This window comes from Oncorhynchus tshawytscha, linkage group LG14 (genome assembly GCF_018296145.1).
Source record: "Oncorhynchus tshawytscha isolate Ot180627B linkage group LG14, Otsh_v2.0, whole genome shotgun sequence".
In the NCBI taxonomy this organism is placed as follows: domain Eukaryota; kingdom Metazoa; phylum Chordata; class Actinopteri; order Salmoniformes; family Salmonidae; genus Oncorhynchus; species Oncorhynchus tshawytscha.
Window position 1 is genome coordinate 16668517 of NC_056442.1, and position 109853 is coordinate 16778369.

At 42.2% G+C, this 109853-nt stretch overlaps 3 protein-coding genes across 7 annotated transcripts; all 3 read left to right on the forward strand.

The window, feature by feature from the left end:
• The first annotated feature begins 3279 nt into the window (after positions 1–3279).
• Positions 3280–17896, forward strand: LOC112266698 (ion channel TACAN). Its single transcript, XM_042297074.1, has 12 exons — positions 3280–3563; positions 3794–3912; positions 4031–4150; positions 4303–4362; positions 4572–4667; positions 5582–5671; positions 6213–6278; positions 10356–10417; positions 10612–10704; positions 10815–10879; positions 17053–17121; positions 17422–17896. Exons 1-12 carry the CDS (start codon positions 3495–3497, stop codon positions 17536–17538), a joined length of 1026 nt encoding a protein of 341 aa, XP_042153008.1. The 5' UTR covers positions 3280–3494; the 3' UTR covers positions 17539–17896.
• A 699-nt stretch (positions 17897–18595) lies between these two features.
• LOC112266699 (NADPH--cytochrome P450 reductase) lies at positions 18596–69899 on the forward strand. Of its 3 annotated transcripts, XM_024444397.2 has the most exons (16): positions 18596–18695; positions 27240–27429; positions 55360–55408; positions 57139–57267; positions 58100–58249; positions 62068–62192; positions 62526–62615; positions 62727–62825; positions 63079–63195; positions 63368–63486; positions 63828–64009; positions 64445–64594; positions 66893–67160; positions 67355–67500; positions 67988–68073; positions 68231–69899. In XM_024444397.2, exons 2-16 carry the CDS (start codon positions 27254–27256, stop codon positions 68373–68375), a joined length of 2031 nt encoding a protein of 676 aa, XP_024300165.1. In that variant the 5' UTR covers positions 18596–18695; positions 27240–27253; the 3' UTR covers positions 68376–69899. The 3 variants fall into 3 exon arrangements, with proteins under 3 accessions (XP_024300165.1, XP_024300166.1, XP_024300167.1); XM_024444398.2 differs by lacking the exons at positions 18596–18695; positions 27240–27429 and adding an exon at positions 36312–36599; XM_024444399.2 differs by lacking the exons at positions 18596–18695; positions 27240–27429 and adding an exon at positions 38610–38743.
• A 4229-nt stretch (positions 69900–74128) lies between these two features.
• LOC112266700 (RNA-binding protein FUS) lies at positions 74129–92814 on the forward strand. 3 transcript variants are annotated; one of them, XM_024444400.2, is made up of 16 exons: positions 74129–74261; positions 75013–75043; positions 76549–76585; positions 76688–76754; positions 76847–76934; positions 77090–77199; positions 77515–77662; positions 80884–80918; positions 81483–81515; positions 81691–81836; positions 84481–84610; positions 84691–84798; positions 91578–91680; positions 91837–91916; positions 92058–92196; positions 92402–92814. In XM_024444400.2, the coding sequence occupies exons 1-16, from the start codon at positions 74252–74254 to the stop codon at positions 92439–92441; spliced, it is 1305 nt and encodes a 434-aa protein (XP_024300168.1). In that variant the 5' UTR covers positions 74129–74251; the 3' UTR covers positions 92442–92814. The 3 variants fall into 3 exon arrangements, with proteins under 3 accessions (XP_024300168.1, XP_024300169.1, XP_024300170.1); XM_024444401.2 differs by having other exon boundaries at positions 76850–76934; XM_024444402.2 differs by lacking the exons at positions 77515–77662; positions 80884–80918.
• Positions 92815–109853: the final 17039 nt, after the last annotated feature.

Consider the following 109853-nt stretch of genomic DNA (forward strand, 5'->3'; position numbering starts at 1 on the left):
CGCAGAGTGAAGGAAAAGCAGCCAACAATTGCTCAGCATATACGGGAACTTCTTCAAATCTGTTGGAAAAGCATTCCAGGTGAAGCTGGTTGAGAGAATGCCAAACTACTTTGAAGAATCTCAAATGTTGAATATATTTTGACTGGTACTGTAAATCTAACAAGACTCCAGATACACTATAACTCCTTTGGCAGGTAACCTGCCCCGAAGATGCAGGTAACTTCCAACGTGGGCAGTTTTTGCCAGATCCAGTGCACCCTTCTTCTGTTCTTCATTTGCACAATTAACCAAAACAAGATCTCTTCTAGTCAGAGTTAGAGTCCCACAGATTGGTGTGCAGGGATGGTAGTGGTCCCAAAAGCCAATGGGGACATAAGGATCTGTGTGGACATGACTAACTTGAATGAGGCACTCTGCAGAGAGAGACACATCATACCATCAGTGGAGCAGTCACTGGCTCAGTTGGATGGCTCACAAGTCTTCACAAAGCTGGATGCCCGCTCAGGTTTCTGGCAGATACCGCTGTCATCAGAGAGTAGGGAGCTCACAACGTTTATAACACCGTTTGGCTGTTGCTGTGTTAATGTTTTGCCATTTGGAATCGCTTCCGGTCCTGAGCATTTCCAAAGACACCTGTCCCAGCTGTTGGATGGGCTGAGTGGCATCATAGTCCACGCGGACGATGTGCTCGTGTGCGGAAGCGACAGAGCAGAACAGGATGTAAGGCTCACAGCAGTTCTGACCCAACTCCAGGAGACTGGCCTGACACTAAATAAAAAAGGCACTTTTGCACAGTCAGAGGTCTTGTTCTTGGGACGCAAAATCAGTGCAGCTGGAATAGAGCCGGACCCGGAAAAGATCAGTGCCATCACAGATATGCTCAGACCCCAGAATGTGGCTGAAGTCAGGACCTTCTTAGGCATGGCCACATATGTGGGTAAGTTCCTCCCACAGTTTTCAGATACAACCAAACCCCTGAGAGACTTACTAGCCAAAGAGAATGACTGGTCATGGGGTCACATGCAACAGGTGGCTTTTGACAAAATCAAAGGAGACCTGGCCTCACAGAGAGTGCTGTCCCAGTATCGTCCCCACGCTAAGACAAAGGTATCAGCAGATGCATCATCCTTTGGGCTAGGGGCGGTCCTCACACAGATGCAGGACAACATGGAGTGGCGTCCAATAGAATACATCTCCCGAAGCTTATCCGACACAGAGCAAAGGTATGCTCAAGTGGAGAAGGAGGCGTTGGCTATCACATGGGCATGTGAAAGGCTCAGCCAATACCTTATTGGCCTGCAGTTTACAGCAGAGACTGACGACAAACCACTGTTGGCTCTGTTAGGGACAAAAGCACTGGACGACTTGCCTCCCAGAGTTCTACGCTTCTGCCTCAGATTACTGAGGTTCACCTATAAGATGGTGTATGTGCCAGGGAAGGCACTGATCACAGCAGATGCACTCTCCAGGGTCCCAATTAAATGTCCATTATCAGAGAAGGAGCAATGTCTAGAGGGTGAGGTACAGGTGTCCATTAATGCAATAAGGGACAGCCTACCTGCATCTCAGACCAAACTGCAGCAGATTGCAGAGGAGCAACAACGAGACTCCATCTGCCGACAGATACTGCAGCAGTGCAAAAAGGGATGGAGGAAGTGCCTCAACTGCTGAAGCCCTATTGGGTGCACCAAAGTGACTTCCACTGTAATGGAGACCTTCTCATGAAAGGACAACGGATAGTTATCCCAGAGACTGAACCAGAAATGCTAGACAGAATGCATGAGCGACACATGGGGATAACCAAATGCAGACTGAGGGCTCAACAGTCAGTGTGGTGGCTTGGTCTGAGTACTCAGATTGCCAAGTTGGTGGCCCAGTGTGAGGTCTGTACAAAATGTCAACCTTGTCATCCGGAGCCACTGATGGCAACGGAGCTGCCAAAACGGCCATGGCAAAAGGTAGGGGCAGATATGTTCTATTGGAAAAAATTACACTTATCTGCTAGTGGTAGATTACTATTCAAGATACATTGAAATAGCAAAGACACCCATAACCACATTAGCTGGTGTTAATGGATTAAAGTCAATTTTTTTCCAGGCAAGGGGTCGCTGAGGTCCTGGTTACAGATAACGCTCCCCAGTTCTCTGCAAGCTCCTTTTCTGTTTTTGCAGCAGAATATGAGTTCACACGTGACCAGTAGTCCCTACCATGCACAGAGTAATGGTGAGGCAGAGAGAGCTGTGAAAACAGTCAAGGAACTGCTGAAAAAGAACAAGGATCCATACAGGGCTCTGTTAGCTTACAGAGTTACACCACTGTATCATAGGCCGTCGCCTGCCGAGCTCCTGATGGGCAGGAGGCTGCCTTCCCCATTGCCTGTCTCGCTGGCTCAGCTTAAACCCCGATGGCCTAACAGGAAGGCCTTCGCTGAGAGGGACAAACGGCTGAAACAAAACACAAACTGGAGACATTATTCGGAGACACCGTGCTACGGAGAGGCCAGAGCTGACCGAAGGCCAACATGTGTGGATTACAAACTCAAAGACACCAGTAATAGTGCTGAGGAAAGAGGATGCCCCACGCTCCTATGTGGTGGACACAGGCTCAGAAGAGGTAGGAAGGAACAGAACACACCTCTGAGCTCTTCCAGATCTACCAACCACACAGACTGATGCCACAGAAAATGCATAAGAGGGGGTGAAGGAGAGATAATGCTCACAGAGCCACAAGCGCGCCAAAAAAGGGATGTGAAGCCACCAGAGTGGCTGAAAGACTGTTACGTAAAGAGAAAACATACTGTTGGGGACCATACCCAGCAAAAAGAGACTGTACCTAAGTTAATGTTCATACTGTTTCAGGATGTGAAGTAGTGTGTTAGAGAATAACACTGGTTTCCAAATTGCATTTCAGTTATGGTTCAGTGGTTATGCATGTTGAGTTCTTGTTCATGGGAGAGGGGAAGATGTAGTAGGATGTTCCTTGGGGGTATCCGTACCTATGTATGACATGCCAGGGTTAGGTTAGTAAACATGCTGGAGCTAGAACCTCGTTGTCGTGCGTCCTTATTTTAGATAATACTACAGTCAACACTGCACTAGGACTGTTGTCCAAAACTGGTGTTAGTTGCAGAAGTAATAAATGAAGAATACGAGTTGGATTGGGAGAACGTGATGAAAGATGTGATAAACAGATAATTGCAAGAGAGAACAATGTCCATGTCAATCAAGCATATTTGTAACAAAGTCAAAGTTCACTGCCTGCCATAAACAGCCCGTGGACACGTAATACACACTCCCTGAAAACGTTTCACATTACATTGTCAGGAACATAGTTTGTTCATATAGACTCGAGCTGCTCTCTGGTAGATTTAACAGCAAGACCCTATTGACATTGCCTGTGATTTTGAGCAGAAGGCCTCTCTACCAGCCAGAGGACACAATTCCAGGAGGACACTAAGATTTCAGCAATTGGGAAACTCACAAAAGTTAGAAAATATGCCTCCAAGTTTGACAGCTGCACTGCAAGAGTGGGAAAGTCTAGAGAAAGAGTATCATCAGATTCAGGTGAGATGTCAGATCCTATTCTAATACAAATCAAATCAAATGTTATTTGTCACATGCGCCGAATACAACGGGTGTAGACTACCTTGAAACGCTTACTTAGTTACATAGTGTTACATACAGTAATCACAGTGGTTCATCAAGGAAGAATCATTAGAATAGATGTAATAGGCTATACATTATTGTCAGTATCTTCTATACTGATATGATGATATTTAAAATTTTGTTACTAGGAGAGCCACCGGCTATACTTGCAGAAACTAGAGGAAGTTTCCAAGCTGCAGAGTAATTGCTCTTCGTCTATCGCCCGCCAGCGGAGTAGACTTAAGGACATGTCTCAGTTAATGAAGAAGTAAGTTAATGCACACGCATACACGCTCTCACATACACACCTTTGCTCTCCTTCTCTAAATGGTTTCATGCACCCTAACACTGTTTTTCAAGGCCCTCTATCCATCCTTTATAAACAGATGCAATAAGGAGAGACTGACAGAGGAGGATGTAAAAACCTTGGATGAAATCAAGGAGCACATCAAAGCAAGACCAAACACTTTCTTTGAAATGGAGGCTTTCCTTCCAAAGAAAAATGGGTACGAGTGTCACTACATTAAAAACATTATTTCACAGGTCTCAGGGGAGGGACATGTGAAAGAGTTGTTGGCTGTTTTCCTATTCTGAGGATTTATACATTTAAATTGCCAGTTAAATAAAACAATTCTCATTCACATCTCACAAACTACAGGTTGTATCTCAATCTTGTTCTGGGCAATGTAAGCGTGACTCTTCTGAGCAAACAGTCAAAGTAAGTAGCTTCCACTTCAATGGATTTGCTAACTCTTAGAAATTTGAACATACTGTACTTCTTATCTAGTGAACCATAAACCCATTTGTCATTCTATTCCAAATGTCCCCATCAGATGGAGCTGATAATTAACAAATCATAAATCATCTTTCAACAGATGGCAAACAGTGTGACTTTGCATGATTAGAAAAATGTTTCTTCCTCCTCAGATTTGCCTACAAAGATGAATATGAGAAATTCAAGCTGTACCTCACAGTTATACTGCTCCTATTCGCCTTCATGTGTTATTGCTTTGTGAGCTACAGGTAAGCTTGAATAGCTATGAACACAAACAGGTAAACAGCAAAGACCGTGACGCAACCGAGGTGCACACAAACACACACAGAAAAAATAATTACCCACAAAACAGGTGGGAAAAGGCTACCTAAGTATAGTTCTCAATCAGAGACAACGACAGAAAGCTATCCCTGATTGAGAACCATACCCGGCCAAAAACAAAGAAATACAAAAACATAGAAAAAAGAACATAGAATACCCACCCTAGTCACACCCTGGCCTAACCAAAATAGAGAATAAAAAGCCTCTTTTTATTCTCTCACTTATTCTTTTTATTCTCTCACTTATTCTCTCACTCTCACCTATGGCCAGGGCGTGACACACTTGATGGTTTTGTTGCAAAACGCTATATACTGTATCTGCTTCACACTGAGAAATAACTAGTGATGCTAGGTTTTACACAGTCAAATGTGACAAAGAACAACATTTTTTTATAAAGAACAAATACAAATGATACATTTGTGACATCAATATATATTTTTTAAATGTAAAAATAAAAGATCAATACTTACATTTGACATTTTAGTCATTTAGCAGATGCTCTTATCCAAAATGAGCAACTTACAATTAGTGCATTTATCTTAAGATAGGTGAGACAACCACATATCACAGTCAAATATACAAGATACAAACATTCAATTTCACCTTAACAATGGCTATATAGCGATTTGCAACAAAACCCATTTTAATACACATCTAAAATCTATTCATAAAAAAATCTGAGAACAGTAATACTTTGCACACACATGAAGGTACCCATAAGCAATCATATGTCATTCAACCCTGTCTAGTGTCTGAATCTCTCTCTCTGTGTGAGCGTGCGTGCGTGTGTGCGTGTGTTTGTGTGCGCGCATGTTTGTTTGTGTGTCTGTACCCTGTCTAGATTTGTTGACGCAATCCTCAATTTCTTGCTGGTGTGGTACTACTGCACCCTCACCGTACGGGAGAGCATCCTCATCAGCAACGGGTCCAGGTAGGCCCGTCAGTCTTCAGACCTAATCCCTGGCTAGAGATGATACATTCTTACACTGCTCAACAATAAATTACTTTGGCAAAATAGTAACTACTGCCTCCCGAGTGGCCCAGTGGTCACTACAGACCCGGGTTCGAGACCCATGAGGCGGCGCACAATTGGCCCAGCGTCGTCTGGGTTAGGGGAGGGTTTGGCCGGCCGGGATGTCCTTGTCCCATAACGCTCTAGGAACTCCTGTTGCGAGCCAGGAGCATGCACGCTGTCATGGACGCCAGTTGTACGGTGTTTCCTCTGACACATTGGTGCGGCCGGCTTCCGGGTTAAGTGGGCAGTGTGTCAAGAAGCAGTCTGGCTTCACCTCTCCTGAGTCAGTACGGGAGTTGCAGCGATGGGATAAGACTGTAACTACCAATTGGGGAGAAGTTAAAAATATATATATATAAAATAGTAACTACTACAGTATGATGCATTTATATAAGTACTCCCTCTTCATATTTGCCTATTCTGATTATTTTCTTGTTGTATTTGGTTAATGTTTCAGGATCAAAGGCTGGTGGGTTTTCCACCATTACGTCTCAGCCTTTCTGTCCGGAGTCATGCTGACATGGTGAGCAAACTCAGGAAGCGCTTGTTGCCAATAGTTGATCACACACCAACCACACTGTAGGTTTTTTCATAGGCAGTTTCCATTTCAAGCAATGGTATGATAGATGGCAAACAATAGAATCCAGTTTGCATTTTCTATTCCTTGTCAATATTTTAAGTTAATTTACTGCAGTGGGCTAAATCAGGGTCACACTTAGTGTTTCTTGGTAGTCTTAAACAAATCGACTTTGAAACAAAAGTATACACCTCACACACATGGCTATGGGTTTAAAAAAAGAAGACACCTGTACCATGTCAGATATAGAGTTGAAGTGTATTCAATTTTGAGTTTGCATCCCAATATTACACTTTATATACATCACAGAAGATTAAAATATTACAAAACTGTTTGACATAGAAACACCGAATTGATTTAAATAATGTTTATTCCACCCATGAGGCCACTAGAGGACGATCTAGTCATTTGACTGCAGGAAAGGGGTACGCACTTTTCACAACACCCAAAAGTCACTTAACATACACAAGAAAATCAGCAGGAAATAAAGCAATAAAATCACATATTACATAAGTAAGTTCAGTACCAGTCAAAAGTTTGGACACATCTACTCATTCAAGAGTTTTTCTTTATTTTGACTATTTTCTACATTGTAGAACAATAGTGAAGGCATCAAAACTATGAAATAACACATATGTAATCATGTAGTAACCAAAAAAGTGCAGGGCTGGGGAGTAACAGATTACAAAAAAGTGTTAAACAAATCAAAATATATTTTAGATTTTAGATACTTTAGATACTTCAAAAGTAGCATTCTCTCAACCAGCTTCACATGGAATGTTTTTCCAAAAGTCTTGAAGGAGTTCCCACATATGCTGCTTTTCCTTCAATCTGCGGTCCAACTCATTCCAAACCATCTATATTGGGTTGAGGTCAGGTGATTGTGGAGGCCAGGTCATCTGATGCAGCACTCAATCACTATCCTTCTTGGTCAAATAACCCTTAAACACCCCATTGTCCTGTGGAAAACAAATAATCGTCCCACTAAGTGCAAACCAGATGGGACGGCTTATTGCTGCAGAATGCTGTGGTAGCCATGCTGGTTAAGTGTGCCTTGAATTCTATATAAATCACTGACAGTGTCACCAGCAAAGCACCCCCACACCATCACACCTCCTCCTCCATGCTTCAGGGTGGAACCACACATGCAGAGATCATCCATTCACCTACTCTGCATCTCACAAAAACATGGCGGTTATAACCAAAAATATCAAATTTGGACTCATCAGACCAAAGGACAGATTTCCACCGGCCTAATGTCCATTGCTCGTGTTTCTTGGCCCAAACAAGTTTTTTCTTATTGGTGTCCTTTAGTAGTGGTTTATTTGCAGTAATTCGACCATGAAGGCCTGATTCACGCAGTCTCCTCTGAATAGTTGATGTTGAGATGTTTCTGTTACTTGAACTCTGAGCTGCAATCTGAGGTGCAGTTAACTCTAACAAACTTTTCCTCTTCAGCAGAGGTAAGTCTAGGTCTTCCTTTCCTGTGGCGGGCCTCATAAGAGCCAGTTTCATCATAGCGCTTGATGGTTTTTGCGACTGCACTTGAAATTTTTTTACTGACCTTCATGTCTTAAAGTAATGATGGACTGTTTTTTCTCTTTGCTTATTTGAGCTGTTCTTGCCATAATATGGACTTGGTCTTTTACCAAATAGGGTTATCTTCTGTATACCACCACTACCTTGCCACAAATGAACTTTTAACAAGGCACACCTGTTAAATGAAATGCATTCCAGGTGACTACCTCAGGAAGCTGGTTGATAGAATGCCAAGAGTGTGCAAGGCTGTCATCAAGGCAAAGGGTGGCTACTTTGAAGAATCTCAATTATAAAATATATTTTGATTTGTTTAACACTTTTTTGGCTACTACATGATTGCATACAGTGGGGCAAAAAAGTATTTAGTCAGCCACCAATTGTGCAAGTTCTCCCACTTAAAAAGATGAGAGAGGCCTGTAATTTCCATCATAGGTACACTTCAACTATGACAGACAAAATGAGAAAAAAAATCCAGAAAATCACATTGTAGGATTTTTAATGAATTTATTTGCAAAATATGGTGGAAAATAAGTATTTGGTCAATAACAAAAGTTTCTCAATACTTTGTTATATACCCTTTGTTGGCAATGACAGAGGTCAAACGTTTTCTGTAAGTCTTCACAAGGTTTTCACACACTGTTGCTGGTATTTTGGCCCATTCCTCCATGCAGATCTCCTCTAGAGCAGTGATGTTTTGGGGCTGTTCTGGGCAACACAGACTTTAAACTCCCTCTAAAGATTTTCTATGGGGTTGAGATCTGGAGACTGGCTAGGCCACTCCAGGACCTTGAAATGCTTCTTATGAAGCCACTCCTTCGTTGCCCGGGCGGTGTGTCATGCTGAAAGACCCAGCCACGTTTCATCTTCAATGCCCTTGCTGATGGAAGGAGGTTTTCACTCAAAATCTCACGATACATGGCCCCATTCATTCTTTCCTTTACACGGATCAGTCGTCCTGGTCCCTTTGCAGAAAAACCGCCACAAAACATGATGTTTCCACCCCCATGCTTCACAGTAGGTATGGTGTTCTTTGGATGCAACTCAGCATTCTTTGTCCTCCAAACACGACGAGTTGAGTTTTTACCAAAAAGTTATATTTTGGTTTCATCTGACCATATGACATTCTCCCAATCTTCTTCTGGATCATCCAAATGCTCTCTAGCAAACTTCAGATGGGCCTGGACATGTACTGGCTTAAGCAGGGGGACACATCTGGCACTGCAGGATTTGAGTCCCTGGCGGCGTAGTGTGTTACTGATGGTAGGTTTTGTTACTTTGGTCCCAGCTCTCTGCAGGTCATTCACTAGGTCCCCTCGTGTGGTTCTGGGATTTTTGCTCACCGTTCTTGTGATCATTTTGACCCCACGGGGTGAGATCTTGCTTGGAGTCCCAGATCGAGGGAGATTATCAGTGGAGTTGTATGTCTTCCATTTCCTAATAATTGCTCCCACAGTTGATTTCTTCAAACCAAGCTGCTTACCTATGGCAGATTCAGTCTTCCCAGCCTGGTGCAGGTCTACAATTTTGTTTCTGGTGTCCTTTGACAGCTCTTTGGTCTTGGCCATAGTGGAGTTTGGAGTGTGACTGTTTGAGGTTGTGGACAGGTGTCTTTTATACTGATAACAAGTTCAAACAGGTGCCATTAATACAGGTAACGAGTGGAGGACAGAGGAGCCTCTTAAAGAAGAAGTTACAGGTCTGTGAGAGCCAGACATCTTGCTTGTTTGTAGGTGACCAAATAATTATTTTCCACCATAATTTGCTAATAAATTCATTAAAAATCCTACAATGTGATTTTCAGGATTTAAAAAAATAATTGTGTCTGTCATAGTTGAAGTGTACCTATGATGAAAATTACAGGCCTCTCTCATCTTTTTAAGTGGGAGAACTTGCACAATTGGTGGCTGACTAAATACTTTTTTGCCCCACTGTATGTGTTATTTCATAGTTGTGATGTCTTCACTATTATTCTACAATGTAGAAAATAGTAAAAATGAAGAAAAACCCTTGAATGAATAGTTGTGTCCAAACTTTTGACTGGTACTGTATAAAAAAGTGCACTAAACACAAGGACAGACTGTCCAGGGAAGTGAACTAGACAGAAGATAAAAGCTAAGACAACAGAGAATCTGAGTAAGCCTGTGTGAAGGTGTGGATAGGTGTATGGATTGTGGGGTCCTGATGTGGCGAGGGAGTTCCAGAGTTGGGGAACTACAGTTCTAAAAGCCTGGTCTCCCATGGAGAGGAGCGTGGTGTGAAGGATGGTGAGGAGGCCAGCGTCTGAGGAGTGCAGTGAACAGGTGGGAGTGTAGGGATGCAGGAGGACAGTAAGGTATGTGGGCGCCAGTCCATTGAGTGCTTTGTAGGTGAGCATTAGCAATATAAAGATGATCCTGTATTAAACTGTTAGGAGGTGAAGTTCAACAGTATACAGTATATAATATAGTACACTGTATTTAAAAGTCATTGTCTGATGTCTCTTAGGCCTGATGGATACCTGTACCAGAATTTCAGGAACCAATTCCTCGCCTACTCTTTGTATCAAAGTAAGCTTTCGTACTTAAAAAACAAGGAATACATTAGTGTTACAACAATTGTCTAGTTAAAAAAAAATGTCAACCACTTCTTTGTGTGTTTGTGTGTGTGTGTGTGTGTGTGTGTGTGTGTGTGTGTGTGTGTGTGTGTGTGTGTGTGTGTGTGTGTGTGTGTGTGTGTGTGTGTGTGTGTGTGTGCATCACAGGCATCGTTCACTGTATGCAGTACTACTATCAGAGCGGCTGTCTGTACAGACTAAGAACCCTGGGAGAAAGACACAACATGGACCTGACTGTGGGTGAGACACAATGTAATAATTACAATGACCCTCCATGTTATAGCTACATAGTTACAGATATATTTGAGATACATTTGTTTACGTCTACGCTGTGTCCATCTATCTTTTAGAAGGATTTCAGTCCTGGATGTGGCAAGGGCTGACATTTCTTCTGCCCTTCCTGTTTTTTGGTCATGTGAGTATGCGATCTGGCTGTGTGATTCCTCTCAGCTCAGCATTAGTTGATCGGGAGTTAGTTTGCTTTGTCACGTATGTATTGCTGAGTCACACTGAGGCTACTTTGTTGTTGCATAGGGATTGCATAATAAATCACACATACAGTGCCTACAAAATGTAATCACACCCCTTGACTTTTCTCAACATTTTGTTGTTTTACAAAGTGGGATTAAAATGGATTTCATTGTCATTTTTGGTAAATCTACACACAAAAATGTGAACATTTATAAAAATGTAAAATAAAACACATCTTGATTATATAAATCAAATGTTATTGGTCACGTACACATATTTTGCAGATGTTATCGCAGGTGCAGCAAAATTGTGTTTCTAGCTCCAACAGTGCAGTAATACCTAACAATACAATATGCACAAATCCCCAAAATAAAAAAGGAATAATTATGAGGATGAGGATGAGCAATGTTAGAGTCCAGAATATAAATATATACAGTTGAAGTCGGAAGTTTACATACACCTTAGCCAAATACATTGTTTTTCACAATTCCTGACATTTAATCCTAGTAAAGATCACCACTTCATTTTAAGAATGTGAAATGTCAGAATAATACTTGAGAGTGATTTATTTAAGCTTTTATTTCTTTCATCACATTCCCAGTGGATCAGAAGTTTACATACATTCAATTAGTGTTTGGTATCATTGCCTTTAAATGGTTTAACTTGGGTGAAACGTGTCGGGTAGCCTTCCACAAGCTTCCCGCAATAAGTTGGGTGAATTTTGGCCAATTCCTCCTGACAGAGCTGGTGTAACTGAGTCAGGTTTGTAGGCCTCCTTGCTCGCACACGCTTTTACAGTTCTGCCCACAAATTGTCTATAGGATTGAGGTCGGGGCTTTGTGATGGCACTCCAATACCTTGACTTGGTTGTCTTTCAGCTATTTTGCCACAACTTTGGACGTATGCTTGGGGTCATTGTCCATTTGGAAGACCCATTTGTGACCAAGCTTTAACTTCCTGACTGATGTCTTGAGATGTTGCTTCAATATATCCAAGTCATTTTCTTCCTCATGATGCCATCTATTTTGTGAAGTGCACCAGTCTCTCCTGCAGCAAAGCTCCCCATAACATGATGCTGTCACCCCCATGCTTCATGGTTGGGATGGTGTTCTTCGGCTTGCAAGCCTCCCCCTTTTTCCTACAAACATAACGATGGTCATTAACAGTTCTATTTTTGTTTCATAAGACCAGAGGACATTTCTCCAAAAAGTTCAATCTTTGTCCCCATGTGCAGTTGCAAACCGTAGTCTGGCTTTTTATGGCGGTTTTGGAGCAGTGGCTTCTTCCTTGCTGAGTGGCCTTTCAGCTTATGTCGATATTGGACTTGTTGTACTGTGGATAAAGATACTATTGTACCTGTTTCCTCCAGCATCTTCACAAGGTCCTTTGCTGTTTTTCTGGGATTGATTTGTACTTTCCCACCAAAGTGCGTTAATCTCTAGGAGACAGAACACGTCTCCTTCCTGAGCGGTATGACGGCTGCGGGGTCCCATGGTGTTTATACTTGCGTACTATTGTTTGTACAGGTGAACATGGTACCTTCAGGCGTTGTGAGTTGTGAGTTGTGGAGGTCTACAATATTTTTTCTGAGGTCTTGGTTGATTTCTTTTGATTTTCCCATGATGTCAAGCATAGAGGCACTGAGTTTGAAGGTAGGCCTTGAAATACATCCACAGGTACACCTCCAATTGACTCAAATGATGTTAATTAGCCAATCAGAAGCTTCTAAAGCCATCACATAATTTTCTGGAATTTTCCAAGCTGTTTAAAGGCACAGTCAACTAAGTGTATGTAAACTTCTGACCCCCTGGAATTGTGATACAGTGAGTTATAAGTGAAATAATCTGTCTGTAAACAATTGTTGGAAAATTTACTGGTGTCATGCACAAAGTAGATGTCCTAACCGACTTGCCAAAACTATAGTTTGTTGACAAGAAATTTGTGGAGTGGTTGAAAAACGAGTTTTAATGACTAAGTGTATGTAAACTTCCGACTTCAATTGTATGCGTATGATGTGTATGTATAGACATTACGGGCAATATATGAATAGAAAAGATGTGTACAGCAGTAATTATATAAGATGAGCCTTGACTAGAATATAGTATATGTCATGTTCTGACCCTAGTTCTTGTGTTATTTGTTATTTTAGTTGGTCAGGACGTGAGTTGGGTGGGCATTCTATGTTTTGTGTTTCTAGGTTGGTTTTCTGTGTTCGGCCTAGTATGGTTCTCAATCAGAGGCAGGTGTCGTTAGTTGTCTCTGATTGAGAATCGTACTTAGGTAGCCTGGGTTTCACTGTTGTTTTGTGGGTGATTGTTTCTGTGTCTGTGTTTGTTCGCCACACGGTACTGTTTCGGTTTTGTTCACGTTTATTGTTTTGTATTCATTGAGTGTTCAGTTCATGTTTTTAAATAAACAACCATGGACACTTACCACGCCGCATCTTGGTCCGATCCTTACTACACCTCCTCTTCAGACGAAGAGGAGGAAAACCTTTACAGAATCACCCACCAACCAAGGACCAAGCGGCGTGGTAACGGGCAGCAGCAACAGCGGCCGAAGACACAAGACTCCTGGACGTGGGAGGAAATCCTAGACGGGAGAGGACCCTGAGCAAAGCCAGGGGAATATCACAGCCCCAAAGTGCAGCAGGAGAGGCAGCAGCAGCACCACCAACAGCAGCAGCAGCGGCCAGCATCACAAGACTCATGGACATGGGAGGACGAGTTGGACGGAAAAGGACCCTGGGCAGAGCCAGGGGAATATCGCCGCCCCAAAGCAAAGCTGGAGGCAGCGAAAGCAAAGAGGCGGCATTACGAGGAGCTGGCACGGCAGCGCGGCTGGAAGCCCGAGAGGCAGCCCCAAAAATGTCTTGGGGGGTGGCACAGGGAGAGTGTGGCAGAATCAGGAGTCAGACTTGAGCCAACTCCCCCTGTTTACCGTGAGGAGCCAAGGATGGAACCAGAGCCGGTGTTGGAGGTGAGCGAAGCAGAGACAGTGAAGGAGTTAATGGGGAAATTGGAGGAGAGAGTTATGAGGGAGAGGCTGTGTGGGTGCATGAGGCAAGGCATTCGCCCGATGGAGTGTGTCGGGATTGATGGCACCTGGGTCAGCTCTCCATACTCGTCCTGAGGTGCGTGCTAGTCGTCTGGTGAAGACTGTGCCAGCCTCACGCACCAGGCCTCCTGTGCACCTCTCTAGCCCTGCACATCCTGTGCCAGCTCAGCGCTACAGTACTCCTAGCAGTGCTAACTGTGGCGGGCGTTGTACTGGTCAGGCACCGTGTTATGCGGTGGAACGCACAGTGTCCCCAGTACGCGTGCTTAGCCCGGTGCGCTACATCTCAGCTCCCCACATCTGCCGGGCTAGGGTGAAGATTCAGCCAGGGTCGATGGTGCCAGCCCTGCTATCAAGATCTCCAGTACGCCTTCATGGTCCGGTCCATCCAGTGCCACGTCCACGCACCAGCCCTCCGGTGGCAGCCCCGCGCACCAGGCTGTCTCTTCGTCCTTTGTCTACAGGTGCTCCCGCCTGTCGAGCGCTGCTAGAGCCTTCCTCTCCAGCGCCCCCAGATTCTCCCGTCTCTCCAGAGCTGCTAGAGTCTCCCGTCTGTCCAGCACTGCTAGAGTCTCCCGTCTCTCCAGAGCTGCTAGAGTCTCCCGTCTGTCCAGAGCTGCTAGAGTCTCCCGCCTGTCCAGCGCTGCTAGCGCCTTCCGTCTGTCCAGAGCTGCTAGAGTCTCCCGTCAGTCCAGAGCTGCTAGAGTCTCCCGCCTGTCCAGAGCTGCTAGAGTCTCCCGCCTGTCCAGAGCTGCTAGAGTCTCCCGCCTGTCCAGAGCTGCTAGAGTCTCCCGCCTGTCCAGAGCTGCTAGAGTCTCCCGCCTGTTCAGAGCTGCTAGAGTCTCCCGCCTGTTCAGAGCTGCTGGAGTCTCCCGCCTGTTCAGAGCTGCTAGAGTCTCCCGCCTGTTCAGAGCTGCTAGAGTCTCCCGCCTGTCCAGAGCTGCTAGAGTCTCCCGCCTGTCCAGAGCTGCTAGAGTCTCCTGCCTGTCCAGACCCGCCAGAGCCGCCAGTCTGTCCTGAGCCGCCAGAGCTGCCAGTCTGTCTTGAGCCGCCAGAGCCGCCAGTCAGCATGGAGCCGCCAGAGTCGTCAACCAGCCAGGAGCCGCCAGAGCCGTCAGCCAGCCAGGAGCCGCCAGCCAGCCAGGAGCCGCCAGAGCTGTCAGCCAGCCAGGAGCCGCCAGAGCCGTCAGTCAGCCAGAAGCTGAAAGAGCCGTCAACCAGCCTGAGCTACCTCTCAGTCCTGAGCTACCTCTCAGTCCTGAGCTACCTCTCAGTCCTGAGCTACCCCTCAGTCCTGAGCTACCTCTCAGTCCTGAGCTACCTGTCCTGAGACTACCCCTCAGTCCAGAGGTGTCCCTCAGTCCTGTGGGCCTATTTATTAGGGTTCCCAGGTCAGGGTCGGCGGCAAGGGTTGCCGTTCCTAGGAGGCTACACAGGCGGACTAAGACTATGGTGGAGTGGGGTCCACGTCCAGCGCCGGAGCCGCCACCGCAGACAGATGCCCACCCATACCCTCCCCTATAGGTTCAGGTTTTGCGGCCGGAGTCCGCACCTTGGGGGGGGGGGGGTTACTGTCACGTTCTGACCCTAGTTCTTGTGTTATTTCTTTGTTTAGTTGGTCAGGACGTGAGTTGGGTGGGCATTATATGTTTGTGTTTCTAGGTTGGTTTTCTGTGTTCGGCCTAGTATGGTTCTCAATCAGAGGCAGGTGTCGTTAGTTGTCTCTGATTGAGAATCATACTTAGGTAGCCTGGGTTTCACTGTTGTTTTGTGGGTGATTGTTTCCATGTCTGTTTGTTCGCCACACGGTACTGTTTCGGTTTTGTTCACGTTTATTGATTTGTATTCATTGAGTGTTCAGTTTATGTTTTTAAATAAACAACCATGGACACTTACCACGCCGCAGCTTGGTCCGATCCTTGCTACACCTCCTCTTCAGATGAAGAGGAGGAAAACCTTTACAGTATATACAGTGGGGCAAAAAAGTATTTAGTCAGCCACCAATTGCGCAAGTTCTCCCACTTAAAAAGATGAGAGAGGCCTGTAATTTTCATCATAGGTACACTTCAACTATGACAGACAAAATGAGAAGAAAAAAAATCCAGAAAATCACATTGTGGGATTTTTAATTAATTTATTTGCAAATTAGTGACTTGGGTGTATTGATTCACTGATTCACCATCCCAAGCCTAATTAATAACTTCACAATGCTCAAAGGGCTTTTTTTTTTTTTTTTTTTTTTTTTTTTACACATCTACCAATTGGTGCCCTTCTTTGCAAGGCATTGAAAAACCTCCCTGGTCTTTGTGGCGGAATCTGTGCTTGAAATTCACTGCTCGAATTAGATATTTGTATGTGTGTGGTACAGAGATGGGGTAGTTATTCATTAATAGTGGTTTTCATGATTTTCTTTAACGCAGAATAAGTCCATGCAACTTATTCTGTGATTTGTTAAGCACAGTTTAACGCCTGAACATATTTAGGCTTGCCATAAGAAAGGGGTTCAATACTTCTTGACTCAAGACATTTCAGTTGAATTTACTCATGATTTTAACATTTTCTTCAAACTGAATTCCACTTTGACATTCTGGGGTATTGTGTGTAGGCCAGTGACACAAAGTCTCAATTTAATCCATTTTAAATTCAGGCTGCAACACAACAACATTTGGAAAAGGTCAAGGGTGTGAATACTTTCTGAAGGCACTGTAAATCTTCAGAGATATTGTAGAATTATGCTTTATCATGTTTTAGAGGCTCCTGAACCAGACCTGGGTTTCAAACTTGAAATAATGATTTCAAATACTTTATCTGTGCCTGTTAACTTGCCTGGCTTAATAAACAAATAGAAAAGTCCTAAAACTGCTAACCCTGCCCAGGCAGGCTCAAGCATGTGTTCAAACTATTTTTATCAAGTATTTTTCAAATATTTGAACCCAGGTCTGCCCTGAACATTTTGTTGACCTAGCACTTGGTATTGTGTGTGTGTGTCTGCGTGCATACATGTGTATTACTTAATGTGTGTGTGTGTGTGTGTGTGTAATGTGATGTTTTGTGTTGCAGTTTTGGCAACTCTACAACGGACTCTCTCTGTTCAGGATGGCTCGGCTCCCAGACTGTCAAGAGTGGCAGGTCAGTGTGCCCCCAGACAGCTTTCCTGATAGACATATTCTTTGCTCCATTCACCCCCTAAAGTGATTCAGTTGATAATGATAAAGTGGGCCTCATGTCTTAGCAATGTTCATGTGTGAACAGGGCATGGGGCTTGTACATAAAATGTTGATTTATTTATTAAACGTACTACGCCCTTTAGATTATAGTCTCCCATCCATAAAAGCAGGCAACAAGCCATCCAGTTTTCTATTATATAATTATAAAAAAGCTGTCTTCCCCATCTTATGCCAGTATTCACAATTTCTGGTGTCATTCTAGGTCTCAATGTGTGGAATCTCTTTCCTCATTCTGTTCATGGGCAACTTCCTCACTACTGTTGCAGTAGTCCGCACCAAGCTCAAGAGCAAGGACCAGTCAAAACCCAAGGGTCAGTGAGATGAAGAGGATACACAGAAACTGCATCCGCTGGTTCATCCTATAGGAGCTTCTCCGGAACATTTCTATAATCATGGCTCATTTACTAGTGACAGAGGATCATGGGCAGTATTCAATGATCCCCAACTTTGGTTGCTTTGGGGTTGCTACTGTATAGATTTGTGATTTGGATAAATATAAAGATAGTTTCTGCTCAATATAATAATGGCACAGCAGTTTATGGTGTGACTTAGTCATTTCAGAATAATTTCTACTAAATTAAAAGGACAGCAGAATAGTCACAGTGTGATTGTGCAATAACATGGCCTCTTATTGCTAAAATAATAAATTATATACTGTGGACCTATCTCATACCCCATCTTCAGGTGTGTGTGTGTGAGAGATACCACAAGGCTTGACAGATTTATTGATTCCATGGATATCATCCCATAAGGTACAGGTCTGTGCTACAGTGCTATCTGTTCTTGGTACTATCAACAATCAAAATACACTTTATTTAACTAGGCAAGACAGTTAAGAACAAATTCATATTTACAATGACTGCCTACCCGGGGAACAGTGGGTTAACTTCCTTGTTCAGGGGCAGTATAACCCAGTTTAGGGATTTGATCTTGCAACCTTTTGGTTACTAGTCCAAAGCTCTAACCACTAGGCTACCCGCCTTAATCTTTCATTATGCGAGGATACCTTCAATATGACTGAAGGTAACTTGTTTCAGGGATGTGCAGACAGTTTGTACTATTGGGTGGATTACATAACCTTGACTCCTGGCCCACTGCACTGTGATCTGTGTTGTACTATTCCAGTTATATGTGCACGTCATTAGGTAATGTCTTTATGGACTAGTCCATTTCTTAAAATGTGTATTCTTCAAAGTGAGATACTCAGAAAATATCGTGAATAAGCAAATAAGTATAGTTAATTTAATTGTTAGACAAAAAATAATGGTTGATTATATGGTGTATTTTTGTACACGTGATCTGACCTTTTCAACCGATAGCATGTCGTGACTTGTATATCAATTTTTTCACTCTTGAGTAGTAAGTACTACACCCCTTGAGAAAACTGTTTTGGTTTCGTCCTACTGAGTGACGGCACGGTAAAGTTTCCCCATTGTGTTGTACACTGTGGTTTTGCATGACGGTGAAGACGAAAAGGTAAGTAGCTCGCTAAAAGTCAGTTATGTTTCATATAGTAAAGTGCCGTTTCCTTGACAGCATTGAATGTTATTGTCCTGAGAATGGATTGTAATTCATGTTAAGTTTATTTCAAATTTAGATAGCCAAGTAGCTCGACAAGGCCAGTTTAGCTAACTAACCAACTGTCAAGCAAGTAACGTTACTACTGTATAACGTTAGAACTGTATAACGTTAACGTTAGAACTAACAGTTTTCAGCAAGTATAGCTAACCTTAGCTATCTAGCTAATGGATAAATAGTTATATATATTTTGCTATTTAGTTTATAAATTTACAAAACACTGTTTTTAGTGTTTTAGTTAACAGCTTTGCCACTTGTCACTTTGTAGAGTCAGCTAGTAGCAGCTAACGTTAGTAGTTTGGTGTTTGATTGCTAATGTCGTGGTCAAGCAACATTCTAATTTATATAGGTCGTTATCAATTAAAGGTCACAATAAGGTGCAGAGCGTTACATTTGCCGCCTCCAGGGGCAACTGGGCAAGGAGACGGCTAAAACAATTGACAACTGCGTGCCGTTCAAAGGATTGTTAAATGTTAACGATTTGGTTGTAAGCATCAATTCTTGAAGAGCATAGTCAGAACTACAAATGTCCAATTATTCCATGCAAAACAATTTCGCATAGCTCTAGCGTCAGTTATACAGCAAGTAACTGGATGCTTTTCATGATTAGTAAACGTCAATTGATAATGTAATTTCAGATACGAGAGTAGCCTGACGGTTGCTCTCTATTGGCCACCATTAACTGGATATTTGAGTGATATAAAATACAAGTGAACTATACCTGACAAGGATGAGTGGTTTAGGTAAATGTCCAATTATTTGTGCACTCTGCATGCCAAGCAGCAGAAGGGACCATTTGCTGATGTACTATTAGCTGATCATGTTTACTTTTAAAGCTACCGGTTGTACAGTCGCCTAAACATAGTGGTAAGTAGACGTTTTATATATATTTTTCTCCAACCTAGCAAAGTTACCGAACATTATCCCCTTTTCAACATGGTTTAAGTGTTTAATCACGATTGCGGATGACAGACATGATAGCTAGGCTACTTTGATGGACCACGTCAAATCGGCTAGCTAGCTAATAACAGATCACGTCAATATGCGTAGTTGGCTAACTTTCAGGGGTTAAGCTAGATGGCTATATCCAAATATTGTTTGATTTGCTTGCCATCTCTAGTGGTGATAACAGAAGTTTAACTGACCACTTTACCAGGACAAGGACTTGCTTATGTCAAGCTCTTTCCAAAAGCCTTATGATGAAGCAAGCTAAATGACACACGTTGTTTGCTTAGTTAGCTACATGGCAAATGGATAGGCTACTCTAATTTATCTTAAGTTACATGATACATTTGCGTTTACTCATCATGAACAGCAGGCAGTAAACGTTACTTGCTGTATAACTCTGATATGGCTACATTTGGAATAATCGGAAATGTGTAGTTCCGACTATGCTCTTCCGGAGGTCATGGTATTGAAAACAAATAGTTAAACATGTATTTAATAATCCCCCTGAGAACAGCGTTTAAATTGGTTGTCAATGGTTTTAGATGAGCTGGGAGGCTCCTTGGCCCCCAGTAGCCAAATCGAACGCTCTGCACCATATTGTGACGTATTGTTGATGACGACCTATAGCTAGCTAAACATTTTCAAGCTTTGTTTGATCTCTGGGCATTGCTTGACTGAATGTAGCCCTTGATCATGACTCATTGGGTGAAGGCGTCTTTTGTGTGGGGGAGTTTTGTTAAGGGCACGACGCTCTCTGAACATTAACACACTACTTGTGGTATGGTTTTGGAAGCATAAGGACCTTATCTTTCATACCATCATGAAATAATAATAATAATAATGGGGGAAAAAAGGTAAAATTGTTACACCTTTTTATATGGTTAGTGTTCCCACATGTCCATATCTCCATGTTACTCTGCGTGTTTACGGAAGACAGACAGAATACAGTGCTAATTAGCTGTCTAGCATGCTCGTAACGAAAATGTGTGTGTAACAGAAGAAGGCCGCCAGAAACGTGTCATTGAAAAATACTGAAAGCTGTAACTGTGATTAAAGCCGGTTAAAACAGTGTATATTTTGATTTGTGAAATCATTTTGATGTCATATGAAAGTGAAGGGCTTCATGTTTCTAGAACTGTATTGAAATTTCAATCAATGAATCAAATGTATTTATATAGCCCTCATTACATCAGCTGATGTCACAAAGTGCTGTACAGAAACCAAGCCTAAAACCCCAAACAGCAAGCGATGCAGGTGTAGCAGCACAGTGGCTAGGAACAACTCCCTAGAAAGGCCAGCACCTAGGAAGAAACCTAGAGAGGAACCAGGCAGGCTATGAGGGGTGGCCAGTCCTCTTCTGGCTGTGCCAGGTGGAGATTATAACAGAGATTATAATTTGAGAATCGATTGGCGTTTAGGTTGAGTATTTGACTTTTTTGTCAGCCAGAGCCAGTTTACCTCTGAATATGGCATATAAGGTCCTTGGACCATAGGGAGTAATGGTAGGCTCCTTGTGTACAACTTGGGCTAGAGTCTGAATTTAGTTCATGTCACAGAATTGCATATCTGTTTCTTGTTATTAGTGTAATAATACATTGTTTATTTGTTAGGCATATTGTTTGATGGCTGTTTTTAATTAGTCTCTTTTGTCAGAAGTTAATAAATTAGCGATATGATGTCATGAACCACGAGAGATATGGAAAGAGGCATGAGATGAACTCTTGTGACCTGTTGCACTCTGGCAGACGTGGATATTACATGTGAATTGCTAAACATGAATCGGCATAAGCTGTCAACAACAATAACCTAGCTCTTACAACTTAGCATTTAGTCTTCATGTTTCATAAATTAGAAATCTCTACAGGCCATTATCCAGAGCCATGTTTAAACTTTATACACTTTATAGAAACCAGCAACAGTTGAAGTCAGAGGTTTACATACGCTTAGGTTGGAGTCATTAAAACTTGTTTTGCAAAAACTCCACAAATGTATTTTTAAATACTATAGTTTTGGCAAGTCAGTTAGGATATCTACTTTGTCCATGAAACAAGTCATTTTTCCAACTTTTGTTTACAGATTATTTCACTGATAATTCACTGTATCACAATTCTAGTGGGTCAGAAGTTTACATACACTAAGTTGACTATGCCTTTAAATAGCTTGGGAAAGTCCAGAAAATTATACTATGGCTTTAGAAGCGTCTGATAGGCTAATTAACATAATTTGAGTCAATTGGAGGTGTACCTGTGGATGTATTTCAAGGCCTACCTTCAAACTCAGTGCCTCTTTGCTTGACATCATGGGAAAATCAAAAGAAATCAGCCAAGACCTCAGAAAACAAATTGTAGACCTCCACAAGTCTGGTTCATCCTTGGGAGCAATTTCCAAATGCCTGAAGGTACCACATTCATCTGTACAAACAATAGTATGCAAGTATAAACACCATGGGACCACGCAGCCGTCATACCGCTCAGGAAGGAGACACGTTCTGTGTCCTAGAGATTAATATACTTTGGTGCGAAAAGTACAAATCAATCCCAAAACAACAGCAAAGGACCTTGTGAAGATGCTAGAGGGGGAGGGGGAGGCTTGCAAGCCGAAGAACACCATCCCAACCCTGAAGCATGGGGGTGGCAGCATCATGGTGTGGGGTGGTTTGCTGCAGGAGGGACTGGTGCACTTCACAAAATAGATGGCATCATGAGAACGGAAAGTCATGTGTATATATTGAAGCAACATCTCAGTCAGGAAGTTAAAGCTTGGTCTCAAATGGGTCTTCCGAATGGACAATGACCCCAAGTATTCTTCCAAAGTTGTGGCAAAATGACTTAAGGACAACGAAGTCAGGGTATTGGAGTGGCCATCACAAAGCCCTGACCTCAATCCCATAGAACATTTGTGGGCAGAACTGAAAGTGTGTGCGAGCAAGGAGGCCTACAAACCTGACTCAGTTACACCAGCTCTGTCAGGAGGAATGGGCCAAAATTCACCCAACTTATTGTGGGAAGCTTGTGGAAGACTACCCGAAAAGTTTACCCAAGTTCAACAATTTAAAGGCAATGCTACCAAATACTAATTGAATGTATGTAAACTTCTGACCCACTGGGAATGTGATGAAATAAATAAATGCTGAAAGCATTCTTTCTATTATTCTGACATTTCACATTCTTAAAATAAAGTGGTGATCCTAACTGACCTAAAACAGGGAATATTTACTAGGATTAAATGTCAGGAATTGTGAAACGGTAAATGTATAAATTGTAAATGTATATGGCTAAGGTGCATGTAAACTTACGACTTCAACTGTATAAATCAGCAGAATTGTTGTACAGTGGCAAGAGAAAATATGTGAACTCTTTGGAATTACATGGATTATATTGGTCATCAAATTTGATCTGATCTTCATCTAGGTCAAAACAATAGACAAACAGTGTGCTTAAACTAATAACGCACAAATTATTGTATTCAATATAGAAAAGAGAAATACATACCTTTTCCAACCTAAACTGAATGATTCAATTATGTGAACCCCTAGGCTAATGACTAACCTGAAGTCCAATCAATGAGATGAGATTGGAGATGTTGGTTAGAGCTGCCATGCCCTATAAAAAAAACTATTTTTTTCTTGCTATTCACAAGATGCATTGCCTGATGTGAACCATGCCTCAAACAAAAGATCTCAGAAAACCAAAGATTAAGAATTGTGGACTTGCATAAAGCTGGAAAGGGTTCAAAAAAGTATCTTTAAGAGCCTTGATGTTCATCAGTCCACGTTAAGACAAATTGTCTATAAATGGATAAAGTTCAGCACTGTTGGTATTCTTCCTAGGAGTGGCTGTCCTGCAAAGATGACTGCAAGAGCACAGAGCAGAATGCCCAATGAGGTTAAGAATCCTAGAGTGTCAGCTAACGACTTACAGAAATCTCTGGAACGTGCTAACATCTCTGACGAGTCTATGATATGTAAAACACTAAACAAGAATAGTGTTCATGGGAGGACACCACAAAAGAAGCCACTGCTGTCCAAAAAAACCCATTGCTGCATGTCGGAAGTTCGCAAAAGAGCACCTGGATGTTCCACAGTGCATCTGGCAAAATATTCTGTGGACAGAAGTTGAGTTGTTTGGAAGGAACAAACAATGATGTGTGGAGAAAAAAAGGCACAGCATGCCAACATCAACCTCATCCCAACTGTGAAGTATGGTGGAGGGAGCATCATGGTTTGGGACTGATTTTCTGCCTCAGGGCCTGGACAGCTTGTTTATCATCGACGGGAAATCAATTCCCAATTTTTTTTATTTAGACATTTTGCAGGAGAATGTAAGGCTCTGTCCGCCAATTGAGGCTCTACAGAAGTTGGGTGACGCAACAGGACAACGACCCAAAACACAGAAGTAAATCAACAACAGAATGGCTTCAATAGAAGGAAAATACACCTTCTGGAGTGGCCCAGTCAGTCCTGACCTCAACCCAATTTGAGATGCTGTGGCATGCCCTCGAGAGCAGTTCACACCAGACATCTCAAGAATATTGCTGAACGAACAGTTTTGTAAAGAGGAATGGTCCAAAATTCCTCCTGACAGAAAATGTTTGGTTAAGTTTGTTTCTTCCAAAGGATGGTCAACCAGTTATTAAATCCAAGGTTCACATACTTTTCCCATCCTGCACTGTGAATGTTTACACGGTGTGGTCAGTAAAGACATGAAAACATGTAATTGTTTATTAGTTTAAGCAGACTGCGTTTGTCTATTGTGACCTAGATGAAGATTAGATCAAATTTTCCAAAGGCTTCACAGTTTTCTTGCCACTGTATGTCTCCTAACAGCCAGAACGTGCCACTTGGCCAGTGCACCATGGCTGACAAAGCACACTTTCTAAATGCTTGTTCAGCAGTTTATTTTCCCTTTTGTCAATGCTCCGGTGGTTAGTCATTACAAATCATTATTGCCTTCCTCCTTATGAAATGGCACAGGTTGCGATGGTGGTTGCTGTGTGTCAGCTTGGGGTAATAAAAAAATATATAATCCTCAATCTACGCACAATACCCCATAATGACAGGTACATTTTTTTAATAAAAAAAAAAAAAGTTTTAAATGTTTTGCCAACTTGATTGGAGTCCACCTGTGGTAAATTGAATTGATTGGACATGATTTGGAAAGGCACACACCTGTCTATATAAGGTCCCACAGTTGACAGTGCATGTCAGAACAAAAACCAAGCCATGAGGTTGAAGGAATTGTCCGTAGCGCTCCCGAGACGACAGGATTGTGTCGGCACATATCTTGGGGACCTTCAATGCTGCTGACATTTTTGGTACCCTTCCCCAGAACACAGTCGCCTCCATGATTCTTAAATGGAAGAAGTTTAGAACCACTAAGACGCTGGCTAGCTGCCTGGCCAAACTGAGCAATTGGGGGAGAAGGGCCTTGATCAGGGAGGTGAACAAGAACCTGATGGTGACAGAGCTCCAGAGTACCACTGTCCAGATGGGAGAACCTTCCAGAAAGACCACCTCTGCAGCACTCCACCAATCAGGCATTTATGGTAGAGTGGGCAGACACAAGCCACTCCTCAGTAAAAGGCACATAACAGCCCGCTTGGAGTTTGTCAAAAGGCACCTAAAGAGACTCAGACCATGAGAAACAAGATTATCTGGTCTGATGAAACCAAGATTGAATGCCAAGTGTCACGTCTGGAGGAAACCTGCCACCATCCCTACGGTGAAGTATTGCAGTGGCAGCATCATGCTCTGGGGGTGTTTTTATAGCGTCAGGGACTGGGATCAAGGGGAAGATGAATGGAGCGAAGTACAGTGAGCTCATTGATGAAAACCTACTCCAGAGTGCTCACTACCTCAGACTGGGGCGAAGGTTCACCTTCTAAACAGCCAAGACAATGCAGGAGTGGCTTCGGGATAAGTCTCTGAATGTCTGATCGAACATCTCTGGAGAGACCTGAAAAATGCTGTGCAACGATGCTCTCATCAAACCTGACAGCTTGAGATGATCTGCAGAGAAGAATGGGAGAAACTCCCCAAATACAGGTGTGCCAAGCTTGTAGTGTCGTACTCGAGGATGTCTAAAATGCTTGAACAAAGTACTGAGTAAAGGGTCTGAATACTTATGTAAATGTTATGTTTCAGTTTAATACGTTTGCAAAAAAAATGCTGCAACCCCGTTTTTGCTTTGTCATAATGGGGTATTCTGTGTAGATTGATGGGAAAAATACTATTTAATACATTTTAGAATAAGGCTGTAACTAACGTATCAAAATGTGGAATAAGTGATCTGATAGTTTTTCTGATTGGATTAACGCACCACCACTAATGAGCTGTGGAGTTTCCCAAAGTAATGTTTTCTTCAACTCAAACAGCAAGCAAAGTCTGTTTTTAGGTCCGTTGAGAATGACAATAGTTCCTCAATGTATTTTAGTCTTTCCAGCTCTCTCCCTTTTGATAAAGGGGCGGCAGGGTAGCCTAGTGGTTAGTGTTGGACTAGTAACCGGAAGGTTGTCAGCTCGGGGGTTTGAACTTGCAAGGTACAAATCTGTCGTTCTGCCCCTGAACAGGCAGTTAACCCACTGTTCCTAGGCCGTCATTGAAAATAAGAATTTGTTCTTAACTGACTTACCTAGTTAAATAAAGGTAAAATAAAAAACTACTCGGCGTGAAAGGGGAAAAATGTCATGCTGTGAACCAGTGGAAATATTTAAAAAAATAAACCTGCCTGATTACTTCTTATCCCTTGTACAAATAGCCTACAGCTGTGTCAGAGGGCCCAGAATATTTTATACAATGTTGCAAGTTGAGCTTCCAGCAGGACCCAAATTAATAGTTGATACAATGTTTTAAGTTCGTGGCTACCCATGGCCTGCCTGCAAATGTCATTTATAGGGTATTTATTTTCATCAGGATACTTTCTACCTGCAGGCTGCAATGTTTTTCTTTGTTGGATTTAATAGGCTATTTGTACATTGTTGGCAATATAAGTTAATTTCAGGTTTCTCATTTTCATTTGGATATCATTTTAATTAACCATATGATAATGATTTTGCGATATGAAGACGTTTATTCTAAGATAAATTACACTGTTCCATGAAAACCATAACTGGCATGATCAGTAGAAATGGTAAGATAAATTGGCATTCCGCAAGTCTGCCGATTCCTTGTGTAGCCGGTAACTTCGGCAGAGTAATGGCAGAATCTGCGAAAGCCCGTAGGAGCGGGAGGAGAGTAGGGTCAAATTAAATGTTTTATTCTGGGTATCTTGATCTCTGCTCTTCAGTCATTTGTGTCTTATTTCATCAGTGCGCTTAAAGTTGTAGTTGACCTAATTAAAACACGTAGGGTGTGTCCTAATATTTGGAAAAATACACATTCTTTAGACCAATCGATTGGTTGAAAGAACAGACTACTTTCGGTCAACAGATCTTTTTTTGTCGGGGACAGCCCTACTCGTGATTTTTAACCTCTGCCCTGTCTGGTTGCCCTGGCAGCCCTGTGTGTGACAATGGCGGACGTGGAAGCAGAGAGCAGCACCCAGCCGGAGGCCATGGAGGAGGAGAATCCTCTCTTCAGTAACCTGGACCTCTTCCTCTTCACCCTCATCGCCGGCCTCATCATCTACTGGTTCATGTCCCGCAAGAAGGCCGAGCCCATCCCTGAGTTCAAGAAGCTCGACCAACCGTGAGTACTGCTCGTTGTGTGCTTAATGCACACCAGGCGCTTGCTGTACATCTCTCAACAAATAAGTCACAAGGGCCTAACCACAGAGTACTAGAATTTACATGAACCATATGATGGTCCAAAGATCGCCATGTTGGTCAGGGAGTTAGTCAATCATGGTTTGCCAGTGCTGTGATAAATACTGCACATTGTTTTACACAATATCTTATCTGCATTGTGTTAGCTAGCTAGCTAGCCAGAACAATTCTTCCAAAATTGTATATGCCAATATTCTGTTCAAGCAATGCAGTCAAACCCCAGCCATACACTGACTCAAATCAGTTGATGATAAGACAATGAAATCACATTTTATTGGTCGCATACACATATTTAGCAGATATTGCGGGTGTAGCGAAATGCTTGTGTACACATCTCCAACAGTGCAGTAACACAGACAAACACACGTAAAATTGCGCCTAAGCACAAGGCAGACGTTTACCAACCAATTGTTTTTTTTGTTTTTTCGTTTATCTGCATGGTTTAACTTTGAGTCTGTAATACCAACATGTTTCAAGCAGACCACCATAGTCCCTGTGCCCAAGAACACTAAGGTAACCTGCCTAAATGACTACTGACTTGTAAGCACTCACATCTGTAGCCATAAAATGCTTTAAAAGGCTGGTCGTAGTTCACATCAACACCATTATCCCAGAAACCCTAGAATCCCTAGACCCACTCCAATTTGCAACAGATCCACAGATGATGCAGTCTCTATTGCACTCCACACTGCCCTATCAAATCAACGTTTGTCACGTGCGCCGAATACTTACAGGCTCTAACCAGTGGTGTGAAAAAAAAAGAAGAAAAAAACGTGTGTGTGTGTGTGCAAGGGGGGGGCACGGCACACAATGCAAATAGTCTTATTGCTTGGGGGTAAAAACTGTTGTGAAGCCTTTTTGTCCTAGACTTGGCACTCCGGTACCCCGCTTGCCATGCGGTAGTAGAGAGAACAATCTATGACTGGGGTGGCTGGGGTCTTTGACCATTTTTAGTGCCTTCCTCTGACACCGCCTGGTGTAGAGGTCCTGGATGGCAGGCAGCTTTGCCCCAGTGACGTACCGGGCCGTACGCACTACCCTCTGAAGTGCCTTGCGGTCGGTGGTCGAGCAATTGCCGTACCAGGCTGTGATGCAACCGGTCAAGATGCTCTCGATGTTGCAGCTGTAGAACCTTTTGAGGATCTCAGGGCCCATGCCAAATCTTTTTAGTTTCCTGAGGGGGAATAAGCTTTGTCGTGCCTTCTTCACGACTGTCTTGGTGTGTTTGGGCCATTCTAGTTTGTTGTTGATGTGGACACCAAGGAATTTGACGCTCTCAACCTGTTCCACTACAGCCCCGTCGACGAGAATAGGGACGTGCTCGGTGCTCCTTTTCCTGTAGTCCACAATCATCTTCTTTAGTCTTGGTTAAGTTGAGGGATAGGTTGTTATTCTGGCACCACCCGACCAGGTCTCTGACCTCTTCCCTATAGGCTGTCTCATCGTTGACGGTGATCAGGCCTACCACTGTTGTGTCGTTAGCTAACTTTATGATGGTGTTGGAGTTGTGCCTGGCCATGCAGTCGTGGGTGAACAGGGAGTATAGGAGAGGACTGAGCACGCACCCCTGGGGAGCTTCAGTGTTGAGGATCAGTGTGGCAGATGTGTTGCTACCTACCCTCGCCACCTGGGGGTGGCCTGTCAGGAAGTCCAGGATCCAGTTGCAGAGGGAGGTGTTTAGTCCCAGGATCCTTAGCTTGGTGATGAGCTTTGAGGGTACTATGGTGTGGAATGCTGAGCTGTAGTCAATGAACAGCATTCTCAAATAATGTTCCTTTTGTCCAGGTGGGAAAGGGCAGTGTGGAGTGCAATAGAGATGGCATCTGTGGATCTGTTTGGGCGGTATGCAAATTGGAATGGGTCTAGGATTTCTGGGATAATGGTGTTGTGAGCCATTACCAGCCTTTCAAAGCACTTCATGTCTACGGACGTGAGTGCTACGGGTCTGTAATCATTTAGGCAGGTAGCCTTTGTTCTTGGGCACAGGGACTATGGTGGTCTGCTTGAAGCATTCCCTCTTGGAGAAAAGGAACACCTATGTGAGAATGCTATTCATTGACTACAGCTCAGCGTTCAACACCATAGTGCCCTCAACGCACATCATTAAGCTAAGGACCCTGGGACTAAACATCTCCCTCTGCAACTGGATCCTGGACTTCCTGACGGGCCGCCCCCAGGTGGTAAGGGTAGGTAACAAAACATCCGCCACACTAATCCTCAACACAGGGACCCCTCAGGGGTGTGTGCACAGCCCCTTCCTGTTCTCCCTGTTCACTCATGACTGCACAGCCAGGCACAACTCCAACAACATACATTTGCCGATGACAACAATGGTAGGCCTGATCACCGACAACAACAAGATGGCCTATAGGGAGGCGGTCAGAGATCTGGCCGTGTGGTGCCAGGACAACAACCTCTCCCTCAACGTGATCAAGACAAAGGAGATGATTGTGGACTACAGGAAAAAGGTGACCGAGCACTCCCCCATTCTCATCGATGGGGCTGCAGTGGAGCAAGTTGAGAGCTTCAAGTTCCTTGGTGTCCACATCACCAACAAACTATCATCGTCCAAGCACACCAAGACAGTTGTGGAGCGTGCACAACAAAACCTATTCCCCCTCAGGAGATTGAAAAGATTTGGCATGGGTCCTGAGATCCTCAAAAGGTTTTACAGCTGCACCATCGAGAGCATCTTGACCGCCCCAAGTGGCGGGACAGCCTACCTGTATATTATTTCATTACTTTTATCTCTTATTCTTAACCGTACTTTTTTTTAAAACTACACTGTTGGTCAGGGGCTAGTAAGTAAGCATTTCACTGTAAGGTCATCCATCACCTGTTGTATTCGGCGCATGTGAAATTAAGAAATGTTAGAACAAGCAATGTCGGAATCTGGGGTGTGTCTGTCTGTCATTTAGATAATAGTGCAAATTAAGAAACCCTGGAATGAGTAGGTGTGTCAACTTTTGACTGGTACTGTATGTAATGGGATGTATAGACAATACGGACTCGGTGGCTGAGTTCCTTGATGATCTTGACCTTCCTGTTATACCGGGTGCTGTAGATGTCTTGGATAGCAGGCATTGTGACGCGTTGGGCAGACCTCACCACCCTTTTGGAGAGCCCTGTGGTGGCGTACGGTGCAGTTGCTGTATCAGGCGGCGATCCAGCCCAACAGGATGCTCTCAATGATGCATCTGTAAAAGTTTGAGGGTCTTAGGGGCCGAGAAGCGCTGTTGCGCCTTCACCACATTGTGTGGGTGGACCATTTCAGATTGTCAGTGACGTGTATGCCAAGGAACTTGAAGCTATTCACCTTCTCTACTGTGGCCCTGTTGGTGGATGGGCGCATGCTCCTGAAGTCCACGATCAGCTCCTTCATTTTGTTGAGGTTAATTTCCTGGCACCACTCTGCCCTGGCCTTCACCTCTTCCCTGTAGGCTGTCTCGTCGTTTTCAGGCCTACCACTGTTGTATGTTCTGCAAACTTGATGATTGAGTTGGAGATGTGCGTGACCACGCAGTCATGGGTGAACAGGGAGTACACAGCTGAGCACGCACCCTTGTGGGGGGCCCCTGAGTTAAGGATCAGCCAAGTGGAGGTGTTGCCTACCTTCACCACTTGTGGCGGCCCATCCGGAGGTCCAGGTCCAGGTCCAACCAAGTTGCACAGGGCGTGATTGAGACGCAGGGCCCCGAGCTTAATGATGAGCTTGGAGGGTACTATGGTGTTCAAGGCTGAGCTATTGTCAATTAACAGTATTCTTACATAGGTATTCCTCTTGTCCAGATGAGATGGGGAAGTGTGGAGTACGATTGCATCATCCATGGATCTATTGGGGCGATATGCAAATTGAAGTGTGTCTAGCGTGTTTGGTAAGGTGGTGGTGATATGATCCTTCACTAACCTCTCAAAGTACTTAATGATGACAGAAGTGATGACTAAGTTGGTATAAAATCTGTATAAATTGTTTTTATAATTATATGAAAATTTAGGTTAGTTACCTTTAGTTCAGTTACCTTCACTTTCTTGGGTACAGGAACAATGGTGTACATCTTGAAGCAAGTGGGGACAACAGGCTGGGATAGGAAGAGATTGAATATGCCTGTAAACACTCCAGCCAGCTGGTCTGCGCATGCTCTGAATACGCGGCTAGGGATGCCATCTGGGCTGGTAACCTTGCGATGGTTAAATGTGTTTCTCACGTCAGCCATGAAAACGAGAGCTCGCATTCCACGGGAGTGGTGGTGGCCCGCGTTGGCGGCACTGTTTCCCTCGAAGCGAGAGGCGTTTCACCTTGTCCGGGAGCTGGTTTTCCCTTTATAATCTTTGATTTTCTGGAGTCCCTGCCACATACTTCTCATGTCTGAGCCTTTGAAGTGCCACTCCACTTTGTCTCTGTACTGACTTTTTGCCTGTTTGATTGTCTTACGGAAGGCATAACTGTACTGTTTGTACCATATTCCAGTCACCTTGCCGTGGTTAAATGCGCTGGTTCGTGCTTTCACTTTTGCACGATTGCTGCCATCTTTCCATGGTTTTTGGTTTGAATAGGTTTTAATCATCACAGTGGGAACAACATCCCCCAACATCCCCTATACACTGTTGTAAATGTAAAAGGTATTGTATCATATAACATCCACAACTTTCTGAGAAAACAAAATCAGACATTTATGTTCCGTTTACATACTGTATATTTTAGAGCGCCGTTTCCCAAACACGGTATCCTGGATCCCAAGGGGTGCACGTTTTGTTTTTTGCCCTATACAGCTGATTTCAAATGAAAGCTTGGCTATTTATACAAAGTTGGTATTAAACCTGTATAAATTGTTTTTAGAATTATGACAATTTAGGTTGATTCCATTACACAATTTCTGATACGTCATATGCCTTTTTTCCTGCATTAGTAAAAGCAGGAACAACGTCACCTATGCCAGTACCACAATTCTAATTAGACTGGTTTTGGATTTCTCCCTACTCAAGATGGCTGCCACTTTTGTCCCATTTTTATGGATTTTTAAAAAATATAATAGGATCTGTATGGTGTTAGGACTATGTTACTATTATCTCTATGGGCCCGACTAGATCCTAGTTTTCATCTGCTTGTTGTTCCAGGGAACACTGTGCCTACTGTTACATTGGAGTTTAGGGTTGAAAGCACACAATGCATCATGGTTTAGAGATCGGTCTACTAGGGCCAGGATGTTATCGCGATACTCATTAGTATCGTGGCAAGGAAACAACAAGAAGCGGATTTAAATTATTTAGGAAAAATAGCCCGAATGTTGGAAACAAATATTGTGTTGTCATCCAGAGTCATATTTGATTTATTTTCCAAGCTGTAGCACACCATTTTACTGACTGCAGGTATTTTAAAACCTCTTTGGGATAGGGGGCAGTATTTACACGTCCGGATGAAAAGCGTGCCCAAAGTAAACTGCCTGCTACTCCGGCCCAGAAGCTAGGATATCCATATAATGGTAGATTTGGATAGAAAACACTAACGTTTCTATAACTGTTAAAATAATGTCTGAGTATAACAACATTTATTTGGCAGGCGAAACCCCGAGGACAAACCATCCAGGAAAAAATAAATTTGAGTTCACTGTGTTTTCTATTGGTTTTCTATGAGAAACTAGATTTGAGGCACCTGGTTGCAGTTCCTATGGCTTCCACTAATGTCAATACTCTAGAAATTGGTTGACGTTTTTCCTTTTTGAGAAATGAAGTACGGCTGTACTTTGAGTGTCAAGCCAAGTGGACTCTTGTTTGGTGCGCACGACCTGGAGCTCGCTCCACTTTGATTTTATTCGCTATTGAACACAGTATATTCCATCTTAAATTTGATCGATTTATTTACGTTTTAGAATACCTAAAGTTGGATTAGGAAAGTTGTTTGAGATGTTTGGACAAAGTTTACAGGTAACTTATTAGATAATTTGTAGTCATGTTGGGCGAGTTGGAACCGGTGTATTTCTGAATCAAACGCGCCAAATAAATTGACATTTTGGGGGATATAAAGAAGGAATTTATCGAACAAAATGACAATTTATGTTTCTGGGACATATTGGAGTGCCAACCGAAGAAGATCTTCAAAGGTAAGGCATTAATTATCTTTATTTCTGACTTTCGTGTCGCACCTGCTTGGTTGAAATATGATTTTCATGTGTTTGTATGATGGGGCGCTGTCCTCGGATAATCGCATGGTTTGCTTTTGCCGTAAAAGTCTTTTTGAAAACTGACACGGTGGCTGATTTAACAAGAAGTTAAGCTTTATTTTGGTGTATTGCACTTGTGAATTTATGAAAGTACTAGACGTCAAGCGGAATGTCTAGCCGTAACAGGTTTTAAGGGACTGACTAATGGGTTTGTTCTGCTTGTTTTCATTTTTGCCCTGCCCCCCCCAAAAAAATCACAATACTGCAATTGTCAAAGACCTACAGTTTACAGTGCTGGTGTGTATTTTCTGAGGGAGGGGCTATAATGTAGCTTACCATACCATAATGTGGATTTAAATACACAGTGCTGTAATGGGAGTTATTCTTTTCATTGATTAAGCTGCTGTATTGCAGTTTAGTGTATAGTTACTGATGTTCACAAAAGAGGACATTAATAATTTCTGAATGTGTTCATATACCTCAAATTGAGCGTAAGTCCATAATGTAAAATGAATGGAAGTTATTGGCAGTGCACCTATTACCTACAGGTAATAGGTTAGTGCAGTCACATTTATTGCCTAAAGCGCCTGGGAAATATTATAAATGTTCCAGCTGGGCCCAGTAGTGACTTATGTTTTGTTTTTTTTCCTTTTTCCTTCCTCTCCCCCCTCTGTGAGTAGCTTCCCCTGTGCTGTCCTGCTTGCCCCACCCTCCTCATCACTTATATTATCAGTGTGGAGTCAGTGACTTGAGGTTTGCTTTGCTCCCTGCTCAGTGCACTGCTCTTCCACCACAAGCTGACTGGAGCCTGAGCCATTCCCCAGAGCAGCAGAGGCTGCCTTCCATTTGTTCTAATCAGTGGGGAAATGCTGTCTATGAATAGTCCTGGCCTGCTCTCTCACTGGCCCAGGGCTGTGCTCAGTGAATGGAGACAGTGTTGCGAGGAGCGGAGGCAGACAACACAGCTAGGCTGCTCCTGACACTGCTGCTCGGTGTATGGGAGATCATGAACATGTGTGAAAACGGGCTGGATGTTGTTGTTTTTTGTCGGGGTTGGGGCAGGGCTATAAAGTCTGACTAACTTGGTCACATATGCAACAAAATATTTTGCGTGACCAGGAGTTTTATTTTGGGAGCACTGTGCTGTACTATTGTTTCCGAGTGCCCTAGAGAAAAAAGTGAATGTAGATTCGATAGCGTTATGGTTGCGCCATAACGACAGCGAAAACATCTTGCTTCTAGCCCAACCAGGTCAAAGATCTGACCTATTATTACCGGCGCAACATTTTTATCTTCCTGTAGAGGATCGCCGGGACCCCATTTTTACGTTCATAAGCCGTACTAAAACTGCGTCATTAACCATTTGTTTACACTTTCATGTTACTTCATTGGCTAGCTAACAACCTGGTAACTTTACCAGTATATCTAAACATTTTGGGTATAGAAGGGAAAGGGATTGCTTCTTCAGGAGACCAATGATCATTTGAATGACAGATCTCTTGCATGTCGTCACCACCAGCCTGCATTTTTTTTAAAGTGTACATTGTTCAATATAATCAATCGGAAAATAGTGTTTTACACAATGTAGAAACCCAATTCCACAAATGATTTTGGAATTTCAATGACAGGTATTTGTATCAACAATTTAGCTTTTATAATAAACTGTCTTTACAGTGCAAAATATTATTGTCTAGGGCACATGTGCTAAGTAGCTAGAATTCATATAGGCCATATATATATATCTATATCTATATCTATATCTATATCTCAAAATCAATTTAAAAAATATTTCCTGGCCCTCCTAAATTTCATGTGGTGCTAGTAAAAAACAAAATGGTGCTTCCAATCTTATGAAAGAATATTTTAGAGCCCTGGGTGGGGGTACAGGAAAGGAGAGGATAACTACAATATAACCCAGCCCCCTTTATTCTCATTTAAATACATGTTCCGGTACTCTGGCGTCTAAGAAAGTTCCTGCTTTGGGCTGGATGAGTCAATGTGGCTAAAACGTATACAAAAGTACTGGATAATCTCTTTTGAATGGGTATTCTGGGTACCTAACTGTGTTATGAATGGGGCGTTGCAATCTCTCCTGTACAAGTTGAGCAGCCTCTGTGTTTTTGGGCCCTAGCCAAAGTTCCCTGGAGAGCTAGTGAGAAAGGCGAGTTAAGCCCTCTCTGAGCCCTCCCAAAGGTGGAAAGTTGAGGCAAAGACAAGCAGACCCCCCTGCTCTACTTGTTTTTGTTTCCCTTCACTTTCTTTCTTTTGGGGAAGCCATCTCTTATTTGCCTGGCTTCTCCGCTTGATGAAGTAGGGTCTGTGCCACAAATGGAATCCTTTTATGATAGAGGTTGCTATAGCAATCACATTCCCCCTACTCCAGTGGTTGGGGGGGGGGGGAAGCACTTAGTCAGACGGAGCTTCTCACCCTTGAATGGACCACAACTTGTGTGCCGTAGCTAGCTAACACCTTTCAGATTGGAGAGGAAAAGAGGTGAGGGATGAGGGAGGCATGTGTTGAGTTTGAATGTTCTCTGTGTGTGTGTGTGTGTGTGTGAGAGAGACGCTTCAGGGTTTTATGGGAAGTCTGTTTCCCACCATTGCCTCTTCTGTGCTTGCCAGACGTGTGTGTGTGTGTGTGTGTGAGAGAGAGAAGGATTAAGTGTGTGGTGTAGAGTACTCGGTGGAGAACAGAGTTCAGGCACAGCTGGTTGTTCTAGGTGTCTTTGGGCGGCTGTAGCTTGGATTGTGGACGGAGTGCTGCTGTGGTTCAGGCTGGTGTACACACTACTCAGCTCCATCTTGTTGTGAAATGTGTGGCAGCACCGCTTAGCTCGGAGTTTGACAGTGGTGTGGCTTCGCTGGTGGACACAGAGCCAAGTGCTATGGGCTGTGTGTTTTCCATGCCGGAGGATAGGAGCGCTGCCGCAGGAAGGTCAGTATGAAACTTCGTACTACGAAATCTGGACTTCGGTGAGTTTCTTTCAAAAAAACGCACAGGCATCGCATGTGAGCCAAGTCTACTGCTTGTGCTTTTTTTTCATGTCTTCTGAGAACCTCTGATCGCACCCTGGCACATGACGTGAACAGATTTTTTTCCATTCAATAATTTTGCGGTTAGATCTGCTGATAACACACCACACAGAGTTAAGCTGCTAAGTTTCTATGGGATGCCCTGGCTTGAGGACGAAAATGTGTATCCCATTTCTATAGGCAACTCACACAGTAGTTAATGCAATTCATATGCACTGTGTGGATATGGCTCTTGAGTGGTCCCTAGTGTTGGTCATTTGGTCAAATGAACTTGAGCCGTGGATTTTACAAAGTCATTCTACATGCAATGCGGCACCGTGTAGGGTCGTTTCACATCAAAAAGCACAAGAGGATGTGACACCCACCATTGTCAGATTGTTCTGAAATATTTTCTGTAATTAGTAACCGATACGATTAGCATTCCTGAAACATATTACAATATTTTTTAAGGTTATTTTTCTTTTAGAAACGATACAAAACATACAAACGACAACATCATACAAACGGTTTCCACAGGTCCTTAAGTCTTAAGGCCTTAATGTGGATAAATTATTTTGTCTTAAATACATTTTTTCAAGGTCTTAAATAAAAATAGGTAGATTGGGAGATGAACTACTTTTTATTATCTTCTGTTTGCATTGTGCACAGGGGATGTAAAGAATGGTTGATAGGATAGTGATTTACTACAATGGAAGGAACACAGTTTAGCTTGAGCCAGAGATTGGCTGTGGTAACGGAGGTCGACTTGAAACTATGGTAGACAGTTAACGTTAGTCTGCAACTACCATAGGGAAAGTGCAAATTCAACAAGAACTGGTTGGAGAACAGCCACTTTGCTTTGTGGTTAAAATCAGTTGAAGGGAATCAACACGAAGCCCGCTGTGTCTTTTGAAAGAAGTCCTTCAAATTTTGGCACTAAGGGAATTAAAGCTGTAGAATCCCATATGCAGTGTGAAAAACACAGAACCGCTGTGAAAAGCCACCAAATGGCCAGCATTTCTCAGTTCTGTTCAGTTGTCTCCGTCTCAGTACCACATACGACAGTCCAAGTACAGCCAGTAACATTACCACTGCTCCAACAACTTCGTTGCTGGGAACCACATCATCAAGCGATCTCCGAACAAAGTTTGGCTCTATGCCCACACTAAAAGTGGAGGTGTGAGCATCAGTCCTATGCCAATTAGGGACTTGAAGTGGTCTTTCAGGCGATGTTCTCTGGCTCAGAAATCGCCAAGACATGTAAATGCAGGAAGGACAAAACCGCCTACATCACACAATTTGAGATTAGCTTGTTTTTTATTATTTAAGGGACCAATGTCCAATGTGAACAAGGGCACGTTTGGTTTGACGAAAGCCTCAACCAAAAGACAAAGTAAAAAACTGGACCTGCACGTATGCTATTGAAAGGAATCACATTCAGTCAAGGTACCTGGGGTCGCAGTTCATTGGATTGAGAACTTGCCTGTGGTGGAGAGGGCTATAGAAGTATGGCCATCACTGGTGAAGTACAGTATGTGGATGCGGTGAGACCCTAGAAGCTCCCAACCCCTGGAACAGGGTCGTTTGACACCATAGAACCCAGCAAGATCAGCTCATCTTGGCCAAACAGCTGTTCTTCATGGCTGTCTCCAGGACTTTCAGTCCCTTTTTGACCAAGTACCAGACTGACGAGCCTGTGATGCCATTCCTCCTCAAAGACTTGGCTGAGTTGATCAAGGTAATGATTTATATTCTAGTACTGCGCAACTTGATATTCCCATTTGATTTCCACTCTCATCACTGATTGTAATATTGATGATATGAAGCTATGATCGAGGTGACGACAAAGATAAGAATTGGAAATCTACATGTATTTTTTTTAAATAATGTGGTTAAAACCAGCATTTGCACTACATTTTGAGTTTTCCGTTTGCAGAGTTTGTTTAGGCGTTCTGTCAAGATGGCGCTCCTCCACTGCAGATGATCAGACTGGATGTTGTTGCCCAAAAGAATGGGGTCCGCCTGAAGGAAGTTGACATAGGCTTGGGTGCCGAGTCAGTCCTCAAGGTAGTGTGAGAATTTAGAAGTATTACTTTCTGTCAAATTATGGTGAGGATGCAGACAGCAGATTGTTTTCTATTGTATGAAGTCATTAAAACCTCTTAAGTCGACCCTCTACTTTTTCGAACATTCTGTTAAAAATCGCGCAACATTTCGGCGTCCTGCTACTCATGCCAGGAATATAGTATATGCATATGATTAGTATGTGTGGATAGAAAACACTCTCACATTTCTAAAACTGGTTAAATCACCGCTGTGACTATAACAGAGCGTCTGTTTCATCGAAAAGCGCAAGAAAAACTGATCACTGAAAACTGAAAAAAATATCCATGCGCCACTTGCATGTATTGTTCAAGGGGCACGAAATTAAATGGGGCCGAGATTGCAAGTCCTACAGCTTCCACACGATGTCACCACTCTTGTCAATTGCCTTCTCGTTGTTTCTTGGTCAAACGAGGAAGAGAGACCACTTTCCATCCGGTCTCCGACAGGAAGTTTTGGAAGAGAGATTTTGGAAGATGATTTGAAAGCGTGGAGCTATTGAATACACATCGCCTCGTGATCAATTTGATAGATTATTAACGTTTACTAATACCTAAAGTTGGATTACAAAAGTATTTCGAAGTGTTTTGTGAAAGTTTATCGTCGACTTTTTTAATTTAAAAAAATGACGTAGCGTTTTGAAACTTTTTTTTCTGAATCACAGTTTCCATAGATGGATATTTTGGGTATATATGGACCGATTTAATCGAAAAAAAGACCCAATAGTGATGTTTATGGGACATATAGGAGTGCCAACAAAGAAGCTCGTCCAAGGTAATGAAAGTTTAAAATTTTATTTCTGCTATTTGTGTAGCGCCGGCTACGCTAATTCTTTTGTTTACGTCGCCTTCAGGTATTTCGGGGTGTTGCATGCTATCAGATAATAGCTTCTCATGCTTGTGCCGAAAAGCATTTTAATAATCTGACTTGTTGGCTAGATTCACAACGAGTGTAGCTTTAATTCAGTGCCCTGCATATGTGTGTTTTGATGAACGTTTGAGTTTTAACGAGTGCTATTAGCATTTGGCATAGCGCATTTGCATTTCCAGATGCCTAGATGGGACGTCTGCGTCTCAGGTCGACGCAAGAGGTTAATCACTATTTACGGCCCATTATCCCTCTGTCAGAAACTGCAGAGAAAAAACAGTGAAGGAGAGCACACTCTCCTAGAGTTTAGGAGAGACTGCATGAAGGTTGTCAAACATTCTAAAGAAAGTGCAGGACAAGAGCATACAGTTATACACTATCGGCAAGACAGAACAGCAGCCTCTGGTAAGACACGGGGCAGGGGCCTATGCATTTATGTAAACAGCTGGTGCACGATATCTAAGGAACTCATGATAAGCTGTAGACCACACTATCTACCTAGAGTTTCTGTATTTTTCATCGCTGTCTACATTCCACCACAGAGCGAGGTTAAAACTGCACTAAATGAGCTGTATTCTGCTATAAGCAAACAGGAAAATGCTCATCCAGAGGTGGCGATCCTAGTGGCTGGTGACTTAAATACAGGGAAACTTAAATCAGTTTTACTGAATTTCTATCAGCATGTTAAATGTGCAACCAGAGGGAAAAGAACTCTGGACCACCTTTACTCCACACACAGAGACTCATACAAAGCTCTCCATTGCCCTCCATTTGGCAAATCTGACCATAATTCTATCCTCTCGATTCCGGCTTACAAGCGAAAATGAAAGCAGGAAGTACCAGTGACTGGGTATAAAAAAGTGGTCAGATGAAGCAGATGCTAAACTACAGGACTGTTTTGCTAGCACAGACTGGAATATGTTTCGGGATTCTTCCGATGGCATTGAGTACACCACATCAGTCACTGGCTTTATTAAGTGCATCGACGACGTCATCCCCACAGTGACTGTATGTACATACCCCAACCAGAAGCCATGGATTACAGACAACATTCGCACTGAGCTAAAGGGTAGAGCTGCCACTTTCAAGGTGCTGGACTCTAACCCGGAAGCTTATAAGAAATCCCTCTGTGCCCTCTGACAAACCATCAAACAGGAAAAGCGTCAATACAGGACAAAGATCGAGTCTTACTACACCGGCTCTGACGCTCGTCTGATGTGGCAGGGCTTGCAAACTATTAGACTACAAAGGGAAGCACAGCCGAGAGCTGACCAGTGACACACGCCTACCAGATGAGCTAAATTACTTCTAATTCTTGCTTCGAGGCAAGTTATACTGAAACATGCATGAGAGCATCAGCTGTTCCGGACGACTGTGTGATCACGCTCTCCACAGCCAATGTGAGGAGCGTTGACAGCCAGATCAACGTTCACATAGCCGCAGTGCCAGACTGATTACCTGGATGTATACTCCGTGCATGCACTGACCAACTAGCAAGTGTCTTCACTGACATTTTCAACCTCTCCCTATCTGAGTCTGTAATACCAACATGTTTCAAGCAGACCACCATAGTGTTCTTGGGCACATGGACTAAGGTAATCTGCCTAAATGACTACCGACCCGTAGCACTCACGTCTGTAGTCATGAAGTGCTTTGAAAGGCTGGTCATGACTCATATCAACACCATTATCCCAGAAACCCTAGACCCACTCCAATTTGCATACCACCCCAACAGATCCACAGATGATGCGATATCTTGCATTCCACAAGGCCCTTTCCCACATGGACAAAAGGAACACCTATGCAAGAGTGCTATTCATTGACTACAGCTCAGCGTTCAACAACATAGTGTCCTCAAAGCTCATCACTAAACTTAGGACCCTGGGACTAAACACCTACCTCTGCAACTGGATTCTAGACTTCCTGACAGGCCACCCCCAGGTGGTAAGGGTAGGTAACAACACATCTGCCATGCTGATCCTCAACACGGGAGCCCCTCGGGTGCGTGCTCATTCCCCTCCAAACCTCACTGTTCACTCATGACTGCATGGCCAGGCACAACTCCAATACCATTGTGCTGATGACACAGTGGTAGGCCTGATCACCGACAACGATGAGACTGCCTATAGGGAGGAGGTCAGAGACCTGGCCATGTGGTGCAAGGACAACAACCTCTCTCTCAACGTGATCAAGAAAAGGAGATGATTGTGGACTACAGGAGGAGGACTGAACACGCCCCTGTTCTCGTCGACCGGGCTGTAGTGGAGCAGGTTGAGAGTTTCAAGTTCCTTGGTGTCCACATCATCAACAATCTAATATGGTCCAAGCACACCAAGACAGTCGTGGAGAGGGCACGACAAAACCTATTCCCCCTCAGGAGACTGAAAAAATTTGGCATGGGTCCTTAGATCCTCAAAAGGTTCTGCAGCTGCACCATCGAGAGCATCCTGGTTGCATCACTGCCTGGTATGGCAACTGCTCAGCCTCCAACCGCAAGGCACTACAGAGGGTAGTGCGTACAGCCCAGTACATCACTGGGGTCAAGCTTCCTGCCATCCAGGACCTCGACCCAGACTATGTCTTCCCAGACTATTTGCACCCCCCACACTGCTGCTACTCTGTTATTATCTATGCATAGCCACTTTAATAACCCTACCTGCATGTAAATAATTACCTCTACACTGGTGCCCCTGCACATTGACTCTCTACTGGTACCTCCTGTATATCGCCCCGCTTTTGTTATTTACTGCTGCTCTTTAATTATTTGTTTTTCTTTTTTTCTTTTTTTTTTAGGTGTTTTCTATACGGCATTGTTGGTTGAGGGCTTGTAAGTATTTCACTAAGGTCTACACCTGTTGTATTTGGTGCATGTGACAAATTTTATTTTAATAATCATTTTCACTTATCCGTTCATCTGTTTGTTACAGGTGATGTGATTACCCAACAGTTTTTTGAACTTCCTGTCCCTTGAGGTCAAAAGTGAGCGCTCCTCTCTTTCTGGCCCATAGAGACTAGGCTGGATGTGCTCTTGCATTGTTTCCTCAGCCAATCTAACCCTGAGCTTTGGGGTTTCTGTAAGAAGCTTCTTATTTTGTCCCATGGCAGGCGAATGTCGTGAGGCTTCTCCATCAACAAGGAGGTGTAACAACCTGTAACATGCAGGAGGGTACAGTCATTTCCCAGAGACTGGTGTGTGATTGTGGGGGGGGGGGGTGTCATGGTTCTCTCACCAAGGAGCTGCTGACCTGAATCAGCAAGTTCAAAATGCAGAGCACACATGGACTAGGAGTAGAGGAAAAGGGAAAGTGCTGTGCAAGGGCAGAAGAGAAAAGCTGCAGAGGATCACATGGATGTTCTGAAAAAAATGTACTCTGACAGCCTGGAGAAGGATAAAGGCAAATTTGCAGAGCAAGCAGAGGGAAAATCTGAAACCTTGATGGCTCAGCTCATCACCAAGTCCAACACCTTCAGGAGCAGATGTAAGGAGAAGATTATGAGCATTTACAACCAGTCGAGGCAGAGTTGGAGAGTAATGCCACAGAATAGACACATGCCATGATTAAATGGAGAAAGAGGAGAGCAAGTCAGAGACCCTATTTTGTATTTATTTTTTTCTCTCTCCATTTTGAGCATAGTTGAAATTAATTGTCCCAGGTCTAGAAGGTAGTGGATTGGCACCAGCAATTTTGTTTTGTTTATATGCAACCCTGTACATAAATGTGTTTCCTTTTTAATAAACACATTTGGACATGATGTCCCTAAGTAATTGGTGTCCTTCAGTACTTTTTTTGTTTGTTAGTTATGCTCCAACTTTCCCTCCTTGTGCCAACACGAGTTATTTTTAAGTCTTGGTTCCAATAGTTTATAAAATATTTTTTTCCAAGATTGTCAGTTGAATACACAAAACCTTGGTGAGAGCATATCATATGAAAGTCTGTTTCTGGCACAAATAAGGTTGCTCTGATGTCAAAGATTTCAAATCAACATTTTGTGATGTAACCTTAAGTTGTATGTATTTGAAACTTCAGTCCAAATTGTATTTTGTATTCTGTCATGGAAATAAATGCAATTCCTGTTACCAAGTCATGAAACATTATTTTGTCATGAAACATTATTTTGTCATGAAACATGATTGCTGAGAAATTGAGCAAATTGATTGCGTCCAAATTGGACATTTTTATTTAAAGTGTCTCTTCTGGTAGAAATAGTTTGGACCAAACCTCTTGCTACCAATGAGTAAGAGGTTTGAATATTTTTTTTCACAAAAGCCACCCACGGGCCCCCAATGCCAATCCCAACTCTAGAACCAGTATCAATTCTCTGTTTGACAATTAGTATGAAGCTGTGGCTTGGAGTATTGCTTTTCCTTACTATAAAGTATTCCCTGTGAATCTGGTCAAGATTTTAGTTGAGACTAGTAGTTGAAGTCGCTAAGTTCACCATAAAGTAGTGACAGTACCAGGTTTTGACCACTAGATGCCGCTTTTCCTGCTATACTGCCAGACTATTTGATCCATTTTGCTGGTCTCTTGTGTTTATTAAATAGATCTCATTTCCTTTGCAACTTTGGGGAGAAAACTAATAGATTTGGCTCATTATGAAAATAAATTGTGTGGTCAACCTCCCAGTTCAAGCCAGCCCTCCATGAAAGCAACTCAGTTTATCCTTTTTGCAACCTAATGCTTCAACCAAACTCTCACCCTCCGATCCAACAGGTCCCAGACATGCTCAATGGGATTGAGATCCGGGCTCTTCACTGGTCATAGCAGAACACTGACCTTCCTGTCCTGTAGAAAATCATGCACAGAACGAGCAGTATGGCTGGTGGCATTGTCATGCTGGAGGGTCATGTCAGGATGAGCCTGCAGGAAGGGTACCACATGAGGGAGGAGGATGTCTTCCCTGTAACGTACAGTGTTGAGATTGCCTGCGATGACAACAAGCTCAGTCCGATGATGTTGTGGCACACCGCCCCAGACCATGACAGACCCTCCACCTCCAAATTGATCCTGCTCCAGAGTACAGGCCTCGGTGTAACGCTCATTCCTTTCGACGAAAAACGCGAATCTGACCTTAACCCCTTGTGAGAGAGAACCACGACTCGTCAGTGAAGAGCACTTTTTGCCAGTCCTGTCTGGTCCAGCGACGGTGGGTTTGCGCCCATAGGCGACTTTGTTGCCGGTGATGTCTGGGGAGAACCTGCCTTACAACAGGCCTACAAGCCCTCAGTCCAGCCTCTCTCAGCCTATTGTGGACAGTCAGCACTGATGGAGGAATTGTGCATTCCTGGTGTAACTCGGGCAGTTGTTGTTGCCATCCTGTACCTGTCCCGCAAGTGTGATGTTCGGATTCTGTGCAGGTGTTACACCGTGTTCTGCCACTGCGAGGACGATCAGCTGTCCGTCCTGTCTCCCTGTAGCGCTGTCTTAGGTGTCTCACAGTATGGACATTGCAATTTATTGCCCTGGCCACATCTGCAGTCCTCATGCCTCCTTGCACGTTCACGCAGATGAGCAGGGACCCTGGGCATCTTTCTTTTGGTGTTTTTCAGTCAGTAGAAAGGCCTCTAGTGTCCTAAGTTTTAATAACTGTAACCTTAATTGCCTACTGTCTAAGCTGTTAGTGTCTTAACGACCGTTCCACAGGTGCCAGTTAATTGTTTATGGTTCATTGAACAAGCATGGGAAACAGTGTTAACTTCACAGATCTTCATTGTAAAGGGGTTTATCTTGATTTTTACGAATTATCTTTGAAAGACAGGGTCCTGAAAAAAGGCCATTTCTTTTTTTTGCTGAGTTTATGTATTAGGATGAGTGACATTTAACCCAACTATGGCTGACCCCAATTAGTCGATTGTTTGGTCCTAAAGCTGTTGGTCAACCGAGATTGTTTTTGTCGAGCAGTAACAAATAAACAGCTCTGGAAAATTGAGTCCACTGCAAAATGATCAGTTTCTGGTTTTACTATTTATAGGTACAGTTGAAGTCGGAAGTTTACATACACCATAGCCAAATGCATAACTCCAGTTTTCACAATTCCTGACATTTAATCCTAGTAAATAATCCCTGTCTTAGGTCCGTTAGGATCACCACTTTATTTTAAGAATGTGAAATGTCAGAATAATAGAAAGAATGATTTCAGCTTTTATTTATTTCATCACATTCCCAGTGGGTCAGAAGTTTACATACACTCAATTAGTATTTGGTAGCATTGCCTTTATATTGTTTAACTTGGGTCAAACGTGTCGGGTAGCCTTCCACAAGCTTCCCACAATAAGTTGGGTGAATTTGGCCCATTCCTCCTGACAGAGCTGGTGTAACTGAGTCAGGTTTGTAGGCCTCCTTGCTTGCACACGGTTCTTCAGTTCTGCCCACACGTGTTCAATGGGATTGAGGTCAGGGCTTTGTGATGGCCACTCCAATACCTTGACTTTGTTGTCCTTAAGCCATTTTGCCACAACTTTGGATGTATGCTTGGGGTCATTGTCCATTCGGAAGACCCATTTGCGACCAAGCTTTAACTTTCTGACTGTCTTGAGATGTTGCTTCAATATATCCACATAATCTTCCGCCTCATGATTCCATCTATTTTGTGAAGTGCACCAGTCCCTCCTGCAGCAAAGCACCCCCACAACATGATGCTGCCACCCCCGTGCTTCACGGTTGGGATGGTGTTCTTCGGCTTGCAAGCCTCCCCCTTTTTCCTCCAAACAAAACAATGGTCGTTAAGTCCAAACAGTAATATTTTTGTTTCATCAGAGAACATTTCTCCAAAAAGTATGATGTTTGTTCCCATGTGCAGTTGCAAACCGTAGTCTGGCTTTTTTTATGACGGTTTTGGAGCAGTGTCTTCTTCCTTGCTGAGTGGCCTTTCAGCTTATGTCAATATAGGACTCGTTTTACTGTGGCTATAGATACTTTTGTACCGGTTTCCTCTAGCATCTTCAAAAGGTCCTTTGTTGTTGTTCTGGGATAGATTTACACTTTTCACACCAAAGTACGTTCATCTCTAGGAGACCGAACGCGCCTCCTTCCTGAGAGGTAGGACGGCTGCGTGGTTCCATGGTGTGTACTTGCATACTATTGTTTGTACAGATGACTCTCCTCCAATTGACTCAGGCTAATTGACATCATTTATCAGAAGCTTCTAAAGCCTTGACATGATTTTCTGGAACTTTCCAAGCTGTTTAAAGGCACAGTCAACTTAGTGTATGTAAACTGGAATTGTGATACCATAAAATACTGGTGTCATGGACAAGATGATGTGTCCTTCACGAAGACAAACCTTCCCGATTCCATCCTTGCTGAAGCACCCCCAGATCATCACCAATCCTCCACCAAATTTCCAAAGCCACAGTGTTTTGCACCCACTGAAGTTTGGTGGAGGGTTGGTGAAGATCTGGGGGTGCTTTAACAAGGCTGGAATCGGCAGATTTACTTTGTGAAGAACGCATGAATCAAGCCACGTACAAGGTTGTCCTGGAAGACCCTGTCATGGCCAGCCCAATCTGTATACCTCTGCGTTTACATGATTGGTTCACTGTAGGTGGGGGTGGTGCATCCTATATAAACACACACTCACTTCCTTGACAACAGCTCTGCACTGCTCCGTGAAGCGCAAGAAGTATGAATCCCCTAATTTCTGCTGGGGCCATGTCACCGTACATGCGCTCCATGGCCAATGCAGACGTCGTATTGACTATGCGCCAAGATGCACAATGTACTGCTCTCTCCTGCCAATTTGTGCACATTCATTGTTTCATAACTTCATTGTGTGAATTGTTTGCGTTTGATTGTTAGTGTATATCAATTCCTCATTAAATATATCACCAATAGTACATTTAACGTTAATTCCCTATCATTTCTAATCTACAATGTTTGTTACAGTAGTTTCTGTTCATGCATTCAATGTTATTCCAGTCTTCCCTTTCTCATTGTGGGAGTGGACACATTGTTTGCAGAGTACACAACCTATGCTACACTTGTGAATGTTGAGTAACAACATACACACATAGAAGTAGGTATAAAGGCTACCTGGCCTGTGCGCAAATGAAGGCATATAAACATGCCCATTTGGGGATCTAATAGTTTTTCTAATTGGCTTAACGCATCACCACTAATAACCTGTGGAGCTTCTCAAAGCGAACAAAGTCTGTTTTTACATCCTTTGACAATTACAATAGTTCCTCAGTGTATTTGAAAAATATTTTGCACACTTAGCGTGAAAGGGAGTAATGTCATGCTCTGATCCAGTGGAAACATAAAATATGCCAACCTGATTACTTTTTATCAGCGCTTGACTTGGACTGAAATTATTTCTGGTACTCATTTTGGGTGCTGATATTGTTTATTTAGGTGCAGGAGCTCCACAATACTTTTGAGCTAATGTTCTATAAGAGGAACAGGAGCTTAAGCAGTAGAACATTTTAGGTGCTGGTACTCCGCTCTGGTGAGCTCCTGCCCAAGACGAGCACTGCTTTTGATCCCTTGCGCAAATAACCTACAGCTGTGTCTGTCCCGAGTTCACTGGGGCAGAATATTTTGACCAAGTTTGCTAGAGCAAGTTCGTTGCAGACATATGGCCATATGTAGTCTGTGATTTATAGGATATTTATTTTTATCAGGGTATTGTTCTTAAATTTAGATTTGGATAGAATTTTGATAAACTACATGACAATGATTTTGAGATATGAAGACAATTATAAATTAAATGAAGCTGTTTCACAAATTTGCATATGAAAACGATAACTGGCATGCCGATCGGTAGAAATTGGCATTCCACATGAGAAATGTTGCAGCCGACTCATGTACCGACAACTTCAGGGGAGTAATGGCAGAATCTGCGAAAGCCAGCAAGAGCGGGAGTAGAATAGTTGGGTAAGGTAATTTTTATTTTTATCCTGGTTATCTAGAGCTCTTGCGCCCTCTTAAGGAATTTTTGTTATTTCATCAAACCGTAAGCTTAAAGCATCAGACAAGCTCAGTGGATGTAGTTTAGTGGATGTAGTAGATTTTATTAAAACACATAGGGTGTGTCTCTATATGGAAAAATACATTTAGTCGGGGACAGCCCGAAACCCAACCCAGGAATAAAAACTCCACTTTGTCTATGACAGCCAATGGAAGTTTATCATAACACACCCCTTCTTACATGTGTCTCTTGGGGTCAATCTTATCCAGGTGAAACAAGGGCTTGAGCTGCTCAGCAAAGCTGAACATGTCTTCGCAGAACACTGTACAGTGTGTGTTTGGGAATTTGACCATTGAAGACCATTGAAACCATCTCCTAACAGTAACTAATCCATGCCTTTTTTAAAGGGAATAATCTACATACAAAGAGTCTGTTTCCTGGACACCGATTTAAGCGTATAAGAAGGACAAACTGAAATGCTTTCATGGTGGAATGGTTTGAATTGGGAGAATGACCACACAGTTTATTTTCATCATGAGCCAAATCTATTAGATTTCTACCCAAAGTTGCAAAGTAAATGTGATCTACAGTGCATTCGGAAAGTATTCAGACTCCTTGACTTTTTCCACATTTTGTTACGTTACAGCCTTATTCTAAAATGTATTAAATTAATGTTTTTTCTCAATCTGCACACACTATCCCATAATGACAAAGCGAAAACATGTTTTTAGAAATGTTTACAAATGAATTAGAAATAAATAACTATAATATTACATTTACATAAGTATTCAGACCCTTTGTTATGAGACTTGAAATTGAGCTCAGGTGCATCCTGTTTCCATTGATCATCCTTGATGTTTCTACAACTTCATTGGTGTGGTAAATTCAATTGATTGGACATGATTTGGAAAGACACCCACCTGTCTATATAAGGTCCCACAGTTGACAGTTTGTCAGTTCAAGCCATGAGGTCGAGGGAATTGTCCCTAGGGCTCCGAGACGAGATTGTGTTGAGGCACAGATCCAAAAAATGTCTGCAGCATTGAAGGTCCCCAAGAACACTGGCCTCCATCATTCTTAAATGGAAGAAGTTTGGAACCACCAAGACTCTTGCTAGAGCTGGCCGCCCAGCCCAAACTAAGCAATTGAGGGGAGAAGGGCCTTGGTCCGGGTAGTGACAAGAACCCAATGGTCACACTGACAGTTCCTCTGTGGAGATGGGACAACCTTCCAGAAGGACAACCACCTCTGCAGCACTCCACCAGTCAGGCCTTTATGGTAGAATGGCCAGATGGAAGCCACTCCTCTGTAAAAGGCATGATGACCCAGGTGGAGTTTGCCAAGAAAGCACCCAAAAGGACTCAGACCATGAGAAACAAGATAATCTGGTCTGATGAAACCAAGATTGAACTCTTTGGCCTGAATGCAAAGGGTCACATCTGAAGGAAACCTGGCACCACCTCTATGGTGAAACATGGTGGTGGCAGCATCATGCTGTGGGGATGTTTTTCAGTGGCAGGGACTGGGAGACTAGTCAGGATCAAGGGAAAGATGAACGGAGCAAAGTACAGAGAGATCCTTAATGAAAACCTGCTCCAGAGCACCCAGGACCTTAGACTGGGGCGACTTTTCACCTTCCAACAGGACAATGACCCTAAGCACTCAGCCAAGACAACCCAGGAATGGCTTTGGGAGAAGTCTGTGTCCGTGAGTGGCCCAGCCAGAGCCCGGCCTTAAACCCGATCTAACATCTCTGGAGAGACCCGTGGGTGACTTTGGGCAATTTATTTTGTGATTCCTCATGTCTCGCTCATCTACAGGAAGAAGTTTGGTCCAAATTGGATGTTGGGTACTGTTATTTAATATCTGAATTCTATAAATTAAAATGGCCAATTTGGGTGCACTCTTAATTTCTCATAGATCAAATTTGCATTTCAACTGTTTTAGGAATGCTAATCTTAGAAACGGCTAACTACAGAAACCATTTCAGAACAACCTGAGATTGTGGATGTCATGGCTTGCTGAAGATGTAGGAGCTTAATTTGATCACCTTTGTTTGAGAATTTTCCTGCACATCAGGAAATGTAAACTTGTAGTGTATTCAAGGTTTTTAAAAAGCATCTAAAGTTTAAAATGTCAGACTTTTTTTTTTTTTTTTTTTTGTTTCATCAAAATGTATCAACCCCTACAAAAATGTTCCATTCATTATAATCCACATAACTATTCACATTTCCTGTTGCTACAAGATTATTTTCCTGCTGTAGCAAACTGGTTCAACTGGCTCAAATTTAGATCCTACATCTGTACATGGAACTACTCTGTATATTTCCATTGGAGTGATGACACCACAGAAGTTACGCTTGAAGGGAAAGAAAAAAAGGATTCGAGAGGCATTAGCCTATAAATTCTTACATTCCACCATTTTAAACCTATTAAATATCATGGGTACTTGTAACAACAGTTGATTTTTGGCAGAGAGCGTGAACAAGAGGGGGATAGGGCCAGAAGGCATTTAGTTGAGAACAAGCATTTTATTTCCCAGTCTTTACCAAAAACCTTACTCGGCTGTCACTCAACTGATTTTAAGCTGCTTCAGTTTACACACTACTGAATTGTCTAAAATCGTTCAGACTAGCCTATACCTACTAATTTGTAATTCATGTTTGCTGTTGGTGATTGTTTGTGCCCATTTCATCTCATAGAATACTGCAGCTGTCCACTCATTTGATGTCTGATGACGTTTGGAGGAAAGGTGCAGCATTCCCTGTGTGTGTGACCACTCTAGATTTCATGTTCTGTTTCATCCCCCCCAGCCTGAGACGGTGTCTTTTTTATTATTATTTGTTCAAACCCCAGATGTATTTATTTAACCTTTATTTAGGCAGGGGTAGTCCCATTGAGGCCAAGGTCTCTTTTTCGACTGAGCTCTGCATGACTAAACCAAGACGAGCATGGGAAACAAAGAAAAATGCACAAAAAAACAGTCATAGAAAAATAATAATTCCTCGGTGAAGAGGTCCTCTACCAACAATCTGATGATATAGTATTCTGAAGATTATTCCATTAGTGAGGTGCGATCTGTAGCGACAGAGACCTAAATCTGTAGTGACAGAAGTCATTTCAAGAATTAGCCATTCCTGTGACAGGGTATGGAATCTCGTGCTTCTATAGGTTAGTAACGATGTTGGGTAGGAGTTTTCACAGAAGGGCTTTATAAATTAACAGAATGCAATGATGAAACTAAATTACTGATCATACTGAGGTTTACAGTAGGATACATATGTTAGTTGCTTTTAACCCCCTAGAGTCCGCGGCCTTGCGTTAATCAAATTAGCATCATAAAAAAATCCCCATCGAAATCCGTCAGTTTAACCTAGAGATCTTTTTTTTGTTGTTGCATGGGCTGTATCTCAATCCACTGCAGTGAAAGGTGGCAGAGTTAGAGCGGTGTTTGTCAAACCATGCAACGTCCCGAAAATCTTTTCTCACAAACATCTGTATCGTCCAAGCTATTATAACACCTCAATGGAAAGATGTGAGGAACACGATGGCATTCTCCGTTTTGCTCTACGGCTCCCACAAACATCACAAGACTCGTCTGAAGTCGGTACATCTGATCTGCCAACTTCTGTCTGAACGGTTTGTGCTACACACTAATTTGACCCCTCTGTGGAAAGATGAGTCTTTCACAAACACGTACAAGACCAGTCTGAAGGTAGCTGGTTAAGTTTTTTTAAGAGTTAGTATTGTGCCTATAAGGGGTTAAATGCAACAAAAACATATATAGTTTCCTAATCTTATCTCTCAGATATAGGACAGGCACTTCAGATTTGAAGGACGATCTGTTTATCCATGTTTGAAGCTGTTATTCAATGCGTTTCTATGGGTTAATAGCAGTATCAAAATGATTGTTTGATACCTTAAGGGGTCCTAAAAATCAAATCAAATAGCTAAAGGATCATTGGTTTGACCATCCTAAAACAATTCCATATGGCTGAAGCTAATAATTTAGGTAAATCTTCCCAACTGCGAACACACACACGGGACACCCAGATCAAACCCGAAACCAACTCACATTTGAGTTCAGTCATGGCCACTAGCATTTCTTAATGAACTAAATTTAAAATGAGGCCAGTCTAAAGTGCAGTTCCCCGTTTAGACTGTCATATGGTACAAAATGGGATAGCTCTCACATCTTTATGTATTTGCAAGTTGTCAGCTTCACACCAGCTTTACTCAAATGTGAATACAAAAGGAAATATGCATGGTGGACATTCTCATATAGTCATGTTGCAGTATGGACACTTTCAAGGTTAATCCTTGACATTAAATGTCAATTTACATTTTTGAGTCATCAAAAAAATTGACATATGGGAAAGATTCAAGACCGAAAGCGACCCTTTTGAGTTAAAAGGTTGTTTTGCAAGCTTGCGTGCCTGTCATACAGGGTCCAATACAGCGTCCTCCCTGTCCTGGCATTCTTTTAAAAGGATATTTTCGTGCCTGTCATACTTCACTGAAGTTACTCACCCTAGCCTGACAGTAACACTTGAGTAAATTGGAAAGGAAATGAAGAAATAGAGAAACAAAATTATGTGAGTCATGTTACAGCCAGGGATATTTATGCAGCAGAAAGTGTGATGATGATGATGATGCAAAATGCATCATGTGATGAAAAAAACACTTTTCCATTTTTATTGAAAGTGCTCTGTTTTGAAAACTTAACTGCTGACATGGACACTTTGGGGGGGACTGTAATCAAGGGGACTAATTAATGAAATACTCATGTTTTTTGAGGGAAATATCCTTTTAAAAGAATGCCAGGACAGGGAGGATGCTGTATTGGACCCTGTTTCATCATTGGCCTTGCCAAACACCTTACCCCGCTTAACCTTTTACAATACTCTGTGTTTACTTAAGAGATAGAGGACATCAGTCAACTCTAGGCTTGGGGCATATTCACGTTGAAGAGTTGTAGCAGAGGGACCGTGACGAGATTTACATTTTCATAATATGTACATAACCTTTTAAATTTACATTAGCAATGTAACATTATGTGCCAAGAGAGGGTTCGGGGGCAATGAACGGTCTTGCTCTGCAGCTTAAATTTACGGTAAATATCCCAGTAAAGCGTGCTTCACAAACTATTCAACTATGCAAGCAACTTTTCATCTTAACCATATTGCACTCTTGAATAATGCAACAATTCACAAGCATGTGCAGACAGGGTTTATTTTCACGTCTGTACACTCATTACATTTTTAGCTTCAATACAAAAGCACAGTTACTAAAGCTAACATGTAGACGTTAGCCTATAAAAAATGTATGATTACCCTCTCATACGAATATAAAAGTAGAGTAGGCCTACCGTACAAAATTAGAACAAACCAGGCTTTATTTTTATCAATATAATGCAAATCATTACATGTGGTAAAAGCTAATTGCGAAAAAAAAAGTGGATAATTCACTGGGGAGTTGAGAATAGCTGTTTTACTTGGCTCAGTGCAGCCAGCCAAGAACCATTGACAGTTGTATTTATTTTTTAAAGCTACGCCTACATTTTCAGAATGTAACAGGCTGTTACTGCAATTTCAGGTAACTCAATAAAATATTAGGAAAATGTCTAAACATTTCAGCTGTTTTAAAAATACTGCTCTGCTATTATGTTTATTGTAGGAGTGTTGGACTCAGTGAGACAATTTTTTAACACTGCCTTGCTTGGAGGGGGGCAACTGTGGGGCCAGTGACATGTGCTTCCTCCAGAAGTAGCGGTCGAGAGGTGACAAGTTAACAAGTTTACATTACAGTAAAAGGTCTAGCCGAGGGTATTTTCTCAATCTCTAAGCAATCTCTCGTAGTGAGAATAGGCTCTTAAAACCTCTTTAAGGATCTGCCCCTTTTTTTTCAATTTTCGCCTAAAATGACACCCAAATCTAACTGCCTGTAGCTCAGGACCTGAAGCAAGGATATGCATATTCTTGATACCATTTGAAAGGAAACACTTTGAAGTTTATGGAAATGTGAAGTTAATGTAGGAGAATATAACACATTAGATCTAGTAAAAGTTAATACAAAGAAGAAAAAAAAACTTTTTTTTGTACCATCTTTGAAATGCAAGAGAAAAGCCATAATGTATTATTCCAGCCCAGTCGCAATTTAGATTTTGGCCACTAGATGGCAGCAGTGTATGTGCAAAGTTTTAGACTGATCCAATGAACCATTGCATATATGTTCAAAATTTTGTCAAGACTGCCCAAATGTGCCAATAATTTTTCATGTTCAGAACTATGCACTCTTCAAACAATAGCATGGTATTCTTTCACTGTAATAGCTACTGTACATTGGACAGGTGCAGTTAGATTAACAAGAATTTAAGCTTTCTGACAATATCAGATATGTCTATGTCCTGGGAAATTTTCTTGTTTACTTACAACCTCATGCTAATCGCATTAGCGCACATTAGCTCAACCGTTCAGTGGGTGGGACACCTATCTGTAGAGATCCTTAAGAGGTTTTAAACCAGATCAATGAGGCAATGAGGCTATAGGAAAGTTTGAGGGTCCTCCAATGACATGCTTGTAACATTCCCATTATTTTGCATCCCCTGGTGATAAACCATTAGTGTGAAAAGTGACCATTTGGTCCCTGTACTAGGCATGTGTGCTTTTCTTGCTTGTGAAAAGCATCATTGGTTTGCTGTGTTATATGTCCCAGCAGATAGTGGTGAAAGAATAATTGTTCCAGTGCAAGATTTTCTTTATAGACTTTGGAAGTGCATAACATTTGTCTCCTTTTTCTTTCAGAGCACCTTCTACTCAAGAGACTAGTTTTATTGAAAAGATGAAGAAAACAGTGAGTTTTTCTATTTTTCAGTATTTTGGGTGTGGGAAGGATAATGGTCTAGCTACTAGACTGACTTTACATAATGGTTATTAGGTAGAGGATGGATTGCAGTGGATCCTCCGGACTCCTCAGTCCAGACTTGGGTTCAAATACTATTTAAAATAATTTTGAAATATTTTCTGTGCTTGATTGAGCTTGTCTGGTACAATAGAACCAATAGAATAGTCAAAAAGGTGAAAACCCTGCCCATCTGGCAATCCAAGGAAGAAAATAGTATTTGAACATTTCGTCTGCGCTGTACTAGCTGACCTTGAGAAATGTATATAGTTGATTTGGCTGCAAAGTACCCAGATATCAGAAGGTGAAATGAATACAATTATGGTATTTTACGACATCATGTAGTTTAGTCTCTGTTGCTCACTGTCTACATGACATAGACTGACCAGGTGATCCTTTATTGATGTCACTTGTTAAATCCACTTCAATAAGTAGATGAAGGGGAGGAGTCTGGTTAAAAAATGATTTTTCAACCTTGAGACCATAGAGCCCAACAGTGGAGGTTTCATAATACCCACAAAAGCAATAGTTTTTTTCACCATTCATGTTTCCCATAGGGGATATTTAGAAACACTTAAAATAAAGGCTATGCTTCGTGTGGGCTTACCCTGGCGTTTTGTTTTGATAACCATGTGAGTCTCTCTCGCACAAGGTGACTTTTAGCAATATGTTCAGCTCTATTTACTCTCATTTATAAAATGCTAAATAGCGTCAATGTAGACATCATGCAAAACTACAAATCACTGCAAGCTCCTGCATGTAATCTCTAGCTGACACCTTTGCTAACGGTATTGCGAAATGTAGCCAATTGATTCATTCATTCATTTAGCAAACATTAGTTAATCCAGAGATGCTTACCTTTGCCTCGATTTGGCAGTCTCGTCCAGATCATTATTGCATTTGTAGTTCTTTATGATAGCCACATTAGCAGCTAATTAGCGATTCATTTTTTGGGGGGGTAAATATAGTCACATTGTCCTAGAGATTTACATGGTTATCAAAATGTCAAGCCACAGAGTAATCCTACACAAAACACAGCCCTTATTTTAAGTGTTTCTAAAATCCCCCGTGGGAAAAGATTATGCTGGAAAAACTATTGGAACCATTTCCCTGTTTGACCGCTAGGTTTTATGGGTATTATGACTCATACTGTGGTACTATATTGGGACATGGATTGTGTATGTGTGCCATTCAGAGTGTTGTAGTAGGTGCCAGGTGCACCGGTTTGTGTCAAGAACTGCAATGCTGCTGGGGTTTTCACTCAACTGTTTCCTGTATGTATTAAGAATGATCCACCACCCAAAGGACATCCAGCCAACTTGACACAACTGTGGGAAGCGTTAGTCAATATGGGCCAGGGAAAAGTTTTCGACACCTTGTAGAGTAGCGCTTTCGACACCTTGTTCTGAGGGCAAAAGGAGATGCAAACTCAATATTAGGAAGGTGTTCCTAATGTTTGGTATACTCAGTGTATTTAATTATTCTATCACAGACCATAATGCTCTAACCTGTATAATATAATATTTTACCTTGTCATTGGACAACAAAAAGTTAAATGGCAACATGGTGGGTTGGTATTTGGTTACAACTAGGGCCTGGAGTTTTTTCCTGGCCGCTAGGTCATGTGGTCAGGAAAAACTCCTGGCCCTCATTCCAAGTGTTGCTGCTATTTCCCTCTCCAGGGTAGGAACATCGTGGTATTCTACGGCTCTCAGACAGGCACGGGCGAGGAGTTTGCCAACCGGCTGTCCAAAGACGCCCAGCGCTACGGCATGAAGGGTATGGCCGCCGACCCCGAGGAATACGACATGGTAACTAATTAACAACATTCCTATATCAGTGTTTATATGGTTACATATGAAATTCGGTATCCTGGTTCCGTTTTTCTGGATCATTTGAGAATTTTACTAAATAGGTTTTGCTTTCACAAGACCTGGAAATGATCATTTCGGGTGCGATTTTGAATTCTACGTGACATTAGCAAGCTAGCTTGTTTACAATGGGCAAAAAGTACCATGCGATTCGTGCTGCCACGTCACACGTACTCTGGTCCTGGGTCTTGGATCCGCTACTTACACAGGTCCAGAATTCGCTTCAGTCGGGGTTTGTTAGTGTTTCACACAGGCTTTATAGCATGGATCAGAGTACCAAAAGCTCCAAGATCCTAATCATACAGGGAATATGTAGCCTAGTGGTTAGAGCGTTGGGCTACTAGCCGAAAGGTTCCTGGATCTAAACCCCGAGTTGACAAAGTAACAATCTGTCGTTCTGCCCCTGAACAAGGCAGTTAACCCACTGTTCCCCGGTAGGCCGTCATTGTAAATAAGAACTTGTTCTAAACTGACTTGCCTAGTTAAATAAAGGTTAAATAAAAATGTGAAAACAACCTTAGTATAATAATGATTCTAATAACCCATTTATGACAACCCTGTCTAATAAGGCGTCTATACTGCCACCCCGGCAGCTCCAACAAGGATTCATACCTGTATAGCTCAAAGGTGGCTTAACTGTACCCCTCCTAACAATATTAGTCTCTTGAGCCAAGGTCCTGTTCCATAAAGTTGAAAAGCTAATAGTGCCCTGAATGGCATACAGCACATGTAATGGCAAATATCTAATGTCCAGGCATCTTCTTATCCACAGTCTGAGCTGTCCCGTCTGGCTGAGATTGGCAACTCCCTGGCCATCTTCTGTATGGCCACTTATGGTGAGGGAGACCCCACAGACAACGCCCAGGACTTCTATGACTGGCTGCAGGAGACCGACGGGCAATTGAATGGAGTCAACTATACTGTGACTATCTTTTTCTCTCTCTCGCTCTCTCCTCCCCCTGTTTTCATAATCAGGGCCAGGAGTTTGCCCAAGAAAAACTCCTGTTGGCCCCATTCACATAGAGTTGAAGTCGGAAGTTTACATACAGCTTAGCCAAATACATTTAAACTCAGTTCTTGACATTTAATCCCAGTAAATATTCCCTGTTTTAGGTCCGTTAGGATCACCACTTTATTTTAAGAATGTGAAATGTCAGAATAATAGTAGAGTGATTTATTTCAGCTTTTATTTCTTTCATCACATTCCTAGTGGGTCAGACGTTTACATACACTCAATTAGTATTTGGTAGCATTGCCTTTTAGATTGCTTAACTTGGGTCAAATGTTTCAGGTAGCCTTCCTCAAGCTTCCCACAATAATTTGGGTCAATTTTGGCCCATTCCTTCTTACAGAGCTGGTGTAACTGAGTCAGGTTTGTAGGCCTCCTTGCTCACACACACTTTTTCAGTTCTGCCCACACATTTTCTATAGGATTGAGGTCAGGGCCTCGTGATGGCCACTCCAATACCTTGACTTTGTTGTCCTTAAGCCATTTTGCCACAACTTTGGAAGTATGCTTGGGGTCATTACCCATTTGCGACCAAGCTTTATTTTCCTGACTGATGTCTTGAGATGTTGCTTCAATATATACACATTTTTTCCGTCCTCATGATGCCATCTATTTTGTGAAGGGGACCAGTCCCTCCTGCAGCAAAGAACTTCCACTACATGATGCTGCCACCCCCGTGCTTCACGGTTGGGATGGTGTTCTTCGGCTTGCAAGCCTCTCTCTTTTTCCTCCAAACATAACAATGGTCATTATGGCCGAACAGTTCTATTTTTGTTTCATCAGAGGACATTTCTCCAAAAAGTATTATCTTTGTCCCCATGTGCAGTTGCAAACCATAGTCTGGCTTTTTATGGCAGTTTTGGAGCAGTGGCTTATTCCTTGCTGAGTGGCCTTTCAGCTTATGTCAATATTGGACTCGTTCTACTGTGGATATACAGTGCCTTGCGAAAGTATTCGGCCCCCTTGAACTTTGCGACCTTTTGCCACATTTCAGGCTTCAAACATAAAGATATAAAACTGTATTTTTTGTGAAGAATCAACAACAAGTGGGACACAATCATGAAGTGGAACGACATTTATTGGATATTTCAAACTTTTTTAACAAATCAAAAACTGAAAAATTGGGCGTGCAAAATTATTCAGCCCCTTTACTTTCAGTGCAGCAAACTCTCTCCAGAAGTTCAGTGAGGATCTCTGAATGATCCAATGTTGACCTAAATGACTAATGATGATAAATACAATCCACCTGTGTGTAATCAAGTCTCCGTATAAATGCACCTGCACTGTGATAGTCTCAGAGGTCCGTTAAAAGCGCAGAGAGCATCATGAAGAACAAGGAACACACCAGGCAGGTCCGAGATACTGTTGTGAAGAAGTTTAAAGCTGGATTTGGATACAAAAAGATTTCCCAAGCTTTAAACATCCCAAGGAGCACTGTGCAAGCGATAATATTGAAATGGAAGGAGTATCAGACCACTGCAAATCTACCAAGACCTGGCCGTCCCTCTAAACTTTCAGCTCGTACAAGGAGAAGACTGATCAGAGATGTAGCCAAGAGGCCCATGATCACTCTGGATGAACTGCAGAGATCTACAGCTGAGGTGGGAGACTCTGTCCATAGGACAACAATCAGTCGTATATTGCACAAATCTGGCCTTTATGGAAGAGTGGCAAGAAGAAAGCCATTTCTTAAAGATATCCATAAAAATTGTTGTTTAAAGTTTGCCACAAGCCACCTGGGAGACACACCAAACATGTGGAAGAAGGTGCTCTGGTCAGATGAAACCAAAATTGAACTTTTTGGCAACAATGCAAAACGTTATGTTTGGCGTAAAAGCAACACAGCTCATCACCCTGAACACACCATCCCCACTGTCAAACATGGTGGTGGCAGCATCATGGTTTGGGCCTGCTTTTCTTCAGCAGGGACAGGGAAGATGGTTAAAATTGATGGGAAGATGGATGGAGCCAAATACAGGACCATTCTGGAAGAAAACCTGATGGAGTCTGCAAAAGACCTGAGACTGGGACGGAGATTTGTCTTCCAACAAGACAATGATCCAAAACATAAAGCAAAATCTACAATGGAATGGTTCAAAAATAAACATATCCAGGTGTTAGAATGGCCAAGTCAAAGTCCAGACCTGAATCCAATCGAGAATCTGTGGAAAGAACTGAAAACTGCTGTTCACAAATGCTCTCCATCCAACCTCACTGAGCTCGAGCTGTTTTGCAAGGAGGAATGGGAAAAAAATTTCAGTCTCTCGATGTGCAAAACTGATAGACATACCCCAAGCGACTTACAGCTGTAATCGCAGCAAAAGGTGGCGCTACAAAGTATTAACTTAAGGGGGCTGAATAATTTTGCACGCCCAATTTTTCAGTTTTTGATTTGTTAAAAAAGTTTGAAATATCCAATAAATGTCGTTCCACTTCATGATTGCGTCCCACTTGTTGTTGATTCTTCACAAAAAAATACAGTTTTTATATCTTTATGTTTGAAGCCTGAAATGTGGCAAAAGGTCGCAAAGATCAAGGGGGCCGAATACTTTCGCACGGCACTGTAGATACTTTTGTACCTGTTTCCTCCAGCATCTTCACAAGGTCCTTTGCTGTTCCGGGATTGATTTGTACTTTTCGCACCAAAGTACGTTAATCTCTAGGAGACAGAACGCGTCTCCTTCCTGAAGCGGTATGACGGCTGCATGGCCCCATGGTGTTTATACTTGCATACTATTGTTTGTACAGGTGAACATGGTACCTTCAGGCATTTGGAAATTGCTCCCAAGGATAAACCAGACTTGTGGAGGTCTACAATTTGTTTTCTGAGGTCTTGGCTGATTTATTTTCGTTTTCTCATCATGTCAAGCAAAGAGGCACTGAGTTTGAAGGTTGGCCTTGAAATACATCCACAGGTACACCTCCAATTGACTCAAATTATGTCAGAAGCTTCTAAAGCCATGACATCATTTTCTGGAATTTTCCAAGCTGTGTAACGGCACAGTCAACTTAATGTATGTAAACTTCTGACCCACTGGAATTGTGATGCAGTGAATTATAAGCGAAATAATCTGTCTGTAAACAATTGTTGGAAAATTACTTGTCATGCACAAAGTAGATGTCCTAACCGACTTGCTAAAACTATAGTTTGTTAACAAGAAATGTGTGGAGTGGTTGAAAAACTAGTTTTAATGACTCCATTAAATATGTAAACTTCTGACTTCAACTGTATATTAGCCAAGCGTTCACTTTCAAATGTGTATTTCACATGGATGAACTTTAGTGTGAGACCGAGATGAGTTATGCTAACATCCAAAAAATAGGCTTTATGTGTATGGTTGAGTTCTTACTTCGGCCGTAGCTGACATGCGTGCCATCCTGGCTGGTTGGTCATTGTCGGAGTTGGTCCAATGTTCCTGCCCTCAATGGGGTGAAGAATTTCACTTCTGACTGGAGGCAATCTGGCCGGGCACTCTGAATGATCACTTGGGCTCCTTCCACTCCCTGCCAGTGTCTTTCTGTCCTAGACTTGAAAGACAGCATTAATTACACTTAATGAAAGATGATAGACGTTCACAGTGTACAGTGTAGGAGCTTGCGTTCAAGGTATGTGCATGTCTCTGTGTTTTATATAGTATACAATCTTATATTGAATATGTTGAACGTTAGTTTTTTTAAATGTATTTTGTTTTTTATAAACTAGAAGTGACTGTTGACCTCTCTCCCTGCAGGTGTTTGCATTGGGCAACAAGACATATGAACACTACAATGCCATGGGGGCTTACGTAGACAAGAGGCTGGAGGAACTGGGAGCCAAGAGGGTCTTCGACCTGGGCATGGGAGACGACGACGGCAAGTGAGTGAGGCTGCTTTGGAGGGGTGCGTCCCAATATCTATTTTCTCCTGAAGAGTGCACTTGTTTACTACTTCCCACAAATCTAAAGGCGTTGGACTGGTGGAGGCATGCACTAATGGGAGTTTACACCATATTTCTTATACCAGTCATGTCCTTTAAAATCAGTGAATGGAAGTGAATGATTGCACACTTTGGGAGGAAGGAGAGATAATTGGGACATAACCTAGAATCTCTCCGTAATCAAATTGTGACCGATGTTGAGATCAAAATGATGGCCAAATTATGGAAATGGGGGTTGATAAGAGGGTGTTTCTGCTTCTTTTCATTTGTCAGCCTGGAGGAGGACTTTGTGACATGGAGGGAGCAGTTCTGGCCAGCCATGTGTGAGCACTTTGGAGTGGAGGCTTCAGGAGAGGACTCCAGGTATTTATGCCAATTTATTGTAATTATCTCTCTCATTTTCCCTTAATTCACACACAGAGTATGGAAGGAGTGATTTGCAGATTAACTGTAGGCCTTCTCGCTCTCCATTAGCGTTCGTCAGTATGAGCTCAAGGAGCATAATGACATCAACATGAACAAGGTGTACACAGGAGAGTTGGGCCGTCTGAAGAGCTTTGAGACCCAGAAACCGTGAGTTATTCTACCCCATCCTCTTCACTTATCATTACAATATTTGCTACAGAGTTTTGTGTTCTATAGATTTCTCTCTAAACAAGTATTACTGCCCGCTAGTGGAGCTAAAGGGGATTTCCTAGTTGGAACGCTGAAGTGCGACACCGCTTTATCCGTCGATGTTCACCTCTATGATTTACCTCATGTTGTCTCTGCATACTGATGTGTACAGTTCACTGGTATGAAATTCTATTGATCTTTTCCCCCCCAGTCCTTTTGATGCAAAAAACCCCTTCCTGGCTCCAGTCACTGTTAACCGCAAGCTCAACAAAGCAGGTGACAGGCATCTCATGCACCTTGAAGTGGACATTACAGGCTCCAAGATTAGGTAAATGAGAGAGCCAAGAGAGCTGTAACTTTCTTTGTATAGTTATCAACCTATATCTACCTCACAGACAGTATTTCCTTAAAAGGAATAGGCTACACTTCTTGGATGAAATGGTGCCTTTTTATATCGTGGAAAGATGACTTGAAAACCCATTGTCATTCTGTCTTTGTAGATATGAGTCGGGAGACCACGTTGCCGTCTACCCTACCAATGACACAGTGATCGTGAACAGGCTGGGACAGATCCTTGGCGTGGACCTTGATTCCGTTATCTCTCTCAACAACCTTGATGGTGCGGCACTGACCTGATGCAACACCTTGACTTGGAGTCCTCCGAAAATCTCTCAATGTCTTTTGAAGATCCTTAAACACACATTCTGTTTGGACATCTCTTGAAATGTTACTCTCCCTGTATTAACATTTTTTGAAGGAGAAGGTTTTGTGAAATCACCAACTGCTCTTTATTACTCTAAATCTTAGGTTCGGTGTCCTTCACCCAGGTGAAGTTTAGTCCTGGACTAAAAAGAAGCTTTAGTGAAATACTTTTTAGTCCAAGATTGAGCTTAATCTGTGGAAACTGTCCCTTAATGTATAACCAATGTTAATGTGATGCTATCTGATGCCGTTTATCAGAGGAGTCCAATAAGAAGCACCCATTCCCTTGCCCCACCACCTACCGTACGGCTCTGACCCACTACCTGGACATCATCCATCCTCCTCGCACCAACGTCCTGTATGAGCTGGCCCAGTACGCCACTGACCCCAAGGACCAGGAGAACATGCGCAAGATGGCCTCGTCTGCTCCCGAGGGCAAGGTGTGTGGCTGTGACACTGTGTTAACTTATCACCTCTCTACTCCTATTCTAAAAGTAGTCAAGATTTCCTCAACATACTCAAGATGGGTTATTGGTAGTGGGAAAGTACGCTTAAACCTCAGGGTTGGGGTCAATTCGATGTCAATTCAGGAAGCAATCTTGAAAAGCATTGAGAAGAATTTGAATTTAAATGTACTTTCTGGCTGAACTGAAATGGAATTGACCACAACCCTGATAAGCCTATAACACATGTGAAAAGTTGCCCTTAAGCACAGATCTAACTCCAGCCTTAACCAATTTAGGAGGATGGTAAAAATATATCTGACCCTCTGGTAAATATATCTGACCCAGATGCCTGACTACAGATCAGTGGTTAGGGGCAACTTCTACCTACTCCATGTTGTCCCAGCTAAGTGTTGTTGTGGTCTCTACTAGGCTCTGTACCAGAGTTTTGTGCTGGAAGACAACAGGAACATCCTGGCCATCCTGGAGGATCTGCCTTCCTTGCGGCCTCCCATCGACCACCTGTGTGAGCTCATGCCCCGTTTGCAGGCTCGCTACTACTCCATTGCCTCCTCCTCCAAGGTGAGGATATATACAGGGGTGTATCCATGCATTGTACCAAAACTATGGTTTCTAGTGAATATACCCCAGTACATCACCCCTAATGACCCCACAACCTAACTCCTCCTCGATACATGTATTTTTCTTGTTACATTTACAGTAGTTATTTAGCAGACGCTGTCATCCACTATAAATTGTATTGAGATAATGTGAAACGACCGCGTATTATTATAGGCCCAGTGCAGTCAAAAACATGATTTCCCTGTGTTTAGGGAAATATACACTACCGGTCAAAATGTTTAGAATGCCTACTCATTCAAGGGTTTTTCTTTATTTTTTACTATTTTCTACATTGCAGAATAATAGTGAAGACATCAAAACTATGAAACAATACACAGGGAGTCATGTAGTAACTAAAAAAGGTTTAAACAATTCAAAATATATTTATATTTGAGATTCTTCAAATGGCCACCCTTTGCCTTGTTGACAGCTTTGCACACTCTTGGCATTCTCTCAACCAGCTTCACCTGGAATACTTTCCCCAACAGTCTTGAAGGAGTTGACACATGCTGAGCACTTGTTGGCTGCTTTTCCTTCACTCTACAGTCCAAGTCATCCCAAACCATCTCACTTTGGTTGAGGTCAGGGGATTGTGGCGGCCAGGTCATCTGATAGAGCACTCCACTCTCCTCCTTGGTAAAATAGCCCTTGCACAGCCTGAAGGTGTGTTGGGTCATTGTCCTGTTGAAAAACAAATGATAGTCCCACTAAGCCCAAACCAGATGGGATGGTGTATCGCTGCAAAATTCTGTGATAGCCATGCTGGTTAAATGTGCCTTGAATTCTAAATAAATCAGACAGTGTCACCAGCAAAACACCCCCACACCATAATTTTTACTTTTTTTATTTTACCTTTATTTAACTAGGCAAGTCTGTTAAGAACAAATTCTTATTTTCAATGACAGCCTAGGAACAGTGGGTTTTCTGCCTTGTTCAGGGTCAGAGACCGACAGATTTTTACCTTGATTTTTACATTTTTACCTTGGGATTCGATCTTGCAACCTTTTGGTACTAGTCCAACACCACCTCCTTCATGCTTCATGGTGGGAAATACATATGCAGAGATCATCCGTTCACCAAACCTGCGCCTCAGAAAGACATGGCGGATGGAACCAAAGAACCTCCAATTTGGACTCCAGACCAAAGGACAAATTTCCACCGGTCTAATGGCCATTGCTCGTGTTTCTTGGCCCATGCAAGTCTCTTCTTCTTATTGGTGTCCTTTAGTAGTGGTTTCTTTGCAGCAATTCAACCATGAAGGCCTGATTCACACAGCCTCCTCTGAACAGTTGATGTTCCGATGTGTCTGTTACTTGAATCTATTTGGGCTGCAATTTCTGAGGTTGGTAACTCTAATGAACTTATCTTCTGCAGCAGAGGTAACTCTGGGTTTTCCATTCCTGTGGCGGTCCTCATGAGAGCCAGTTTCATCATAGCGCTTTTACCAAATAGGACTATCTTCTGTATACCACCGCTACCTTGTCACAACACAACTGATTGGCTTCAACGCATTAAGAAGGAAAGAAATTCCATAAATGCACTTTTAACAAGGCACACGTGTTAATTGAAATGCATTCCAGGTCACTACCTCATGAAGCTGGTTGCGAGAATGCCAAGGGTATGCAAAGCTGTCATCAATTCAAAGGATGGCTATTTGAAGAATCTGAAATATAAAATATACCTTTTTGGTTACTACATGATTCCATATGTGTTAATTCATAGTTGATGTCTTCACTATTATTCTACAATGTTGAAAATAGTACAAATAAAGAACCCTTGAATGAGTAGGTGTTCTAAAACTGTTGACCAGTAGTGTATTTCCACACTGAGGTTGGAGTAATACTTTGAAATTGAGATAATGATAATGCCCTTTCAGTGTAAAATCTGTTTGAAAAGACAGCCAAAAATTTCTGCCTGTTTGGATGGGAGTTTGTGCTTTCCATGGTGACGTCACCATCCGGTAAATTAGTTAATAGGCCAATAAGAAAGAGTTCCAAACCTCTCTGCCAATAACGGAACATTTTCAGTTTCCCCTTCCCAATCACACCACTCCCAGACAGTCCTAGCAAAATTATTGCTTGAGAAATTCCTCTTTGCTAAGAAGCTTTTGTTTTCAATTAAAATGAAACATAAATCACAGTCAGGTACTTAATTGATACCCAGAGATTACAGCTGCAATAGACCTTTAAGCGTCCATTGTCGGTCAACCTGCAATAGTGTGATCTAAAAAGAGTGGTTAATGATGCCTTCTCTTTGTAGGTCCACCCCAATAGCATCCACATCTGTGCTGTGCTGGTGGAATACACAACTAAAACCGGGCGCCTCACAAAGGGAGTGGCCACCACCTGGCTGAAGAACAAACTGGTTGCGGACAATGGCCACAAGTCCACGGTCCCCATGTACATCCGCAAGTCCCAGTTCCGCCTGCCCTTCAAGGCCAGCAACCCAGTCATCATGGTCGGTCCTGGGACCGGCATCGCTCCCTTCATGGGCTTCATCCAGGAGCGTGGGTGGCTCAAAGAGCAAGGTACATGGTAGACACCATGATAGAAGCTTGCCATAGACGCATGGAAATGTTTGTGTTGGTTTCCTGATTGTTTTGTTATGCTGCATAGTACTATTTTATGAGTTGTCATGTTCTGTGTCACACTGACTAAAATAAAGCACCTTAACTGTCTTGTATGGATACAAGTAAGCCAATTGGTCTGCTTTTTCCTGTAGGCAAGGAGGTGGGGGAGACGGTCTTGTACTGTGGCTGCAGGCACAAGGAGGAGGACTATCTGTACCAGGAGGAGTTGGAGGAAGCTAAGAAGGCGGGTGTCATCACGAAGCTCAACGTGGCTTTCTCTCGGGACCAGGAGCAAAAGGTATACTTGTTTTATTAGTTATAGTTATTCAGCACTAGGACCTTAAAAAACTATTATTAAAAAGGGTGAACAATGCTTTTCTGTTAGCTAGAATATGACATGTATTAAATAGATAGCCATATATGACCATGTTATCTGATCCTACACACACTGCAGTTGGGACACCAAGACAAGATTGTAATCCTTATCATATTTCCATAGCGTTCTTGAGTGTTGCCAATCATGGTTGTTGGTACTATAGACCGGTATCTAAATCTGTCAGATTCTGTACCACTGGGGGTGTACTATTAGTGGGGATGGTCAACACATACTCCACACAGAGTCCTAGGCTAGACCTCAGAGGATACCTGAGGGATTGTTTTTATGCTGCCTCATCTCATGAAGGAAGAGGAACACGTTTCCTTGCAAGGTTGTTTTTTGTTTGTGTGAAGACTGGAAGCTCAAGAGGATGTTGTAATAGATCTGTTTCCTCTCGCCGTCCCGCCAGGTGTACGTGCAGCATCTCCTGAGGACCAACAAGGAGGACTTGTGGAGGCAGATCCACACAGACAATGCACACATATACATCTGCGGGTAAGGAAGGATCCTCGCCAGTAACATTTGCACCTTGGCAATAAAATGGATTGAAATTGAATTGACATATTTCTTGAAAGCACTCCCCGAATTCACAAAAATCCTCAAACTAGGGTTAAAAGACAAATGTCTTATAGAGAAATGCTCCTGTTTTTAGGGATGCGCGGAACATGGCCAGGGATGTGCAGACAGTTTTCTATGAGATAGCAGAGGAGCTGGGCGGCATGACACGCACTCAGGCCACCGACTACATCAAGAAACTGATGACCAAGGGACGGTACTCGCAGGACGTCTGGAGCTAAAACACCTAGGATCCAACCACATCCTATGTTTGTTTGTTTTTAGACTTGAATTGTTATTTGTGTCAGTTTTTATCAGCAACGGTTATAATGGGTCACCAACCCTAGTACTGGAGAGCTACCGGTTGTGCCGGCTTTTGTTCCCGCCAAGCACTAAAACATTGGATTCTATTAATTGCCTTATCATGACCTTGATTAGTTGAGATGGGTGTGTTTGTGTCAGGCTAGAATAAAAGCCTACACATTGGGACCAGGATTTGTGACCACTGGGGAAGGATATCGCTGGTTGTTTTTATTCCAGTGGGCAACACAAGCACTCAACAATGCACCACAATAGCAGTCGGTCATCCTCATTCAGATGATTTATTGATATTCTATGTCAGTCGGCCATCAGTTTGGTAGCGTCAAATGTAGTATCACATTTGTTGATGTTTATCTTTTGCAGTAGAAAGAACGTTTGATAAAGATATACTGTAGCTGTACATAATTGTACAAAGTGAGGAGGTGGGTTTAAATACAAAACTCATACAGTGCAAGTCTCTTCTTTAGGAAGTTGACCTAATCTGGGTACTCAAGTGTATTCCGAATACATGATAAATATTTTGGATTTGAGAAATAAAAAATGAGAACTTTTTGTCTACAAAATCAGTAACTGAAAAGCTTAGTGTTTGTTTCTAGTACCTTTTGCATTTGGATAAGCAATATAGCCTTTTATGCAATGATGTTACTGTACATTTCTAATCAATCACAGTAACCCTTAGCAAGGCATGATAAAAGTATAATTTTGCAATTCAGTAGTCAAGCCCTCTATTGAGGAGAAATGATTAGCTTTTATTTTCCACAAGACTGCCTTTTAAATATATCAAATAAAATTATTATTAGGTTCCCTGTAGTATTTGTATACATGATGCAAGTAAGCATCAAAGGGGAATGGGTAAATAATATGCATATTTCGACTTAAATTCTCTGCATTATCCAGTTTACAATGAAACAAAAACTGAACACGTACACCACTTAGTAGCAAGCATTCAAATGTACATGTTTCTTTATCATGCAAACCTCACACTGTACCCTGAGAATGTAGAGTTCTACAGCTTGTTGGCTTTGAGTGTCAACTTTATTTTATTTTATATGTACTATTGCACACTAATCAGTGTAAGTACTGGATGATATCACACTTATCTAAGAAATTTGGCATATCCTTTCTTCACTTCACTGAAAACTAAGGGCAAGGTTGTCAACTTGTGGAAATAGTAAACCCGTTTTGGCCCGTAAGCCAAGCAAAGCATATCAATTTGTAAATTCAGTGTGTGCCTTATTGAAAGTGGTGCCTGACTTAAATGTAGAAGGTTTTTTGGATGCATTACTGTAAAGGCAATTTTTTTTAAATATTGGAGAAAAACCATATTATGAAGACATTCATGTTACTTTTTTGTCCACATTCCATTTTATAATACAATAAGTGTCAACTGAATGAATGGATCTAAGCATATCCTTTTAAAATTAATAAAAAACATATTAAATATTGTTAACAGATTGAGAGTTTGTTATTCATGTCTGAGGTATGCATCCTCTTCCATCTGATAAAATTTTTGAAAATGAGATTATCGTTATGTTCAATTGTTAGATGTAAGGATGGAGGGATTAATGTTTGATGGATGCAAGATGATGTAGTTTATTTTTGATTTAACCTTTATTAGGGTTGCACATTTTGGGGAATATTCAGGAAACTTTCTGTGGGATTTAACAGGAATATATGGGAATATATGCAAATTAATATTAACCCCATTTAAATGTAATTGTTTTTTGCATTGGATATATGTACCATATCATATGGAGACAAAAACATAAATATTTTACCTTATGTAGACATAATTGCAAATTATTAAATCCTTCTATAATAAAAAAATAATAATTGATTTACAAATTGAACTTTAATTAAATGAGTTGACTCTTCACATGGGATGATTTCACTAACAACAAAAGAATGGGAATTTTGAATGATCCATCGCATCTCCCAAAAACGTTTTCAACATAAATCTGTTAAAATTATAGTCTAGAAACTAAAGCTTTGGTTGTCTTCCTCTCAGGCTTCCATGTCTTCTCCCTGGACCTCCTCACCTCCTCCACCTCTTGAACATCAGACTCTTAGGCCTCATCTTCACTGTCACTTTCCAACCTTATTGAGGATGGCTCGTTGTCAGGCTCAGATGGCCACCAATTTTTCAACCCTTGTATTGGTCAGCCTGTTGCGTGCTTTGGTGTGTGTGCTCGCAAACAAGGACCAGTTGCGCTCTGAGGTGGCTGATGTTGGTGGAATGTGGAGGATGATGGAGGCAACAGGGGAAAGAGCCTCAGATCCACAAAGTCCCTTCCACCAGGTGGCTGATGAGATATGATGGCATGACTGCCAAATTGCATCTCCATCCCAAAACCCTTGCTTGGAAGTGTACTTTGCCAGACTGCCAAGAACCTTGCCCTCGTCCAGGCCAAGGTGGCTAGACACAGTGATGACACCATAGGCCTTGTTGATCTCTGCACGAGACAGGATGCTCTTGCCAGCATACTTGGGGTCCAACATGTGTTCTGCGGCATGTATGGGCTTCAGGCAGAAGTCTTCACACTTGATGTATTTCAGAACTGCAGTGTCCTCTGCTTGGCGCAGCAGGGCAGTACGTATTTCTTCTCTTACATCTGCAAGCAGAGTCTGAACATCAGACAGGATGGCATTGTCTCCCTCAATCCATGCAATGGCTACTACTATAGGTTTCAGGCTGCTAACCACTCTCCCAAAATACATCATCCAGGAGGATCCTCTTGATGGGGCTGTCCATATTGGCATACTGTGATATAGCCATTTCTTGGTCTCCTTCCCCTCCAGGAGACTGTCAAACATGATGACAACACCACCCTAATGGGTGTTGCTGGGCAGCTTTGGATGTAATTCTCTTATTCTTCTCACTTTGCTTGGTGAGATAGCAGCACAGCAATCTACAACTTGACCCTTTACATACATAACCATTTCAATGGCTCTCTTGTAGAGTGTATCCATTGTTTTCAGTGACATGATGTCCTTGAGGAGCAGATTCAATGCATGAGCAGCACAGCCAATGGGTGTGATGTGAGGATAGAACTCCTCCACTTTAGACCAAACCACCTTCATGTTTGCAGCATTGTCTGTCACCAGTGCAAATACCTTCTGTGGTCCAAGGTCATTGATGACTGCCTTCAGCTCATCTGCAATGTAGAGACCAGTATGTCTGTTGTCCCTTGTGTCTGTGCTCTTGTAGAATACTGGTTGAGGGGTGGCGCTGTAGTTAATTATTCCTTGCCCACGCACTTTCGACCACCCATCAGAGGTGATTGCGATACAGTCTGCTTTCTCTATGATTTGCTTAAACTCTGCATCCAGCAAATGAGTAGATAAAGCATGGCTGGGTGGAGGGGTGTATGCTCGGCGAAGAACATTCAGAAATCTCTTCCAATACACATTGCCTGTGAGCAACAGAGGTGAACCAGTTGCATATACAGCTCGAGCAAGACATTCATCGTCATTTCTCTGACTACGCTCCTCAATTGAGTCAAGAAAACTTCTAATTCCAGGAGGACCATGAGCTGTTGCTATCGATAAGATGTCTGATTCATAATTTTCACCTCGAATAGAAGTAGAGGGACTTTTGTTAGAGGTTGTGAGGGCTGAGGGAACTTTATGCGCTTGGCCAGATGATTCTGCATCTTTGTTGCATTCTCCACATATGGTTTGGCACCATATTTGCAAATGTACACAGCTTTTCCTTCTACATTAGCTACAGTGAAATGTCTCCACATGTCAGATGGTGCCTGTGGCATTTTCCTGTAAAGATTAGGAAGACAATTAGTTAAAAAATATATATAATTCCATGTACAGATAAGCAGTTAGATTAAACAACTCCTTTGTAAGATGTGTTTTAAAATGAAACATGTATGGAAACATTTGAATTAACACTCTTAAGTTAGCAGGCTCAAGCAGGCTATAACCCACATGGTGGCAAAAACTAACTAGCAGAAATAGTTAAATTAGAAATAATTTAAACATCACTTTGCTGTAGGCTACTATTTACTAGTTAACAAAAAATAATGTATGTCATAAAATCTATTCACCCCATCAAGTATTTTAATCAAAACTTACCAGAAAGCATGTAGTCCTTGGCTCAGATAGTGTAGTAGTGTGGGCTCAATAGCATCTCATTAGTGTGCAAGTTCTTGAGAATCAGCTGTACATGTGATGGAAGAGTGCACTGCACATATGATTGAAGAATGCACTGTGCATGCAGAGGGTTGCAATTCCATTGAATTGGGGATAGTTTAACCAAAATATGCCACAAGACCTAGAATTGCCTTGAATATCCCACAGAAAAGGTTCCCTGTTATAAGATAACTTTTTGATGAATTTAAAGCAAAATTCCCGGGCTTACATTTTCCTTGGAAGTTAAGTAAAAATTCTAGAAATGTACCAGAAAGTTTTCCGACCCTTTGCAACCCTAACCTTTATTTAACTAGGCAATTCAGTTAAGAACAATTACTTATTTACAATGCCAGCTGGACCAATTGTGCGCTACCCAATGGGACTCCCAATCACGGCCGGTTGTGATACAGCCTGGAATCGAGCCAGGGTCTGTAGTGACGCCTCTAGCACTGAGATGCAGTGCCTTACACCGCTGCGCCACTCGGGAGCCCAGAGTGACCGGTTGGGTGATGGATAAAAGTATGTTTGATGAATGGAGGCCCTACGTTGCTGCTATCTACCCTTTACCAGAGATGAACAGGCATAATAACTTAAGTAGTCTCAACTTAAGTATATCACACACAAAAGGCCACCAAGGGGGTATACTACAAAGCAGGATCCATCAGCTTACTTTGATAACCAAAAATATCTATAGATTTTTTGTTTTTTTTAAAGGGGACGTTTTTAAATGTGCCCATATTTACACACTTTCTGTGCATCCCTTGCCATACACTACAATGCATTATGAAAATGTGTCTAAGCATGTTATAAAACACTACAAACCAACTCATATTACATCTCATTCTGGATAATGCCTCTGTACTACATTTTTTAAAGAATGTTCCACTGTCCCATAAATCCATAATTTTGATAATTTATACATGGTTGTATGGCACAGTGGGAAAATAAATAAATAGTTGAATGCAGAGACCTCAAGAATGAGATTCTGATGTAATTGGAGTTGTTTTGGACTCAGCAAAATGTGACACATTTTCTCTCAAAAAAATTACATGTTTGGAGGATCAACTACAAGCACATAAAGAGTAAAAAATAAGGCCACATGTAAAAATGGCTGAACTTCCCGTTTAAGCAAGCAAAACTCATGTCTTTTTGGTAGTTGAGTCAAAATGGCCATTTGAAGTTCATCTTTTTTAAATACAAAGTTATTTCAGAATATTTTTGGCAAGTTAGCTAGCCAACTCCTTGATCCTGCTTGATTTGTATACCACTCTGGGCTAGCTCCTTCCAAGTCGATCGTTTCTATGCGATCGGCTGATGAAGATGAAATCAAACGGAAAGAAGAAAACGGAGCAACATGAAACATACCATTATCTAATAATAGGGGTATTTAAAAAAAATCTAACTGCTGTTAATGTGCCGTGTCACTAGATGTTTGACATGTATTCAATACGAACATAGCTATATTCAACTCACATGTTTTGAAAGTTACTTGGTTTCAAATTATTATGCGCAAATTATTTATTACACAGAAGTTGGTTCAACCCAGAGGCAGGTCAGAGTTCATAATTGCCGCAGTGTGTGCGGCTGTGCGCTGATGTTACTGGGATTTTAATTTGTTGAAAAGTGATTCATCGAATTTTTTTTAGAAAAGAGAATGGCCTCCGGTAAGTTTAGTGTGAACTAAGTGTACGTGACTTGTTCAATATCATGTTTTTGTGTCACATTTGTTATACAATGTTAAATGAAACCGCTGAGACGGATGGTCTCAGCGAGCTAACGTTAGTTTAGCAAGCTTTCAGGGGCGACCATCAGAATAAACACTAGCCATAGTTTGTTGGCTAGTTTATTACCTCTTATTATTATAACGTATGCCGCTTTCTGTAAACGTACTTTGTTATTTTGACTCGCTCAACCAAATTTCTTACTGTTTCGTTTGTCTTGTAGATGAGAATTGACCGCCATTTTTGTCGCGCAGCGTGGTCCTTTTAGCTTGCTAGTTAGCACGGTACTAACGTTGTTAGCTAGTCAACGAGAAACGTATATTATTGGCTACGGTAGTTAGCTAGCTAGGCAACGTTAGCTAGCTATCCAAGGCCTGCTATTTTCACTGTATATTTATATACATTTCATATTAACTTGCACTGCGTTCTTTATGATAACGTAATGTTGTTTCCATCCAACGTTGGTACAGTTTACCATGCTAGCTAAAGTTTACTTGCTATCGATATAATCTAAAGTAATCTAGCACGATAAATTAACTACAGGTTTACGTCCGGGTTGATGCGAAAATCTTTGCTAACATTTGTATTATGTGACTTGTTCAATGGCTAACTAACAGATAGCTAGCTAGCCAATGAGCTAACGTTAGTTGTAGCAATTTTGCCACCCAATCACCCATATCCTTCTCGTTCACAGATTCGGGTTACGGTCAGCCTGGCGCTCCAAGGTAACGTGACATCACAATGAATACGTTAGCTACTCAATATTGCTGTCAAGTTGCCATGAAACGTATCTATTTAGCTACCACTCTCTAGCGATTATACAATTTATAAACTATCCAATTGGCCACACAATGCTTGATTCACAAATGTATTGTTATGGTTTTGACGGGTTAACTAATAGATCGTAGGCATATCCACCGTTATCCTGGCTTCAGCGTACATCGGAAGTCTGTATTGGTTGGACTCCGGCAATTGTGAATCGTGTTGGTGGGGGGGACTACCAAAATATAGCTTGCTACATTTCCTGTCGACAAAGGCATATGTATAATATCTAGGAACTCTACTTACCCAGATGAACCCCACCATATTCCTGCTGTCTAGATAGGAAGTTTTGGGTGAAGTGTGTGGTCAAATGGCAGCCCGTTGTCTAAATCTACAGGAATATGGTGCTGTTCGGACAGTAGTTGGATTGACTTTTATTTGATAGCGAGGAACACATTTCACTTGACATCTGGTAAGTAGAGTTCCTAGAGATTATACATATGCCATGGATTTTATTTTAATTTTATTTTTTTTAACCTTTATTTTACTAGGCAAGTCAGTTTAAGAACAAATTCTTATTTTCAATGACGGCCTAGGAACAATGGGTTAACTGCCTGTTCAGGGGCAGAACGACAGATTTTGTACCTTGTCAGCTCGGGGATTTGAACTTGCAAGATTTCGGTTACTAGTCCAATGCTCTAACCACTAGGCTACCCTGCCGCCCCTGAGTTTTTTTTATTTTTTTATTTTTTATAAACCTGGCTATATTGTGGGAGGGTTATTTTCCATGGCCAGCCACCAGAATGATGCACAACTCCGGGAGTCCAACAAATAGACTCACGATGTGTCCCAAAGTTAAGTTATGGCCCAGTTTGTTGCTAGGACGTTTAATCAATTTAACCATAAGTTGGCATCTCTGACGTTGTGCTTTAGAAATAAACTTCCAAATCAGTTGTTGAGGGTGTTTACACCGGAACGGTGACTAAAAGCATTTTTTTTATATATATATATATATATATCTCCCGCTTTGGGATGGATGCGTCAATGTGTAGTTCATACATGCATGATCTATGAGCAGAATAATTGTCTTACCTCAATTGGCCACAAAATCCCTAGTTTGAAACAGTGTTTTCTTGAAGCTACGCTGCTCCATTTTCCTACCCCCCCCCAAGTGGGCCAGCCCCTTAGCAATTCTAGTTCTAGCCAATGAGCTTCAGCCCTTGTCATTTGAGTGGCAGCTAGCAAGAGGCCTGCCCAGCGTTTCCTATGAGGTTGCTGGGCGGGCTCATTGGAGACAGCAGAATGGGGGGAGCAATGTCGTGGGGCACATATGTGACGTAGTACGTACATTTTCAGTCATCACTTTTGACTCGTGAGTGCTACTTTCAAAAATACTGGCTAAAAAGTATACAAAAGTACCGGAGAATGTCTTTATTAAGATATCTAACTTTACCTCTCCCTCCCACAGCTATGGAACGTATCCTCCTGCTCAGCAGAGTGGGCAGGTATGTGTGGCCCCTCAATTTCTCACTGAGAATTGTTTGAAACTATTTTCTATGTTATTTCATCACAGTTTTGTTCATATAACAGTTCAATGCTTATTACAGGCCTACGGTCAAGGAAATGGAAGTGGCTCGTATGGTGGACAGAGTTATGCTGGCTATGGACAGTCTGGTATGTAAAACTTATATAGAGTCATGGGAAATTATTTGAATTCTAGAAGTTGCTGATTGTAATACATAACATTTCTTTTTTTGTTTTTCTAGCAGAAAGTTATGGCCAAACAACACAGGCGGCAAGTTATGGCCAGCCTTATGATGGCTTTGGGCAACAAGGCTCTGATTCCGCTGCTGGGTAAGGCCACTGGCACTACATTAAACGAGTATTGTTTGCAGTTACATACTTTGCCTTTCTAGTGGTCTAATATCATTGCAAATGTTACATTTTTGTTAATTATTCAACTCTTTGTTGGTGTCTCAAGAGAATAATTGTTGTGAGAACTTCTCAAGGTATGGTGGCGCTGACAAGTCATCATACAGTCAGCCGAGTTCCTACAGTGGCGCTGCTGGTGGCGGCTCTTATGGACAAGCTCAAGGCGGCTACAGAGGTCGAAGTGAAGGTTAGTTATTGTATTCATTTATATATTACATGGCACTAATTTTATTGATCAATTGTCCAGTTGGCCTGCAAATCTCTGCATACATTTTTTCCTGTTTATTTGAGATGGAGGATCAGCGATTCATAGCCATCTTTGGGCAAGACTGGCCTGTTTAACTATGGCTGAATGCCTCTAATAAAAATAATAAATAACTTTTCATTGCAGAAGGATCTCGTACATATAAAACAAAGTGCCATATAAAACAGGAAATAAAACGTGTTCAAAGAAAGTCAACACCACAACTCAAAGGGCTTGTGTGCCTGTGTTTTGCCCCAGGTGAAGGCGGTCAGGGCAGGAGGTATGGTGGAGATGATGGGGGCTCAGACAGGGGCTCTTCTGACGGGTATAGAGGCCGAGGGCGTGGTGGGTACGAGCGTGGGGGATACGACAGGGGTGGAAGAGGCGGCCCTCCATCTGGTATGGGGTAAGTTCCAGAGCGTGACCACCCGCAAGGTACTTCTGCAACACCCATGCCAGGTAGATGTTCCTTCCAACGCAATGCATGATACCTCCTCACCATTCTGGTCCATCACCCCATACCTCATCCACATGGACTAATACCTCCTCACCTCCCACCCCACCCTGTTATTTTCACCTGGGATGTGCTTAGGGCTGGGCGATATGGCCTAAAAATCATATTTAAATTTTTTCCCCAACTGGTTGCGTCACAATATTTCATCTTGATTTTTGAAAAGTTGTCTAAATAAGCTTTGTTGTGCAATTAAAGGGCAATACACTGCATTTCAAACAATCTAATTTCAGGGCTTGTAAAATTATACCTAAGCTTAATATAAGCCTTCCACAACCATTTTTATTTATTTGTCACTTTTATTTAACCAGATAGGCCAGTTGAGAACAAGTTCTCATTTACAACTGCGACCTGGCCAAGATAAAGCAAAGCAATGTGACTAAAACAGAGTTAAACATGGGATAAACAAACGTACAGTCAATAACACAGTAGAAAAATTGATGTGCAAATGTAGTAAGGTTGGGGAGGTACGGCCATAGTGGCATTAACACTGGAGTGATATATGTGCAAGTAAAGATATTGGGGTGCAAAAATAAGTAACAATATTGGGATGAGGTAGTTGGGTGTGCTATTTACAGATGGGTTGTGTACAGTGATCGGAAAGCTGCTCTGACAGCTGATGCTTAAAGTTAGTGAGGGAGATATGTCTCCAGCTTCGCAGATTTTTGCAATTCGGTGGTCATTGGTAGCAGATAACTAGAAGGAAAGGCGACCAAATGAGGTGTTGGCTTCGGGGATGACCAGTGAAATATGCCTGCTGGAGCGTGTGCTAGGGGTGGGTGTTGCTATGGTGACCAGTGAGCTGAGATGAGGCAGGGCTTTACCTAGCGAAGACTTATAGATGACCTGGACCCACTATAACCATAAGACCCACTAATCATTTAATTATTTTATCAAAATAGTTGAACCTGCTTTTTGCGCAATGAACACAGATCTGGCTTTAAAGACTTTCTATGAAAAATGCAACTTCTGTTACAAATTGAACAATAACCATGCACATCTACTAATAATGACCAACTTCTTGTGACAGGCATTATAGAAAATAAGCACAGGGTTCAATCTCAAGCACAAGTGCTAGTGAGTAGCCAACTGATATTTTATATTTCAAGTTTAGATCTATTTTCTTGCTAACGGCCCGCCTGTCCATCTCCAACTGTTGGAACACCCTATCTGTTCACTTTGTTTAGATATTGATGTCAAGTGGCCTACCTGAATAAGATGCTTATTTCTCAATTAGAACAAGTTGCCAATTCCTTTAAACATGTATTTTTATGCTCATTGCACATTTATGAAACAGACCAGACAGCAACACATGACTGTGGCTAAAATAATGCTAGCGGTACTGCAATGCCATGCATGACAAACTGAGCATTTATTTTCCACAACATGTTCATTCATACTCTCGTTTTAATAGGGTCTGCTCTATATTTTGGGAGTTGAGACATAAAAAGAAAACTTACATTAATTTTACTGTAATAGACAAGAAGTTTTCTGGTGTCTATATGACCGGAGGCGAGACAAAAAAAGACACAGAACGCTCAAAAACTGTAAACCTTGAATTTAGCTATACAGGCATTTGGAATGTTGCGTTAAAACTTAAGTCTATATCGCCCAGCCCTAGATGTGCTATGTTTCACCTTGAGGGTTCACTCATACAATTTGAATTATATTTCTATGGTTTCAATGACCTGTGAGGCAATTACTTGTATTCATTCTCAATCATAAATATGCATGCAATATTCTAGCTGATTATGGCCTTGCTAGCAAATAGCAATAAATGAGAAGCTCAAAAGGCTTGTGGGACAGATGACATGGTGGGGTGTCTGCTACTGACACCTGTGGTGCAAAGAGTTAAGTGGACACTGTTCACCTGACCCCCTTTATGAACTACATAGGGTTTTTGAGGATTAAGTCACTTCACCATCCAAGGATCCTGTAGACCCCAGCTTTTTTACATCTTCATTAACAAGGCTGTTGAACATAGTCAGGACATTTGCCTGCCAGAAATCGGTTCACCTTGCAATCTCTACAGGGGTCAGTTCTGAAAAAACAAGCAAGTATAGATCTTGGCCAAGTAGCTTTCAGTGTAGAGGACCTTTTAGCCTAACCCAGTATTTTGGCAAGAAGACTTATATTTTCTGTGGCTATCATTTGAAATTGAGACATTATTTGTAACTGGTAGCTTTTAACAACCATTTTAGTAATGGCATTGAGTAACACGTACAGTAGGTCTGCCACAGTACTGTCACATTCTAAAAATTGCTGACAATCTAGATTATTTTACATGGTCCCTGACAGAGGCAGGTTGGAATGCTTCAATACATGTATATAAAATGTGGTGTCAATCTGAGATCTATCTGCTACGATGCCTGCTGGCTGTTATGAGCGCTATTTCCTAATTAAAACCATTCATTGGCTGTTTTTGTGCACAGTTAAGACTATAGTCTAGCTGGTCTCTAGGAATGAGGATTGTTTTTGCCCCCCCCATGTTGCTTTGAGAACCGCCCCATGAACGGTTTAAACAATGCCCCAGAGTGATCTGTTCTTGAAGTGACCTGATTTTCACAAGTTTAAACCCAAGGAACATTGTAAGCTGCTGTACATCAACAGGTTTCATTTGAGTGTTGTATATTTGACATGGAGACATTTGTATTGTGTTAACTTTGGATCTACATTTTATACTACAGGTTTCAGTGAATGAAATAAAACTTGGACCTCAGCTAATGGAGCTCATATAAGCACTCAATGGAAGAACACTCGTCTTGTCGAGTGCCGCAACTATTCAAACCATTTCGACCTATCAGTAACTTTTATTTAAAAAATGTTAGCCAACTGAATACTGGAACTAATCTGGTCTTGTAGCAATCTAAATTTACACATGAGCCATCAGAGCCTCTTCACTCATCAGAACCTACTTGTACATAGTGGGAGTTCTGCTAAGTTTTGTCCATTTGATTTTAAAACGTCCAAGAATAACACTTTCCCATGTGAGTGGGAAGACATTTCCACGATAGTCGCACACCATGGCAGGAGTGCATACTGATGGGGATGTAGGGGAGCTTTGAGCTCTGTTGGGACAAAGGAAACCCATCATATCTACAATTTTTCCTCTGCAGAGGTGGTGACCGTGGTGGCTACAAAAATTACGGTGGTAAGTGACGAGCATCAGAACTGTCTCGGTTGGGGAGGAAAAAGGTTGATTAGCAAAGATAAAAACGGGAGTGAGTGAGAAAGAAAGCAAAACAAACTGAATGCCACCATTTTCTTGTCCAAACCTCAAGGGCCTCCACCTATTGTTCTTAGGGATGGGGTTTTCTCATATATGCTCTTTAGGTCTTTTAGCACATGAAACCTGAAGTTTATACATAATGGTATTGTTGCATGAGGACAATGTTGAATGTAAATGACAGAAGATGAGATGTGTGCTGTGGCGAAGAAGGAAACTGGCTAGAAACGGGAGAGATTTTTTATTTCTTCTAAACTCAAACAGTTCTGCCCATGTTGGAAGGTGTTGAGATGTATATGATGCAACTGTCTCAACACTGCAGCAGAAAGCTGTAAACTGCCTTATTCAAAATGTTTTAAAGTAGCCTCATGCATACACTATTGGTAGAGAGTTGACAAATTCTTGTTTGTATGGATGTTGAATGCATTTGTGTTGTGTACGAAGTGCAGATTCTCATGGCTTTCCCCACCTTTCCCATTTGTGTTTCAGGTCCTCGAGACTACGGCTCAAGGGATGAACCAAGTGAGTTGCACATGCTTGTTTGCTTCTTGTTGCCCTGAAATTCAATCTAGGGTTTGACTCATCCTGCAATCATGCCAGACTAACACAGACCTCCAGTCTCTCACAAGCAAATGCCACAGAACAGGCTGGTTCAAGTGATGCATCTGCTGAGTAGTACCTCGATGTTTGTCCCCAGCTGGAGGTAGCGGTGGTAGCCAAGGTAGCGGCAGCGGTGGGGAGCAGGACAACTCTGACAACAACACCATCTTTGTCCAGGGACTGGGAGAAGATGTCACAAGTGATGAAGTGGGCAACTACTTCAAACAGATTGGGATCATTAAGGTATGGATTGAGTGATTGTTTCTGGACGGGGACTGCTTCTCCCTATTCACTTTCATGGGTACTAGTGGGGGGGGAATGTTTAGTTAAATATCGCACTATTTTTTGGACTGTATCAGACCTGCCAACCTGCAGACATTTTGAGTACCATGCACACAAGTACGCTGGTACATAAAACGCCCCTGAAATGGGCTACTATTGGCACATTGTGGTTTTTGACTCAACCGTGTGAAATTGGCTCCTTAGTTAAGGTGTCATTACGACAAAGGTAGTTAGCTACAGATTTTAGTCAACAAAGGTAGTAGACGTGAGCACATTGACGAGCAAGGAAACGTGCAGTAGTGCACGTCGCTGCGTCAATGGAAACGGACATGGCAGAGAGCTGTTCTGCTAATACCGTCCTTTACATAAAGTTGTTACTGTAGATTAGTAAGCCTATGTTAACGAATCAGTTATCTACATTTATCTAGAAAAATTAGTAATTGAGAACACTTTCATTTAGGGCAGAACAAGACTTCAGTGTTGGCTACATGGTTTAAGACCAGGTTTCAGGAAATGACAGTTATAGGTTTTTCAAAAATGCCCCAAGTTTCCTGAGGGGGGGCTAGTGAGCTACTGAATAGCAGCCAATTACCAAGTACCCATAAGTCATAAGCTTACAATTCCTATTGAAGCAGTCTAATGCCAACATCATTATTAGGCAGTGCTTTTGCCTATAATTTGAGCGGTGTGGGTGTCGTATGTGCGCTACATCGCTGACCTGGTATTCATACAAATTCAAGGTTGACAGGTCTGTAGTGTTAAATCGATATTTTGACTCGTATCGATTCGCAAAAAAAAAAATCTATAAACTTTTGGTTTATATGTTGGTGCTAGGTAGCCTTAGCTTAGCAATAGTCGGCTGTACCTGCGCCAAAATTGGTATTTTTCATCCTATAGCTTGTTCTCATCATTAAAAAAATGCCAGCAGCATACCACACTGCTGGCTTGCTTCTGAAGCTAAGCAGGGTTGGTCCTGGTCAGTCCCTGGATGGGAGACCAGATGCTGCTGGAAGTGGTGTTGGAGGGCCAGTAGGAGGCACTCTTTCCTCAGGTCTAAAAAATATCCCAATGCCTGAGGGCAGTGATTGGGGACATTGCCCTGTGTAGGGTGGAGTCTTTCGGGTGGGACGTTAAAAGGGTGTCCTGACTCTCTGCGGTCATTAAAGATCCCATGGCTCTTATTGTAAGAGTAGGGGTGTTAACCCCAGTGTCCTGGCTAAATTCCCAATCTGGCCATCAAACCATCATGGTCACCTAATAATCCCCAGTTTGCAATTGGCTCATTTATCCCCCTCCTCTCCCCTGTAACTATTCCCCAGGTCTTTGCTGCAAATGAGAATGTGTTCTCAGTCAACTTACCTGGAAAAATAACAGATAAATAAAAAGTAATGTGAGCCAACATGTTTTCTGCACTGTAAAAAAATATATATTTTATTCAAGAGCACATAAATAACATGTTCCATTCAAACACAGCATTTCTTTGGTCTTTATAAAGGAGCATAATTACATTCACATGTTAAGGGTACATTTTTGCTGTATAGAGCACATATTTCAAGGGTCTGAATAAGAATATAATTTGGTTAAAGCCCCAGAAAAACAACAAACAAAACCCCCAGAAATGACAGAATAAGATCAGTGCAGTATGTCAGGAACTCTGACCAGACACCTTCATACCTATGCTGTCAATGTTGCAAGATTGATGTAATTCTCTGTCAGCAAGTTCCCTGCATAGACCTAACCACATCTTTTGAGGGTGCATGTTAATTTTTCCAGCATTTTGTTTCACATTTCCTTGCTGCTACGAAAAGATAATCTATCAATTTAAGTGGAGAGGATTGGAGTATGTTCACAGGAACAATACAGATGACACGGGTCTGGTTGAATAATACCTGTGATGTCCTGTATAACATGGGGAATTTCAAACCAGAAGGGCTGGATTTTTGGACATTGCCAAAACATGTGATGAAGTACCCATTTGTCCACACTGCCTCCAACACGTAGCGGACATTCCTTTCTTCATTTTATTAAGTTTATCAGGGCTCATAAAAAAACTGTAGTACTTTGAATTGAAACTCCCTTGTTCGGTTACTTGTGGCTTTATAGTCATTTCCATACATTCCCCCAACTCATCTGATATCTGCACCTGTAAATGCACCTGCCATGGCTTCCTAAGATTACCTAAAGATAATATTATCATTTTAAGGATATTGTGATCCAAATTTGAAACGGCTCCAATGGTTTACAGTAATTAAATCATCTCGTCAATAGGAGTAATCGGCTCATTTGTTTGTTTTTTTGTAACAATCCGTTTTTAACAATACATTTCCTTACTCGCAATAAAATCACAGTATCAAATCGCAATACAGTGGGGCAAAAAAGTATTTAGTCAGCCACCAATTGTGCAAGCTCTCCCACTTAAAAAGATGAGAGGCCTGTAATTTTCATCATAGGTACACTTCAACTATGACAATGGGGGGGAAAAAATCCAGAATATCACATTGTAGGATTTTTAATGGATTTATTTGCAAATGATGGTGGAAAATATGTTAAGTACTTATTACCCAGATTTGTGTCACTGTGTTAATCTTTGTGTCCTGTTTGGTAGTTGAACAAGAAGACTGGCTTGCCCATGATCAACCTGTACTCTGACAAGGCTACTGGAAGACTGAAGGGAGAGGCCACTGTCTCATTTGATGATCCACCTTCTGCCAAAGCGGCCATTGAGTGGTTTGACGGTAAGGATGTACTCTCTCTTCCTGTGCACGTATGCTGTCTACAGTTCTTCTGTTCCATTCTAATGTCCACTTTCTTCTAGGCAAAGAATTCCAAGGGAAACCCCTCAAAGTGTCTTTTGCCACCCGAAGAGCCGAGTTCACGCAGAGGGGTGGCGGTGCAGCAGGAGGAGGAGGAGGAAGAGGAGGAGGTATGTTTCATTCACTTTTGGTTGACAAGCATTCAAATGTTGCTGCAACTTCCTGTGGGTGAGTTTGCCAAAAACACAAGATTATCTTTGTGCTAAAAATGCCCTTTAAATCCATTGGGTATAACAATTCACCAATTTAAAAAAATGAATTCTGGTTTACGATATGAGTGCATCAGTCCGTAGGGACCCCAAATGTAACATGAATCGGGCAGTAAAACTCCAAGGGGTGATGTGTCTATTCCAGATTTTTGTACATCTTCAGCATTTTAAATGCTTGTAGAAATAGATTGCGCTTTATTAGTTGAGTGACAACCAGGGCTGTGCTCAGACATTTGTTCAGGTTTCCCATCAGCAATAGTTTGTGTTTAAAAAAAAATAAAAAGTTTTGCTTTAAATGATAAGTGTCACCATAATCATTTTTACATTTACACAGTAAAGTTGATAAATGCTGTCACTTTTGCGAGCCGCACAACATGGTTTACTCGGCCTGGAGGAGAACACTTATTTGCAAAAATGACAAGATAATTAGTGGATGACGGTGAGTGCAGATCATAAGGGGGGGTCATAAAGCATACATTATCACCACCCCATTATGAGGTGTGGTAGATGCCCAGTCTCCGCTATGGCTCAGCTCCGGTGGCAAGAAAAAAGTATGTGCACCATTTGGAATTACCTGGATTTCTGCATAAATTTGTCATAAAATTTGATCTGATCTTCATCTTATTCACAATGATAGACAAACGGTGTGCTTAAACTAACGCACAAATTATTGTATTCAATATAGACAAGAAAAATACATTTAAACATTCAGTGTAAGTTGGGAAAAGTACGTGAACCCCTGGGCCAATGACGTTTCCAAAAGCTAATTGGCTAATTGGAGTCTAGAGGTTGACGGAATATGATTTTAACGCGTATACCGATTAATCTGCCGATTTAAAAAAATATATATAAAAAAGAAATGGGAGGGGGGTGTAATAAATAAATAAAAAATGGGGGGGGCTGGGCTGGTTAAATAAGGATTTGAGACATTATTTGTGCCATTCAAGGGTGATTGGTTAAAACCTCTTGATTCTAGCCATCCGGGATCGTGAATACAGCCTCAAGCTTATTACCATAACGCAACGTTAACTATTCATGAAAATCGCAAATGAAATTAAATTAATATGCTAGCTCTCAAGCTTAGCCTTTTGTTAACAACACTGTCATCTCAGATTTTCAAAATATGCTTCTCAACCATAGCAAAACAAGCATTTGTGTAACAGCTAGCGTAGCATTTAGCGTTAGCATCAGCAGGCAACATTTTCACAAAAACCAGAAAAGCATTCAAATAAATCATTTACCTTTGAAGAACTTCGGATGTTTTCAATGAGGAGACTCTCAGTTAGATAGCAAATGCTCAGTTTTTCCTGAAAGATTATTTGTTTAGGAGAAATCGCTCCGTTTGGTGCGTCACGTTTGGCTACCAAAAAAAAACGAAAATTCAGTCATCAAAACGCCGAACTTTTTTCCAAATTAACTCAATATCGACTGAAACATGGTAAACGTTGTTTAGAATCAATCCTCAAGGTGTTTTTCACATATCTCTTCATGATATATCGTTCGTGAAAGCCTCCTCTCTCCTCTCAATCACTGGATGACTGCGTGCAGCTTGTAGATTACGCACCAATTTAGACAAAGGACACCGGGCGGACCCCTGGTAAATGTAGTCTCTTATGGCCAATCGTCCAATGGTATGCCTACAAATATGTCACAATGCTGCAGACACCTTGGAGAAACGACAGAAAGGGCAGGCTCAGTCCTGGCGCATTCACAGCCATATAAGGAGACAATGGAAAACAGAGTGTCAAAAATTCTGCTCATTTCCTGTTTGAAGTTTCATCTTGGTTTCGCCTGTAGCATGAGTTCTGTGGCACTCACAGATAATATCTTTGCAGTTTTGGAAACGTCAGAGTTTTCTTTCCAAAGCTGTCAATTATATGCATAGTCGCATCTTTTCGTGACAAAATATTGCGCTTAAAACGGGCACGTTTTTTTATCCATAAATTAAAAGAGCGCCCCCTATATCCAAGAAGTTAAGACAAAATATTTAAGTGCCTTTGAACAGGGTATGGTAGTATGTGCCGGGCGCACCAGTTGGTGCTCAAGTTTCCCGTGTGTATCAAGGATGGTCCACCTCCCAAAGGATATCCAGCCTTCTTGACATGGCTGTTGGAGTCAACAAGGGCCAGCATCCCTGTGGAACGCTTTCGCCACCTTGTAGAGTCCATGCCCCGACTGGGGGGTGCGCACAACTCAATATTAGGAATATGTTCTTTAATGTTTGATATACTCAGTGTATATCTGTATGGATGCATGTAAGCTCATCAAAAAAACAAATGGCCCTTTCAAAGAGAATTCGTAAAAATCCAAATAACTTCAGATATTCACTATAAAGGGTTTTATCACGGTTTCCCATGCTTGTTCAATGAACCATAAACATTTAATGAACATGCACCTGTGGAACAGTTGTTAAGACACTAATGGTAGGCAATTAAGGTCAGTTAGTAAAATTTAGGACACAAAAGATGCCTTTCCACTGACTGGAAAAACCCCAAAAGAAATGCCCACGGCCCCTGTTCATCTGCGTGAACGTGCCTTTGGCATGCTGCAAGGAGGCATGAGGACTGCAGATGTGGCCAGGACAATAAATTGCAATGTCTGTACTGTGAGAAGCCTTAGAAAGCGCTTACAGGGAAACCGGACGGACAGTTGATCGTCCTCGCAGTGGCAGACCACGTGTATCAACACCTGCACAGGATCGGTACATCCGAACATCACACCTGTGGGGCAGGTACAGGATGGCAACAACAACCTATGTAACACCAGGAACGCACAATAGTGCTCAGACTGTCCTCAATGGGGTGAGAGAGGCTGGACTGAGGGCTTGTAGGCCTGTTGTAAAGGCAGGTCCTCACCAGACATCACCGGCAACAACGTCGCCTATGGGCACAAACCCACCGTCGCTGGACCAGGCAGGACTAGTCCACTGACGAGTTGCGGTTTTGTCTCACCAGGGGTGATGGTCGGATTCGCGTTTATCTTCGAAGAAATTAGCGTTACACCGAGGCCTGTAGTCTGGAGTGGGATCGATTTGGAGGTGGAGGGTGCATCGTCTGGAGCGGTGTGTCACAGCATCATCGGACTGAGCTTGTTGTCATTGCATTCAATCTCAACACTGTGCATTACAGGGAAGACATCCTCCTCCCTCATGTGGTACACTTCCTGAAAGCTCATCCTGACCCTTCAGCATGACAATGTCACCAGCCATACTGCTCGTTCTGTGCGTGATTTCCTGCAAGACAGGAATATCCGTGTTCTACCATGGCCAGCGAAGAGCCTGGATCTCAATCCCACCGAGCACGCCTGGGACCGGTTGAATTGGAGGGTGAGGGCTAGGGCCATTCCCCCCCAGAAATGTCCAGGAACTTGCAGGTGCCTTGGTGGAAGAGTGGGGCAACATCTCACAGCAAGAACTGTCAATTCTGGGGCAGTCCATGAGGAGGAGATGCACTGCAGTACTTAATGCAGCTTGTGGCCACACCAGATACTGACTGATACTTTGATTTTGAACCCCCCAATATTCCATTTCTGTTAGTCACATCAGTGGAACCTGTTCAGTTTCTGAATCTTATGTTCATACAAATATTTACACATGTTAAGTTGGCTGAAAATAAACGCAGTTGACAGTGGGAGGACATTTCTTTTTTTGCTGAGTTTATATAGGAGACACTAAACTACAGACACTTCTTCCTTTTGATTTATTTTGACCTTTTCCATGTATGAATGTCATTCAATGCATTTTATATGGGCTACTAGAAGGAAGGCACACAATTTAAATCAAATAGGTAAATTATCCTTGATATGACCATCTTAAAATAAAGAGCATCCCATTAATTTGATGGGTGTAGTTATTGCATGCTATGAATAAGGGACCAACTACTGAACTTTTTACTACTTTAAAATGTGAATTTGGTCCAATACTTTTGGTCCCCTAAAATGCAGGGACTAATGTACAAAAGTGCTCTCATTTTTAAACTTTTCACCCGATGGGATGAAAATACCCTCAAATTAAAGATGAGTCTGCATTTTAACCTCATAGTCAATGTATCAGTAAAAAAAAAAATTGGATTATTACCCCCCTTTTCTGATATTCAATTGTGATCTTGTCTCATCGCTGCAACTCCCCAACGGGCTCTGGTGAGGCAAAGGTCAAGTCATGCGTCCTCTGAAACATGACCCCTCCCCCCAAGCCATGACCCCTCCCCCCAAGCCATGCATTAACAAATCTAAAGTGCTGGTGTACTGAACCAAAACAACAAAGGTCACTAGGCTTGGTTTTCATCCAATTGACGACAGATTTTAATGCATATATTCTAAAAAATCTGTCAATTGAAATAAATTCATTAGGCCCTAATCTATGGATTTCACATGACTGGGAATACAGATATGCATTGGTTAGTCACAGATGAAAGGTAGGGGCATGGATCAGAACTAGTCAGCATCTGGTGTGACCATTTGCCTCATGCAGTGCGACGCATGTTGTTTGATTGTGGCCTGTGGAATGTTGTCCCACTCTTCAATGGCTGTGCGAAGTTACTCGATATTGGCAGGAACTGGAACACATTGATCCAGAGATCCCAAACATGTTCAATGGGTGACATGTCAGAGTATGCCGGCCACACGCACTGGCTAAGGTTTTCAACTTGCAGGCAGGCATGAATAGGTTTCTGAGTGACATAGGGCTTTCCATAGTAGCTTTGTTGCATTTTGTTGTGGGAATAAGTACCAAAAAAATGCCTGCAGCGGAAAATAACGGTTCTCTTCCGGAACCGTATGGTTCACTTTTGTTCCAGGTTCCGTAAATGTATTTTTGTTTCTCGAACCGGTTCCAACCCCTGTTTTTAGATTGCATATAAAGATATTGGTCTATAAATATTGTACACAGAGTTTTAGAGATCTGTTTAGTGGTGTCATAAGATTTTGTAACTTTAAAAAATATATATATATATATATCATTTTGAAAATGGTGGATGATCCATTATGGTGACATTGGTCCAGATGGCAAATTTGTTCTTCGGGTAGAGGAACCCATGTGCCAAATTCCAAGACTAGGTTGAACTATGAGGCGGGGCTAACCTTTTGAAGTCCAAGGTGGCTCATAGCGCAACCATGTGTTAACCTAATGTATTTGTGCATCATTTTACACCATCCTGCCAAGTTTGAAATCTGTAGGGCTCCAAAGATGTAAAAATATATATATAATAGGGTTCCAGCCCCTTGATCATTACTCTCTTCTAAATTCAAGCGCCCTTTTCACCCTCATCATTTTTCCTGTACTGCCCCATGTGCTCCTCTGCCTATGAGTATCAATGGCTCGGTTTTGCCTGCTCAATGACGAGACATGAGAGCTGTTTGCTGATGTTAGCTAGCTGCTTTTTGTCACTCAATACCGGCAAACAGCAGTAACGTGATTGGTAGTAGATAATACAAAAGTAGACCAATATATCATACCCTGTAAGTTTAAGTCTAAAGTCCTGTGACTTGTCGATTTCAAATGTAATGCGGTTACTAAAACTGTTTTGATAGCAGGTATTTTTGTTCGGATTAGAATAGCAGTGAAGTAGATGAAGATTTTCATACGCTCTTAACTTTTTGGGAACGTGGTCAATTTCAGTTGATAAATGTTTGAGGAATTGTTGATGTGGTTAGTAAAATAGCTGTATTGTTTGATTGGTATAAATTCTTGTTTCGGTTTAAATAGGAGAGCAGTCGAGGAAGATTTTGTGAAAGTAGCTGATTTGTGCCAAGTTGCATTATTGCGTTAACAGTGAATGCTGAAAAAAGTCCCACAAAAGTCAATTAAGATGGACAAAAATCTTTCTTCGGGAGTAATTTCACAGAAACAAGTAATTGTGGCTGGCAAAAGATTACTTCTAGTTATTATTTGGGCTTGCGAAGCAAGAGTCCCCACTTTTTAATCTTCAACATATTTCTTATTATAAACTCAGCAAAAAAATAAACTCTCACTGTCAACTGCATTTATTTTTATCCAACTTAATGTAATTATTTGTATGAACATAACGAGATTCAACAACTGAGACAAACCAAACAGGTTCTACAGACATGTCACTAACAGAAATGGAATAATGTGTCCCTGAACAAAGGGGGGTCAAAAGTAACAGTCTGTGTCTGGTGTGCCCACCAGCTGCATTTTAAGTACTGCAGTGCATCCTCCTCATGGACTGCACCAGATTTGCCAGTTCTTGCTGTGAGATGTTACCCCACTCTTCCACCAAGGCACCTGCAAGTTCCCGGACATTTCTGGGGGGAATGACACTAGCCCTCACCCTCCGATCCAACAGGTCCCAGATGTGCTCAGTGGGATTGAGAGCCCGGGCTCTTCACTGGCCCTGGCAGAACACTGACATTCCTGTCCTGCAGAAAATCAAGCACAGAACGAGCAGTATGGCTGGTGGCTTTGTCGCGCTAGTGAGTCATGTCAGGATGAGCCTGCAAGAAGGGTACCACATGAGGGAGGAGGATGTCTTCCCTGTAACACACAGTGTTGAGATTGCCTGCAATGACAAGCTCAGTCCGATGATGCTGTTACACACCGGGGCGGTGTGTAACCAAGACGGCCCCTCTACCTCAAAATCCATGAAAGGGAACCCCTTTATTTTTAGGCCTTCAGAGGTCCTTTGTCCCTTGCACTTAGTTAAGTGGTGTTTGTCGCTCTCTAGGTTTTGGCGGCCGTGGTCGTGGACGTGGGTTTGGAGGAGGAGGAGGTGGTGGTGGTGGACCCAACTTTGACATCAAGGGAGGGGACTGGCCATGTCCTAACAGGTATTTTTTTGCATTTTATTTGAAGCATGACAGATGCAGTTAAAACAATTTGATGGGTCATCCATCGCACATTGTATGTGTCACTGAACTCTGTTCTCATATGGAATGGCTACATCTTTGAATGTGATTGACAATTGTTCCCCTATCCTTTTCCAGTTCTTGTGGCAACATGAACTTTGCGCGTAGGTACGAATGCAACAAGTGTGGCACACCGAAACCAGGGGACAGCGGAGGAGGTATGTAAGAATGGCTATGAGCTTGTTGTAGAGAACTGGTGTCGGGTACACTGTTGGGGAAGTTGAGTAATTTAACCACATACTATAAACTATTACTGGTCTGTTGGAGAACTTGCTCTAATGGCTGGTTTGTGTTTGCAGATCGTGGTGGTGGAGGCCGAGGGTATGGTGGTGACAGGGGTGGCGGGTACAGAGGCCGTGGGGGATTCCGTGGAGGTGACCGCGGTGGTTATGGCGGAGGTGGATATGGTGGTGACAGGGGCTACAAGATGGGAGGAAGGTAAATTGATCACGACTTAAATTCCCTCCCATGCAGTTAGATGTTTGACCAGGAGAGGGCATACCTGAGACATGAAAGAACTGTAGAATATTGAATTAGGGTTACTTTTTTTGTCAGATTTTTTTCCAATGGTAAGATATTTCTATATCAAGCTAGCTTCGGTACAGTATAATTTACTATGGATCTATTTCCCCTTTTCCCTCAGAGGTGACCATAGAGAAGACAGAAGAGACCGGCCATACTAAGGATTCACATGGACACCATTCCAGAATGCCCAGGGGTTGGGTTAGCGGGAAGGGAGTGGGGGGGGGATTGAGCTACACTTTAATTTGCATACCTTTCATTACCAATGCATCACATGTATTGCTTCTGATCTGTCTTGTCGAGAGGTCGGGGAAATATGTGCAACTACTGTGAAAGGACTTTTGTGCTGATAAGCAGGGTTGTAGGTGTAGAAGGGGGCAGGGTCAAATGTCTTTCTTTTTTTTTCATTTCCCTGATTCTACTAGGTCCAGGCATCGTGAGGTAGACTTCGTATCATTGTTTTGTCAAATTTAAATGAACAGTTTTATTTGGGTTTCTCTTTTTTCCAAATTATATTAAACTGTTCTGATCTTAGTGTCTTCATGTATGTTTTATTTCTAGTTAGTATTTATGTAATTTGAGTGCTTCGGTAGTAGTCAAAACACAAGCAACATAATACTCCAGCACTAAGTAAACTTGTGGTCAGCTTTCTAAATATCTTTAGGTCAATTAATTTGAACAATATTGAGGGAGCCTATACAAATTCCCAAGAGAAGGGAAGTTTTGACATTCTAGCCCTTGCGCTATGGGTGGTACTGTCCCTCCCCTATGTGAGCAAAATGACTAGGAGATGAGTGGCTCGTGTGCCGGTGTTGCCTTCACAACACTCAGATCACAAACATTGATATTGCCCTGGCTGTTGCACATTAGACAAGCAGTACTTGGATATAACTTATTTGGATTTAAATGGATGGTGATGTGGGGTTAGTCTAAGAATATTACAAGTGTCATACAATGAGTTTGACTCTTCGGACTAGAATAACTTGTGGAATATTGGCACGAGTACCAGCACAGTTATAATCCAAGTCAATGGTTTGAACGCTGTCAACGGACTGGCGGGTCGAGACCTCTGAGGCAGAGGTACGTTTTTGTATTTTGAGCTTTTCAGGTTTACAACTTTAGAACCATCCTATTTTTGTTATAAGATATTGTAACACTGGCTGCATTTATACAGGCAGACCAATTCTGGTCTTTTTCAGAGTTGATCTGATTGGTTAAAGACCAATTAGTGAGGATAAAGTTAGTATATGCTTCACTTAGTATTTGACTCACTTAAATTGGGTTAGATATATGTGCACAGCAACTCAATTTAGTGGTTGTTTTTTGCTGGATCGGTAGGCTACCCAAATGAAAATTAGCATCCTATTCTACTGTGTTTACACTGACTTCCCACAACACCTTCATTTACAGTTCTTGTTCAGTATTATAGCCTAAAATTTTTCCCAACTCAATTTGTTATACTGTGAGTATTTCTATACACACTGAACAAAAAATATAATTGCAACCATTTCAAAGATTTTACTGAGTTTGTTCATAAAGGAAATCTAATCAATTGAAGTAAAATAATTAGGCCCTAATCTATGGATTTCACATGACTGGGAATACAGATATGTATCGGTTGGTCACAGATACCATACAAAATGACATTGGTGTGGATCAGAAAAGCAGTCAGTATCTGGTGTGACCATTTGCCTCATGCAGTGCAACACATCTCTGCATATAGTTGTTTATAGTAGATTGTGGAGGAGTGTTCCATTCTTCAATGACTGAAGTCTCAGGCTCCTGTAGGTGAAGAAGCTGGATGTGGGGGTCCTGGGCTGGTATGGTTACACATGGTCTGCGGTTGTGAAGACGGTTGGACATACCGCCAAATTCTCTGAAAAGATGTGGCTTATGGTAGAGAAATGAACATTCAATCTCTGGCAGCAGCTCTGGTGGACATTCCTGCCGTCAACATGCCAATTTCATTCTCCCTAATTGCTGTGTTGTGCAATTCAACAAGGCAAAGTATTGATTCAGAAGACAACTGATATTGTATTAGACAGGCAAAAGCTAAAAGTGGATCCCAGTATAATAAAAAATTGTGGTTTGATTCTGCCAAGATGTTAAGGACAATGGAACTTTTCTCTCCACATTCCCTGTGTGTAAGAAGTCGGACACACAGGTTTGCCTACCGTTCGCCAGCTGTGTTTAGCACCTCTGAACAGAGTTGTCACCTGTTGATTAAAAAAGCACCTCTCTCCTCAGTCACCCAGAAGGATGAGGGGGAAGTTACCATGCCACTACTCGACAGTGACTATAACATGAAATGCAAAAAAAATAATATCCAGATGGCTTTTTAAAGACATGAAGAGGGGCCCTAAGGAAAAATTTGAAGTTTACAAGGCTGAGTTAAATTAGTGTCTGATTTCATAATGATTAAATACCGAGTAAGTGTGGGAGTCTCATGAAAAATGATGTGACATTTATTGCAGGGCTTCCTGGAGAAATATGGCTACCTGCACCAGGACAATCACATACACAATGCCGCAGAGGTCAAAACAGGAGTCTGGTACGGTACTACTGTCACTCAAATAACTCATTCTTTTGAATTGTTTCTATCTCCTTCACTCAATACCGTACTGTGTCCCACAAGGTACTGTTCGTCTATCTTATGTTTTTTTTTTCTCTATGTCCCCTTCATGTGTCCCTTTACATTCTCTACTGGCTGACTTTGCCACTCTGTCTCTCTCACACTGTACTTCACAGCCTAACCCTCTGATCTCAATTTGACCAGGGGGGCACAGAGTAGTCTTTTTCCTCAGAGAGCCTGTTTGCCCAGTGGAGCAGAATATTTATGTTGGCCCAAAGACTCAAGTCGTAATCTAATTACTTACATTGGAATATACACTTATCAAGATCGCTGTTGGCTGATAAGAGTCAGTTCTAGGCTATTAGCCTGGTATCTGAGTCAGGTTGTGTGGTGTTACAGCCTGAATTCAAAATGGATAGATTTTTTTTCCTCAGCCATCTACGCATAATACCCCACAACGACAGTGTGCAAACATGTTTCCGTACCCATTGGATGCTGTGATTACAATATATATCACAATATATTGGCTATATCCAGGAAAGCCAAAGTTCCACAAGCTGGGCTTAAAATGGTGTTTAAAAGATCATACAAAATATTTTGATGTGACTTATGTGGATGATGTTTAAAATATTTGTTTGTCTGATGTGATTAATAAGGAGCATCCAGACACTGCACTTGATACATTTATGAAATTGCTCATTCCAATTATTGATAAACATGCACCTTTTAAGAAATAGACTGTTAGAACTGTTAAGGCTCCATGGATTGATGAGGAATTGAACAATTGTATGGTTGGAAGAGATGGGGCAAAAGGAGTGGCTAATAAGTCTGGCTTTCTGCAAATTGAGAAATTATGTGACTAAACTCAACAAAAGGAAGAAGAAACTGTATTATGAAGCCAAGATCAATGATGTAAAGAATGATGAAAAAAACTTGAATACTTTAAATGAAAGTTTGGGCAGAAAGTACATTTTTCTTTCATCAAATCAGATTGCTTATTCATCACAAAACCAGTTGATGTTGCCAATTATTTTAATGATTACTTCATTGGCAAAGTGGAAAAACATAGGCAGACAATGCCAATAACGAACAGTGAGCCAATGTACTCGTGCTTAAAAAAAACATAATGAAAGAAAAGCATTGTAAGTTAGAATTTTGAAATTAATAAGAAGATTGTGGGAGTTGTACTGTTAGATTTCAGTGGGGCCTTTGATGTTATTGACCATAACCTGTTGAGAAAACGTATGTGTTATAGCTTTTCAACCTCTGCCATATCGTGGATTCAGAGGTATCTATTTAATAGAACTCAGATGGTTTTCTGTAATGGAAGCTTCTCTAATGTCAAACATGTTAAGTGCGGTGTGCCGCAGGGCAGCTATCTAGGCCCTCTACTCTTTTCTATTTTTTACCAATGATCTGGCAATAAACAAAGTATGTGTGTCCATGTATGCTGATGATTCAACATCAGCAACCACAGCTAATGAAGTCACTGTAACTCTTAACAATGAGTCGCAGTCTGTTTTGGAATGGGTAGCCAGAAATAAACTGGTCCTGAACATCTCTAAAACTAAAAGCATTGTATTTGGTACAAATCATTCTCTAAGTTCTAGACCTCACCTGAATCTGGTAATGAATGGTGTGGCTGTTGAACAAGTGGAGGACTAAATTACTCTGTTACCTTAGATTGTAAACTGCAATTGTCAAAACATTTAGATTCAATGGTTGTAAAGGTGGGGACAGGTCTGTCTGTAATAAAGAGTTGCTCTGCTTCTTTGACTCCACAAAGTAAGTCCTTCAGCTCTAGTTGTATCTTATCTTAATTATTGTCCAGTCAAATGGTCAAGTGCTGCAAAGAAAGACCTAGTTAAGCTGGCGCTGGCCCAGATCAGAGCAGAGCGTCTTGCTCTTCATTGTAATCAGAGGGCTAATATTATAACTATGCATGCCAATCTCTCTTGGCTAAGAGTTGAGGAAAGACTGTGTCCCTTTTTGTTTGTATAAGAAACAATATGTTGGGAATTACACAGGGCACTGACACGCATATTTACCCCACCAGACATGCCACCAAGGGTCTTTTCACAGTCCCCAGGTCCAGATCAAATTCAAGGAAATGTACAGTATTATACAGAGCCATGAGTGCATTGCGCAAGTGAACAGTAAACCTGGTTTCGGGGCACAATGCCTCTCCCCCATGTGACCTACTTGTTGTATGTACTGACATGTACTGTATGTGTAACTGATAGATGCACACACACTACATGTTAATGTTTTTAAATCTATGTAAATTGTAAAGTATTTGGCATTTTTCATTTTGTGTTGAATCCCAGTAAGACTAGCTGTCACCATTGGTGTTGGCTACAGGGGATCGTAATGAATCAAATAAAACATGGAAAATGTTGCACATTTATTAAAAATGAAATAAAGAAATATCTCATTTACATACAGTACCAGTCAAACGTTTGGACACACCTATTCAAAGGTTTTTCTTTATTTTTACTATTTTCTACATTGTAGAATACTAGTGAAGACATCAAAACTATAAAATAACACACATTTGGAATCATGTAAGTAACCAAAAAAGTGTTAAACAAATCAAAATATATTTTAGATTTCAGATTCTTCAAAGTAGCCAGCCTTTGCCTTGATGACAGATTTGTACACTCTTGGCAATCTCTCAACCAGCTTCATAAGGTACACATGGAATGCGTTTCAATTAACAGGTGTGCCTTGTTAAAAGTTAATTTGTGGAATTTCTTTCCTTAATGAGTTTGAGCCAATCAGTGTGGCAGGTGTGGTATATATAAGATGGTCTTTTAACAAATAGGTCCATATTATGGCAAGAACAGCTTATATTAGCAAATAGAAACGACAGTCCATCCTTACTTTAAGACATGAAGGTCAGTCAACGTGGAACATTTCAAGAACTTTGAAAGTTTTTTCAAGTGTAGTCACAAAAACCATAGAGCGCTATGATGAATGTGGATCTCATGAGGACCGCCACAGGAAAGGAAGACCCAGAGTTACCTCTGCTGCAGAGGATAAGTTCATTAGAGTCACCAGCCTCAGAAATTGCAGCCCAGATAAATGCTTCACATAGTTCAAGTAACAGACACATCTCAACATCAACTGTTCAGAGGAGACTGCGTGAATTAGGGCTTCATGGTCGAATTTCTGCAAAGAAACCAATACTAATGGACACCAATAAGAAGAGACTTGCTTCGGCCAAGAAACACGAGCAATGAACATTATACCGGTGGAAATCTATCTTTTGGTCTGATGAGTCCAAATGTGAGGTTTTTGGTTTCAACCACCATGTCCTTGTGAGACGCATGATCTCCACATGTGTGGTTCCCACCGTGAAGCATGTATGAGGAGGTGTGGGGGTGCTTTGCTGGTGACACTGTCAGTGATTTATATAGAATTCGAGGCACACTCAACCAGCATGACTACACAATGACCCAACACACCTCCAGGCTGTGATAGGCTGTGTCTCCCGACCCCTCCTGTCTCAGCCTCCAGTATTTATGCTGCAGTAGTTTATGTGTCAGGGGGCTAGGGTCAGTCTGTTATATCTGGAGTATTTCTCCTGTCTTATCCGGTGTCCTGTGTGAATTTAAGTATGCTTTCTCTAATTCTCTCTCTTTCTTTTCTTTCTTTCTTTCTCTCTCTTGGAGGACCTGAGCCCTAGGACCATGCCTCATCACCTGGCATGATGACTCCTTGCTGTCCCCAGTCCACCTGGCCGTGCTGCTGGTCCAGTTTCAACTGTTCTGCCTGCAGCTATGGAACCCTGACCTGTTCACCGGACGTGCTACCTGTCCCAGACCTGCTGTTTTCAACTCTCTAGAGACAGCAGGAGCGGTAGAGATACTCTGAATGATCGGCTATGAAAAGCCAACTGACATTTACTCCTGAGGTGCTGACCTGTTGCACCCTCGACATCCACTGTGATTATTATTATTTGACACTGCTGGTCATCTATGAACATTTTAACATCTTGGCCATGTTCTGTTATAATCTCCAACCGGCACAGCCAGAAGAGGCCACTTTGAGATATCAGCTGATGTAAGAAGGGCTTTATAAATTTGATTTGATTTTGAAATTTGATTTGATAGGGCTATTTGACCAAGAAGGAGAGTGATGGAGTGTTTCATCAGATATCCTGGCCTCCACAATCACCCAACCTCAACCCAATTGAGATGGTTTGGGATGAGTTAGACCGCAGGGTGAAGGAAAAGCAGCCAACAAGTGCTCAGCATATGTGGGAACTCCCTCAAGACTGTTGGAAAAGCATTCCAGGTGAAGCTGGTTGAGAGAATGCCAAGCTTGTGCCAAGCTGTCATCTAGGCAAAGGGTGGCTACTTTGGAGAATCTAAAATCTAAAATATATTTTGATTTGTTTAACACTTTTGGTTACTACATAGTAGTATAGTAGCATAAGTGATATTTCATAGTTTGATATCTTCACTATTATTCTACAATGTAGAAAATAGTACAAATAAAGAAAAACCCTTGAATGAGTAGGTGTGTCCAAACTTTTGACTGGTACTGTAAGTATTCACACACCCCTTTGTTATGACACTCCAAATTGAGCTCAGGTGCATCCAATTTCATTTGATCATCTGTGAGACGTCGCTTCAACATGATTGGAGTCCTCCTGTGCCCAATTCAATTGTTTGGACATGATTTAGAAAGAAACACAACTGTATATAAGGTCCCACAGTTGACAGTGCATGTCAGAGCAGAAACTATACCATGAAGTCCAATGAACTGGACATAGATCGCTGAGATAGAATTGTGATGAGGCATAAAGGGGATAAAACAATTTATAGAGTGTTGAAAGCTTCCAAGAGCACAGTAGTCTCCATCATTGGGAAATTGACAAAATATGGAACTACCTAGACTGTCTAGAGCTGGCCGTCCGACCAAACTGAGCAACTACAGGATTCCTTGGCTGACATGGGAGTACCTGCCAGAAGGACAAGTCTCTACAGCACTTCACTTATCATGACTCCTGAGAAAAAGGCACATGACAGCATGCCTGGTGTTTGCAAAATGGCACGTGAAAGACTGAGAGCGTAAGACAAAAGATTCTGTGGTCTGATGACAAAAATTTGGTCTGAATGCAAAGTGTTTTGGCTGGAGTAAACCAGGCACAGCTCATCGCCCGTCTAACACAATCCATACTATGAAGTATGGTGCAGGCAGCATCATGCTATGGAGATGCTTTTCAGTGAAAGGGACCGGGAGATGGTAAGGATAGAGGGAACAATGAAGCCAGCCAAATACAGGCACATCCTTGATGAGAACCTGCTTCCGAGTGCAAACTACCTAAAGGGCGAAGATTTACTTTACAACAGGACAATGACCAAGGACAATGGCAAGAATTGTGCAAGCTAACAGGTGGGCCACAAAAGACAAATGATGGCGCAGTACAACAGTGGTGTTCAGAACGGCATCTCGGAACGAACAACTCGGCGATCCTCATTACGGTTGGGCTATTGCAGCAGACGACCACACCGGGTTCCACTCCTATCATCTAAAAACAAGAAGTGGCTCCATTGGGCAATGCTGGACAATTGAGGAGTGAAAAAACATTGCCTGAAACATGACAGCGAGTTCAGTTCACTTCAATGGCCTGCACAGTTCCCAGACTTCAACCCAATAGAGCATCTTTGGGATGAGCTGGAACAGGCTGTTCGCAGCATGAACGTACTGCTGTCCAATCTGCAACAACTGCTTGATGACATCGGGTCAGCATGGACCAACATCCCTGTGGAACATTTCCGACACCTTGTAGAATGTACTGAAGAAATAAGGCTATTCTGGAGGCAAAGGGGGGACCGAACCGGTACTAGATGGGTATACCTACTAAACTGGCTGGTGAGTGTATAATACAGTGCATTCAGAAAGTATTCCGACCCCTTGACCTTTTCCACATTTTGTTACATTACAGACGTACCCTTCCCCCTTTCTTCCTCATCAATCTACACACAATACCCCATAATGACAAAGCAAAAACAGGTTTTTAGAATTGTTTGCAAATGTATTTAAAAAAATAAAACATCACATTTACATAAGTATTCAGACTCTTTACTCAGTAGTTTGTTGAAGCATTTTAGACAGCGATTACATCCTCGAGTCCTCTTGGGTATGATGCTACAAGCTTGGCACATCTGTATTTGTGGAGTTTATCCCATTCTTCTCTGCAGATCCTCTCAAGCTCTGTCAGGTTGGATGTGGAGCGTCGCTGCACAGCTATTTACAGGTCTCTCCAGAGATGTTCGATCGGGCTTACGTCCGGGCTCTGGCTGGGCCACTCAAGGAAATTCAGAGACTTGTCCTGAAGCCACTCCTGCGTTGTCTTGGCTGTGTGCTTAGGGTTGTTTTCCTGTTGATAGGTGAACCTTTGCCCCAGTCTGAGGTCCTGAGCGCTCTGGAGCAGGTTTTCATCAAGGATCTCTCTGTACCTTGCTCCGTTCATATTTACCTCAATCCTGACTAATGTACATGCCGCTGAAAAAGATTCCCACAGCATGATGCTGCAACCACCATGCTTCACCGTAGGGATGGTGCCAGGTTTCCTCCAGACATGACGCTTGGCATTCAGGCCAACGAGTTCAATCTTGGTTTCATCAGACCAGAGAATCTTGTTACTCATGGTCTAATAGTCCTTTAGGTGCTTATTGGCAAACTCCAAGTGGGCTGTCAAATGCCTTTTTACTGAGGAGTAGCTTCCATTTGACCACTCTACCATAAAAGCCTGATTGGGTGCTGCAGAGATGGTTGTCCTTTTGGAAGATTCGCCCATCTCCACAGAGGAGCACTGTCAGAGTCACCATCGGGTTCTTGGTCACATTCCTGACCAAGGACCTTCTCCCCGATTGCTCAGTTTGGCCGGGTGGCCAGCTCTAGGAAGAGTCTTGGTGGTTCCGAACTTCTTCCATTAAATAATGATGGAGGCCACTGTGTTCTTGGGGACCTTCAATGCTGAAGACATTGATTGCTACCTTTCCCCAGATCTGTGCCTCGACACAATTCTGTCTCGGAGCTCTACGGACAATTCCTTTGACCTCATGGCTTGGTTTTTGCTCTGAAATGCACTGTCAACTGTGGGACCTTTCCAAATCATGTCCAGTAAATTGAATTTACCACAGGTGGACTCCAATCAAGTTGTAGAAATATCTTAAAGATTATCAATGGAAACAGGATGCACCTGAGGTCAATTTTGAGTCTCAATGGAAAGGGTCTGAATACTTATGTAAATTATGTATTTTTAAAAAATGTATAATAAAATTGCAAAAATTTCGAAAAACCTGCATTTGTTTGGCATGTGTGTACTTTCTGAATGCACTGTATAATCATTATACTCTTTGAGTAATGAGGTTTAAGAACGTGATCGTCTCTGTGTGTCACACCCTGACTATAGTAAGCTGTTTTTTCTCTGTGTTGGTTGGGGCGTGATGGTGACTTGGGTGGGTCATCTAGGTGAATTTGTATTTCTATGTTGGCCTGATATGGTTCCCAATCAAAGACAGCTGTTTATCGTTGTCTCTGATTGAGAATCATATTTAGGCAGCCCTTTTTTCCCCACTTTCAGGTGTGGGATCTTGTGTGCACACTAGTAGCTTCACGTTTCGTTTGGTTGTTTGTTGTTTTGTTTTGGTGAGTTTCAGTTCATAAAAAATATGTGGTAGTCTATTCACGCTGCGCCGGGGAGTATCGCCGTCCGAAGGAGGAGATAGAGGCAGCGAGATAGGAACAGCGTTGATACGAAGAGTTAAGTCGGAGAGGTAGGCCATAGAAACCCCAAGAAAATGTTTGGGTGGGCACATGGAGCAGTCGGCGGAGCCCAGGAGTAAACCAGAGCCAGTCTGGGAGAAGAAGGAGAATTCGGAGGAGAGAGAAGTTGAGTTGGTGGAGAACGCACGGATTTGGAATAAAGGAACGTGTTGTCAGTTTGGTACCACCTGATTCAGCTCCCTGTACTTGTCCTGAAACGTGTGTTAAAGTTCCGGGAACAATTGGTGCCAGCTATACACACCAGGTCTCCAGTGTACCTTCACAACCCAAGTGCGCTTTCCCAGTCAGGTGTGTCCTGTTCCTGCTCCTCGCACTCTCCCTCAAGTGCGTGTCCTCAGTCAGGTCCGTCCTGTGCCTCTTCCCCGCACTCGCCCTGAGGTGCATGTCATCAGCCCGGTACCATCAGTGCCGGCACCACGCATCAGGCCTCCAGTGCGCCTCCACAGTCCAGAGCTTCCGGCGACAGTTCCCAGTCCAGAGCTTCCAGCAACAGTCCACATTCCGGAACCTCCAACGATGGTCTACAGTCCAGTCTACAGGAGGGGACTGAGCATTCAGCCAGAACAACCCCTCTGCTGCAGGGGTCTTATTAGCATATTCACTGCGCATTCATTGTACCATACATGCCCTACTGGATTAGAACACATATTCTGGATTTTGGTTATCCATAAGGGTAACGTTTCAGTCAATGCAGTAACGTCTCCTTTTTTCCCCCTCCTAGGAAGGTATGGTTGATAGTTCAAATCATACTACAATTTGACACCAACACTAGTGCAACGCCCAATTCATGTAGCGGTTGACTTGGCCTCTTGAGATGTTTTGACCCTGCACAGATCCTCTGCTTGTGTCTACTGGTTGTTACAGTATCTGGTCTCTCTTTACAGTAACTTTAACAACCTCCCTCGTGTTCCTCCCCCTATCCTGAACTTTGAACATTCGGCATTCCTCCCTGTCACTGAGGGGATTGGCTAATACTCTGGGAATGTAATGGCATCGGACAGTCTCTCCCACTTCCAAGTCAGTACCTGATGAGGCCTGTCCTCTGTTCGCTAGCTGGGTAAATAACAGATCTCTGTTGTTTTGAGACCTGAGCCGCTGTCTTTGTCATCACCGTCTCAGAAAAATGACTCATACGACAAGCAGGAGTGTTATTAAGCGAAACATGTGAAAGTTACGACTACAACAGGCGTCAGGTGTCCCTCAGGTAAGCCTAGGGTCAGTTTCATTGGGCATCAAACAGAAGAAAAACTTAAAAGGAGAGGGACTACCTGGATTCCAAAAATAAACAAAAATGTTTGTTTTCCTTTTCAAATCATTTGAATGTGCCCACGAACACATCCCTGATGTTTCAACTTTTACCTTTTTATATAATGTAATGAACACATCTAAATTAATGTGGATGCTACCATGACTACAGATAATCCTGAATGAGTCGTGAATAATGATTAGTGAAAAGGTTAGACACACAAATATCATACCCAAGACATCTCTTAACCTCTCTTACAAATAACAGGGGAGGTTAGCATTTTTTGGGGTGTATCTAACTTTCTCATTCATTATTCACAGTTCTTTCAGGATTACCTGTAATTGTGGAAGCATCCACATGAATGTATATGTGTTTTGAAACATTATTCTTATTTACAATAAAAGTCACTCCAAAATGAGTTGTGCCCATTATTTCTATTGGGCACAAAATAATTTGATACACAGCCAAAACAAACAGCAAATGCATCCAACAAAATTGTAGAGTCACAAGGCTTGATGTAGTCATTGCGTGCTATGAATATGGGACCAAATACTTTACTTTTTACTACTTTGATACACACAAGGGAAATTGTTCCAATACTTTCGATCTCCTAAATTGAACTATGTACAAAAAGCGCTGTAATATCTGAACGGTTTGCCCGATATGGATGAAAATACCCTCAAATTAAAGCTGACAGTGTACACTTTAACGAGTCATTGTATAATTTAAAATCCAAAGTGCTGGAGTACAGATCCAAAACAACAAATGTGTCACTGTCCCAATACTTTTGGAGCTCACTGTACGTGTTTTAAACCATAGTTTGTACATGGTTTTGATGACATAAAACCGATAAATTACTTGGATCGAATTGTTTAGATTTTTCCATTGTTGTTTCACAGAGAAAAGGAGGTGCTACTACTGTGCCTCCCAGGAATAACAAGCACATCTAGCTCTTATCCAGGAAGACTAGCTATGGGAATCTAAAGCAGGTTCCCACTGATATTTACAGAGGCTACATGCCCCTGACTGACAACATGCTTTCTCTCTGGTTTGAGGTGTGAATGGGTATCACATTTTTTACACATACAGTACCAGTCAAAGGTTTGGACACACCTACTCATTGCAGGGTTTCTTTCTTTTTATTATTTTCTACATTGTAGAATAATTAGTGAAGACATCAAAAATATTAAATAACACATATGGAATCATGTAGTAACCAAAAGTGTTAAACAAATCAAAATATATATTTTTGAGATTCTTCCAAGTAGCCAGCCTTTGCCTTGATGACAGCTTTGTACACTCTTGGCATTCTCTCAACCAGCTTCATGAGGTAGTCATGTGGAATGCATTTCAATTAACACGTGTTAAACGTTAATTGGTGGAATTTCTTTCCTTCTTAATGTGTTTGAGCCATTTAGTTGTGTTGTGACAAGGTAGGGTTGGTATACAGAAGATAGACCTATTTTGGCAAAAGACCAAGTCCATATTATGGCAAGGACAGCTCAAATAAGCAAAGAGAACTGACAGTCCATTATTACTTTAAGACATGAAGGTCAGTCAATACGGAAATGTAAGAAGTTTGAACGTTTCTTCAAGGGCAGTCACAAAAACCATCAAGCTCTATGATAAAATTGGCTCTCATGAGGATCGCCACAGGAAAGGAAGACCTCTAACGCAAAGGTTCATTAGAGTTAACAAAAGTTGCAGCCCAAATAAAAGTAACAGATGTTTATGGTTAGGTACACATTTGTGCTACGATTATGTGCAAATGTTACACGATTATGTGCAAATGTTACACGATTAAGTGCAAATGCGCTTGTTAAATCATCCCCCGTTTGGCAAAGTTGTCTGTCTTTGTTAGGAAGAAATGGTCTTCACAATGTTCGCAACGAGCCAGGCGGCCCACACTGCTGCATATACCCTGCTGCACAGAACGCAAGAGAAGCGACACAATTTCCCTAGTTAAAATAAATTAATGTCAGCAGGCAATATTAACTAAATATGCAGGTTTAAAAATATATACTAGTGAATTGATTTTAAGAAAGGCGTTGATGTTTATGGTTAGGTACACATTGGTGCAACGACAGTCCTTTTTCGCGATTGCGCTTGTTAAATCACCCGTTTGGCGTAGTAGGCTGTGATTCAATGATAAATTAACAGCCACCGCATCGATTATATGCAACGCAGGACAAGCTAGATAAACTAGTAATATCATCAACCATGTGTAGTTAACTAGTGATTATGTTAAGATTGATTGTTTTTTTATAAGATACGTTTAATGCTAGCTAGCACCTTACCTTGGCTCCTTGCTGCACTCGCATAACAGGTAACAGCCTGCCACGCCATCTCCTCGTGGAGTGCAATGTAATCGGCCATGATCGTGTCCAAAAATGCAGATTACCGATTGTTATAACTTTAAAAATCGGCCCAAATTAAATCGGCCATTCCGATTAAATCGGTCGACCTCTAGTGTAAACATTCACAGTGCAGGGTGGAAAAAGTATGTGAACCCTTAGATTTAATAACTGGTTGATCCTCCTTTGGCAGCAATAACCTCAACCAAACGTTTTCTGTAGTTGTGGTTCAGACCCACACAACGGTCAGGAGGAAATTTGGACCATTCCTCTTTACAAAACTGTTTCAGTTCAGCAATATTCTTGGGATGTCCGGTGTGAACTGCTCTCTTGAGGTCATGCCACAGAATCTCAATCGGGTTGAGGTCAGGACTGACTGGGCCACTCTAGAAGGTGCATTTTCTTCTGTTGAAGCCTTTCTGTTGTTGATTTACTTCTGTGTTTTGGGTAATTGTCCTTTTGCATCACCAAACTTCTGTTGCGCTTCAATTGGCGTACAGATAGCCTTACATTCTCCTGCAAAATGTATTGATAAACTTGGGAATTCATTTTTTCCATTGATGATAGCAAGCTGTCCAGGCCCTGAGGCAGCAAAGCAGCCCAAACCATGATGCTCCCTCCACCATACTTTACAGTTGGGATGAGGTTTTGATGCTGGTGTGCTGTGCCTTTTTTTCTCCACACAGTGTTCTTCCAAACAACTCAACTGTAGTTTCATCTGCCTACAGAATATTTTGCCAGTAGCGCTGTAAAACATCCAGTTGCACTTTTGCAAACTTCAGACATGCCAATGTTTTTTTGTTTGTTTAGTGTTTTACATATCGTAGACTCGTCAACAAAGATGTTAGCATGTTCCAGAGAGTTCTGTAAGTCTTTAGCTGACACTAGGATTCTTCTTAACCTCATTGAGCATTCTGCGGTGTGCTCTTGGCAGTCGTCTTTGCAGGACGGCCCCTCCAAGGGAGAGTAGCAACAGTGCTGAACTTTCTCCATTTATAGACAATTTGTCTTAACGTGGACTGATGAACATCAAGGTATTTAGAGATACTTTTGTAACCCTTTCCAGATTTATGCAAGTCAACTATTCTTAATCTTAGGTCTTCTGAGAACTCTTTTGTTCGAGGCATGGTTCACAATGCTTCTTGTGAATAGCAAACAAAAATTTTGTGAGTGTTTTTTTTATAGGGCAAGGCAGTTCTAACCAACATCTCCAATCTCGTCTCATTGATTGGACTCCAGGTTAGCTGACTAACCTGGGGGACTGTGGGGGTCTCGGATGGTTGAGGGGCAGCTCTTGGGGCACTGTGGTGGGGGGGGGGGGTCTTGGAGGGCTGGTGGCCTGGCGGTTGGGAGCTTGGGCCGGTGGCCGATGGATGATGGTTTCGGTCCCCGTTTTTGACCGTGTGGGAGATCTGTCGACGTGCCCTTGAGCATGATGTTGGTTGCCTCTGTGTGTTGCTCTGGATGGGGGTCTATTAGATGACTAATGTGATGAAGTTGAGCGGCTTCACAGCAAGTATATTATACGTTTTAAATATTCAATTTTTTTTTTTTATATATATAAAAACTATTCCACAACAACTACCTAATAAACACAAATCTAAGTAAAGGTTTGTGTGTATTAGGTATTTGTTGTGGAATTGTTAGTTCACTTGTTAGATATTGCTGCACAAGGCAATGACTCAAGGCTGCTGCCCACTGCAAGATCATTTGTCCTCCAAGATCATTTGTCCTCCAAGATCATTTACCTGAATATACTTACTGTAACTTGACCCTACATTTGTACTGTTTTACCATTGTTTTAATTAAACTGCTTTTAAATGAGTCTGGTGGTGGGAAGTCTTATTTTATCAACAGCCTTCTCTTTGATTGATAAGACTTAGCAACCCATATCAACATAGGGTGCTGAATGGTAGTGTTTTAAAAAGGAGCTTGAACTTCTCCAGATTTGTAACCCACAATTTGTATTACCAGATCACCACATTGGGTTTGATGTTGAGTCTTTTTTCTCATGTCAGAACCCTAAAGTTATCATCATATGAAAGTCACGTAGAATCTGTAGATCATTTAGAAAACTTAATTGAAAACATGATTAACAACATTAACCATCCCAGCCTTGATAAGTATGTTATGATCTCTCCCATTCGGGATATCCTGATGGATAGGATGTGTTTGTCTTTGGATCAGGCAACCAGGTTTCAACAGCTGAATCTATAGGAAAAACAATTCGGTAAAAATCCTAGTTCAGTTCTTCACCCGTTTGTTGTATTACTTTGTGAGTAGTTTTATGAGGTTGAAATACGTGGAGAAATATCCCCTGGTCATGGCAGTGTCCTATAAGCAGAGAACAGAAACAAGACTTTAGAGGAGATGTCATGGTACACTGGCACATAATAATAATTACTTATGACTGATGAGCCAGTGGTCATCTCACCTTCTCCACCTTGGTCTTCTCCCCCTTTGCCTTGGTCTTCTTCTTGACCTTGTTGTTCTTAGTGGATCCAGTCTTGTTCCTCTTCCCAAAACAACATGCCAGCCTCCTCCAGAAAGACATCTTATTGGGATTTGAGGAAGCCTTGTCAACCATTGCCACAGGCTTCTCCTCAGGAACTGGTTTGCCGATGAGGTCACAGTGAGGGTAGATGGAGTATGGCCATGACATGCCCCCACTCTTGGAGATGGAGGACCGGCTCAGGGCCCTCTGAGGCTCACCCTTGGAGGCCCAGGCGGCTTTAGGGAGAGGTGGTGTCGGTGCGTCCAAATAGGTTGTCTCGGGTTCATCCAGAACTTGGCTGATTGAAGCACTCAGCTCCACAACCTCTTGGCGGAGCAGCTGTATCTGTGTTAGGAGGGCTTCAGGGGAGAGGGGCCGTGTCCATATCTGTGTTGAAGTGTGCACTGGGCTTTGATCCAGCAGGACAGGTTCAGTTAATGCAATCAGGTCGGCAACCCCTTGTTGGCGCAGGACAGATCCAGGTGTGGGGGGGCGCTGTGGTGAAGCCTCCATAGCGTTGCTGCTTTGGTCCAGGACAGGCTGCATTAATGCAGTCAACTCGCCAAGCTCTTGGCGGAGCTTTTGCATCTTCACCAGGAGGGCCTCAGGAGGGGAGGGGGGCTGTGGTGAACTATCGCCTGCACATGGCCATCCACAACTTGAGCTTCCATCCATGACAAGCTGAATTTATGGATGCAGATCTCTTTGATCACCCAATAAAAGAAAGACACTTGTTCAATAATAATTGCTTGAAAAGAAACAAGTAGCCTAGCTAATGAATTTTCAATATCACGAGAAGACACGGATAAGGAAACAATTATTAAGTAAAATACACTGGTAAGACGCAGGTAATGCTCGAAGTTGACAGCAACTGACGAAATGAATCCCTCCTGATTCTTCAACGATTTGTGACAGCCGCGTCATAATGACTAGGAATCCATAATAGTCCTAGAATATGTTGCGTAATATTCGGATTCGTACTAACCCAAGGAACAAAACCACATACTTGTATTTCCTCTCATTATATTCTGGCTGCCACGAATGTGGTTCATCTTTATGTAATTTAGCTCAGGTCAGTGTGTTATAATTGCTTGCTGCGCGTAA

Bases quoted from the DNA above. Each gene is read 5' to 3' on its own strand.
- LOC112266698 (XM_042297074.1), top strand. From the start codon at position 3,495: ATGCCTCCAAGTTTGACAGCTGCACTGCAAGAGTGGGAAAGTCTAGAG. The intron at 4,363-4,571 runs GTAAGTAGCTTC...CTTCCTCCTCAG, and splicing joins CTTCTGAGCAAACAGTCAAA to ATTTGCCTACAAAGATGAAT. The intron at 4,668-5,581 runs GTAAGCTTGAAT...TACCCTGTCTAG, and splicing joins TATTGCTTTGTGAGCTACAG to ATTTGTTGACGCAATCCTCA.
- LOC112266699 (XM_024444397.2), top strand. From the start codon at position 27,254: ATGGCGGACGTGGAAGCAGAGAGCAGCACCCAGCCGGAGGCCATGGAG. The intron at 55,409-57,138 runs GTGAGTTTTTCT...TTCCCTCTCCAG, and splicing joins TTGAAAAGATGAAGAAAACA to GGTAGGAACATCGTGGTATT. The intron at 62,616-62,726 runs GTATTTATGCCA...GCTCTCCATTAG, and splicing joins GCTTCAGGAGAGGACTCCAG to CGTTCGTCAGTATGAGCTCA.
- LOC112266700 (XM_024444400.2), top strand. The intron at 75,044-76,548 runs GTAACGTGACAT...TCCCTCCCACAG, and splicing joins GGTCAGCCTGGCGCTCCAAG to CTATGGAACGTATCCTCCTG. The intron at 84,799-91,577 runs GTATGTTTCATT...GTCGCTCTCTAG, and splicing joins AGGAGGAGGAAGAGGAGGAG to GTTTTGGCGGCCGTGGTCGT.